A 144,179-nucleotide genomic window follows, 5' to 3' on the forward strand; every position below is an offset into this window, starting at 1 on the left:
GCTAAAGAACAATAAATGTATTCAATGGTCACCTATTTATAAATTAAGTTTGCTGGAAACACTTTTCATTTAAAGTATTGTTCGTAACAGATCAATATTGAAATGATTAATAATGTAATAACTTTTTTGGTCCCATTTCACGTTAAAAGTATGCATTTGTAGCTAGTATGATATAAATAAATAAAGTTGGCTTATCCATCTTTTGTTTGAGTTTGCAGAAAGTTAACATTAAAAGTAAGTAAACAGTTCAGTAAAAGTATAGTTATTTCCTTTAAACCAAATAACTCAGTTAAATTCATATTCAAAATGTAATTACTTTCACGTTTGCTTTAGAAACGAATTACATCAATGAGTAAGGTAGGCAGTGATTTATGATTAAAGCGTCGAACCATCTAAATCAGCTCTTCAATTTGGTGACAAAGTTCGATAGCGTGAAGTGAATTCTTAAATAAGGAAAACACATTTGGAATACCAGTCAGATGTTCACTAAATATTTGTAGTTAAAAAGGCGAGATAGCTTTCATACTACTAAGTGAAGAAATACATTCTGTATATGCTTTCCTGGGCGAATAATGGAGTAAGTTACAGGGCGGTGACACACGCAAGGCTGAGCAAGTGGCTAAGGTTTTTTGTGTCAGTCGCGCGGCCGGCGGTAGCGGCAAAAAAAGACGCACACGCCGCCCCAAGTTACAACGCAAGGCAGCGGAGCCTGTAAACCACTCCTCCAAGAAAACAGTTTCCTCAGGAATACAAACTGGGTAATGAAAGAGGCTGTAAGCGCATAGTCGCGTTATCTAACTTCTCTTCATAGTTAAAATTGATCAACAGTAGTGCTAAAAAGATAAAGTGAGTCGTTCTTATTTGATCTTGCAACTCTAACTTCGCAGATAGGAGTTTATATTAGGAATTATAGGCGTAGTTAGGCCTGGAGAAGAGATGAACGATTCGGTCACATACTGCTCGAAACTTTGCATCACTTGCTACACAATTTGTGAGAATGTCAGCCACTTCAATTCGCAAGCCTTAGAAGAAGATGTGGTGGAAGTAGAGGAGGAACAGAAGACTGAAATAAAAACTTCTACAGATGAAAGTAAGCAGTATTTAATTTTGTTGTTGTTAAAATTTCTCATTGTGAAAGATTACAGCCTTATTAGTGTAAAAAACATTGTACCTTGGTTTCAACTCTAATTTATTATATTTATAATATAATTATTTTCCAATTATCTGGTGTGAACTGAAATTAGTCTTCCATTTTCTCACTTAGGTGTAACATACCGATATATAAAGCATGAAAAGGATGAAATGTCTTTGAAATTTTTTTAAAATTAATACATCAATAACATAACATTTTGATAGCTATTATTATTACCAAATGCCAAATAAATTATAGTGCAATGTCATTTACCTAAGTTACTTCAACACCTTTTATTTTTACAACTGCTGGAAGGTTTCATTCTGTCATTTGTACAAACAACATAGCTTATTGAGGAATGAGGTGTTGGGTTTTCATGGTGGCACTGAAAATTACACTAACTTTAACATGCACTACACACCATATGGCTGGTCTGAGAAAAAAAGGCACTCAGCACCGTTTTGTGAAAAAATTAGACAACTTCGTGTTTCCAAATAATTAGCAGAAAACTAGAAAAATGCCTATTTTGAGTTTTTTCCATTTTTGATAGTGTAAAGTATTTTCTTAAAAAAGGAAAACACATTTGGAACACCACTCAGATGTTCACTAAATATTTGTAGTTAAAAAGGCGAGATAGGTTTCATACTGCTAAGTGAAGAAGTACATATATGCTTTGCTGGCCAAATAATGGAGTACAATGGCAGTGACACATGTGAGCCTGAGCAGGTGGCTGTGTTTAAGACTTTTTCCTTTAGGTTGATTTAACAAACACCATCTCATGGAAGATACCAATTTATGAGATACCTGAAATTTTGCGACAGTAATTCGTGGCATGTAATGCAATTAATATCAATGCCAAGTCAAATGCATTGTCTCTGTGTATATAACTTTGATAAATAATACCAGCTCTTATCATATAACTTGGAATGTAAATCAGAAAATTCAGTGTGTACTTGTATTAAATATCATTTTCCAGGAGTAAACATACTGAAATTAATGAAAGAAATGAAACTGCACTTCAGCACTGAGATACAAAGGTAGAGTGTTCTCTTCTTCTGCAATTTAATTTCAATATTTACAGTGAACTGTGGATACTTCTTTAAGTAATTTCTCCAAATTGCGTTGGTTCCTTTCTGAAGTGGCATATTGCCAAATGAGGAGCTCTTGCTGTATTTGAAAGAGAACTTTAACAACCAACATAATGTTGCATGACTTTTGTTATGACAAGTTTGTATATTTGATTTCAAAAGCTGTAAAATTTGCAAACATCTATTATCAGAACTTGTTCATTACTATCGTAATTTAGAGTTATTGATTGTTTTTACTTTTCGTAAATTAGAAAAAGAGAAGAATATATTTACAGTACCAAAAGTCAGCAGTATCAATACAAAGAAAATTGCAGTATTGGGACTGAAATAGGCTTCAGAAATGGATAATTGGTAAATTTAGCATTCATGTGTCTCATATTAATTACTAAATAATAAAACACATTACTTAAAATTCTTATAATATCAAATTTTAAAGTCAACACAGTTATATAATACCATACAAATAGAATAACAAAAACGAAGTTCCTTCTTATCCATTCATGGATATGTAGACAAAAAGTTGATTAGAAATGTTCCATCAGATAACGTAAGACCAGTTGTTGCTGGTTACAGCTTGTAAGACGAATGGAAAGAGCCAGAACTGCAACTCCTAGTGCTGAAACAGGATGGAGGCAAGCAGAAAAAAATAAAAATATATCTATAATGACCATGAAATCTAAGAATAAATAGTCAAGAAACACATGATAAAAATGAGTAACTATCTTTGAAGATGTTATATTTATTCACAGAAGTGCCAAAAAAGCATAAATATGTATAATAAAACAAGTTTTATGAGAAATGACAAAATTACAACATATATTCAAGTTAGCATATTATTTGAATACATGATATTGACCTTAAAATCCAGTTTATAACGATATAATAACAATAATAATATTTTACAGTACCGTGCACATTGTTTCCACTAAGGGACAACAGTTCAAGAGTGTTTATTAGTGATTTACTGAGAGCAGTCCAGATGGAAAAATAAAAACCTGGTGATAAATATGAAAAAGCTTTAGAAATTGTGCCATAGTACTATTTTTGATATTATTGTTACTATTGGTATACGATAATAAGAAAATGACTTTCCTGTACACTTACTTTATTTGTATTTTGTACACATGTTAGTTAAAGCATCTAAATCCTTTGCTTAGTATAGTAAGTATGACAGTTATCTCAATTTTTGACTATAATAAACATCTTGAACATTACTGAACTCCATTGTATTGCTTCTCATTTATATATTGGTAAATGTCTGGGTGAAGGTACATCTCAGAAATTGTTATGAAATTTGTTAACTGATTATAAAGCATTGATTTATTTAGTTATAAGTAATTTGATATTTGTAAGAGGTGCCTTAATTCATTTCTGTATATCAAATGCAAAATTTCTAAACTTTTTATAGTGGCAAATAGTTTTGTTACAGCAGTCGTCTACAAAATCAGTCAAAAGTTACGAATTTGTTTCCTGACATTAAACTGACTTCAAAAATCTTCCATAAATGAAAATTTGTGTAAATGGTCTGTGTCTCCTACAGTGTATGTGTGTGTGTGTGCGCGCGCACAAATTTCACATGTTCTATACACATTCATTAATATGGGCCTGCTAGCAAATATAGTCTTGTGAATCTGGGAGTAACAGAAAATATAATGAAATACAAGTTTCCATTCTTGAATATTTTTATAAGCCATAAATCTGATAGTGTCTACACTTTACATTTTGTTAACAGTCAAGTCCTGCATTTCAAATTTATAAGTTTTTTGTTGTATTTTCTTTTTATTGCTAAGTGTCTGTTACATTATTATCTTGTAGGACTAGTGTCCCACAGAATTATACTGAATCAGATGACATAGTTTAAGTTAGTATATAAAAGTTGATGTTAAGAACAAAATCACTCTTTGCACCTATCTGAACTGCATTCCCATCGTTGTTTGTTTCAGCTAACACTATCAAAGGAACCAATGAAACTGTAACTTAAGTATGTTTGTGAACTTCTGCATTTGGAGTCATGTCAGTAAAATTCTTTAGAATTTATGACAACATAAAAAAAGGTTTTGTCCATTATTCCAGATGACCTTCACTGAAATGTCTCTTCTTAATTGTCTCAGGTGGACCTGTAATGACAGTTTGAATGGCAAACCCTTCATGCTTGACATCTAATGCAAATTGGAGAAAATAAGCACAGCTTCAGATTTTCACACAAAAAATGGGAAAAATTAAAGTTATTCAATACCAAGATCAAATCCGAATGTACTATGAATATTTTTGATATATTGTGGTGATCTGATAATAAGATTAATAAAACTTTTTTGCCATAGTGAATTGAGCAAAACAGAAAGACACAGAAATCTTTAAGGATAATGGAGTTGCTTACAAATAACTGTTTAATTCTGTGGTGATGAAAAAGGTTTTCATTCAGTTTGCAATTTTAATACTCATACTTTTGTCTTTTTATCTGCAAATTCGTATATTAAATCAGAAAAAAATGTTATGGTTATAAATCATTGCTGAATCCGATTTGACTGCTTTCAATGTTTTACAAGAGATGCACAAATCATGCTACACATTGTTCTAAAGACAGTTATGCCTCATCTTTTACACAAAGTATAATATGTATGTCTACAGCAAGCAATTACCTGCATACTCCCACAATCGCTCTTCTATTTCATTTATCACTGTAGAATACTGTTGACAGATAGATTCTTCGATCCACAGCTCACATGCCCCACTTAAGAAAAAAATATCAAAGGAAGTTAACCTTGATGACTGGGTTGGCTATGCCACTAGTAACATTCTTCCTACTCACAAAAGTTTTGATGAGAAAAAATTGCTTTCAGATACACCTGTCTACTATGCAAAAACGAGACTACCAGCCACCTTGTTGCACTCATATTAACAAGGATATTGCTATTGGGAAGTCATGCAGAAACTCCATAAATCCATGATTCTCTATTGGAGAAATTCCAAGTACTACTCACCATTAAATTAAAAGTGTGAGATGAAAATACATTGTCCGTGCAATGTTAAGAAGGTAATTTAATCACATCCATTATCTAATGAAATTTATTTATCATTCCTTCACTACTGTTCAGTTCATTAGCAGCAAGATCTCTTTTTGATTACATCAACATATTTTGAAACAAAAGAAAGTTCATTATTAAGATTTCTATTCAACAATGACAATTTTGTACAAACTTTCTGTTTGAAATGACAAAGTTGGCTTCATTTCCCCCAATTCGTGGCAATCTCCAAGTAATTTAGAGTTTATTTTGTCCCTAAAGGTTTTTGCTATATATTTTGCTCAAAGAATCTTGGATGAACTTCAAGAAAAAATGTAAAGTGGGTTTCTTAGACCATGAATAGTACTAGAACACTGTCCTTTCCGCTGAAATACGCTAACAATTATTATGTGAGAGTTGAAATGGTACAAACCTTAATAAAAATGACGTGTCAGTTGTCAAAAAAATGTATCCTTATTACAAGATAATACAGTCAGAAATCTATAGAAAGTTTATTGAAAGGCAGCATATTTTTATTAATGCTTCTCCTCTTAAAATATACTGTGTAATAAATCCCTTATCACATTATACAATTCTTGCTAGCTCATTACATATATGATGCTGCCACACCTGTACTTCCTCTAGCACAAATGTCCATTGATGGACAGTATCTGTCAGAAAGCAATTATAACAGCACCCATCATACTGTTTGAGAAATGAACCATAGCATGTGTAAGACTTCAGAAAGGTGCAATCCATGTTATTTTCACATTGTGCCAAGCCTAGTCTTGTCTTCATCTTGTACCCTTATGGCTTTCTTCTGGGTGTGTGTGGGTCGCCACACACTCAATCTTGTGGTAACCTCAGACAGGACGTTGAGCATCTAGTGGAAGAAGACGTGGCCCCAGCAGCATGATGAGAGCAGATCCAATGGGTGCAGTCAGCAAAATGGCGAGGACAGCCATCTCGAGCACGGTTCGTGCCCACAGCAGCTGATCTGAATCTGGCTGCACCATCGAGCGTACTATGTCCAGCGCCACTGGTCCCAGCGCCGCCTGGAACACACATGGGACCACACAGAATACCTTGCTCATTCTCAACATGGTCCATGTTCTTATTACGACCCACACAGCATGACAAAGGCAACGTTACACAGTGGGACTCTGTGACAATTGTGAATGCCTGCCCTGCAACCCTCTAGCCTTTGACACATTATAAATATATTAAAGTTACAAAGATATTTAAAAAACTAACAAGTATACACATTGATGGGAAAAACATCGCACCACCAGTTGCACCACCAAGGAAATCAGGTTCGCTTTAAACATACGCTGTAACAGTCGTGAGCGTTAGTTACCTTTGGGACTGGACGTGGTGAGGTGATGTTACCCAGGAATGACTTTAAGGCGACAAAGACCCCATTATTATCACCTCACTGTGTTTGAAAGAGATAGTGTAAAAGAGCTACAAGAAGCTGGATGTCCTTCTGCGATACTGCAGAAAGACTTGGCAGGAATGTAGCCACTGTAAATGACTGTTGGCAGCGGTGGTCACGACAGTGTACAGTCGCAAGGAGACTAGGCTCTCGACGGCAACATGGCACTACCGAGAGGAATGACCATCACATTCAGCGTATGGCTCTGGCACATCGTACTGCATCTGCAGCAGCAATTAGAGCAGCATTTGGCACCACAGTGACACAACACAATGACTTGTCACAAATTGGTTACTTCAAGGACAGCTCTGAGAGACACACCCTAAAGTCTGCATTCCGAATCATCGTCGTTTGCGACATCTGTGGTGTCAAACAAGAGCCCATTGGAGGGTAGGGTAAAGGTCTGATGAAAGCTGGTTCTGCCTTGGAACCAGTGATGACTGTGCTTTGGTGAGACCAGCTGTGGTCGCTTAAGGGCCTACAGCCAATCTGTCTGCATGGTAGACAACACTTGACCTACTCCTAGTGCGATATCACATGGCAGCAGGAGCACTCTCGCTGTTATCCAATCCATCCTGATTGCAAATCTGTACGTCAATCTGGCTGTGCTGCCATTCATGAATACCATTCCAGGGGTTGCTTTCCAACAGGATAACGGTCGCCCACATGTCGCTGTTGTAACCCAACACGCTCTACAGGGCCTCGAAATGCTGCCTTGGCCTGCTCGATCACCAGATCCACCTCCAGTCGAGCACTTATGGGACACCATCGAACGACAACTCGGTGTCTTCTGCAACTAGCATTAACCGTCCCTGTATTGACCGAGCAAGTGCAACAATCCCATACATTGACACCCAGCAACTGTATAGCACAATGCAAGCTTATTTGCATGCTAGGTTTCAACATTCTGGCAGTTACACTGGTTATTAATATATCAGCATTCACATTTGCAATGACTTACCTCAGACGTGCTTCAACATGTGATCTTGCAATGTTAATCACTTAAATATGTTACCTAAACAAATCTATTACTGAAAGTTCATTACTCTATGTTAATTATTTTTTTGGTATTGCGGTTTTCTTTCCGTCAGTGTAGTCAAACCTCTCGCCACCGTCAATGAAATTGAGGATGGAGCAATTTATCAGTTGTAGAAGGACAGAGAGAGGAACCCGTAACGGCCGTTCAACAGCATATTGTTATTATGGTGGCCTTCAGTCTGGAGATAGGTTTTACTTAGCTCTCCATGCTAGTCAGTCCCATACAAATCTCCACATCTTTGCATAGCTACTACAAACTACTTATTTGAACCTGGTCACTGTAGTCAATTGTTAGTCTCCCTCTATAGTATTTATTCCTGCCTTCTCCACATTTCACGTGTTTATCAAGTAGCCGATTCCTTGGAGCTTCAAGATGTGTCCTATCAACGGATCCCTTCTTTAAGTCAATTTATCCTACATCGTTTTTTCCCAGTTCGATTCAATATCTTCCCATCTGTTATTCAATCTAACAATCTGATCTTCAGCATTCTCCTGTAGCACTATATTTCAAAATCTTCTATTCCGTTCTTCTCTGGGTGGTTTATCATCACGTCGCCTCTCTGTACACAGCTACATTCCAGACAAACACCTTTAGAAAAGTCTTTGTAGCGTTCAAGTTTATATTCAGTATTAACAAATTTGTCTTTTGCAGAAACGTTTTTCATGCTGCTGGTACTCTGTATTTTATATCTTCTCTACTTCAGCCACTGGGAGTTACTTTGCTGCCCAAATAGCAAAACTCATATACCACTTTCAGTGGCTCATATCGTAATATAATTCTCTCAGAACTGTCTGACTTAATTTGCCTTTATTCCATTACCCTTGATACTCATAGCTTATTTTCGAGACATAATCCATTTCGTTGAACTGCTCTTCCAAGTCGTTCAGCTTCTCTTACAGAATTACAATGTCATTGGCAAACTTGAAAGTTTTAATTTCTATGGCCTATTGATCAATTTTCCCCAATTCAGACAGAGAAGTGTTTCCTGAACTTTTGTTTTTCCAATATTCGTTTTGCTTTTCTTCCTTTTTCCTCTTCAATGGGATTATTGCTCTTTTCAGGATCTACACATGATGAGCATCTACTATTCGTGGACCTAGAATCATTATAATTCTTCTGATATAATTCTGTGTTTGGATACCACTCCTGTGACTATATCATCATTGTAACCAAAGGCAGGAAATAAACTGCAACGCCTTCTGTCTTTCAGGTAAAGCATAGACAACTGTTGATAGGCGGTAATACATCTTGGATTCAGAATTGATAGCTGACTTAGTTTTTGATTGCATTTAAAAGATGTAGCAATAAAGGTTATTCCAGGTTGTTCCAATTATACTTCAAAGTGATGTTAAAAATCAGGAAGGCCACTTTACTCCCAGTAATGCTCTAAGTCTATAGTGTATACTGAATTTTTCATTATGGCTGCTGATAACAAACTAGAGAAAAATGCAGAATAGTATGTTTTAGAATTTCAGGCATCTCTGGCGCATTGCTGATAATACTGAATCGTCGACCATCTAATCGAAGCCAAATACACGAAGCTTTAGATCGGTATAATTTCACCGTATTCACTGACAGCAAGTTTCATAATTCACTCCAAATCCATAACCATGCATCTCTCAAGGTTATGATACCCGTATCAATCACCAAGGGCAGAGGTGGGAAATGTACACATAATCAAAGAGGGAAGTGCAAGGTACACAATGCATAGTAAGCAATACACACACTCTAACAATGAAAGTGAAGCACCCAGAAGGGGAGACGAAAATGTAATGAAACCTCATGGGCTGAAAGGCTATGTGGTATTTTCAATGATTACAATATCGGGTCAAATTTATAAAGAAATTCGCAGTATGAGCCCACTTGTCGGTGCAAATTGGTAAGGGTGTCATAATGCCTTTGTATCCTTTCCAGCTTTGCAACTGGCCTTGATATCCTGGACACTGGCACTGGGACAGAGTTGATGTCCGAGCTACTCCCACACATTTTCTATCAGCTCTGGGGATCTTGCTGGCTACGGGAGTATCTCAGCATCACACAGACAGTTCACAGAGACACGTACCATGTGCAGACGAGCGGTGTACTGTTGATAAACCGCACCACGATACTGTCGCTTGAAGGATGACACGTGAAGAAGTATGCTGTCAGCAACATATTGTTGTGTCATCAGAGTTCCCTCATCACTACTGGCTGTGACCTGAAGTTACACCCAATGATACCAGAGTACACTGCCATGCCTCTCCAAAACTTTGGAAGAATAGGACTTTTCCCCAGAGCGTCGCCATACTCCTCGACGACAGTCATCTGGGGAAGTATGGAACCGTGTTACATCACTGAACAGAATACGACACCATTCATCAGCAGTCTATGCTTCCCAGTCATGGAACCACACCAAATGCATCCATTTGTGTTGTTGTGTTAATGGCAACCTGCAAATGGGACATTGTTCACACTTCTTATACAGGGTGGGGCAAATAAAAGTGGACCGGACGAGGGAATACGATTGGACGTGAATGTATGCATGTAACCACACCACATGTATGCACACTCTGACTCAGAGTGTAGAGCGGGCTGTGTGAGTGTGAGTAGAGCTGTGCAAAGGGATGGAGATAGCCACCCAGGCCATCTAATCTGTCAGTGTGTGATTACTTTGTGAGGGGAGCCCTCAAGTCTAAGGTGTATCGCAACAATCCTCGTGGTCTTCAAGAACTGTAGCAGAACATTTGGGATGAGACTGCAGCAATTCCAGCAGTTCAGCTTCTCTCTGCTTCAGCAACTTGTTGACCAGGGCCCAGAAGTGCCATGAGATGAATAGTGGTCACTTTCAACATTATCTATGGTCAGGTTAGTACTGTATCTCCTTTCCTTTGCTGTGTTTTCTTTGTACCCTGGAACCCTGTTCTCTTGGCCACTTTTATTCTCCCCACCCTGCACCGTATAACCTATCAGGCGTGGTACCAAAACTAAATGTGAACACCACTAAATGCATTCTAGTGGTCATTTAACCTATTACACGAAACTGCGAAGCATTTACATCCAACTGAAGGCGTGTACATGTAAAAAGCTACACAATGGAACCATGTGTTCTGAGTGCTTCACTTTTTTGTCTGGCAGTGTGCATGTCGCTTGGAAATGAAATCATAAAACAAAGGAAAATCTGACTGGCTGAGAGAGAAACACGATACTGCATCGGGGAAGACTGTCATCACAGAAAATAATATTATGCAAAATTCTGCACCAGTATAACATAAAGACGGTAACCTACAAAGCACACATGGGAACCGTGTTAAGACGACGGATTGTTCACAAACGGCACCACATTACTGTTGGATGAGAGATAAGACATGAAGATGCAGATAACGCAGATATACTGAAAATCTAAACGATCGGGAAGAGCTGTCTAGAAACTTACCAAAAGGATGTATATAGACTAATGTGGAAGAAATAAAATTACTGTACAAAGGGTTAAAAAACGGTAAACGAGCTCAGACAATTCATCAGTATTTTCAGATTTACTAAAATTACCTGAAGATTTAGAAATTAGGACCTGCTCTGATGTTTTGGTGTTCAAAACTGTGCCGTGAAGTGAAGCACATTTGTCTTTCCCGCCGCTGGTGGTGAGTGTTCAGTTGGATGTGGCTGCTAAACATGTGAGATGTTGCGAGCAGAGCCAAACAAGGCAGCCACCGGTTGGCAACAGGTGGCCACGGTGGAGTGGAGGCAGAAGGGAATCCGCCAGCGAATGGAACACTTCTAGCAGTTTGTAGGGCGAGGCCTGCCTCCTGGACAGACGAAGCGAGAAACATGTGGTGGAGCAGCGAGGTATCCTGTCAGACGGACAGCCAAGCCTGATAGGCGCTTGCTGTCAACAATGCTCATTGTTCCGGCAGGAGTAGCGGACGATGCTTGGCTTAGCAAACCGAGGGAATGCAGTGAAGCCAGGCGTGTAGTGCTGGTTGCTGCGCCACTACAGTTAAGAGGAGTAAGTGCTGGCTGTAGTGCACACGAACGAGGCAGGGCTGGCCTATTTGAGCTGCATATTGATTTCGAGCTGAGAAACAAGGCGGCCGCTGTTAGGTCTAGTGTATTCAACTGAAAGAGTACTACCTGAAGGAAATGTGCCAAGGGATTTTATTGCTTTACCGTTTTGATATTCTGTGTGCTGCGGAATGTGTAGAGCATTGGTTCCACTGAGAATTTATCTATATTCTTTTGTCTGTTTAGAGTTAAGTAGGGTGTTGGCTTTGGTCGGGTATCTTCGAAATTTGGTTTTGGGATGACTTCTGGTACTGAGTATCTTTATGTTTTCACTGTGCATTGTTATTTGTGTATCTCAGTTCATGCCCTTTTGTGTAACATGAATGGACTCAGAGGGATTACTGTGTTGATAGATTTTATATTCATTTGTACCCCCTTATTGTAACATTGCCTGATTCTCTTGCGGCAAGGCCGGGGTGGCCGGGCAGTTCTAGGCGCTACAGTCTGGAACCGCGTGACCGCAATGGTCGCAGGTTCGAATCCTTCCTCGGGCATAGATGTGTGTGATGTCCTTAGGTTAGTTAGGTTTAAGTAGTTCTAAGTTCTAGGGGACTGATGACCTCAGAAGTTAAGTCCCATAGTGCTCAGAGCCATTTGAACCATTTGAATCTTGGGTCAAGTTTAAAAGCGTCCCACAGTGGTAGCAGAGTGTGGTTGTGAATTGTGTTGGTGTGCCATTAGTGGTAGCATTAAGGTAGTTAATGGTTGTGTGTCCTTATGCTCTTTTGGTGTGATGTTGCAGCAATTACTGTTAGGGGCGTCACAGGTGCCATTTGGTTGAAAGGGATGAATTCGGCTATGAAGTACTTTCGAAGACACACCCTCGGAAGTACAATGTCAGGATTGGTCCGAAAGTCTCGACAGGTGCTGGGGAAGCCAGTATGGTTATCAGGGGAGCACCAGAATATGAGTAGTGGATCAGCTACTATCTGGTTTGCGTTTACTGGAAAAGAGCTAGTGATTATTTTTTTTCTTTTTAGGGTGAAAATGTCACTGTCGCCTACTCACATCTCAAAAGGCAAAAGGCTCGGGTAACTCATTATGGGAACTGGTTGAATCGTTTGAAACTCTTAAATAAGGAGCAGTTAAACGATGAGCGCCGGCCGAAGTGGCCGTGCGGTTAAAGGCGCTGCAGTCTGGAACCGCAAGACCGCTACGGTCGCAGGTTCGAATCCTGCCTCGGGCATGGATGTTTGTGATGTCCTTAGGTTAGTTAGGTTTAACTAGTTCTAAGTTCTAGGGGACTAATGACCTCAGCAGTTGAGTCCCATAGTGCTCAGAGCCAGTTTTTGAGTTAAACGATGAAGTATGACACATCAGAAGTACCACTAGAATTGCAGGAAAGTGTTACAGTAACCCTGTAGAACAGAGGGCAAGCAGGTAAGGACTACTGCACAATCACTCGTGCATTTCACGGTTGTAAACTGGTACGTGCCATAACAATCAGAAGAAACGACAGTGGCATTTTACAGAAGCTGTAAAACGAACTCTTATACTATGTGACACAGAACTTATGGTGAGTGTAAAAACTTGATTAATATTCAGTTTGTTTCAAGCAGTTGTTATTACAGCATATGTAGACCTTTAAAAAGAACGAAATGTAGTATTACCTTACTGGGCCGAAAATAAGCCGCACTTTTTATCCAGGTTTCACCTTCGAGAAGTTAGGTTGCGGCTTTGCAACAATACATCAAGTGTCTGTAGCCGAAACTGGCGGCAAGGCATTTTGTTACACAATAGTGAAAACTTTTATGATATTTTATTGGCGTTAACATTGTGTTGGTCTAGTAATATTGTTTCGTTAGATTATAATTCAATTTCAATTGGATACTGGTAAGAATGTTTGATATATGCCGATGTCAGCCACCATTTAGAGCGAAAAACATGATGTAACCAAGGAACTCAGTGCGGTTACGATTCAAGCTTCAGACTTAGAATTGTGTGTTGTACCAAAATGACAACCAACAATGTGGCCGGAAGAAAGTGTGGACTGGCCTATGTTGGCCTATAGGAGAATGCTACCCCATTTCGTCATTCTGACGAGAAAAACTATGCCCAAAGAAAACTTCCCTAAGGGCTCAGTAATTTGCTGCCAAGCAAAGTGCTGGATGCCGACGTAACTAATAGTTGACTGGCTGTTTACTATTTGTAATCGCAAACCTGGGGCACTGGTTTCTAAGACAGCCATGTTAATTTTGGATGTCATAAAGGGAATCCAACTGTTGAAGTGAAAGATAAACTAACTGCACAGAAGACAGACCTTGTCGTAACACCAGAGAAATGACTTCAAACTGCAGGTGCCAGACGAGTTCGAAAGTAAGCCGTTCAAGTACAGCCGCCGAGAAATGTATTCAGATTGGCTCCTGGAAGAAGACCATGCCCTTACACCGTCTGGTAAGATTAAGAAGCCATCGTTATATTTCTGTGCGAACGGATTCTTCTTTCGTAGGCCTCCAGATAATCTGAGTCCATTAGCAAGGGTTTCATGAAATGCTGCATATCGAATGCGCCGAATAGCAGCGAGTATGGCATACTAGGGACGAGAATGAAGAAAATGATAGAAGTAAGAGTGATATCAATAAAGTGAATGCCGGTCCTGATAGCGATAACAGTGAATATGACAAAATATCGTACCGGTACGCTAGGTGCCAACGTGTAATACATGATTATGATAGAGCAAATGTTTACGGTACACACCTAAGTTTTACACGCAAGTACAAGTAAATTTCTGGTACTCTCCTCTGAATCAGTGTGCGACTTATTTTCGCGCGATGTTTTTTTCATTTTTTATTTCTTCCTCTAATTTAGGGATGCCGCATGTGTGCCATGGTAACTTACTATAGGGCCAATATTATACTATACTTCAATATCCTTCGACTGTTTCTGATTAATACCTGAACAGTAGCCTTCGGCAACCATGCAAACGCCAGAAACGTTTTCTCCTTCACATTGAAGCCAGCGCCGAAAGCAATGACGACGGAAATGAGGATTCGGCACTGAAACAAAAAAGCACAGCGATGCTGACGAACCGGAGTTTACAGAACACGAGCTCAGCACATTACTGCTCAATAGACTTCCACTTTACCGTGAGGGCAATAGCCAAACACGCTATGGCGAGTCCGACACGATCCCCTTCCAGCTCAAAGAGGTTGATCTCCGCACCAATGAGGCCAAACAGCGCTGGTTGGAAGAATGCCCAGATCGTTTTGAAGGACTGTGACACAGGGCTCTGCAATGGAATAAAATTCATGTCATTCATCGATTTAAGGAACGCCACAGCGGTATGTCCAAGCGTTTGCAGCAGCTACACCGAGGTGACAAGAACCACACAATAGCGATATGCACATATACAGATTGCAGTACTATCGAATACACAAGGTATAAAAGGGCAGTGTATTGGCGAAGCTGTTATTTGTATTTGTACTCATATGGTGGTACGACGAGAATTAACAGACTTTGAACGCATAATGGTAGTTGGAGCTAGATGCATGGGACAATCCATTTGGGAATTCAACATTCCGAGAGTCACAGTGTGAAGAGTGTGCCGAGAATGCCAAATTTCAGGCATCACCTCTCACCAGGGACAATGCAGTGACCGACGACCTTCACTTAACGACCGAGAGCAGCGGCGTTTTCGTAGAGTTGTCAGTGCTAACAGAAAAGCAACTAAGTGTGACATAACTGAAGAAATCAATGTGGGACATACGACGAACGTATCCGTTAGGACTGTGCGGCGAAGTTTGACGTTCACGGGTTATGACAGCCAATAACTGACGAGAGTGGATTTGCTGACAGCACGACATCGCCTGCAGCGCCTTTGCTGGTCTCGTAACTATATCGGCTGGACTCTAGACTACTAGGAAACTGTGGCCTGGTCAGATAAGTTCCGATTTCTCTTGGAAAAAGCTGATGGTAGGGTTCTAGCTTGGCGCAGACCCCACGAACCCATGGACCCAAGTTGTCAACAAGGCGCTCTGCAAGCTAGTAGTGGCTCCACAATGGTGTGGCCTGTGTTTGCATGGAATGGACCGGGTCCTCTGGTCCAACTGAAGCGACCATTGACTGGAAATGGTTATGTTCGGCTACTTGGAGACCATTTGCAGCCAATGATGGACATCATGTTCCCAAACATGTCACCAGGTCACAACTGTTCGCAATTGGTTTGAATAACATTCCGGGAAATTCGAGAAGCGAATGATTCGGTCAGCGAGATTGCTCAACATCGAACATTTAAGGGACATAATCGAGAGGTTAGTTCGTGCACAAACTCCTGCACAAGCAACAGTTCCGCAGTTATGGAAGGTTATAGACACAGCACGGCACAATATTTCTGAAGGGGCTTCCAACGACTTGTTGAGTCCATTCCACGCTGAGTTGGTGCACTATGTCGGACAAAGGGAGATCCCGCACAATATTAGGAGATATCCCACGACTTTTGTCACCTCAGTGTATTATGCACAAAAGATCTCACTGAGAAGAAAAACTCAGTTACGGTATCTTCACCTGCACTGCGTTTTGTTAGATACAATGGAACAAATAACTGTCGAACGTGCGAAAACATTGTTTGTGTTCACTTTTTGTTTTTTAATCGTAATTTTGTGTCGTTACTCTTCTGGCTAATTTGATGCCGTCCACCACGATTATTTCTTCTCCTCTTCCAAACTCCCTTCAAACTTCCTCATTTATTTCTTGTCTCTGTTCAAATCTCTATCTTCTAGATTTTTCCCCTTCACACCGCCATCTAGTCTCATAGAAGATGTCCTATCAATCTGTATCTCCTTGTAGTTAATGTCTCTCCATGTATCTCCTTTCTCTCTGATTCTGAAAAGAGTTTACATTTCTCATCTTAACTTAATTTCCTGCATGATCCTGTAATAACACATTTCAGACGCATCGATTGCATTACTTTCCGGTTTTCCTGCTTCTCATTTCCGTGTGATGTTGTGCTCCAGACGTAATTCTCAGATATATCATTAATAAAACTTAACTAATAAGTAAACATTAAGAATTACGCATTAACATCTTCTATACACGTTGCTAAGTAAAAAGAATGATGGAAAGAAGCTAGATCATAGGAGACAATATAAACTCGGATACATAAGAAGAGTGTAAGAAATTAGTGGTCTTTTTCAAAGCAATTTTCCGATATTTGCTTTATCGGTTTAGAGAATCACGAAAAATTAATCTGTGCAGAAAATTCTGAAAAGATAGGGATAAACTGTAAGTAAATACGGGTAATACACAATCTCAACAAGGACGAAGAGGGAACAACAAGAGTGGAACAGGTAGAACGATGTGCCCGGATTAAAAAGGGTATAAAGGGTGTAACATGGGGACGTATTCTTTGGATCCTACTGTTCACTTTGTACATCGAAGAAGCGATGATGGGAATAAAGGGAAGTTTCATGAGTGAGACTGAAATTCAGATTGAAAGAATATCAATGATGAGAGTCGCAGATTAAATCGAAGTCCTCAGTGAAAGTGAAGAAACATTGCAGGACATCATGAGTGGAATGAACAGTCTAATATGCACACACTGAGGCTCGAGAGTAAACTGAAGAAGTAATGAGGAATAGAGCAAGTGAGATTAGCGATAAACTTAACATCAAAATTGGTGAGTACGAAATAGACGAAGCGAAGTAACATAAGACGGACGAAGCGTGGACTACACAAAAAGGAGAGTATCACAAGCAAACAGGACAGTCGAGACCAAAAGAAGTCTTCTGATATTAAACATAGCCCGAATATGAGGAAAAAATTTCTGAGAGTGTCGTTTGGAGTACAGCATTGTATGGCAGGGGACTTTCGGTTGGGGGGAAAACTAAAAAAAAAAAAAAAGGTTCAAATGGCTCTGAGCACTATGCGACTTAACTTCTGAGGTCATCAGTCGCCTAGAACTTAGAACTAATTAAACCTAACTAACCTAAGGACATCACACACATCCATGCCCGAGGCAGGATTCGAACCTGCGACCGTAGCGGTCGCTCGGTTCCAGACTGTAGCGCCCAGAACCGCACGGCCACTCCGGCCGGCGAAAACGAAAAAGATCACTGAAGAAAATTTGAGATGTAGTGCTATAGAAAGATGCAAAAATTAGGTGCATTGATAAGATAAGAAATGAGGAGGTTCTCCGCAGAATTGGGGAAGATAGGACATGTGGAGTACACCGACAAAAAAGGACAGGGTTGCACAACGTGTGTTTTAGGTATCAGGTGATAACGTGCATGGTGCTAGGGGGAACTGTACAGGATGAAAACTGTAGGGGGAAGGAAGACATTGCAATACATCCAACGAATAATTGAAAGTGTAGGGTGCAAATGATATCCTGGGATGAAGAGGTTGGTGCAAGAGAGGAGTTCATTGTGGTCCACGTCAAACTAGCTCGAAGGCCGACGGCGCAAAACACATCCCTCCCTATCAAATTAACTGTTCTTTGACGCATCAGAGTACGTCATATTGGCGTTCCCACTCTTTAGTCAAGATGTGCTATAAATTTAGTTTCCGTTCATTATCTCCTCATTATTTATCTAATATACCCATCTGATTTCCTGCGTTCTCCTGTAGCACTACATTTCAAAAGATTCTATTCTTTTTTTGTCGCAACTGTTTGTCATCCATATTTCACACATTCTAGACAAACATCTTCAGATCTCACAGTGATGCGTGTGGGACAAAAACACTTGCGTTTTCTCTGTCGGATGCACAGTGCTCGATATGAAAAGATATGGTTAAGATGGCGTGTCGAAACGAAGTGATTGCTCAAAATGTCAGTCGTGGTCAGAACAATGAGTGCAAGTCACATACACGTGAGTCATGTGTGTGTGTGAGTTGCGTTTGCGTGAGTGTGTATGTGTGTGTTTGTCGTCTAATTTTGATGAAGGCCTTACTGGCCGAAAGCTGTATTTGTGACAGTCTTTTTGTTGTGTCTATCCCGACTCAGCATCTACGCTATATGGTGAGTAGCAACTTTCCTTTTCACAATATTGTTACATTCCATCCTGGATTTTCTAGTATTAACATTCTACATCTTGATTCGAAATGTTTACTCATTTGCAGCCCTCTGCCGCTAGAGGGCTCCTATCTGTAGCGTGTAACATGGCCGTGTGAAACAGTGGGGTGTAATCTACTTTCGTATTGAAAGAGTTCGTCCACACATGGAGCACCGTTTCTTTTAGCATAACAATGCCAGCCCACACATGAGCGTTGCGGCGATTGTAACAGTCCGACGCTCTGGGTACACCGTCATCGATCATCTTCCGTACAGTCCTGACTTGGCCGCGTCCGATTTTCACCTGTTTCCGAAAGTTAAAGAACATCTTCGAGCGATGGAAGGAGAGGTGTGTTTTTTGGCTCAATCAACAAAGTTAAACATTCTACACTGACGATATCAACAAACTGGTCTCTCGTTGGCAGGGATGCGTTCGTCACCTGCATGGCTATGTTTAGAAATAAATATGTAGACATGAAGAATAAAGATGTAGGATGTTAATAACCTTAATTCTGTTTAAAAAGCTTTAAGAGTTTCCACATAAAAGATTCAGGGGCATTAAGTTCCAGCACGCCCTCATACGAGATTGCCTTGAAAACCATACAGGACCTCTATTTACTCATTCCGCGACGACTGGAAGCTGTTTTGAAAGCTAACGGTTTTGCTACAACTTATTAGGCACGTTAGTATGGTGTGTTTTTGGTGTTTCTATATTTTTGTCCTCGCTCTGTACGTTGTATGACAGGTAACGACGCGCGTATTCTCTAGTGAACGCTGGTCGCGGTTGTTATTGTAAGAATGTCAACTCCATTTTTGAGAAGTTTTATAAACAGATATAGAAGATATGAGATCGTTACAGTAATTCATACTAAGAGGTAGCTTTGGCGTTAATGCTGTAGACCTACACAAAAGCACAAAGCACTCCGTCGTCAAGCCACAAGTGGCCCATCGGGACCATCCGACCGCCGTGTCATTCGCAGCTGAGGATGCGAATAGGAGGGGCGTGTGGTCAGCACACCGCTCTCCCGGTCGTTATGATGGTTTTCTTTGACAAGAGCCCCTACTATTCGGCCGAGTAGCTCCTCAATTGGCATCATGACGCTGAGTGCATCTCGAAAAATGGCAATAGCGCCTGCTGCCCCGGATGGTCACCTATCCAAGTGCCGGCAACGCCAGACTGTGCTTAACTTCGGTGACCTGACGGGAACCGCCAACCGCCGCATCCACTGCGGCAAGGCCGTTGCCCGTAAACCTACAGCGTGGCGGAGAAAATACATAAATGTTCGGTACAGATGACGATACCATTTTACTCTCCAGATTCGATAATTTGATTAATTTAGGGTAGCATATGCTGAAGTCAATTTCAGGTGAAGACGTTCGACGCAAAATTGGCGACATGGAATCAGCGAACGGTAAGCAAAAAGATGTTCATGTTATTTGATGACGTACGAAATCTATCAGCCGCGTCTCTGTAATAGTTAAGCAGCCGCTACACTACTGTCCTAAATCCTTTCTCACGCCACTTCCTCTCCAATCCGATATACGTCCAAACCCTTCACCTAGAAACTGTTCGCCGACCGTTGTGGCAGAGCGGTTCTAGGCGCTTCAGTCTGGAACCGCGCGACCGCTACGGTCGCAGGTTCGAATCCTGCCTCGGTCATGGATGTGTGTGATGTCCTTAGGTTAGTTAGGTTTAAGTAGTTCTAAGTTCTAGGGGACTGATGACCTCAGATGTTAAGTCCCATAGTGCTCATAGCCATTTGAACCATTTAGAAACTGTTCACAGGAAGTTTCAAGACGATATACCTCACCAATCACGTCAAAATTAAGATAATAGTTTTTATTTATGTCGATATATTTTTGTGTATTTCGTAATATTTTATTCAGAGCTTGAAGAGCGGCTAGCTCAACCACCCTCGGGGGAAGTACATGTAAATAAGTAAAAATTGCAGCATATACAAAAGATCATCACTTGAGAACTGCTCAATAGATATGGGTGACTTTTTGTTGTTGTTTTCGTAATTTTCAAGGCGAGGTTGGTACGTTGATGGAAAATTCACCGGAAAAGTCGGAAATTTGGTTGATATTTTTGTATGAAAAGCGCCTCTAGTTCCCGATTCACCTTACATTCAGAGTGACGATTGATAAATCGCAAAAAAAATCGTTGGAAGTGTGTGGAATAAATCTTGAATTGCCGTATTTTCGCAAGGGGCAGTTGTGATGTGATCGAGATTCGGTAAACCATCGACGCTATTTGTTTTCACTCCGGACGAAGAGACAAAAAATATTCATCTTGAAGTGCTGCAATGAAAGCATTAAAAACACCAACAAATTATCACGAAATGAATGAATTCCAGCTTGTTTCAGTTGAATAAATTCGGCCGGCCGGTGTGGCCGTGCAGTTCTAGGCGCTTCAGTCTGGAACCGCGTGACCGCTACGGTCGCAGGTTCGAATCCTGCCTTGGGCATGGATGTGTGTGATGTCCTTAGGTTAGTTAGGTTTAACTAGTTCTAAGTTCTATGGGACTGATGACCACAGATGTTAAGTCCCATAGTGCTCAGAGCCATTTGAATAAATTCATGATCTTACTGAAATTTTTGTACGAATTCACTCAAATTCAAGGAAAAATTCTGTTGGATGAACCCTTCTCGATCAACGGGCTGACTGACAGAGACAAAGCACAGCCTAAACCATCAGTTTATTTCTTTTCAATAAATTCATGATATTACTGAAATTGTTTTGTTCTAATTCACACAAATTCAAGGAAGGGTTCGGTTGGGTGAACCTTAACTCGAACAACTGAAACACGCTACACAACAAACACTTCCTGTTAAACGGGCTGCGAGAAAGAACATGCTAAGCTGTGCAGTGAAAATGTGCGGTTTTGTTTTCCTTTTTGCAGTCATTTTTAATAGAATCAGGAAAGCTGTGTTTACAGCTAACTTTATAATCCTTCTTGTTCGTAGAGTAAAACCGTGCGAAATATTAAAGCTGCTGTCCTCACTGATCCTGCAGTTTGAAAGATCTCTCTCTCTCTCATGCCTCGTGTACTTATTATTCCAACCGATTTATCCATTCATTTTGACTTCTGTTCCCACTCAAGGTTCCGTTTGTAATAATAATAATAATAATAATAATAATAATAACCGAGTGATAACTGAATAACAGAGTAGCTTTCTGCAACACGCTGGAAGAATTCAGCATTGACAGAAAGACAAGAGCAATCATTCGGCAAACATTAACTGACACAGTCTCCAAGGTTAAATTTATGGGGGATATCTCTGAATCATCTGAAATCCAAAGTGGAGTGCGACAGGGTGACGGACTTTCACCATTACTCTTTAATATCGTATCAGGACATGGGAAAAAGAAGTCAAAGGAATCCATATTGGCATTAGAAAAGATAATAGATTCAATGTGAAGTGTTTAGCTTTTGCAGATGACCTTGCAATTCTCACAAATAATAGAAAAGAAGCCACTAACGCCATAGAGAAGTTATACGAAATTGCACAAAGAACTGGCCTGTAAATCTCGTATGAGAAAACCCAGTACATAGAAAGAGTGCCACAAGACAAATTGCCCATTGTGACAACCCACGGGAAAATCGTACAAGTACCACATCTTAAGTACCTGGGAGAAATCATCCAGCTATCAGGGATCAACCTAAAGACCGATGGGGAAAGAATAAAAAAATCTACAGAAAGCATATAAACTCACGTGGAACTATTATAACAAAAAGTCTATATCCATTAACGCAAAATTGAGGCACTACAACACTGTCGTACTTCCGGAGGCACTGTATGCATCTGAAACGACACAAATAGGTGGGCAAACTAAAATCAAAGAAATAGAGAAACAAGAAAGGAAAATTCGCAGGAAAATTTTTGGCCCGATACAAGAGCAAGGAATCTGGAAGAAGAGACCAACATCAGAATTATATAAATACACAGACAAGATTACGGATACAATAAGGAAAAGAAGAATGGAGTTCTACGGACATATCCACAGGATGAATGAAAACAGAATTTCAAAGCGAATTCTTAAAGTCATCAACTCAGGCAGAGGAAAAACAAAATGGATAAATGAAGTTGAAGAGGACCTCAGACAAGCACACATAACAGTAAATGATGCAGAAAATAGAACTGAATTCAGGAACATCATCAAAAAACATAAATTTGACACCACAACACAGAAGAGACCAGGATGCAAATGGACAGCGAAGCGAAAGAAACAAAACAGTGAACACACAAAGAAAATTTGGGCTCAGAAAAAAACATAAACAATCATCATAAAGGAATTCAAGTTCAAACGCTCTTTTTAAATGGGAATAATCGAAAATAATAATAATAACTAAATAAACAAGGTTAGAGACGGTGGGGAGAGAAGATGGGCAGACAAGTGGAAGGAAATACATATAATGAGTATATGAATAGGGAGATGTTGGAGGAGGAGGTGGGTTAGAGATGTAAAGGAAGAGAGTGCAAGGTGATGAACAGATATAGGGGAAAGGGGGAAAATGAGGGCAAAGGGAAAGAGAGGGTGGAGGAGGACAGGGATAGAGAGAGGGGGAAGAGGACAGAAGGAGATCAGGACTGTATCCAATTCCCGCATAAATTTAGTAATTGCAAAGCACTGCCAGGTCCGCTAGTAGCAGACAAGTGCAGAGAAGGCAGGCTGGCTGTACTCACGGTCTGGGGCCAGCCCTGCCTGCGCCAGCCGGCGGCGGCGACGAAGCCTGCCACGGTGGCGCCCAGCGGTCCCGCGCCGTTGTAGCCCACCGCCTCCGAGCCCAGCACGCACAACAGGCCGCCCGCCAGCAGCAGCCACGTGCGCAGCGACACGCAGAACCTCTGCAGCACGGCGCGCGCAGCAGTCGCGTTACAAAAACGAGAAACTGAAGCTCCTCAAAACTATGACTAAACTACAGTTCAACAAGCAAAAAGAGACATCTGGGCATCACTCCCAGATACAGCAAGATCAGTATGATACACAACACATCTAAATCAGCCCGAAACAAAAAGCTGAAAAGTGCTCGCTCGAAACTGAAGTGAAACTTGTTCAAAAAGAGTATGATCTGTTTAGTAGGAAACTTACGAACATACACACAGAATTACCTAATTTCTTCGACAACTATGCTTTGATAACAATTCTAGACATGAAACTTCCTGGCAGATTAAAACTGTGTGCCGGACCGAGACTCGAACTCGGGACCTTTGCCATTCGCGGGCAAGTGCTCTACATCTGAGCTACCCAAGCACGACTCACGCCCCGTCCTCACAGCTTTACTTCTGCCAGTACCTCGTCTCCTACCTATTCTAGACATAATCACTAATCCTGTAATTAATGAATAAATGAAGATCACTCATAATCAGTGCCATAAAATCAACAAATAAAAAAATAAGCAGGTATACAGTTAAAACAAAATTAATAACGACACACATACACAAACATAAATTTTATGATTTATCAAATAGACAAACATCATATTCAGAAGCAGAGAAAACAACTTACTAAATAAAAGGCATAAATATAATTTACAATCTGAAATCAGCGCCAAAAGTATAAAAAATAATAAAAGAAGTTAGTGCTGCAACACGAAATGCTTCAAATATAGCAAAGTTAAGCAATACAAGAAAGACACTTATCGCCCAGAAGGCTATGAAAGCCTTAAGCAACGAACTAAACAGAAATGATGTTATAATACCTAACAAGAGGACAGGTTCAATATCGTTCAAATGGCTCTGAGCATTATGCGACTTAACTTCTGAGGCCATCAGTCGCCTAGAACTTGGAACTAATTAAACTTAACTAACCTAAGGACATCACACACATCCATGCCCGAGGCAGGATTCGAACCTGCGACCGTAGCGGTAGCCCGGCTCCAGACTGCAGCGCCTAGAACCGCACGGCCACTCCGGCCGGCTAGAGGACAGGAAAACACTCAAAGATATAAACGAAAAGCCAAGTGACCATGAAGCCATAACTACTATGGTGAACAAATACAAAACACTGTGTATAATTAAAGAAGAAGAATATATCAGAAAACATTGGATTTCTTTATCAAAAATGGCTTTAGTGAAATATAGAAAGACCCCACGAAAGCATTTCAGACAAAACTCACATCACAGCTGACAAGCACACATCTGTTCCTATCTGACCTTGAGAAGAATCATGAATCTTTGGGCATCAAAGCTAAGATCGCGACCAAAAATACACGAAGAATTTCGCCTGTTATGAGCAATTGTGAACTCCAGGTTACAAAATTATAAACGAACCTATCAACATACTAGCCAAGACATATACACACATTGAAAACTACACAGTAAGAAACATTTAGCAGCTAATAGAAGTAATTAGCAACATCATCCTCCATTCAGACCAATCACTACTATTTGACATAACAAAACTATACACAAACATAACCATCCAGAATCACTCGAAGTCATCAAATCAAACCTCATAAAACATAAAAAACTACCACTAACCGAAATTGCTGAATTCAAGGATATTCTTTAACTAGTACTAAACCACAACTATTTCACACCCAAAAATATAATTTACTTGCAATATAAAAGTCTTCCAGTGGCTTCAAGTACAGCAGATACAATGGCCAATATATATGTCAACCTCTTCAAGCAAAAATTCCTTGTAATAAAATCAACCTGCATCGATAAAATTAGTTATTGCAAACGTTACGTTGCTAATACATCGCTCTTGGTACATAATGACACGATGTTAATAACATACTCCATACACTCAATGAACAAGACAAAAGTATAAAATTCGCTGTTGAATACGGAAATAGTGACAGCAGCAACTTCCTAGACCTGAACAACATAAAGAAAATAATTTACATACTTTTGAAGTTCACAGAAAAGTAGTAACGAAAAGATACAACCACACACAGATCATAATGCCACCCCATGACATAAAAACATGCTCCACGCAGATCATTAGTTAACAGAGCCAGTATCATACATGAGGATAACCATGTGAAGCTCCATGGATTTGGCTTGACCAAACAAATAGTTGCAGCAAATAGCTTTGGTCACTCGCTTATAGACAACCTCACACAGAAGAGAAAGAAACAATTACCTTTCACATGCCTACTCTCCTACAGACTAGCAAACATTGTCAGATCGCACAGTTTTAAAGCTGCTTTCACAACACATAACACACTGCAACACATGCTGAGACACAGCTTAAACACCCAGACAGATAAACACACAATTACAAAACTACTGTGTAGTACATGCAAAGCCCTCCATGTAGGTCAAATTGGGAGAGACCTCCAAAGAAGATACAGTGAACACATAAAACACTGGCCACCCATTCAATGATATCATGAATGATATTCATATATTACGTGAAATAGACAAGGAACACTAAACAGATATGCGCTAAGAATTAGAAATTTTCATTTGTTGACAGTACATAGTGACAAGTTTCTACATGATAAGCTAGTAAGTAGCAATATAAATTTCTTCAAAAATTTGTCTATTATTGAATTCTTATTTTATTTAAAAAATCTTAACCAAGTAATGATATTGTTCAATATGTGCCACTGCATAAATACATCTATACAGTAAAGGTTTCGTCTTTACTATCCCAGCAACTGAAAAATCCCTAGAATGATGTAAACATCTGAATATGATAGTGCTAAGCTGTGATGTGTTTGATACTGTGCTCTGTTTGTGAGACACCTAAATTTACAGCAAAAATGTAAGTAAATACGCTAATTAAATTATTTAAAACATACAACCCACGTATGGTGCACACTAAAATAAATTTATCTTTATGTATGAGTTATATTTCGATCCATCTACATCTACATCTACGTGATGACTCTGCTATTCACAATTAAGTGCCTGGCAGAGGGTTCAATGAACCACCTTCAAGCTGTCTCTCTACCGTTCCACTCTCTAACGGCGCGCGGGAAAAACGAGCACTTAAATTTTTCTGTGTCAGCCTTGATTTCTCTTACTTTATGGTGATGGTCATTTCTCCCTATGTAGGTGGGTGCCAACCGAATGTTTTCGCAATCGGAGGAGAAAAATGGTGATTGAAATTTCATGAGGAGATCCCGTCGCAACGAAAAACGCCTTTGTTTTAATGATTGCCACTCCAGTTCACGTATCATGTCCCCTATTTCGTGATAGTACAAAATGAGCCGCCCTTCTTTGAACTTTTTCAATATCATCCGTCAGTCCCACCTGATACGGATCCCACACCGCGCAGCACTACTCCAGAATAGGGCGGACAAGTGTAGTGTAAGCGGTCTCTTTAGTAGATCTGTTGCACCTTCTAAATGTTCTGCCAATGAATCGCAGTCTTTGGTTTGCTCTACCCACAACATTATCTATGTGATCGTTCCAATTTAAGTTATTTGTAATTGTAATCCCTAAGTATTTAGCTGAAATTACAGCCATCAGATTTGTGTGACTTATCGCGTAATCGACATTTAGCGGATTTCTTTTAGTACTAATGTGACTAACTTCACACTTTTCTTTATTCAGGGTCAATTGCCACTTTTCGCACCACACAAATATCTTATCTAAATCATTTTGCAATTCATTTTGGTCATCTGATGACTTTACAAGACGGTAAATGACAGCATCATCTGCAAATAATATAAATGGGCGACTCATACTGTCTCCTATGTCGTTAATATAGATCAGGAACAATAGAGGGCCTATAACACTTCCTTGGGGAACGCCGGATATTACTTCTGTTTTACTCGATGACTTTTCGTCTATTACTACGAACTGTGACCTTTCTAGCAGGAAATCACGAACTCAGTCGCACAACTGAGGCGATATTCCATAGGCACACAGTTTGGTTAGAAGACGCTTGTGAGGAACGGTGTCGAAAGCCTCCTGAAAATCTAAAAACATGGAGTCAATTTGACATCCCCTGTCGATAGCAGTCATTACTTCATGAGTATAAAGAGCTAGTTGTGTTCCGCAAGAACGATATTTTCTGAATCCGTGCTATGTGTCAGTAAATAGTTTTCTTCGAGGTACTTCAATATGTTCGAATACAGTATATGTTCCAAAACCCTAGTGCAAACCGACGTTGGTGATATGGGCCTATAATTCAGCGGATTACTCCTATTTCCCATTTTGGGTATTGGTGTGACTTGAGCAACTTTCCAGTTTTTAGGTACGGAACTTTCTGTGAACGAGTGGTTGAACATAATTGCTAAATGTGGAGCTATTGCAGATGCATACTCTGAAAGGAACCTGACTTATATACTATCTGGACCGGAACTGGTATACCATCTGGACCGGAATAACCTCTGTCGCAAACCCAGAGAATGAACATCATAATTCAGGTTAATGTAATGTACATCTAATTGTAATGCAGCTGATGACGGCAGCATACTGCCGAAACACGTCGTGCTAATTAAATATTAGTAAAAAGCGACTGACGCAGTAGAAATTATTTCATGAAAAACATAGCACCTGCTTCCATAGCGTATGTTGATGGTATGATGAAACTCGATCCTGTGTACCTTATTCGCGTCTACATGTGTACCCCGCAGGCCACTTAGTGGTGTGTAGTAGAGGGCACATTGTGTAACACCGTCACTCCCCCTGTTCAATCCCCATTCATTACGAATGATACGTGGGAAGAACGATTATTGATAAGTCTCAGTGTGAGCTCTAATCTGTCTAATTTTATTTTTATTCTGTTTCTGCTATACATTCATACGAGGCTAACTCTTCAAGGAAAGTGGCTGAAAAATTGTACGTAAATTTGGTGATTCGACCTGTTGTGCTACTATTCATAAACAGCATTCCATGGCGTGTTTTCCAACAGTATAACGTTCGTCCACATACCGCTGTTGTAACCTAACATGCGCTACAGAATGTCAACACGTTGCTTTGGGCTGCTTCATCACCAGATCTGTCTCCAATTGAGCACTTGTGGGGCATCATCGGACGACAACTCCAGCATCATCACAAACAACCGTCCCTGAATCAGGGTGCGATTTGTGCTTTTACCAGTGGGGGGGGGGGGGGGGGGATGTCTTAGGGGTTAGTAGAATTATATATGTTACTAGCTTGGACCGTGGCGTTACGCATGGTTAAACAGCTATTTATAAATAGATGTTAATGCCGAAACTCACTATTCACGCGTATGTACTACCAGAAAAGCCTTCCCTTGTTATATCTTTAAAAGTACATTATAGGTAAAGCTTATTTGCAAAATCATCTACATACAGGTATACGAGGGGAATTCAAAAAGTAGAGGCACATTTGTGAAAAGCTGTACTTATTCTGATGATAGAAAACTGAAACGTATTAATAGTTAAGACTTATTAAAAACTTTCAGTGTTCGGTTCCACAAATTTAAATTATATGTAAAGTTTTACTCCAGTGCGTGGGAAATAAACATCCCAGGTTGGATGCGTAAACTAAAACCAGAGGAGGGGATGGTCTGATGCAGAGGGGGGAAATCCCCCCCCCCCATCCCCCCCTGCAAATCGCACACTGCCCTGAATTGATCGACGATGTGCTACTCCATCCCACAAACTGAGATCCGGCACCCATACAACACACTGTATGTACGTTTGATGGTTACGTTCAACAGTCTGGCGGTTGCTCAGGCTATTAACGCATCAGCACTCACATTTGCAATGGCTTATCTAGCGCTTATTGTGCGGTTTTCACGGAATGGATTGGTGGTCAGGGGCTTGTATTGTTAGCCAATCAAGAGATTGTAATAATACTGAGAAAGAGTATTTTGTGCAAACATACACTTTTTAAGTGGAACAATGCCTTCTTACATTAACAAACTTATAATACTCAGTGGTGTTTGTTGTAAGATTCTAGTACGGGCTATTTACAGGATATTGTATTTTGAAAAGTTTCCACACCAAGACTTGTACAATACCTGTGGTAGCAGACACTAAATAACAAGTTCATATACTAGTTATGTGGATTCTGACCAGTAACGAGACAAATGACCATCACGGGTTGTGATCAAAATGACAACCGGCAGTGGCAGTACACGCTTCCAGCCTGATTTGGAACGACTGCTGCACATCTGCTAGCATTTCAGCGGACATGTCAGAGCCGACTGCAGTAATACATCACTGCATATCATCGGGTGTAGTTGGTATCTACTTGTAGAAATCGTCTTGCCGCTTTCCCATAGAAAATAATTTACAGGAGTCAAATCCGGGGAACGAGCCGGCTGAGGTACAAGTCCTGTTCGTCCAGTCCTACGAATTGGAAACAATTCATGAAACCATGCTGTGGTACTTCGTGCTCTTTGTGCTGGACAGCCATCATGTTGGTACCACAGGTTCCTCCTGGGCGCATGAGCTATGGTTCACTATCCCACACCACACGTTTAAACTTCATGGACGCTGACGCTCCACCTGACGAAGGCAACAGGGATCGTCGACAGACCAATAGTGGATGTTTCGGGCATTTAACCTTGCCATGACTGGTAAATGTGGCGTCATCACTAAACAAGATACATGATAGACCTGGAGTATCCTGTCTCAACGCCCATGTACAGAAGTTAACATTATTCTCGTTATCGTTTCCAGGGGTGCAACCTACATCGATGGAGCCTGACTCATGCCACTACCTCGTGCGGCTGTGCAGCAGCTAAATTGCGGATGAACTGCAACAGCAACAAGATCATTAATTTCTCCCTCCTCTGTCATCAGTTGTTTTCTTCTGTTACGTTGTCTGGGTGTTTCACTACCACTTTCACGTAAATAGTTGAAGAGGTTGATAAGTAATTGTCAAGATGTTTGACGTATCTTACGATTTCTTGCCACATACACCTTACAAGAACGCATTATCCCGGCCAAAAGGAAGTCCGACAAGATATTTGGAGGTATCCCACGACTTTTGTCACGTCAGTGTGTACCACAGTATACATATGTTTTATACAGAGTGGGGCAAACAAAACTTATCCGGACGGGTGGATACGATTGGACGTGAGTTTATGCATATAACCACACCCCATGACGCGTACACCACGCGTACGCCCGCCGTGCGACCTACACGGCTTCAGAGAGTAGTGCGGGCTGTTCCAGTGTTAGTGAAGTAGCGGGTGTTCATTCCGGAAAGTTACGTGACAACAAAGTCGTGGAAAAGATGTGCTCAGTTGTCTGCTGAGACATTGAATGATTTCAAAGTGCCACCAAAGAGTGCCATCCAACGCTTAGTCCGAAAATGGCTTCAGACAGGTTCTGCTATGAACAAGTCAAAAACAGTCCGATACGCGGCCGCACACCAGAAAAAGTGGCTTCAGAGTGCTATCAAGTCAATCCCACGCCTGTCGCAAGAGACCGGCACATCACGTCGATCATGCGGACGGATATTCTACCTGGATCTGTTCTCCGGGTCACTTTTATTTGACGCACCATACATCATTTTTGCGTCATTTTATCGGTATTTTCAGGTCATTCTAGTGATAATTTTCTTGTATTTTAGGCCATAAAAATCTGAGCCTTGCGTTTACAGATCCTTTTTCATATTCGTAACCTAACTGAATTCTCACAAGGGGCTTCTGCCGCCACTGCCATCCCACCTCTCCCCCGTTCCCCTTTCTCAGCGGGCGTCCGTGGTTGAAGTGTCTTTGACTATTTTTTACTCAGGTAACATCCTCGTTCGAAGTCAGTGAGGTCTCCTGTTAGACTCTTCTGCTATTACTGGTTCTCTACGGACAACGTTCTTCTCTTCTTCTACACTGGCGGGTCCACCTGTCGTGAAGAGTAGTGGTCAATTCCGCATTACGTAGGAGCCTCCGCGTACTTTTGATCAGTTTATTAGTGAAAACCGTATCAAAATCCCTACAGTAGTTTCTAAAAGCAGCCTTCACAGATTGACAACAAATCCTGGAGTGGGACTTTTAATCGCCGCGCGGTATAAGCCGAGCGGTCTACGGCGCAGCAGTCATGGACTGCGCGGCTGGTGCCGGCGGAGATTCGAATCCTCCCTCGGGCATGGGTGTGTGTGTGTTTGTCCTTAGGATAATTTAAGTTAAGTAGTGTGTAAGCTTAGGGACTGATGGCCTTAGCAGTTAAGTCGCATAAGATTTCACACACATTTGAACATTTTTTTTACTTTTAATCCAGTAACGTGTGCAGATGACTGCTTGATTACATTTAACTATGAAATCAAGCAACTGTTTACTCAAAGTATGAATAACATTTTTACAAGCCGTAAAAGTTAGGCGACTGCGAAAACCTGCCTGATAGAGAAACACACGTTGACTCCGCGCGGCGTGGGTGACACGTTAACGATTAACGCTTGACATGTGGTTGCCATCTCTTCAAGGTAATGCGGGTCTGCCCAGTGTAGGGTGAGGTGTTAAATGTTCATGCCAAGCAAAGTAAGCACCAAGCTGTCATCGCGACAAGCGGCTATGCTCTTACAATGTGAAATTACAATATGACAGTATTACAAATAGGTCGAAGCTTTTTCCTTTTCATTGGGTGAAGCCGGGCTCCACTGATAAAATTTCAGCTGTTGTTGAGGGACAGTTTGTGAATATTTTGATATAAAGGACTTGTGATCTCCGGTGGCTCGTTACACAGTAATAATGCAACTGTGATGTATTCGGTTTGTTACGCCGGTTATCTTAGTTTTCATGAAAATACTTTCGCAATAATGAAAAAGGCTCTAATACGCTATTTCAAAACGTACAGCACTATCTCCAAATGCAAAAGTATTGCGATGAGTTTGCCGTCGCTACGGTAACAGCTGACCATACACTTTTTGGGCTCTTTCATTACATTTAGTGAACCCATACGCGAGGAGTATATCGAGCATCTCTTCAGCACCGAACCTGTCCTTACTTCTGTGTATCACAGACAACGTACAACTGACACTGTCGGAAAAGCACACCGGAGGCAGACCCCAGCAGTCAAGAGCGCAAGTTTGAGGGCGAAGAGAAAAGTGCGCGTTACTGTTGTCAACTGCAAGTACTGTGAGTGAACGAGAAACGTTTGTGTCCATACAAGACACACAACGCATACAGTCGACATTCTCACTGTTGTGCGGATACTTGCAGCGTAATACGGATACAAATATAATTAGGGGAAAGAAATCAAATAAAATTCAGTTACTATGTAACGAGCCACAGGAGATCACTAATCTCTCATGAAAAAATAGTCATAAAATATCACTGAACATCTTTCGAAATGTTGTCGAAGGAGCTCGGGTTCATCCGCATATAGCTGATCGGGCTGGAAGTAACAAAATCTTGGAACAATTGTTCAATGGACTGCCTGCTTAGCATATGGAAATGAGCTTTTGGCGTCATTGGCCGGGAGGCTCCTTGCGGGGCAGGTACGGCCGCCTTGGTGCAGGTCTTATTACATTCGACGACACATTGGGCGACCTGCGCGCCGGATGGGAATGAAATGATGATGAAGACAGCACAACACCCAGTCCCTGAGCGGAGAGAATCCCCGACCCAGCCGGGAATCGAACCCGGGCCCGTAGGACAGCAATTCGTCATGCTGACCACTTAGCTATCGGGATATGCACTGAGCTGACAGAAGTCATGGGATATCTCCTAACATTGTGTCGGACCTTCTTTTGCCTGGTTGGTTCAAATGGCTCTGAGCACTATGGGACTTAACATCTGTGGTCATCAGTCCCCTAGAACTTAGAACTACTTAAACCTAACTAACCTAAGGACATCACACACATCCATGCCCGAGGCAGGATTCGAACCTGCGACCGTAGCAGTCGCGCAGCTCCGGACTGAGCGCCTAGAACCGCGAGACCACCGCGGCTGGCTCTTTTGCCTGGCATACTGGCATACTGCAGTGGTTGGGAAGGGAGTGAGACAGGGTTGTAGCCTCTCCCCGATGTTATTCAATCTGTATATTGAGCAAGCAAAACGAGGATAATGGAATGTAGTCGGATTGAGTCGGGTGATGCTGAGGGAATTAGATTAGGAAATGAGACACTTAAAGTAGTAAAGGAGTTTTGCTATTTGGGGAGCAAAATAACTGATGATGGTCGAAGTAGAGAGGATATAAAATGTAGACTGGCAATGGCAAGGAAAGCATTTCTGAAGAAGAAGAATTTGTTAACATCGAGTATATATTTAAATGTCAGGAAGTCGTTTCTGAAAGTATTTATATGGAGTATAGCCATGTATGGAAGTGAGAAGTGGACGATAAATGGCTTAGACAAGATGAGAATAGAAGCTTTTGAAATGTGGTGCTACAGAAGAATGCTGAAGATTAGATGGGTAGATCACTTAACTAATGAGGAGGTATTGGTTCAAATGGCTCTGAGCACTATGGGACTCAACTGCTGAGGTTATTAGTCCCCTAGAACTTAGAACTAGTTAAACCTAACTAACCTAAGGACATCACAAACATCCATGCCCGAGGCAGGATTCGAACCTGCGACCGTAGCGGTCTTGCGGTTCCAGACTGCAGCGCCTTTAACCGCACGGCCACTTCGGCCGGCTGAGGAGGTATTGAATAGGATTGGGGAGAAGAGAAATTTGTGGCACAATTTGACTAGAAGAAGGGATCGGTTGGTAGGACATGTTCTGAGACATCGAGGGATCACCAATTTAGTATTGGAGGGCCACGTGGAGGGTAAAAATCGTAGAGGGAGACAAAGAGATGAATACACTAAGCAGATTCAGAAGGATGTAGGCTGCAGCAAGTACTGGGAGATGAAGAAGCTTGCACAGGATTGAGTAGCATGGAGAGCTGCATCAACCAGTCTCAGAACTGAAGACCACAACAACAACAACAACAACAGCAGGAACTCGACGTGTCGTGGACCCAACAAATAGTTGGAATTCCCCGCTGAAATATTGCCCCTATAGCTGTCCACAATTGCGAAAGTGTTGCCGGTGCACGATTTTGTGCACAAACTGACCTCTCCGTTACGTGCCAGAAATGTTCGATAGGATCCATGTCGAGCGATCTGGATGGCCAAATCAGTCGCTCGAACTGTCCAGAATATTCCTCAAACCAATTGCGAACATTTGTGGCCCAGTCACACGGCACATTGTCATCCATAAAAAAATTCATCGTTGTCCGGCTGAAAATGCTATCCTAGGAGCCAAGTATAACCATTACCAGTCAATGACAGGCTCAGTTTCACCAGAGGACCCAGTCCATTCAATGTAAACAGCCCACACCATTATCGAGGCACCACCAGCTTGCACAGTGCCTTGATGACAACTTGAGTCCATGGCTTCGTGGAGTCTGCGGCACTTTCGAACCCTACCATCAGCTCTTATCAACTGAAATCGAGACTAATCTGACCAAGCCAAGGTCCAAACGATGTGGTCACAAGCCCAGGAGAGGAGCTGCAGACGCGTCGGTCGTCTGCTGCCAAAGCCCATTAACGCCAAATTTCGTCGCACTGTCCTAACCGTTGCGTTCGTCGCACATCTCACATTGATTTTTACGGTTATTTCACGCAGTGTTGCTCATCTGTTAGCACTGACAGCTCTACGCAAATGCTCCTGCTCTGGGTCGTTAAGTGAAGGCCATAGGTCACTGCGTTGACCTTGGTGGGAGATAATGCCTGAAATTTTGTATTCTCGGCACACTTTTGACACTGTGGCTAGTGGAATATTGAATACCCTAACGATTTCCGAAGTTGAACCGCCATTCCGCGTTCAAAGTCTTTTAATTCGCGACGTGCGGCCGTAATCACGTTACAAACCTTTTCGCATCAATCAACTGAGTACAAATGACAGCTCCGCCAAAGCACTGCCCTTTTACACCTTGTGTAAGCGATACTACCGCCATCTGTATACATGCAAATTGCTATCCCACGGCTTTCGTCACCTCGGTGTACTTTCGTGCTACGCACGTATTGAGTACAGACGAGAAAGTTGGTACAGATAAAGAAAGCTTTATTCAAGAAAAGGACGAGGTCAGTACTAAATTTTGAGTTCAAATTGAGAACTATAATTGCAAACTGCTCATCTGGAGCATAACAGCACACAAACGTCAGATGCGGACGGTGGACAAACAGGAACAGTATTTGTAAGTATTTGAAACTTTGTGTAGAAGCTAAATGAATGGCGAAACTTTTCCCAAAGATACATAAACAAGAATAGAACAAGACTTTAAGAAAAAATTTTATTCATAGTTTATAAAGAGGCACGAAGACAAAGGTCTGAAGTTCAATCGACAACAAGCTCTGATAGGACAAAAATGAGGAAGTAAATCGAACATGTGTTTTTCAGAGCGACCATACCGGTACCTCTTGTTAATCGGTACAGGAAAACCACAAAAATCTGTACTTGGCTGCCGGAACCGAGATTCAAACCCCGTTACTACCGAATGCGAGATCCCTGCCTTACAATTGCGCCTCTGCACTAGATATTATACCAGACGAAGAGACGGGCTAGGGGGACATCTGCTAAGGTATCTCAGAATGTTTAATTTATCGTTAAAAGGAACAATGCGGCAGAATCAAAAAACAACGCAATCAAGCTAGCCAAAATGTTTCAAGAGGCACCGTATCGAAGATTTATACTGTATGCAGAGAAAATGGAAGAACATCATCCGCTAAGTGACAAAACGGATAAAGTGTGTGTTGAATGATCTGAATAAAGTTGTGGCGAAAAATAAGAGGATGAAAGCTGCAAAAATCACTGCAGAATTGCAAGTCGAACTCGAGAACCCTTTTAGCCCTATAACAGCACGTACGGACCTCCATAAGCAGTGAACTGGAATTCCGAAACCACTCATCAGTGATGCAAATGCCCGTAGGAGAAAAACGCGGTGCCGAAGCCATAAAACCTGGACTATAAATCAAATGGTCTTATTTCACAATGTTTCCTATTTCTGGCCGAATTTAAGTCCTAAGAGTGAAACATGGCGTGGTTCAGTGATGATTTGGGAAGCCATAGCACGGTATTCTATTGGCCCCATGGTTGCTCTGCAGGTTCGCACCACTGTCTAGAATTATGTGACCATTTCGGCTGATCATGTCCAACCCATGGTACAATGTTTGTTCGCCAATGGCGATGCTGTATTCTAAGACGCCGTTCGCCCAGTACTGGTTTTGTGAACACGAGTATAAACTGTCGCGTCTCCGCTGGCCACCATAGTTACCAGACTCAATATTATTTAATCTTTGTGGTCTACTTTGGAGAGAATCTAGAGTGATCGCCGTCCAACTCCATCTTAGTTACCCGATCTTGCCACTATTTTGCAGAATAAATGGTACAAGGCCGGCCGAAGTGGCCGTGCGGTTAAAGGCGCTGCAGTCTGGAACCGCGAGACCGCTGCGGTCGCAGGTTCGAATCCTGCCTCGGGCATGGATGTTTGTGCTGTCCTTAGGTTAGTTAGGTTTAACTAGTTCTAAGTTCTAGGGGACTAATGACCTCAGCAGTTGAGTCCCATAGTGCTCAGAGCCATTTTAAGGGGATACGGAATCGGATTTTGGGTTAAAAAATCGAATTTTTTTTATTGGCGTATTATATTCTGCCATGTTTCCTCTTTAAAATGACGTATCATACATAGCTCTACTACAATTATAACTATTTTATTTTTATATATTTGTGAGATCGGGTATTGCGCTCTTCACAGTGGTATAATGTTCGCTATGTCAAATATCTGGGAGATGGTGACTCTAAAGCATTCAAAGAAGTTTTGGAAAGCAAACCATATGGGAACAGTGTAAATATAAGCAAACTTGAATGTATAGGACATGTGCAGAAGAGAATGGGTGCCAGGCTGAGAAGGTTAAAATCAGTTATGAAAGGGAAAAAACTAGATGATGGGAAAACCTTGGATGGCAGAGGAAGATTGACTGATTCCATAATAGACCACATTCAGAACTGCTATGGCCTTGCAATCAGGCAAAATACAGGCAATCTTGAAGAAATGAGGAGAGCTATATGGGCTTTATATTTCCACACCGCATCCACGGATGAGCATCCACAACATGGTTTGTGCCCCAAAGGTGAAAACAGCTGGTGTAAATACAATAGGGGACTAACAACAGGAGAGAAATACATTCACCACCACAGTCTACCATCAGCCATCATGGCAGAAATAAAGCCCATTTTCAGAGATCTGGCTGACAGAAGTCTTCTGATGAAATGTCTTCACGGAAAAACGCAGAACCCCAACGAGTGCTTGAATAGTGTGATATGGCATCGTCTCCCAAAAACAGTGTTTGTCGGAATTAATACACTACATTTTGGTGTGTATGATGCTGTGGCAACCTTCAATCTTGGAAATATAACTAAATGCCAGGTCCTTCAAAAGTTGGGTATGTGTGTTGGTTCCCGTACGGTACGTGCTATGTTCTTTTTAGATCAGCACAGACTAAGGCATGCTGATAATATAATCAAGACATTAGTGAAAAAAGCAAGACAGGTGCAGAGGGGTGCCAAAAGAAGACTTGAAGATGATTATGAAGACTGTGAAGGGGGTATTAGCTACGGATCAGGAATGTTTTAATCTTCTTTCTCCGTTTCCCGTAAGTTTACTTTTTACTTCATCTAGGAACATTATCTCAGGTACTGGTCAACCTAGAAGTCTGAAATTTTTATGACGTAGTGACATAGGTCCCTATTACATACTGAAACAACGATTTTTTAATTACTTGATTTACAAAAGACTTAGGGGTGATAGTCTAGTAAAAAGCGATGGAAAAAATTTACTTAAAAATAAATGTACAATATCTCTGTAAGAAAATACTTTGACAATAAACTGTTGTTTCAGTATTGTTGTAACATATGAATGCACATACAGTAAAATTTTTACCTCTCTGTCTCCAGTAGTTTGTGAGAAAATGTTCCCTATAGTAGGCATATGTTAACATTGCGGGGATAGGTGATTCCGTATCCCCTTAAATGGTACAAGATTACACTGAAAACCATACAGGACCTGTAATCATGCATTCCGAGACGACTTGAAGCTGTTCCGAATACCAACGGTTTTCCTGTGCTGTATTAGGCACGGTAATGTGCTATGTTTGCATATTTTTATCCACCCGCTTAAACTGAGGCAACCAAGTTTCGCGTTTGCCAAACTAAACGATGAATAAGAAATTCTCTAGGGTGCATCATAATTAATAGCGAACGCTGACACGGTTCACTTTGGAATACTGACATGGTTAAGTACCAATGAATTTGAAACGGAAATACATTCTAAGACCAAGAAAAAGGACACAGGACCAAGGAATTATTCGAATGGGACGGAAATCAGTTGATGTGATGTACGTGTACAGACAAACAAACGGTTACAATTATAGAAAAATATGATGATTTATTCAAGATAAGTAGCTTCACAAACAAAGCAACTCCATAATGCGTTGGTCCACCTCTTGCCCTTATGGAACCAGTGTTCGGCTTGGCGTTGGATGTCTTCCAGAGAGATATCATCCCAAATTTTGAAACTTCCTGGCAGATTAAAACTGTGTGCCGGACCGAGACTCGAACTCGGGACCTTTGCCTTTCGCGTGCAAGTGGTCTACCAAGCACGACTCACGCCCCGTCCTCACAGCTTTATTTCCGCCAGTACCTCGTCTCCTACCTTCCAAACTTCACAGAAGCTCTCCTGCGAACCTTCCGGAATTAAAGCTGTGAGGACAGGGCGTGAGTCGTGCTTGGTAGAGCACTTTCCCACGAAAGGCAAAGGTCCCGAGTTCGAGTCTCGGTCCGGCACACAGTTTTAATCTGCCAGGAAGTTTCATATCAGCGCACACTCCTCTGTAGAGTGAAAATTCATTCTAGAAACATCCCAAATTCTGTCCAACTGGTGCATTCGATTGCCAAAATTCCCTGCTGGCTGGAGGATGCTGCCCATAATGCTCCAAACGTTTCCAGTTGGGAGAGGTGCGGCGACCTTGCTGCCCTGGCCAGGGTTTCGCAGGGACGAAAACTAGCGGTAGAAACTCTCGCCATGTGCAGCCAGGCATTATCTTGCTCAAATGTAAGCCCAGAATGGCTTACCATGAAGGACAGCAAAACGGGCGTGTAATAACGTCAATGTACCGCTGTGCTGTAAGGGTGCCGTGGATGACAACCAAAGAGATCCTGCTATGAAATGAAATGGCACCCCAGACCATCATTGCTGGCTGTCGGGCCATATGGCGAGCGACATGGGGTCCAATACTAAGCGGGACTAATCACTAAAGACAGTGATGTTCCAGTCAATGAGATTGGAGGCCACGAAGACCAGACGTCTCTGCAGATACTCCAGACAGTGGTTGAATACCAACCTGACCGTTACCCGTCATGTGACGTGACAGCCAAAATTGATAGTCTGAGGTGCCATTTCATTTCATAGCAGGACGCCTTTGGTTGCCATCCGCTTCACCCTTACAACACAGCGGTACGCTGATTATATTCAAGACCCCGTTTTGTTGCCCTCCATGCACGCCATCCTACGCTTATATTTCAGCAAGATAATTCCCGCCCGCACACGGCGAGAGTTTCTACTGCTCGTCTTCGTACTTGCCAAACCGTACCTTGGCTAGCAAGTTCGCCGGATCTCTACCAGATTGAGAACCTTTGGGGAATTATGGACGAACCATCCAACCAGCTCAGATTTTTGCCGATTTGACGCGTCAATTGGACAGAATCTGGCACGACAACCCTCATGGGCCTATCCAACGATTCTGTTAAGCAGTGCCAAGCTGAATAACTGCTTGCCTAAGGGCCTTTTGTGGAACAACGCCTTTTTGACATGTTCAGTTTGTGAATTTCTTTCTCTTGAATACATCATCAGATTTTTCTGAAATTCGAATTCGTTTATCTGTACATATACATCACATCAACAGATTATCGTCTCATTTGTGTAATTCCTTCGAGATGTGCCTTTTTTGTATTAGACTGTATTTCGGTTAGGTGCCCATTTAATTGAGCTCATGTTTCAGTCATACCCAGTGGCCAGGGAATGTAGCACATGCGTAATGGAGTACTGGTACCTCTTGCTACTGATTAAGACAACATCTAATGGGTCAGCATACTCTAAGATCGATAGATCGAGCAGGATCTGAACCGTAGACTCCGATTTCTGACCTCAGTTCTCTTGATTTTAATGTAAGTGGTCGTCTCAACATTGAAGTGTACAGCATTTCTGTTGCTATGGTTGAGGAACCGGGACACCGGATTATACGGTCTTGTGAAAATTTACTAGACAATCCGGTGTCGTTTGAAAGAATTCGTAATTCGCTATGAGATGAATGCAGTATTTCATTCAAATGCGAGGACGACAAGGTGAGCACATATTGTAACATACAACAAGCTGAAGCAGTATTCTGTTTTTTGGTTATGTAGCCTGCGTGAAATTGGAGATCAATTAAAGGGGCAGTTAATACAGTGTAAAACGAGAAAGACACAGCTCGAAGGAATTACACAAATAGGACGATAATTGCACATTCATTTGTTTTAAATAGGGCAACAAGTCATATCAAAGTCAACGGTACGTCGGGAGACCCAAGTTTACTGGAACGTTTTTGTTTCTGTTATCATATGTTTTCACTAGTGTCAGTTTTTACCATTAATTACGACACGCCAACTATATATTATACACCGGAATATATAATTCTAACGCTTGCTTGAAAGTGAAGCTTTGCGGTTCTAGTAGTGGCGTCCATGGTGTAGTGGGAATGGAACATCCTGGTAACCAACAACTGGATCGCGGATTTAACCTCTCACTATACACGACTCATCCTTGGGAATGAGTCATGCCGCTACTCGTACGACAGTGCAAAGGTGTCACAAAGTCACCACGATTACCGACTTCAGACAATGAGACATGAAGAACGGTTTCATAAGGCAAGATAATCTCTACGCACGGGAGTTACGTCAACAGGGGTCTATAAATTGCACACTGACTCACTTTGCTCACGTAATTAGTACACTTCATTGACCAGCTAAATCAGTATAGTCTTCGATATCGTCATAGACTCTCGATAATCAGCGTCCATTGAAGGGCACTTTGATACTTCTTTTTTTAAATAATGCTGTTGGTTAAAAAACTAACACATGGTGTTTATAGCAGTATACTTGAACTTACATCTTCCGGCTTTGGAAAGAAGTACAGAATGACGCCCCAGACGATGCCGAAAGCGAGGCCAATAATAATTCCGAGAGGTCCTTCAATAATCTTCATGGTGAGGTTTCCTGCAGGAAAAAGAGACAGGGCTTAAAACATTGTTACATTATATGTAATACTATGTTTGATGTGTAATATTATTTTTTATGTGTTCCGTGAAGACCTGAAAAAATGTCAGTAAGGTTCCTGAAAATAGCGAAGCTAAAATAGACCCATTTTGTACTTAGATTAACAAGTTTTTCACAATAATAGTGCAATAATAAAAATAAAACTTTAACATTATTCTCCCTCTAACTTGCCATAAGCCTAATTTAACTAAAGCCTTATTTGGTAGTTACATCTATAAGCAAAAAAAAAAATGGTTCAAATGGCTCTGAGCACTATGGGACTTAACATCTGTGGTCATCAGTCCCCCAGAACTTAGAACTACTTAAACCTAACTAACCTAAGGACCTCACACACATCCATGCCCGAGGCAGGATTGGAACCTGCGACCGTAGCGGTCACGCGGTTCCAGACTGAAGCGACTATAACCGCACGGCCACACCGGCCGGCAGCTATAAGCCAGCAGAAATTACTTTCAAAATCAGTTTTATGTAGTTGTCGCTAATCCCACGCACTAACCAACAGTCTCATTGTAAGGTACAGAAAGCGGTGGCTATTATTCTTATCAACTGGATATTGTACTCTATGAACGCATCACTTATGGTAAAACGATATTATGTTCCAAACATATCCTTTCTTTTACCGCGTGTCATTGATCTCTGAACAGAATAGTACCTACATGTTACTGAAGCCTAAAAACGCAGTCGTTAAGTATTAATGCACATAGGAGTTTTGTTGCTCAGTCAGTGAAAGTCGTCTAATCGCTTTGAGATTTATACACATCACACAGAAATTCTGCTCTAAGTCTGATGTGCAGAACCATTTGACTTACGGTACCCAAATAAAGTGACTTCCAGATGTACAAGTAAATTTACGTGAAGTAACAATATATATTTTTAATGGTGGTTATATAGTGTAGGAAGGAAATGCAATGTGATCGAAACGAACTACCCGTAGTGCAAGAATTATTGGCATGTGTCTTTCATTACTATTAGTATATCGATTGTATAGCCTACTACACCACGGCAGTTCAGCCCAAGGCGATATCTGCTTTATATTTATGATTTGGTGGTACTGTTTTAAGAGTAATGTCTATTCATTTATTCCATATGGTCTACATAGTTTCAAGCAGTATTACAAGGGAAGTGGAGAAATAAGCCAGTTCGCCACAGCTAATAGCTAGCGGCTTAGTTATTGCGGCAGAGCTAGTAAGTATGTGCAATGGAGGAGACTGTGCTATAGATACAATCTCAGCTAATGTAAATGAAAACCTGAGAGGTACTTCGCAGCAGCGAGAATGTGACACGATGACTACTAGAGACAGCAGTTTCTAGATACACAAGATGAGAAGTTCATCTCCTTTAAAAGCGAGGTACGCACAGTTGTAGGTGCAACTCAGCCCTAAAACAAACCAAGTTTTGAAACGTAGGCCGAATTTTTGTAACAGAGGAGGGATGAAAGTGTTTTTTATGTTGGTGGAGTACCTTAAAATATAGCCAATAGCCACATAAGCGGCACATTGAATCAGCAGAGACGCTGAAAACGAACTAATGTTTCACGACAAAGATTCATTGATCATTAATAAGAGTTTATATATCACACACAATATATATATATATATATATATATATATATATATATATATATATATATATATATATATATAAACAATTAAAAATTTGTTCCAGACCGGGAGTCAGACAGATTTGCGGCCTATTACCAACAGCCACCTTTACTATCAGGCTACCTGAGCACTCCTCCAGGCCTCATTCATTAATTTTTATTGTCGCTGGTGCTTCCACAAAAATTTTCGAAGATCACTAACAGAGATTCGCCCTTCTGGAAAGAATTTTACGTGTCTAAAATGAATTTTTCACCTTGCAGGGGAGCGTGCCCTGTTTTCAAACTTTCTGGCATATTAAAACTGTTTAAAATCGACACTTAATGGCGTACTATAGCTGTGAGACACTAAATCAGAAACTCGTGTGACAGAAAGCGTCAAAACGGCTCGCATTCCGCTGCAGAGTGAAATATTGGTTCTGGAAACAATCCCTTAGGCTGTGCCTAGTCATTTCACGTCATTATTCTTCCTTCCAGGAGCACTGGCTCAGCGAGGTATACAGGAGAACTCCTGTGAAATTTCGAAACCAGAAGAGAGGTAGCTAGGCAGGGATCAAAGGGGAGGGTGGGGGTGCGAGGGTCATGAGAGTCATGACCCCTCACGCCACAAACGTATTTTAGTAGAAGATTTTGTATTATTACATGTATCTATTTTCAAATTTCACAGTTACTGAGGATATGGTAGCACGGAAACTAAGAGGTTAAAATATGGCAAGGATTTCTAGAAGCTACAAGCTTTGTTTAAGGCAGGATGCCTCTCAGTTGCTTGCGTGAGGGTCTGATCATGTAGGTGGGCTTGTGGCCTGACAAGTAACATTACGGCCACGTGAAAATGCGCGTTCCCAGGTACAACCGGCAAGTTCAAAGGAAAGAAACAGCATTCCCCTCATTTACACGATCGCGTTACCGTAGTGTTGAGTGCGATACTGATAATGGTGACTGCAGATTTCGATCTTATAGTGCAAGTTATGACGTTGCTGAAGTTTAGACAGTTTGTTGCTATTGCACAAGGGTCATTTCATAAGTCATGGCAACAATGGTATGTCTTACATAATGCGACGACATGGGAATCCCACGATGAGCGTTGAACAACGTGTATCTGAACGCCAACATAAAATAAGGTTCCAGCACAGGAGATCGCGGCAGAGAGCAAAATGAAACACACGCGTTGGAACCCTGAGTAAATGTATTGTGCACAAATACAAATGGAACAAAAATGAATTAAAATCAATTACTGTTTTTCAAGAGTGACTGCTTGTGAGATCGCTCTCTAAGTTTTTATATATTTTTAGGTTTCACGTACACATTTTAACGGTTTTTGTCATAACATTTACTATTTACGTGACTTATTAGTGGTTTCTTCATTCACCTCTGCCTTCCTTGTGTTGTGACCTGATATTTGTGAGTGTTTCGTATCGAGCAACTTAACCTCTTAACTGTGTTAACATTCCGCGCTGACCAGTTGCAGCTGTAGCGGCGCATCGAAAGCTAAGTACTAATTAATTGTTTGTGTATATTGGTTTATTTAGGTACTTTAGTAGTCTTCAATCGGTGTTCTTGGTGTTTGCTGGTGAAATAACTTCTGAAGAACCTTTTGGGAACAGTTTTCAGTTTCGTTATTGTGTCATTAGACGTTTGATTCTCTTTCTGTATTAGTCTTTTGTTATATTCTCATTTGTTTTTGATTAATACTGTTAATAATAGTAGTTACTTCCCTTGTAGAGTAAGTTTGTGATTATTGTAGTCAGGTTTTTAACATCTTCTTATTGTACTAGCGGAACTTACACTCCTGGAAATGGAAAAAAGAACACATTGACACCGGTGTGTCAGACCCACCATACTTGCTCCGGACACTGCGAGAGGGCTGTACAAGCAATGATCACACGCACGGCACAGCGGACACACCAGGAACCGCGGTGTTGGCCGTCGAATGGCGCTAGCTGCGCAGCATTTGTGCACCGCCGCCGTCAGTGTCAGCCAGTTTGCCGTGGCATACGGAGCTCCATCGCAGTCTTTAACACTGGTAGCATGCCGCGACAGCGTGGACGTGAACCGTATGTGCAGTTGACGGACTTTGAGCGAGGGCGTATAGTGGGCATGCGGGAGGCCGGGTGGACATGCCGCCGAATTGCTCAACACGTGGGGCGTGAGGTCTCCACAGTACATCGATGTTGTCGCCAGTGGTCGGCGGAAGGTGCACGTGCCCGTCGACCTGCGACCGGACCGCAACGACGCACGGATGCACGCCAAGACCGTAGGATCCTACGCAGTGCCGTAGGGGACCGCACCGCCACTTCCCAGCACATTAGGGACACTGTTGCTCCTGGGGTATCGGCGAGGACCATTCGCAACCGTCTCCATGAAGCTGGGCTACGGTCCCGCACACCGTTAGGCCGTCTTCCGCTCACGCCCCAACATCGTGCAGCCCGCCTCCAGTGGTGTCGCGACAGGCGTGAATGGAGGGACGAATGGAGACGTGTCGTCTTCAGCGATGAGAGTCGCTTCTGCCTTGGTGCCAATGATGGTCGTATGCGTGTTTGGCGCCGTGCAGGTGAGCGCCACAATCAGGACTGCATACGACCGAGGCACACAGGGCCAACACCCGGCATCATGGTGTGGGGAGCGATCTCCTACACTGGCCGTACACCACTGGTGATCGTCGAGGGGACACTGAATAGTGCACGGTACATCCAAACCGTCATCGAACCCATCGTTCTACCATTCCTAGACCGGCAAGGGAACTTGCTGTTCCAACAGGACAATGCACGTCCGCATGTATCCCGTGCCACCCAACGTGCTCTAGAAGGTGTAAGTCAACTACCCTGGCCAGCAAGATCTCCGGATCTGTCCCCCATTGAGCATGTTTGGGACTGGATGAAGCGTCGTCTCACGCGGTCTGCACGTCCAGCACGAACGCTGGTCCAACTGAGGCGCCAGGTGGAAATGGCATGGCAAGCCGTTCCACAGGACTACATCCAGCATCTCTACGATCGTCTCCATGGGAGAATAGCAGCCTGCATAGCTGCGAAAGGTGGATATACACTGTACTAGTGCCGACATTGTGCATGCTCTGTTGCCTGTGTCTATGTGCCTGTGGTTCTGTCAGTGTGATCATGTGATGTATCTGACCCCAGGAATGTGTCAATAAAGTTTCCCCTTCCTGGGACAATGAATTCACGGTGTTCTTATTTCAATTTCCAGGAGTGTAGATAAAGTAGTTTTCTTGTTTCAATAACTGTAAAATTTTACCATGAGTGAGAAGTGTGGGCTTTGCCGTAGGTTCTTGAGTAGTGCATTTCGGTGTGAGACTTGTTCGAAGTATTTTCACTGGGGGGAATGCAGTGGGGAAGCCAGTGGGCATTCTGGTGAGATCCTCTCCTGGAACTGCAGGTTATGTAGCAAGATTAAGTTGATAGAGGAGCAGGAGCGTAAGATGTGTACCCTTCAGGTGCAGTGGAAAGACGCACAGGAGGAGCTAGATAGGATGAGGAGGGAGAATGGGGTTGGGGAATGGGAACTGGCTGTTGGCAAGAGATCTGCTAGGAGAAGATTTTCAGATAGTTTTACTATTGGTGTTTGCAATAGATATGACCAACTGTCAGAGTCTAGTGGAGAGGAATCTCTAGAAGTTGTAGATGTAGGAAGTATGCAGCAGACCTCGGCAGTTACGGTGGCTAGGACAGTTGCAAAGTCGAAGAGGAAGAAGAAGGTTCTGCTGTTAGGTAGTTCTCATAGCAGAGGTGTAGGCCAGCAGTTGCAGGAAGTGTTGGGGAGTGAGTACCAGGTCACCAGCAATGTGAAGCCTAATGCAGGATTGGCTCAGGTGACTGTTAACATAGGGGGGTTATATAGGGATTTTACTTAAGAGGATCAGGTAGTGATTGTGGGTGGGGCTGGTAATAGTGTTGATAGGGATGGGGAGTATGACATAGATGGTGACCTGGAAAAGATAGCCACTCAGACTGGCGACACGAATGTGCATTTCGTGGAACTGTTTAAGCGTCACGATCGGCCTCATCTTAATACAGCCGTCAGGCGTAATGACATGAGACTTGGGGGTGCGCTGATGACAGAAAGCATGGGTCACATTTCAGTGGTGTCGGTGGAGTCTATCAGCAGGACGAGTTTCACTAGACATGGCCTGCACCTCAACAGGTATGGGAAGGGGAGGTTGGCAAAGCTTATAGGTGACAGCATAGGTGGGGTGGTGGGATCACTCATGGGAAAATTCCTGCAGTAGCGGGTGTTAGAGCTGTACCTTTTTTAGATTGAAGTCAGCTGATAGGTATTCCTGCTTAAGGGAAGTCTCTCTAACAAAGGAACCACTTTTGACAAAGCTTAGGTATTAGGTATCCGAGTAATGAGGGAATTAGTATATTTCATCAAAATATACAAGGTATTAGAGATAGAGTTAGTGAACTGCTTATAGATGTTGACTCTGAAATTTTTGGTATATCTGAACACTTCTTAAATAAGGAGATAATTCAGAGGCTTCCTTTACCAGGATACAGGTTGGCTGGCAGCTTTTCTAGGAGCTCTTTGCGGTGTGGGGGAGTATCCATGTATGTGAAAAACGGCATCCCATTTGAGTCAATTGATGTTTCAAAGTACTGCACTGAAAAGGTGTTCGAATGTTGTGCAGGTGTGGTTAAATTTAATGGAGCTAAACTTCTAACTGTTGTTATTTATAGATCCCCAGACTCCGATATCACAACATTTTTGCTAAAGCTAGAGGAGGTTCTTGGTTCACTTTATAGGAAATACAAAAAGTTAGTTATACGTGGTGTCCAATATTAATTGTGTAAGTGATTGTGCAAGGAAAAGGATGCTGGTAGACCTCCTTAATTCATATAATCTTATGCAAACCGTGTTCTTTCCAACGAGAGTGCAGGGGAACAGTAGAACAACCATAGACAACATTTTTGTTCATTCGTCATTACTAGAAGGGCATTCTGTCAGCAAAAAGGTGAATGGCCTTTCAGACCATGATGCACAAATTTTAACTCTAAAAGATTTTTAGCTGCAACACGTGTTAAATATAGTCATCAACTGTTTAGGAAAGCTGATCTAAATGCAGCAGCCCATTACAAACAATATTGTAAGGTGCTTAAAAATGTTATTAGGAAGGCAAAAAGTATGTGGTATGCAGATAGAATAGCTAAGTCTCAGGATAAAATTAAAACCATAAGGTCAGTCGTAAAGGAAGTGGCTGGTCTGCAGAGACAGGTCGAGGATATAGAATCAGTGCGTAATGGGAATGTACGTATTACTGATAAGTCGCATATATGTACAGTATTTAATAATCACTTTCTGAATATAGCAGGTGAACTAAATAGAAACCTAGTCCCAACAGGGAATCATATTGCGCTCTTAGAAAAAAGTGTTCCGAGACTGTTACCTGAAATGCTCCTCCATGATACTGACAAGAGGGAGATTGAGTTAATAATTAAATCACTAAAGACCAAGAACTCTCATGGATATGACGGGGCATCTAGCAGAATACTGAACTATTGTTCTATGTATGTTAGCCCAGTACTTAGCCATATCTGTAACTTTTCCTTTAGGAGTGGTCGGTTTCCTGACCGATTAAAGTACTCGGTAGTGAAGCCACTTTATAAAAAGGGAGACAGGGATAATGTTGACAATTTTAGACCTATTTCTATGCCATCGGTGTTTGCTAAAGTTATCGAGAAGGTTGTATATACAAGGTTACTGGAGCATTTAAATTCACATAATTTGCTGTCAAATGTACAGTTTGGTTTTAGAAATGGTTTAACAACTGAAAATGCTATATTCTCTTTTCTCTGTGAGGTTTTGGACGGATTAAATAAAAGGTTGCGAACGCTAGGTGTTTTCTTTGATTTAACGAAGGCTTTTCACTGTGTTGACCACAAAATATTACTGCATAAGTTGGACCATTATGGAGTAAGGGGAGTAGCTTACAATTGGTTCACCTCTTACTTTAAGAACAGAAAGCAGAAGGTAATTCTCCGCAATATTGAGAGTGGTAGTGAAGTTCAGTCCCAACGGGGCACTGTTAAGTGGGACGTTCCCCAAGGGTAGGTGCTGGGGCCACTGTGGATTCTTATTTATATAAATGATATGCCTTCTAGTATTACAGGTGATTCAAAAATATTTCTGTTTGCTGATGACACCAGCTTGGTAGTGAAGGATCTTGTGTGTAATATTGAAACAGTATCAAATAATGTAGTTCATGAAATAAGTTCGTGGCTTGTGTAAAATAATTTGATGCTAAATCACAGTAAGACTCAGTTTTTACAGTTCCTAACTCACAATTCAACAAGAACCGATATTTTGATCAGACAGAATGGGCATATTATAAGCGAGACTGAACAGTTCAAGTTTCTAGGCGTCCGAATAGATAGTAAGCTGTTGTGGAAAGCCCATGTCCTGGATCTTATTCAGACACTAAATGCTCCTTTATTTACCATTAGAACAGTATCGGAAATAAGTGACACTTCAACACGAAAAGTAGTCTACTTCGGATATTTTCATACGCTTATGTCGTATGGTATTATTTTTTGGGGTAATTCTTCTGGTTCAAAAAGGGTATTTTTGGCTCAAAAACGGACTGTTCGAGCTATATGTGGTGTAAGTTCGAGAACCTCTTGTCGACCCCTATTCAATAGTCTGGGAATTCTGACATTGCCCTCACAGTATATATTTTCTTTAATGTCGTTTGTTGTTAGCAATATTAGCCTATTCCCAAGAGTTAGCAGCTTTCACTCTGTTAATACTAGGCGGAAATAAAATCTGCATGTGGAATGCACTTCCTCGACTGTTGTACAGAAAGGAGTGCAGTATTCTGCTGCATCCATTTTCAATAAGCTACCACAAGAACTCAAAAATCTTAGCAGTAGCCCAAACTCTTTTAAGTCTAAACTAAAGAGTTTCCTCATGGCTCACTCCTTCTATTCTGTCGAGAAGCTCCTGGAAGAGATAAAAAATTAAGCAAATTCCAGTGTTACATTGTTGATTTTCTTTATTTAAACTTACGACTTGTCACCTGAATATGTTTTCTGTATTTCATTTTATCTGTTTCTACTATCGTGTCATAATTTCATGTATTGACTCGTTCCATGACCATGGAGACTTCTCCTTAATTTGGTCCCACGGAACAATAAATAAATAAATAAGAAAGACAGTCCGTCAGTGGACCCAGACAGCGTTGCTAACGATAGGGAAGGTGTTGTGTGCCATCGGCATTGCCATCAATGAGTGCCACCTGTCGCCGAAATAACGTGACCATATCCGCCCCGTTTGCAAAGCGAATCCCACGCAATGGTTTCTTCAGTTGCGTAATGAAGTCGAGAGTCGCATAAACTGGGGCCTGATGAGTAGGGTGGGTGGGAGAGAATTTTCCTCTCCCATCGTTGTACGCAGTTCTTGATGACGTTTGCAGAGTGGGCTGTAGCGTTATTATGACTGCAGCATCCACCAGTGCCGGAAGTTTTTGCCGTTACCCACAGCGGATCGTAGTTCCACCTGACACAGCATTTCTGTCAGCGAGAAAGGCAATTTTCACGTATGCTCGCTGTTCCACTCTGCTTACATCCATATTGCAGCACCGCCATGCCCATGCTGAATGTTTCAGGCGCTGGTACCGAACTATCCTCGGATGCGCTCGCAATCTGTCGGTTGATTGCGGTTTTGTGCCGCAGGCTTTCGGATGTATTTGCTGCGATTACAGTAGTGTCACATGTTCGCACAATATATCATAGTTGCCAAAACTTATGTAATGACCTTGTAGTTCTTATATCAATTGCATGACATATGTACAGGGTCGTTATAATTACAGTTTCATTACTTGAGAGGGACCCCATGAAAAACTAGAGGTCGTAAGGCAATGAAACATTGTGGAAACATCTGTAAGGACCTGCGGAAGAGAAGTAAACTATTTAAAAAACTGTTTTTAATTTGCACGTGAGAGCGTAAAATTTGTTAGTTGCGTGCAATGTTTGCGTTCTAGGTTACAAACGTTGCTTGTGTGACAACCCAGCCTGAGACCACACTTGATATACCATTTCACAATTTTTCGCAGCAATTTTCGAACGGTGGACCATGAAATGTTCAGCTCTCGTGATACACCTTGTGCACTGCTTGAAGATCGTACACTGTGTTCAATATTTTGGCAACAGTAACTTCTTCAACAATTGACTGCCAGTCTCTCCGAGGAGCAGTTCGCCAATCGCCATTTAGTTCGAACTTACGGATCATGTTCTTGAACACCTGTTCGAAAAGAGAGCCTCTCCGTATTCCCTTATCGGCTCGATGCTCGTGAAGTGTAGCAGCACTGTTGTTTTAGTAAAACAGCTTTACGAGTAAAGCCCTGCTCACCTTTTCCAGGCCCATGTTGACTGTATGCAACTGTAATGTATACTGATGCTTGTGTTTCAACACTACGACGCCGAACCAGTACCGGCGCCTAATGACAAGTCACGACACTAACAACGCAAATCCTTCAGCGCACAGTCTGAACATCATTCCTGTAACGTGGGGTACCCATACGGTAAATAGTTTTCTGCGTACACTGGCTCAAGTAGCGGAAGTTTAATTATAGCCGCCCTGTATTTCTCAACTTTTCGGACTACACTATGAGATCAAAAGTATCCGGACACCTAGCTAAAAATGGCTTTCAAGTTCTTGGCGCCCTCCATCGGTAATGCTGGAATTCAATATGGTGTTGGCCCACCCTTAGCCTTGGTTACAGCTTCCACTCTCTCAGGCATACGTTCAATCAGGTGATGGAAGATTTCTTGGGGAATGGCAGTCCATTCGTCACGGAGTGCTGCACTGAGGAGAGGTATCGATGTCGGTCGGTTAGGTCTGGCACGAAGTTTGCGTTCCAAAATATCCCGAAGGTGCTCTATAGAATTCAGGTCAGAACACTGTGCAGGCCAGTCCATTACAGGGGTGTTATTGTCGTGCAATCACTCCGCCACAGGCCGTACACTATTAACAGGTGCTTGATCGTGTTGTATGATGCTGTCTCCATCCCCGAAATGCTCCTCAACATTGGGAAGCAAGAAGGTTGGTTCAAATGGCTCTGAGCACTATGGGACTTAACATCTATGGTCATCAGTCCCCTAGAACTTAGAACTACGAGGGCCGTTCAGAAAGTAACCTCCGGTTGATTTAAAAAAATACACCAAGTTAAATAAAAATATTTTAATATATACATCTTACAACTACATCTTTGCACTATTTTTCTACATAGTCTCCATAGCGATTGAGGCACTTATCGTATCTCTTCACAAGCTTTGAAATTCCTTCTGCATAAAAATCACCCGCTTGTGCCTGGAGCCAGCCTGTGACCGCATCTTTGAGTTCTTCGTCGTCATCAAACCGCTGTGACCCGAGCCATTTCTTCAAATGCATGAAGAGGTGATAATCACTTGGCGCCAGGTCTGGGCTGTAAGGTGGATGGTTGATAACGTCCCACTTGAAGGACTCAAGAAGGGCCGTTGTTCTGCGAGCAGAGTGAGGACGGGCGTTATCGTGCAAAAAAACGATACCGGAAGTCAGCATACCACGGCGTTTGTTCTGTATAGCCCGTCGTAACTTTTTTATTGTTTCACAGTACACGTCTTGATTAATGGTCGTACCACGTTCCATGAATTCAACCAACAACACCCCTTTGGCATCCCAAAACACCGTTGCCATCAGTTTTCTGGCAGAAAAATCTTGCGAGGCTTTTCTTGGTTTGGTAGGCGAATTTGAATGTGCCCACATCTTTGATTGTTCTTTTGTCTCAGGGTTCACGTACTTAATCCAGGTTTCGTCACCGGTCACGATTCTGTTTAACAATGGTTCTCCTTCGTCCTCATAACGTGACAGAAAGTCTAATGCAGAGGCCATTCTTTGAGTTTTGTGGTGGTCGGTAAGAATTTTGGGCACCCATCGTGCACAGAACTTACGGTAACCCAATCTTGCTGTCACTATCTCGTACAAGAGAGTCTTAGAAATCTGTGGAAAACCAGCAGACAACTCCGACATTGAGAAACGTCGATTTTCACGAACTTTTGCATCAACTGTCTGAACGAGTTCGTCAGTCACCAATGATGGTCTACCACTCCTCTCTTCATCATGAACGTTTTCTCTTCCACTTTTAAATAAACGTACCCATTCACGGACAACTCCTTCACTCATAACTCTTGGTCCGTACACGGCACAAAGCTCACGATGAATAGCTGCTGCAGAATATCCTTTGGCTGTAAAAAACCTTATGACAGCACGCACTTCACATTTGGCGGGGTTTTCTATTGCAGCACACATTTCAAACTGCCACAAAAACTAAACTAGCGCAGGTACGACGTTCACTCGACCACGGCTTGATGCCGACTGACCTGTTGAGTGCGTGAACGCACAGATGGCGTCGCTACTCCCCCCACAACCCGCACTGTGACCAATCGGAGGTTACTTTCTGAACCGCCCTCGTACTTAAACCTAACTAACCTAAGGACATCACACAACACCCAGCCATCACGAGGCAGAGAAAATCCCTGACCCCGCCGGGAATCGAACCCGGGAACCCGAGCGTGGGAAGCGAGAAAGCTACCGCACGACCACGAGCTGCGGGCAGCAAGAAGGTACTTAAAAAATCAATGTAGGCCTGTGCTATGATAGTGCCGCGCAAAATAACAAGGGTTGCAAGCCCCCTCCATGAAAAACACGACTACACCATAACACCATAGCCTCCGACTTTACTGGTGGCACTACGCACGCTCGCAGATGACGTTCACCGGGAATTCGCCATACCTACACGCTGCCATTGCATAGCCACATTGTGCACTGTGATTCGTCACTCCACACAACGTTTTTCTACTGTTCTATCGTCCAATGTTTAAGATCCTTACACCAAGTGAGGCGTCGTTTGGCATTTGCCGGCGTGATTTGTGGCTTATGAGCAGCCGCTCAACCATGAAATCCAAGTTTTCTCATCTCCCTCCTAACTGCCACAGTACTTACATTAGATCCTGATGTAGTTTGTAATTCCTGTGTGATAATCTGGATAGATGTCTGCCTATTACACATTACAACCCTCTTCAACAGTCGGCGATCTCTGTCAGTCAACAGACGAGGTCGGCCTGCACGCTTTTGTGCTGTACGTGTCCCTTCATGTTTCCACTTCACTATCACATCGACAACAGTGGACCTATGGATGTTTAGGAATGTGGAAATCTCGCGTACAGACGTATGACACAAGTGACACCCAATCATTTGACAACTTTCTAATTCCGTGAGTTCCGCGTAGAGCCCCATTCTGCTCTCTCACGATGTCTACTGAGTGCTGAGGTCGCTGAAATGGAGTACCTGGCATTAGGTGGCAGCACAATGCACCTAATATGAAAAACATATGTTTTTGAGGGTGTCCGGGTACTTTTGATCACATAGTGTATGCTTTTCAAATGCTTCATTTATCTGAGTTAAAATTTATTGGACGTTATGCTAAAGCGATGTATTAAGCACTGATGAGAACGAAATTTTAACATTGTGTTAAAACATCTTGTATATTTTATTGGAATCGGTTTATTATTATTGTCTTGAAAGAGTTCCAGTTTCCACAAGTTAATACGTCTAGTACAAGTGTATTTAGTTAGGATCACAACTGGAATGTCAGAGCATTTGGAAGTCAGAAACGGTCTTAGACAAGGAGACGCCTTATCTCCAATAAATTTTAATTTAATTTCAGAAAAGATAGACAGAGAACACCAGATATTAAAGCAAGCTGGAATAAAACTGGGTAATAACATAATAAATCGGTTTTCTAGTAAGTGGTAGCAAACTTGACTTGCAACTTCTTATAGAAATATTGTAAGGAAAGTAGGGTTACAAATTAATGAGGTCAAAAGTGAGTACACGAACGTGAGGAAAGCATCCAATGAGCACACCCCACTGATAGCTGATGAATTCTCTTTTAAAGGAGTAGACATGTTTAAACATTTGGGAAGCATTTGTAGCGAGCAGAACAGAATGGAAACTGAGAGTAAGGCAAGGATTGCAGCGGCAAACAGATTATCTTTCGGCTTAAGGACGTGCTTTACAGTAGAGCACTTCGATAAGTTTTAAAATCAGACTACACCAGACTATAATTCTCCCAGCAGCTATACATCTTTCTGAAACATTTAAATTAAGGAAAACAGATCAACAAACACTGCTAGTATTCGAGAGGGAGACGTCAAAAAAAAAGTTCTGCCCCAACAGGAACACCCAGTCACAGGCATGGTCGATTTTAAGAAACCAGGAATCGGCAGACCTACACTCACAAGGTGATATTGGGCTAAAGATGAAGAAAAGAACATTGATACGGGCAGGGCGTGTAATGAGGGTGGAAGAGGAAAGACTGCCGCGAGTAGCACTATCAGGATTCGTGGTAAGCAGAAGGAGCCGACGAAGGCCACGGGCAAGATGTGAGGATGATGTCAACAGTGATACGCAGGCAAAGGGCCTGAGAAAATGAGAATGGTCCACAAAAGCCAGGAACTTAAATGACTGGTGGGGGAATACAGAGAACGCATATGGTCTCGCATGCCAGACAGAAAATTAAAGAGAAGAATGTTACAAGATTGTCCTTGAATTGTCGTTGCTACTACTGAAGTTATAGACATCTGAGACCCGTTAAAAAAAAAAAAAAAGTTATGGAAAGTAGACTGGGGGGGAGGAGGAAGAGACGAAAAGAAAATAAGAAACTGTAACCCCCACCCCGCCGAATCGAATCCTGGATATCCGCCTGCGATGGTTGACTGTTAGTTGTGCCTTAATAGCTCAGTCGGTAAGAGCGAGCATTGTCCGTCAATGACAAAGATGGGTTCAAGTCAGAGTTCAGCATTCAGTTTCAGTCTGTCAGGATTTTTCTATTGTGCGTTTGTTTTCTTCCTCTGTTCGTTCCAACATTTGTTGATTTTTCTAACAGTTCACGAAATTTTGAACGTCTTCTGCGGTAAAGTGAGGACAAGCGACGCAGGCGTGCGGAGTTTCCTGTTGCGATGGCAAAATTTAGCAGAGGCGGTCGTACCTTCAGAGAAGATGACGTTGATCATGATTCCAAAGATGGAGACTGCGAAGATGTCGTCGACGCTGGCGGCCGCCACCACCAGTGTGGGGATGCCCTTCTTGGTGCCGTAGCCGCGCTCCTGCAGCGCGAAGAGGCACGGGATCACCACCGCGGGCGACACCGCCGCCATCGCCGCTCTGCCAACAGACGACGCCTGTCAGTGCACATCGCTGTAACTCCCACGTCTGTTTCTGCTAACAACACTAACACGTAGCGCGGTTAGGCCGCTGTACTCGAGCTCGTGGAATATTGATTTCACGAGGACAAGATAAAATGTAATGCCACCAAATTTTTTATGTGAAAACTGTTAAATCCTTTTAATTAAAAAAACTTCATTAACATTCTACATCTTTATTCCTCGTGAATACATATTTACTTCTCAACATAATCATCTTTGTGACGAACACGTGTCTCCCAATGAGAGACCAGTTTGTTGATGCCGCCATTGTAGAAAGTCTGACTTTTTTGACGAAGCCACAACCTCACCTCTGCTTACGCCGCTTCATCACTGTGAAAGAGAAGTCCTTGAATGTCTTCTTTAAATTTTTAAAACACGTGAAAATAGCATGGGGTCAAGTCTGGACGTTATGGAGGAGGGTAGATGACAGTGAACCCCAGGCGTCGGACTGTTGCAGAAGTCGCGACACTCGTGTCTGTTGTGGCATTGTCACACTAAGAACAAGCAGCTCCATGTGTGGGCGAACTCCTCGAATTCATGCTCTCCGGTTTGTGGGAGTCTTTCACGCACCGACGTAGCTACGTCACACACTACAACTCGGAGCTCTCTGGCGGCAGAGGGTTGCAGCTTGTCTCAACGAAGCGGAAAAGACGACCACGTAATATGCATGACATTTAATTGCTCAGAATAAAAAATTCGGAGGTATTACATTTCAGCATACCCTCGAATTTGGTTAGCGTACTGTATTCCAAATTCTATATAATCCTATATTTAAGCTACAAAAGGGAAAGAAGATTAGAGCAAACGTGCCGTCGACATAGAGGTCATTAGAGACGGAGCAGAAACTCGAATAGTTTCGAGGATGAAGATGGAAATCGGCGGTGCTGCTTCAAAGGAATCGTCCCGACAAGATACAAAGAATTGTTCATAAAGCAAGTGTAATATTTAAAACGTAAAACAAAATGACTCTATAACGAATATCACAAACAAACGAATTTTGTATATGGAGTGTAAGAAAACAACCTGAAAACTTGGCCAGGGCATAGTAGAAGACGCCGGATCGACCGAAATTGTCCAGACAAGCTTATATAGCCGTGCCGTCACTCGTCACGGTGATTTAAGCTGCTTCTTTACACCGAGGATATCTACTTCTATGTTTCTCATCTTGGCAGTTGTTCTCCATTGGAATTCAGGAATTATTACTTCGTATTCTTTGGTGAAGGAGTTTCGCTGCTTTAGTGGCACTGTCATCAGTGACTTGACCGTTGTTATCGGGCAGTGAAGGTATTGATTGCGTCTTGCCACTGGTGTGCTTTATGTATGACCAGAATCTCTTTGCGTTTTCTGTCAGATTTCGAGACAGAATTTCGTTGAGCAAATTATTAAAAGCATCTCGGATTGAAGTACGCGCCATATTTCTAACTTCTGTAAAACTTTGCCAATCTTGAGGATTTTGCGTTCTTTTAAATTTGGCATGCTTTTTTCGTTGCTTCTGCAAGAACGATCTGACCCGTTTTGTGTACCATGGGGGATCAGTACCTTCACTTATTAAATTATGTAGTATGTATCTCTCAATTGCTGTTGATATTATCTCTTTGAAAACATTACACAACTTTTGTACACTTACATGATCAGATCGGAAGGAGTGAAGACTGTCTCTTAAAAAGGCGTTAAGAGCATTTTTATCAGCTTTTTTTTAAATAGATATACTTTGCGTTTCTCTTTTGATGGTTGTAGGTGTTACGGTATTCAGCCTAGCAGCAACTGCTTTGTGGTCGCTAATCCCTGTATTCGTCACAGCACTATTTGTCCAGGATTATTTGTTGCTAAAAGGTCAAGTATGCTTTCGCAACCATTTACGCTTCGAGTGGGCTCATGAACTAATTGTTCGAAATAATTTTCTGAGAAAGCATTGAGTACAATTTCGGATGACATTTTATGCCTGCCGCCCGCTTTAAACGTATAATTTTTCCAGCATATTTAGGGTAGATTGAAATCGCCACCGACTATAATTGTATGAGCGGGGTACTTATTTGAAATGAGACTCAAATTTTCTTTCAACTGTTCAGCAACTATGTCTTATGAGTCGGGGGCTCGGTAAAACGAACCAATTAATTGTTTAGCCCGATTATCAGATATAACCTCTACCCATACTATTTCACATGAACTATTTACTTCAATTTCTCTACAAGGCAAACTACCTCTGACAGCAATAAATACTCCACCACCAACTGTATTTAATATATCCTTTCTGAACACTGTTAGATCGTTTGAAAAAAAATCGGCTTTAGCCAGCTCTCTGTACCTACAACTATTTGAGCTTCAGTGCTTTCTATTAGTGCTTGGAGCTCTGGTTCTTTCCCGACACAGCTACGACAATTTACAACTACAATACCAATCGTTTCTACAACTACCTTACTGTGTTTTACCTGTCCACTTTTAGACGGACGCCCCTTCCGTGGTTCCCAGAGACCGTCTAACATAAAAAATCGCCCAGTCCCTTCCACACAGCCCCTGCTACCCGTGTAGCCGCCTCCTGTGTAGTGGACTCCTGACCTATTAAGCGGAACCCGGAAACTCACCACCCGATGGCGCAAGTCAAGGAATCTGCAGCCTACACGGTCACAGAACCGCCTGAGCCTCTGATTCAGACCCTCCACTCGGCTCTGCACCAAAGGACCACAGTCGGTTCTATCGGCGATGCTACAGATGGTGAGCTCCGCCGTAATCTCGGACGCAAGACACAGTCTTTATCATTTCCGCTAGCTGCCCGAAACTAGACAGAATCTGCTCCGATCCAAAGCGAGACACGTCATTGGTACCGACATGAGCCACCACCTGCAGTTGGCTGCACCCTGTACTCTTCATGGCATCCGGAATCATCCTTTCGACATCCGGAATGACTCTCCCCGGAATGCACACGGACTGCACACTGGCTTCCTTCTCCTCCTTGGCAGCCATGTTCCTAAGGGGCCCCATTACGCGCCTAACGTTGGAGCTCCCAACTACCAGCAAACCCACCCTCTGTGAATGCCCAGACCTTGCGGGTCGAGAAGCTTCCTTTGGAACGGGGTGGACGACTGCATCCGGCTCAGAGACATCGTCAGCCACAGATAACACCCGAAACCTGTTCGTCAAACAAACCGGGGAGGCCCTGCGATCGGCCCCTCGGAAAGTTTTTCGCTGCCTGCCAGACTTTGGAATGATCTACCACTCAACCACGTGTGAAGGGTCAACCTCAGTGCAGGCAGTACCCGGGGAGGTCACAGCTGTGGACCGATCGGAGGACACGTGTGACGTGCTCGACGTCCCTCGCATTCCCGCGTTCGATCCCCCACAATAACGCCACTTGGCAGCAGCCTCAAGCTGTGTGACGGAAGCCAACGCAGCCTGAAGCTACGAGCGAAGGGTCGCCAGCTCAGCTCGCATCTGTACACAACAATCACAGTTCCTATCCATTACTGAAGTCGCTCCTGTTTGAAGCTCGTAAAAACATGTAACAAAAATGGTTCAAATGGCTCTGAGCACTATGGGACGCAACATCAGTCCCCTAGAACTTAGAACTACTTAAACCTAACTAACCTAAGGACATCACACACATCCATTCCCGAGGCAGGATTCGAGCCTGCGACCGTAGCGGTCGTGCTGTTCCAGACTGTAGCGCGTAGAACCGCTCGGCCACCCCGGCCGGCAATATGTAACAAGCGAACGGTGTACTCGCCTTATTAGTGGCAGGAACTAGCGGTGCGCTCTCGCTAGCGATCTGACACCATAAAGGGCGTTCTGCTGTAATACGGCAGATGGCTGTCTTTTAATTCACATTGACATTCTGGCGAAGGTGCTTTTCGGCATCGGTACAACGAGCCCACATATCCGCTTTTTGTTATTCTGTTAAGTTTAGTCCAGTGGTCTTCAAACTATGGCCCATGGGCCGCATGTGGCCCGAATAAGGTATTCGTGCGCCACGCGCACCTTAGCCGTATTTTACAATAATATGCATCCAACAACTAACAGCTGAATCAAAAAATGTCAACTAACGTTAAGAGCTTCTTAAAGGTATAGTTTTACGCCCAGTAACAAAAAATAGAGTGTAACTTTTTCAGATGTACTTAATTTTAACTGATGTTGGTGTATTGGGCAGTAAGCCAAGATGGCAGTTTATATCAGGGGCAGATGAGTAGGTGGCGCGGCCATTGCCGGTTTGGAGGATGTAAGAGGGTGGATGTTTTATTACCTTCCAGAACTAATAACTCCGCGTGTGTCTAGTACCTATCAGCTGCTACGGCATAAATTTCAAACGGACATAACACACATCTATGAATGTGCACTACAGAGATGATCATATCTGCCACACTTCGTCAGGCAATTATAGTATCACAACTTTGGGGTCGCTGAGGGTAGTTGCAATCTTACACGTAGAACAGTCGACACGAAGTATTCCGAACGGTGTCGGTTTTTAGCGATCAGTACCTTGGTGTCCGGCAGCCAATATATAGCGCCCTTACTGTACAATTAATCTATTGGAGTCTTATAACATACTAATTTATGTAGATGTCCAAGTACTAATAACGTCGGCACGAGTGTGTCACCCCACAATGTCAATACTGGTTCCTGAGCACCAAAGTTCGACGGCTGCTGGGCTAGTCCATATTTTCTGGTCTAAATCGAACTTGAGATACGAAAAAGCAGAAAACTCTACAGATTGATAACTACATGTCTGAAGCAGTAGGTGAGTTTAAATATCTGAGGGTGGTAGTAAACAACATAAATGATGAGAAACAAGAAATAGAAGCGAGGATCAATGCCGCATCCAGAGTGTCATATACACTCAATAAGTTATTGTCATTCAAAATCTTTTCAAGCAGGACCAAAATATGGATACATAAAACTACGAGTTCTTGCTGAGGAGTAATACGTCCAAATTTGTCGTGTGAAATCTCTTAAAGCTTTTTTTAAATTAAGGAAATGTTACTAAAATTCTACGTCTTTATTCTTCATGTCTAAATACTTGTAGCCCTCTGCCGCTAGAGGGCTCCGAATAGTAAAGTGTAGCATGGCGGTGTGTAACGTAACTATGTCGATGCGTGAGAAACTGAAACCACGAATTCGTCCACATACGGAGTACCCTCTCCTTCAGCATCACAATTCCAGACCGCACACGAGCGCTGCTACATCTGCAACAATCCGACGCCTTTGGTTCACTATCATCGATCATCCTCCATACATTCTCGACTTGGCCTCATCCTATTTTCCGAGCGGTTCTAGGCGCTTCAGTTTGGAACCGTGTGACCGCTATGGTCGCAGGTTCGAATACTGCCTCGGGCATGGCTATGTGTGATGTCCTTAGGTTAGTTAGGTTTAAGTAGTTTCAAGTTCTTGGGGGCTGATGACCTCAGGTGTTGAGTCCCATAGTGCTCAGAGCCATTTTGAACCTCATCCGATTTTCTTCGCGTCCAAAAGTTAAAGAACACTTTCGAGAACTTCGCTTGATAGTGATGAAATGGTGCAAGCAAAGATGTGGTTGCGGCTCCGTCAACAAAGCCAAACATTCTACAGTGACGGTAATATCAACAAACTGGTCTCTCGTTGGGAGAAATGTGTTCGTCGCCAGGGCGACTACGTTGAGAAAGAAATATGTGGATATGAAGAATAAAGATGTAGAATGTTAATAATTTTTTTTGCATTCAAAAAGCTTTGGAAGCATTTCTTTTCAGCAAGTCCTCGTATAATCAGACCAGTATTGCTATGAGAGGCAGAAATATGGAGAATACATACGCACGCAGACAGAAAGATAAATTTATTTCAAAACAAAATCCTGCAAAAAATATTTGGACTAATCTGTGAGGGAGAAGAATGGCGAAGAATAAATAACAGGGAGCTCAGGGTGATATATAATGAACCACATGTTGTTGCAGAAGCCTAGACAGGGAGACTGTGATGGGCCGGCCAAGTCTATAAATGAGAGGAGGGATCAATACTGAAGCGGTGTCAAGAAACCTGAACGAAGAAGATCTTTTATGCACGCCGAAAATAAGATGGAGAGACAAGGTGGTCAAGGATTTTCAGGTACAATGTACTTGGAGCAAGGTAAGGAGAGGCCAACGACAGAACATTGTGGAGAATGCTACTTGACAAGACCAAAAAGCGACTGTGGATTGTGGACCAGGAGAGTAGGAATAACTAAGTCAAAACCTGGGTTCTTCTGTTAGGTAGGGAAGGTCGTGGACCTGTGAGATTTCTTTTCCATTGCTTTTGCCGCATTTCGATGGTATTAAAGTTGGTGCAAATCGTTTCGTGGTTTATATATATGAAGAGGCTCTGTTCACATCTTCGAATAGTTTGTGAACTGGAAGTAGATAATTGCTTCGTATTTTAGTAGATTCTCCGACAAGTGCATGGTTCCGTATTAATGTGGGTGAATGTGGCTGAGTGTAAGGTGCCAATAGGTATGCTTAGACCTTATTGTCCCCAGTTTCATCTACATGTTGTAATTTAGTTCTTCGTCAACCTTCTTGACACGGGCACTATTAAGTCTCACCAGAGCATCATATTCTTATAGCAGAGCTGGAACACGGAGGATAGAGGTCGTGAATCCCAAAGTGACATTGCAGAAATTTTGAGGAACATCGTTCTTCTCTACAATGAAATTCCCAACATACCTCGGTGTGACTCTGCACAGGAGTTGAACAAAGACCGCCACGAAACATGAATCAGGAACAGCATTCAAAATCGAAGTAGGTCAGCGCTAAGGTTTCAAAAGCTAAGCTTCACCAAGAAGTGAAAGTATTTTCACTCAACTAGTTGTAAAGATGTTTAAGAAATAGATAAAGCAGTATCACGATATATTTAGTAGTCAGAAGCATCAAAAAGCACTTAAAAATGTCTGAAACTGACGGTACATGTTATTTTGACTGATAAATCTAGAAAAATCTCATCAACCACAACAAAGCAACTATTTGGGAAGACGGCTGTCCCTAGTCGTCAAACATGCTAGAGATTCAATGAGATGATTCAAGAAATTTGTTTCTAGTGGTGAAGAAGTTTGAGAAGGTAATTGCAGGTAGCTGACGGGTGCCTTTCCGCAGTGCATTCTACATCAGCGTAAAGACAGTGCGTGTTGGTGAGTACTTCTTATCAATATTAGTTATTTTCTGTCGTAACCCATTCGTGTACTCAGAAACTGTCCGCCTATACGACTCTATACACGCTCTATTCTCTCTCGTCACATTTGCATGATGCTTCTGGGAGAAATGCATTGGTAACAACAGAATGGTCGCACAGTCGTCTTCGAAAAGAAGTTCTCTAAACTTACCCAATAGGGTTTCGCGAGAACAAAGTCGCTTTTTTTCTAAAAGTTTCCGTTCAAATTTCGCGAAAATCTGAGTTACATTCTCGCACGCGCTACACCAACCTGTCCAGATAATTCGTTTGATTTCTGCTGTCGCGTCTACACGATAATGACTCCAAACACGAAAAGCGCACTAGAATCGGTTTCACGAGCGCCTTCTATGTGGTTTTTCTTTACAGATGCAGTTCACTATCCAGAAAACGGTTCCGATGAATAAGTGTTCCACTCACATTCCTTAATACTGATTTTACGTGTTCATCTAAATTCATATAGGTTCTTGGTGTTATTCTTGAATATTTAAAAGATGTGACGTTTTCCCGATGTTCACCACCAATATTGTAATCAGATACTACCATGATCTTTCTCTTTTTACGAGCATTATCTAGCACCAGTCCACATTTGAAGAGAGCTGCCGTTCATTTCACCAGGGGGAAATTCTGTCGTTCTGCATTTCCTCGCATGCTGTATAGGATTCAGCTCTAGACACCTATTTGAGCAGGTAATGTGGAGAATATTTTCATCTGCGAGAAATTCACATGGTGGAGCTGCTATGCGAGTGGGCGCTATCGTCTATGAAGAGGAATTTTGGTTCAACTACACATCTGAAAAATCGCCCATGTGGTAGCAGCACCATTCTTCGTTAACAGTAAGCCACTGGTAACCAACAAACATACGACGCTCCAGGCAGCTACCAAAGATCATACCTGCTGCACCCGGTTCCGAGCCCCCTCTTTCAGTAGTGTTTTCTGATATTGTATCGCATATGACTTTCCCTCCAGACGAAAGTTGAGAAATTTATGCTGCAAATTGAAGTAAGATTCATCTGCAAAGAGCACGTTTCTCCAGTTTTGGTGTTATTGACTCCACACTAATAGAGCGCGTCCCTGCACTGCTGTGTGCCGGTAACATACTGTCGGACGTATGGCGTACACACCCACTTCCAGTCGCTGCATTTAATCATGCAGCTAACACCAGGTACTTGTCACTTTATGGAGTGGTTACACTTGAACGACCTCGCAGTCTGTTGGTCTGTTCTCTGTGTGAATACCCCATCCACACACACACACACACACACACACAGAGAGAGAGAGAAAGAGAGAGAGAGAAAGAGAAAGAAAAAGTAAACATGCACTAGCGCGCGCAAGTGTGTGTGTGTGTGTGTGTGTGTTTACTAGAGCAAGAGCAAAGATTCTATGCCTTTTTCTATTCTCTGGAATTAATACATGGGACGGTGCTGAACTTAAATTGGGAAATAAGACAGCGAAAGGGGTAGATGAGTTTTGATCAAAAATGGCTCTAAGCACTATGGGACTTAACATCTGAGGTCATTAGTACCCTAGACTTAGAACTACTTAAACGTAACTAAACTAAGGACATCACACACATCCATGCTCGAGGCAGGATTCAACCTGCGACAGTAGCAGCAGTGCAGTTCCGGACTGAAGCGCCTAGAAAAGCTCAACCACGGCGGCCGGCTGAGTTTTGATGTTTGGGCTTGGCTACAGAGAGCAGGTTGAAATGATTGTGGGTTGCAACTGTTATTCGCAGATGAATAGGCTTAGCCAGGATAGACTAGCATGGAGAGGTGCAGCTAACTAGTCTTTGGACTGAGACGACGACAGCAACAACAACATTCAATTGGAGAAATTTTTATGCGGCCTGGTTTGTCTACACGTTCTTCGCCTTTCGATTGCAGCAAAACAGCAGCCAGGCGACATGAAGGAGTGTGACACTGGGCTCACCCGAGCAGCAGCCCCCAGAGCCAGGGCAGCGAGAGCAGGCAGTAGGTGGCGGCGGCGAGCGTGCCCGCCTCGGTGACGGACGGCAGCAGCGCCAGCCGCGCCACCACGCCGCTGAGGCGCCGCAGCGCGCCCGCCTCCAGACCCAGGCCGGCCCGCGTCATGATCACCGTCAGCGCCGCCTTCCTGCAGGCACCGCGCACTCGTGTCACAGCACGGCAGGAGGGGCACGACATTTACATGAGTGGAATTCCCGAGCACGTGCCAAAGAAAAAAAAAAAAAAAAGTAGCCAATCCTCGCGATATACACCACTGGCCGCTAAAATTGCTACACCAAGAAGAAATGCAGATGATAAACGGATATTCATTGGACAAATATATTATACTAGAACTGACATGTGATTATATTTTCACGCAATTTGGGTGCATAGATCCTGAGAAATCTGTACCCAGAACAACCATCTCTGGCCGTAATAACGGCCTTGATACGCCTGGGAATTGAGTCAAACAGAGCTTGGATGGCGTGTACAGGTACAGCTGTCCATGCAGCTTCATCACGATACCACAGTTCATCAAGAGTAGTGACTGGCGTATTGTGACGAGCCAGTTGCTCGGCCACCATTGACCAGACGTTTTCAATTGGTGAGAGATCTGCAGAATGTGCTGGCCAGGGCAGCAGTCGAACATTTTCTATACCCAGAAAGGCCCGTACAGGACTTGCAACATGCGGTCGTGCATTATCCTGTTGAAATGTAGAGTTTCGGAGGGATCGAATGAAGGGTACAGCCACGGGTCGTAACACATCTGAAATGTAACGTCCATTGTTCAAAGTGCCGTCAATGCGAACAAGAGGTGACCGAGACGTGTAACCAATGGCACCCCATACCATCACGCCGGGTTATACGCCAGTATGGCGATGACGAATACATGCTTCCAATGTGCGTTCGCCGCGATGTCGCCAAACACTGATGCGACCATCATGATGCAGTAAACAGAACCTGGATTCATCTGAAAACATGACGTGTTGTCATTCGTGCACCCAGGTTCGTCGTTGAGTACACCATCACAGGTGCTCCCGTCTGTGATGCAGCGTCAAGGGTAACCGCAGCCATGGTCTCCGAGCTGATAGTCCATGCTGCTACAAACGTCGTCGAACTGTTCGTGCAGATGGTTGTTGTCTTGCAAACGTCCCCATCTGTTGACTCAGCGATCGAGACGTGGCTGCACGATCCGTTACAGCCATGGGATAAGATGCCTGTCATCTCAACTGCTAGTGATACGAGGCCGTTGGCATCAAGCACGGCGTTCCGTATTACCCTCCTGAACCCACCGATTCCATATTCTGCTAACAGTCATTGTATCTCGACCAACGCGAGCAGCAATGTCGCGATACGATAAACCGCAATCGCGATAGGCTACAATCCGACCTTTATCAAAGTCGGAAACGTGATGGTACGCATTTCTCCTCCTTACACGAGGCATCGCAACACGTTTCACCAGGCAACGCCGGTGAACTGCTGTTTGTGTATGAGAAATCGGTTGGAAACTTCCTCATGTCAGCACGTCGTAGGTGTCGCCACCGGCGCCAACCTTGTGTGAATGCACTGAAAAGCTAATCATTTGCATATCACAGCATCTTCTTCCTGTCGGTTAAATTTGGCGTCTGTAGCACGTCATCTTTGTGCTGTAGCAATTTTAGTTATATATATACTAAGATGGTATCTGTTCTTTCGGACATGTCCGAAAGAACAGATACCATCTTAGTATATATATAGTTAAGGCTCACCGGCCACTTGACCATCTTCTTCTTCTGTGCGAATGCAGAAACAGTGCCCGAACTCATACGGGAATCGGCAATGCGCCGCGTGTAATGAGTATAATGGGCGGGGGCACTATTAATGTAGTGCGGGACAATACGTTGAGAATGTGGGTTTCGCGGTAGGCGTGCCAGAGATAAATCCCTGCAGTCGCGCTATCCTCTGTGTCCTCGGTGGCTCAGATGGAGCCGGCACGGTAGCTCAGCGTGTTCGGTCAGAGGGTTACGTGCCCTCTGCAATAAAAAAACTGAGTTAATCGATCATCAACGAACTTAGAAGGATGTCTCACGACGTCCGCCCCGAGCAGACGAAACGAACAAATGCGAACAAAATGAGATGAAAAAAAAAAGATGGATAGAGCGTCTGCCATGTAAGTAGGAGATCCCGGGTTCGAGTCCCGGTCGGGGCATACATTTTCATCTCTCGCCGTTGACGTGTGTCAACGCCTGTAAGGAGCTATGGGTGTTCATTTCATTGCAATTTTAGTTTCCAGTAGTGTAGATGTCAAACATGTGGCCTGGGAATAGTGCACGTTCAGATAATGCTCCAGCTGCCGTCGTACTGACCACCACAGTCACTTGGGCGTCTCTTATATAAACCGATGGACATGATGCAAGACTCTTCTCATGGTTCCCTGAGTGATCTGCCGAGCTTGGAAAAATAATCATTGGCACAGCAAATGGTATGTGGCATACCCACCCATTCTGCAGTGGACTGATCACGTCCTCTTGGATTCAGCACTGTTTATCGTGATGAGTGTAACTGGGGATGTTGCTCGTGCTATTCTGAGACGAAGAGGTTTTCAGATACCAGGAAATCGTGGCAGGCCGCCTAAAACTAGATTACTAGTGACCTCAAAAAGAAGCTAGCAGCAGGGGAGTATATTGGTAAAGCGCTGCTCACCTGACGATGGCGGCGATGAGCGTGTAGAGGCCCTGGGGCTGGACGGCGCCCACGTTGCGCAGCAGGAGCCCGGCGAAGAGCGAGCCCAGCAGCGGGGGGAGGCGCAGGCAAGCGACGGCGAGCGCGGCCAGCTGCGAGGCGGCCAGCAGCAGCACGAGCGCGTACAGCGGGCCGCCGGGGGGCAGCGCCGCCGCGCCCGCCTCGGCCACCAGCAGCAGCCACGCCGCGCCCAGCAGCAGAGACAGCGACAGGCCGCGCACCAGCCGCGCGCACCACCGTTGCTCGCACAGCTTCAGCCTGCCGCACCGACACCACCACCACCGCTCGTCACAGCACACAAGGTGAACCGCAGGAGGAACTAACTACGTTACGTGGTTAGCTACAGCCACGGTCTACTTCAAACAAGTGCACACGAGACACTGTGCACTTCGGATGGGCAAGAAATCACATAACTGTACGAATCACAGGTGATTGAAAAGTCACAGTTTTCCAAATAACAAGTTGTCAGTATGTATCTGTTATTTTAGTCACAAGTGCACTGCACAGATACCGAGGATACACTATTTTACTGCGTTCACATTACCTTCGAAGTTAAGTATGATTTTGGCTGTTCTAAATAACAGTTTAAGTCACCAATAACAACTAAAAGTAGCACTGTAACACTCAATGCCGTGTGTCGCCTGTCGACGAATGTCCATACTTCATTCTGCACTGATGCTGATGTGACAAAAGTCATGGGATACCTCCTAATATCGCGTCGGACCTCCTTTTGCCCGCAGCGGTGCAGAAACTCGACGTGGCGTGGACTCAACAAATCGCAGGATTTTTTGCACGAATTGACCTCTCGATTGTGTTTTTATAAACGTTCAGTCGGATTCATGTCTGACGATCTGGGTGTCCAGTTCGTTCGTTCGAATTGTCCACAATGTTCTTCAAGCAAATCGAGAACAGTTGTGGCCCAATTGTAAGGGGTCAACAATATATCTTTGCCTCACGCTGGTCGCATTAGGTACTATCGATACTCGAGGGTCCTGTGCCCCAGGGAGTATTCACTGTTGTGTGTCACCCAAAGCCGTGGATCTGACCTCCAGCAAGTACGTAAATGGTGTTAATCTAGTGATTTGTTTCATGTGTTTCAGTGTTCTTTTGTGCACCGTTATGACGCGGCAAGCTCGCCGGACACCCACAATATGGACTGCAGTAAGGATTGTGTATTCAATGCCACATGAAGAAGATTGGCGCGTGACGACATTAATAAGTGGAAATGAGCGTTTGGCGTCATTGACCAGGAGGGCCCCTTGCGGGGCAGGTCCGGCCGCCTTGGTGCAGCTCTTATTACATTCGACGCAACATTGGGCGACCTGCGCGCCGGAAGGGGCTGAAATGATGATGAAGACAATACCCAGTCCCTGACCGGAGAAAATCCCCGACCCAGCAGGGAATCGAACGCGGGCCCGTAGGACGGCAATTCGTCACGCTGACCACTCAGCTATCGGGGCGGACACGACACTAAATGGGGACCTGTGATGAGTTAAACGTTATTACTCTGTCAGACAAAGGGAGTTACTGCCTCATTCGTGCTGTTTAGACAAAAGACATAGAACATTAACAATAAAGTATGTACCGATTATTGCTACCTGACATTTGATATGAAACAACTCTCATGCAATTATTAACCAATCTGCCTTATCGGTTGCACACGGTCAAACTATTTGAAACTAGAATGAGATTTACACTCTGCATCGGAGTGTGCGCTGATACGAAACCTTCCTGGCAGATTAAAACTGTGTGCCGGACCGAGACCCGAACTCGAGACCTTTGCCTTTCGCGGGCAAGTGCTTTACCAAGAGTATTAATCTGCCAGGAAGGTTTCATATCAGCGTACACTCCGCTGCAGAGTGAAAATCTCATTCTGGAAACATCCCCCAGGCTGTGGCTAAGCCATGTCTCCACAACATCCTTTCTTTCAGGAGTGCTAGTTCTGCAGTGTTCGCAGGACAGTTTCTGTAAAGTTTGGAAGGTAGGAGATGAGTAACTGGCAGAAGTAAATTTGTCAGGAGGGGGCGTGAGTCGTGCTTGGGTTGCTCAGTTCGTAAAGCACTTGCCCGCGAAAGGCAAAGGTCCCGAGTTCGGGTCTCGGTCCGGCACACAGTTTTATTTGAAACTGTTAAGCTACAATCCACTAGTCGATAATGGTGGGTTTAATAGGGAGTATTTCACAGTGACATGGAGTATTTATCGATAAAGATTCTATCGTTGTTTGGGGACATCAAGTACGTGCGGCAAATTGTCTCCAAGTTGCCGAACTTAGCCAGTTCCAGTCACTGATCGGCTCAGCTGGACCAGTAGGTCCAGTCCATTCCATGTAAACACTGCCCACACGGTTATGGAGCCACCACCAGCTTCCACAGTGCCTAGTTGACAACTTTGGTCCATAGCTTCGTGGGATCTGCTCCACACTAAAACCCTAACCATCAGCTTTACCAAATGAAGTCGGGACTCATCAGACCAATACACGGTTTTCCAGTCGTCTAGCATGCAAGCAATATGCTCAGAGTCCAGAAGAGACGCTGCAGGCGATGTCGTGCTGTTATCAAAGGCACTCGTGTCGGCCGTCTGCTGCCATAGCCCACCATCGCCAAATGTCGCCGCACTGCCCCAACTGATACGTTCGTCGTACGTCCCACATTGATTCCTGCGGTTACTCACGCAGTGTTGCTTGTCTGACAACTTTCCGTAAACTCCGCTGCGTAGCCCGTGGTGAGAGTAATGAAATTTGGTATTCTCAGCATTCTCTCGGCACTGCGGATCTTGGAATACTGAATTCCATAATGATTTCCGAAATGGAATGTTCGAGCGCCTAGCTCCAACTATCATTTCGCGTTCATAGTCTGTTCATACCCGTCGTGCGACCATAATGACGTCGGAAACCTCTATGACTGCATCATTAATTGTTGGTTCACAGGCGCTTTTCTGCCGCTTATTGTAACTGTTTTTTGAATGTCAGAGCTGGAGGAATAGAAATATCAGATTTTCGACATATGGTATATTCGAATTCACTTTAAGTCTTCACGTTTCGAGCAAAGGCAGAACATCCGTCAGAAAAGATGACAACAAGAAGCCAGGCCATGCCTGTCTTCTGACGGATGTGCCAATGACAGTGATCTCAATAACAATATTGCACAGCAAAGATACGTTGCCAACTTAACCACTGGAGAAGCTCCAAAATTGTGAATCGCTTCTGGTGAATACGCTTTCAAGGTTTCGGTCCAATTAAGACAGTAAAACACAAATAATTGTCGAAGTTATCAATTTATTACATTTAGATTGCACTCAGTGCATCGATGCATTACAAGTAATTACACTCTAGCCCCTAAACCTAGTTACAGAAATCCCAGTAAGTCTTATTGACATATAATGAGGATATTGCGGCCCTTGCCACCCGCAACTTTGAGACGAAGCTATAGTCACTTCCGAGGTCACTCACAGAACACATCAGCAGGTATCCTTCCTCGCGGTATCACTGAAACTTGGCAACAGCGCAGATTATGTTTGGCAAATCTGTGACCGAAGAGTTACTTCCTTGATGGCACAGAACTATCCTGCTAAATTCGCTTGATATTATCGTGTCATTTCAATTGAATAATGTGAGTGATTTTCTCTGGAGATGTGAGATAAGGATATCAGTTAATCCTTTTGAGTCAACGAAAGTCGTTCCACACGGGAAATACAACTACTCTCGCCTCTTAAGTTGCGATTGATCTCCCATAGCAGCTACTGGGCCAATAAATAAGTCAAACACACCGCACCTATTCGCGAGCTCCTACGTAACGTGCTTGCCTGTCAGGTGCACACTGCCTCTGTTCGCCTTTCGAGTCTCGCTGAAAGCCAGATTATTAATTATTTTGTAGCAGAGCTACAAGCAGGCATATACAAACTTAATAAGGGAATCGTAAGACAAAGCTCGAGCAAAATTCCTCTGGCTACTTTTAGTACCCCTTGGTGTCAGAGCGAAAACCTTACGGTACTGCAAAATTCATAATACCACTTTTGTTTTCTTCCGACATATTTTTGTTGTTGTGAATACGTAATTTTATCTATGAACTGCCACATTTTCATAATACTTGCGAATGATACAGGACATGAAGTAAACACAGATATTTTCGAAGTCAAAAGTCGGTAATATCCTACTAATTCGTGTTAAAATATGCTCAGTGGTCTTACAGACGCTTAATGCTTTATTAAGATAGACTGCCGTCGTGATGTTTCCGAGTAAGCTAAATTTAATTTGTATTAGTACAGTGAATATTTTAACTGCGTTTTCCATTAGTTTACTGAATGTAATAGTAATCATCAAAGAGAAATTAATCAGCAGCAGGATTTTCATTCACGATATCTAAAACAATCTGACAATCCTAAAGTAGTTTACAAATTCTATGCCCATAGAAACCTTCTGGTTCTAACGATGTCATTAAATCAGTGTAGGCTGAAGAGCATTTTCGTCTAGAAATGAATTGTCTTGACGGTTGATCGATCAAGAGCGGGAAATGTAAAATTTTACGAGTATATGATGAGAGGGAGAAGTGCTTGAGAGAGGACTTCCCTATCAATACAAGTGCCTCAGAGATGACTTTCCTATCAATCTCCTGGATAGTTTTGTTTCTCAAATCAACAGAGTGCCTTATCATGCAGTAGCACACGTGATATAGTTTTTTCGGTCGATTTCCTTACACTGCGACCGCACGGTGTCTCAGTTGTTGGCAACAAATTCCAGCTGTGTTGCACACACCCTGGGGGCAGAATTCGTAGCGAAAACACACTTTTGGAGCTATCAGATGTAAAATATTATGTTCACACTACTCTTTGCTCGAGTTTACGACTTTTGGTGCGGCTCAACCTTTCATTTCTTTTTAGGAATTTAACGATAAAGGCATTATAAATCGTCACCATTAACAGTACTGCATAGGAATGCTGATTGAGCGACCTGATGACGTTAAATAGTAGAACATGCAGTACTCCTACACCAGACTTCTGAACTTTGCCTGTTGAATGCAAATGTCGCATGATGGTTAAATGGTAATCCATCACATATATCAGTAGTCGAGACTTCCTTAATGTGGAAAATCATTCATGCAAGAACGATCTTTGTTGAGACAAGAATATCTTTTTCTGGCGTATTTTTCCCGAAAGCATTCGCTCCACACCCAGTTCAAATCTTTTTAGCTGCCCCCTCTGCATTCACCCCTCTGTTATACCAAAAGTAAATATTGTGTTGCAGATGTTACACCTTTTCCCACTTGCGACACAATTTTACGACGTTTAACCGTAGTTCATGATTTTCAAGTATGCAAAATCCAATGCCTAACTGCAAGATGATAACTAGAACTTCAAATTCGAAAATGACAGTTGATACATACACTGACAGCTTCGCGCCGCGTTCACCTGGGCGGCGCGGGATTTCAGGCGGCGGGTGGCGTCTGGCCGGTGGCCGGTAGCCGCTGCAACGCGAGGAAACGCTCGAGCGTAAGCTGTTCTGATCGCGACGCAGCCACGAGCTGTCCTGCGGAATAATTTCTGGAAGTACTTGTTATTGCTGGTGGGTAGAATGTGAAGCGAATTACCTTCGATGTTCAATCAGACTCATAATTTTAGACGAGGGCCGAAATGTGGTACAAAAAAATGCCGTTGGACGCGAACACGCGACTATAAGTTTAGAATTCGCGAGGATTGCCACCAGACCACGGGCTCCCCAAACACAACTGCATTTCGCAAGTAGATAACACTTCCTCCTGACACTTCCGTATCTAGCAGTGTTGTCAGATCGTCCGACTTAAGCGTTGTCAGGGGCGGTCGGTTTTATTGCCCACCTTAAGTGAACGACTCGGACTTAGTATCTGTGGTGGCCGGCCGGCGGTCAGTTTTTATGACTAAGACTGTACATTAGCATATAGACAGTACCGTTTGGCAGTGCTCCACATGTAAGAGTATTGGTGTGTACGCTGTTACCACCACCGTTCTCTACTTACCAATCGTAACAACGACCGTGTTATTTCTGTGACAATGTCTTCACAGTACGTTTTTGGGTCATAAAGCAGTGGCCGGCCGGAGTGGCCGAGCGGTTCTAGACGCTACAGTCTAGAACCGCGCGACCACTACGGTCGAATCTTGGCTCGGGCATGGATGTGTGTGACGTCCTTATGTTAGTTGGGTTTAAGTAGTTCTAAGTTCTAGGGGACTGATGACCTTAGAAGTTAAGTCCCATAGTACTCAGAGCCATTTGAATCATACAGCAGTGTACGCCATTAGGGCACTGTGCTGGACACGGCAGTAGCACGTAACAGTCTAGATGCTGGAAGACCTTGCAACAACAAAATTTGGCTGGTCCGAAGGAGAGACGTGATGCTTACAGATCCTCGACTCTAGCCTACGTGCAAGTTCCTGGGTTACGTTTCAGACATTTGCCTCCCATGTGTCACGCCTTGAACAATTATTTATTGAATAATTCCATTTTTGCACCTCAACTGCAACCTCCTTCCCTTCAAAGTAAAGGACTTGTTTCAGACTTTACATGCATTTTCAGATTTCACGAACTCTGAAAGAACGTGAATCAACGTTTTTGTTACCTTGCATGCCAATACGTAGGAATAGACTACATTAAATACTCGTATATCTTTTTTACACCCGCCTCCACAGCCAAGATCGCTAACGCACGCCTGTGCGTTGGTGCTTGAATCGAAGGTAGCCGGTTCGAATGCTGGAGGTGAAGACATTTGCATCACCAGTATCTGGTGCTGGCGTGAAGTGTCTTATCATCAGAATTTGTGCCAATGTTCTGGATAAAATTCCAAACCTCTCTGCTGTGTCTCACGGAGTCAGAGGATGTGACACTGTTGCTGCCGATACGTCCATCCGATAGGGACGTTAAGCTTGACGCAGCAGGCTGTGTGTCGGCACCGGCTATCCCTCCTCCGTTTCTCTCTTAATCTTACAACACAAACACACTAGACGCACACCCGTTACAGTCAGCTTCGCTGAACAGATACACTTAAGATACAATTCTTTTACACCGCTCGGAAAGAGACCATTCTGCACGGGGGAAGAAACTCCTTACTGATTAGACAGCTGGAAAAAACCTCGGCGTCTCCCAGCTGATGAGTCCATTCTATTCTTTCTTTCTTTCTTTATGTTCCCCCATATATAAAAAGTGAAACTAACAGCATGTGCGGACTACGATTTTGATATACACTACCTGATTAAAATGCGAAGTAACTTGAAGGGGAAGAGGAAACGAAATGACTCTTCACGGGCTTGAAGGGTATGTGATGTTATTGCAGTCATTAAAAAATCGAGTCAAATATGCTTGGCAGAATGACCCTTCTTGTCAGCATGACGTTGCATCTCCTCCGCAATAATTTCTTTTGGAAGAATGTAATAAAGCCGTGTATTCTCTCCAGAAGCCAGCTGTTCCACAACTGTTGTAACATATACTTGTTATGCTGCATACTGGCAATAGTACAGAGCTGACGTCCGAGACGGTTCCACAAATGCTGTATTGAGGACAAAACTGTGCACCTCAGCATCCTGCAAACACTTCATAAGAAACTGTGTAATGCGTCGACGCATCAGAGATAACACATGAGGACGCTCTACGTCCATGACGTAATGATTTGCCGTCAGACTTCCCTCAGTCACTACCAGCCGTGATCTGATGTTATATCCGGTATCTCCCCATACAATGACGCTAGGAGTAACACTGCTATGCCTCTACAAAATACTGGAAGAACGTATCCACTGCCCAGGTCTCCACTGTTCCTGTCGACGATGGTCATCCAGGATAGTGGAGAACCGTGGTAACCGTGGTGCATCGCTGAAAACAGTATGACGCCTTTCATCAGCAGGCTACCCGTGCCAGTCACGATACCAGTCCAAACATAGCCAGCGCAGGACACTATAATTCTGCAGTGCGGCTGCTGCTAGTCTCTGACCAATAGTGTGGCATGAAACGTAATGTTGCAGGGAGTCAGTTACTTGAAACTTCCCGGCAGATTAAAACTGTGTGCCGGACCGAGACTCGAACTAGGGACCTTTTCCTTTCGCGGGCAAGTGCTCTACCAACTGTGCTACCCAAGCAAGACTCACGACCCGTCATCATAGCTCTAATTCCACCAATACCTTGTCTCCTACCTTCCAAACTTCAGAGAAGCTCTTCCGCGAACCTTGCAGAACTAGTACTCCTGGAAGAAAGGATATGGCGGAGGCATGGTTTAGCCACAGCCTGGGGGATGTTTCCAGAATGAAATTTTCACTCTGCAGCGGAGTGTGCGCTGTTATGAAACTTCCTGGCAGATTAAAACTGTGAGTTCGAGTCTCGGTCCGGCAAACAGTTTTAATCTGGCAGGAAGTTTCATAACAGCGCACACTCCGCTGCAGAGTGAAAATTTCATTCAGTCCATTACTTGTCCTCAGATAGCAGGCGGGGATGTGAATGGTTACGATGGTGCACGATATGCCTGTCTTCCCTTTTGATGGTCAACCAGAACCTTGACGACGAATATGCCTCCCCTCAGGTTACGATGCAGAGCAACCTTAGACCACTGTCACATTTGAACGCACGACAAATCTAGATACTGTTCGATTCGACCAGACGGCCAAATGGAGACCCACAATGATACCTCGCCTAAACTCTGGCAGCTGCTGATAACGCTCTCTCACACATATACACGGCATCTCTGTGTCCTTCACGGTGATTATTCAACATTTGGTGCTGTGAATGCCCCTTATTTCCCTACTAAGTCTGGTAACAACGCTAAACGTAACACTAACACAATCTGGTGGCCTGTGGTGTGCGTACTGTAAGACCTTCGGTACACACACCATCAGATTATTTGACTTGTCGCTCTAATGAAGTAGGCGAGTGTCAGCAATATGTCTCGTGGTCTTATTGTGGCATGTTTATCTTCTGCCGTCAGGTCAGACGATAGAAATGCCACTTGCACGCTTAGAGTAGCAGACTGACGGTGACCAACTTTAAACAGAACTTGATTAATTTTCACACACATTTATTAAAATAAATAAAAGCATAGATATTACGTAACTTGATTCTGGATGCTGTTTACAATTGACAATCCGAAGTTCCTTTGGTCTTGGCACGTTAATCTTATTCTCACATATCTCTGATACTTGACAAAGTGTCTAGTCATTTATCTTCATGGTTATGTACAGAAATATGGTAATCTTATTAGGCACAGACTGAAACTTGGCTGCAGACTAATGCAGACTGGTACAGACAAATGCAGACTAATACAGACTGACTAATCGGAGGTCTGTACACTCGTTATAATACCTCGCGCGTTCATGTATCACTGCGCGATTGTGATCCGCGAGGCGAAAAGGTTCTACGTTAGCAGCAATCTCATTGGCTGCGTTACATATTAATACGCGGATCGGCGGAAGCAGAATTTGGTCCGTCTCTAAGACAGCACCATCTCGTAGTGCGGAGACGGACGAGCGCTGCGCCTGCGCTGTTGTGCTTAGCGGGGCGCGCTCTAGTGGGAAAGTTTTGTACGCGCTGACTACGCGGAACTATGTACACAACATGGGCATTCTATCTTTCTGTCTGCCACAGAGAATTGTAACTCTGATCATTTATACACTCCCCCCCCCCCCCCCAATGTTATGTACGTGTACAAAGTTACGTTGATATCTAGCTAGGTTGTCTGGGGCTTCACTTTTTTTTGTTAGATAGTGTACTTAGGTCTTTGAAGGAAGTGATAGCGAGTAGCAAGTTGTTGTTAGTTACCTGTAGTTGGCGCATTCACGTCAGAAGAGTGCTGAAAGCAATGGTGAACTGCATGTATATCTGTGAATACGTTTCTGTCTGTTTATAAATACGTTCATGTATAAGAAGTCATATGTAGTGTTGTCTACCCAAATGCATTTCCGTTTTCTTGTAGTTGAAGAAGTTTGATCCGCACTATTACTACTACCACTGATATAATGGAATATGGCCACAAAATCTAAACTGTATCTGTACGGTACTTCGAAAAATCAAAAATTTGCATTGGAGATGTGAAGATGATGGTATTCTATCAATCTCCACATTTTATTATGATCACCATTTTAAAAAGTTTCGCACCACTGGCAGGGTATGGCAGGAGTACAAAAAAGCTCTTTGTGTTCTCCCACCACCTCTCTTTTGCTAGTCTGGCCCACTTCATTACAGGAGTGAGAAAATGTGACTTTGCCAATGTTGATACGTTGGTAGCAAGTGTATGTTACTTGGCGGTGCCCTGCCTACAGCCCCAGCCCCTTGACTTTTCCATGCTATCACCACTCAATATCTGATTTTCTCTTTCTCTGGTTTCCAAAATCATCCATTACTACTCTGATCAATCTATGGAGCACGGCACTTGGCGCACAAGCTTGTGAGACAGGAAGGTGAGCGAGGTGCAGCTGGATTCCACGTTGGATTAGTGATACCTCATCAAAAATGTGTGTTTGTGTGTGTGTGTGTGGGTGGGTGGGTGGGTGGGCGGGTGGGTGGGTGTGGGTTGGCGTGAATTCCTAAGGGACCAAACTGCTGAGGTCATCGGTCCCTAGACTTACACACTACTTAAACCAACTTATGGTAAGAACAACACAACACCCATGCCCGAGGGAGGACTCGAATCTCTGGCGGGGGAGGCCGCGCAATCCATGACATGGCGCCCTAAAGAGCGCGGCCTCTCCGCACGGCCATAAAAAATGCAGGAACTTTATTTGACAGTTTTACACATCAGTATAATTGGTTGTTCACAAAATCCTAAATTACGAGGGTCAGATTGCGATTTTCAAACCATTAATTCCAAATACTGAGACGTTGCTTTAGTCCATGCCAAAGAGTTTCCATGGCACTGCAAGAAGTTGTTCTCATGGCCACAGCCTGTATCCACACACTCTTGCTGATGTGTGATATGCAGGACAGATTACATGGCGTATTGCTCCTCAGATTTAATAGTAAATAGTTATTGTGGGATCCAGATGATTTCTCTGCAGGTGCTGCATAGTATAAAATCAGTCTAAATAATGGTCGCCAATGTAGCATCCTCGGCTGGCGCCCTACAATCCAGCCACAAACAACACAGTGGGGTGCTGTGGATTGCCGCCCCAGCAAGGCGCCTGCAACAGAACCGCAGCTCATCCTGCTTGCTGCAGCCGTTGCAGTATCTGGGGCGCCACATGTGCCGTATACAGCGCTAATGTTACCAGCACTGGCTCACCCCACTAGCCACGTGATACTAGCACAACTCCCCGGTCTTCCTCCACCGGACGGCCTTACAGGACGCTGCCCAGAAACTCAACAGTCAGTGCATATTCCCGTGTTAGCTTAAACGTCTCTACCTCAGCATTCGCCGTCGGAAGTTCGCCGAGAGTATTTGTCATAGCGCAGTACACACCATACAGAACTTAAGACACAGTGCCGGATATATGGACTTTGCCTACGGCAGAGTTTTCTTACTGTTACAGACTGTGCGCGAGTTGTATCTTCAAGAACAGTTATCGTGTTAGTCTAGTTTTTCATCAGGTCAGGATAAACTTTCAGTTGCATTCATTCTGAAACTGTTTCAGTTGCTACCGACAGCCAAACGTTATTGTGTACTCCCTATGTCAGTAATAAGTTCTGTTGCTCTTGGCTACCTGGGCACACATCTCTTTTCGAAGTATGCATCACACACAACAGGATACTAAAACCATGGCGCACTTGGAGCCATGAGACGAGATTAAATTTGTCACTACTCCAAAATCCATAATTAATTTCCTGTAGCAATCCAAGTACTATCAGAAAAATTCCGAGATCGAACAAATGAAATGCAAAATGCAAACCGCTGACGGCTCATACGCTGCGTCAAACTGTACACTAACAACTTCCACTGATAATCTCCACAGCAACAGAACATGTGTATTTAAAGTCAATACGGAAAGAGTCACCCAAAAACACTACGCTCAAATTTCAGCAGAGACGAATATCGTTTATTGCCGTAAATGAGAACCTCATCAAATTCGTTTCGTTGACTAAACACCATTTTCCAGCTAGCTACTTGGTTCCACAACGTAGTTTGAGGTTTCTGACTACTGAGCGTGTGCACACTCGCTGAATGGCAACACTCGCCTAGAAAACTGGAATGCCTCAAAAAAAAAAAAAAAAAAAAAAAAGTTCAGATGTGTGTGAAATCTTATGGGACTTAACTGCTAAGGTCATCAGTCCCTAAGCTTACACACTACTTAACCTAAATTCTCCTAAGGACAAACACACACACCCATGCCCGAGGGAGGACTCGAACCTCCGCCGGGACCAGCCGACAGTCCATGACTACAGCGCTTCAGACCGCTCGGCTAATCCCGCGCGGCTGGAATGGCTCAATGCGAAATCCAATCCACGCCCGCTTATGGGACTGTACTTTTGGTACCTCTCAATTTTTATTACTTCAAGAAATTAGCTGGTTCATCACTATAGGATCACCCCCCTCCCTCCTTCTGAGGCGCCCTACGAAAGCACCCCCTCCGTCTCAGCGGGAACGTGATTTCTACTCCCCATGAAGGTTGCCGAGGAACTCCTTGATCCCGCAAACTCCAGACCGCTCCACGAAATTATTTAACATTAAGGCTTTCCAGCCAGTCTGAATCAGGAACAGAATGCACTCATTTTCATTGGCCATATCCTGCTGCCATCAACAGACCTTCTGAGAGGTGCAGCTTTCTGTAATGAAAATCACACCGCTGCATCTTTCGGTTAGTGGTACAGTAACACCTTGAAATGTTCAAGAAAGAACAGTCAGTCTCGGTTGCAAAATGGAAATGCTTTTTCATTTGTATAATTTGTGACGCGTTTCACTCTCATAAGAGCATCATCAGACATCGTGTAAAAACACTCGAGTCTCGCAATCACCAAAAATGGCACGTCATCCAGGAAAATATACAGGGCACATCCATCGGGTAAAAACACTCGAGGACCACTGGCGAGAGTACGCGTAAACACAGGTCGATGTGTCCTGTATATTTTATTGGATGACCTGTCATTATTGGTGAAAGCAGGACTTTCTGTACATTTTCCAGTGGTCCTCGAGTGTTTCTACTCGTCGTCTAATGATGCTCCTGTGAGAGAGACGCGTCACAAATTAAATAAATGAAAAACCATTTCCATTTTGCAACCGAGACTGCATATTCTTTCTTTTCCGTAACGGGTGTCGGCTCCGACCGCAACCTATTTAGGAGGATTAAGGAAAAGAGTCCTTAAAATAAGCCTAGTCGGCTCCGACCGCAACCCATTTGGGAGTATTAGGAAAAGATCGGCCCGTCGCCCTCAGACTGAACAAAAACCTCCTTCTCCCTGTAGCTGGAAACTAACTGAGGCAACTGCAGTTGCGAAGATACTAGCACACGTGGGCGACGGGGAAATGATATGTTACAATACAAATCCAGCGTCTTAATTATCTAATATTTACTACGATGTATAAGGGGCGATCTAAAAGTTGCCGTTCGAAGATCATGCTAACCCCTTGCCTACTTGTAGATGCGTATGTACCCGCATCGGAGTCACGCTGGGCTGTACATACGCTACATAAACGCACTCAAATGGAAACTTTTTGATCGCCCGTAATAGTACATCTCCCTTCGGATGTACTTCATACTGTGTTGCGCCACAGCAAACACAATGCTGAGGCACTCTCAACTAAGCGTGTCTGACATAGTTCGTCTGGCCATACCGAACATCAGACGATAAATGCTGCAAGCTATAACATACTAAATAAACCGAGCGAGGTGGCGCAGTGGTTAGCACGCTGGATTCGCATTCGGGAGGACGACGGTTCAAACCCGCGTCCGGCCATCCTGATTTAGATTTTCGGCGATTTCCCGAAATAGCTTCAGGCTAATGGAGGGATGGGTCCTTTGAAAGGACACGACCGACTTCCTTCCCCATACTTCCCTAATCCGATGGGACCCATGACCTCGCTGCTTTGTCCCCTCCCACATATCAACCATCCAGTACCTACACAGAAGAAGAAAAAAAGTGCTAAAATAGTAACGCTATATGATCAAATATTATGAAATAATGATGCACAGACCTAACAAGCGGACCGCGCCTATTCGTCATCAGCGATTTCGTCCAAAGTTATGGCACACGCAGCGCTTGGAAAGGAATTAAAATCATAGAAGTGAGAGTGCAAGATGGCGAAGCGTTTAGAAAATGGAGCGTATTTTCCAGGCAGCTGTTGACACAGCTGAAAGAACACAGAACGGTAATCTGAGAGCTCAAATGCTCAAAGGGCTCTAACAACTATGGGACTTGACATCTGAGGAAATCAGTCCCTTAGACATAGAACTACTTAAACCTAACTAACATAAGGACCTCACACACTTCCATGCCCGACGCAGGCTTCGAACCTGCGACCATAGCAGCAGCGCGGTTCCGGACTGAAGCGCCTAGAACCGCTCGACCACATCGGCCGGATAATCCGAGAGCTGTTGGGTAGAATCACTGTGCGGAAACTTTAATTTATACGTTATACTGCAAGAAACTGAAATAACGCTCAATACATTGTATTTATTACCCTTTTCATAAAAAGGCGTGAAAAACAAAAACGAAGTAAAATTTGGGATGTAAATAAGTTTCCAGAAAGGGTCGTAAGGTATACATGACAACTTGGTGTATGAAGTTAGATTTTGTTAAAAAAAAAGAGAGAGAGAGAGAGAGAGAGAAAGAAGCACTAAGTGTCTCGTCCTCTTGTGTTCTTTATAAAGGCCGCAATTCTGCAATCAACTGGTCGTTTTAAACTTTATGTAAACAACTTTTTTTTTACTTTCATAAAAGGTCCTCCCTCGTCGCTCAGTTTGTTAGCAGTCCACGCATAACGCATCATTTTGACAAATATTGGCAATGATGGCTGGCGATGTTCAGTGAAACGTATTTTTATGCAGTCTCCTCGTAATGTGATTCTTTTTCCCTCCCTAAGGGATTAGAGTAGTTTTGAAGCTTTTTGATCAAATTCTTTAGCTGAGCATAAAAACGTACATCGTAGGGTTGCACTCGCGGAGTGCGTTTGAGGTGGTCTCATTTTCATACTGCACGATAGCAACCCTTCTTCATCTTGAAAAATATCGTCATATTATTGTGGATTTGTTTGTCCTCGCCACCATTCAGTTAACAGAATAAAATTATTATTCTGCACGTAGAGATTCGTCAGAAAACTCAAAAAAATTCTGTATAACGCTGTTGTAAGGTTTCCCTTTCCTTTTCATACCTATTTATGAAAATATTAATAAACTGTTTGCTTATTACTTCTGTTTATTTCTTGTGTAAGTATTGTAAAAATCGAATATAATAAAAGTTTTCGCATAGGGACTCGACTCTACAACCTGCAGGTTACCGTCCTTGACTCTTTCTGTTGCGCCAACCGCTGTCTGGAAATTAAGTTAATATATGTGGCTCATGCCTCGTCCGACCCGCGTCAAAAATGCTATTTTTTATAAGCCCCTTGCCATCCGGTGCTGCCACTTCCGTCAGTTTCATATCTGACCAAATCCTTCATATAACATAAATCTCGAGGAAATCAGTGTCGACGAGTAGGAGCGGTCCCATTGTAAATAACCTAGTAAACAAACAGTAACTTTTTACTAATGATGAAAGGGTATCAGTCTGCAGGCGCCGTAGCAGTACAAGAGCTGACCATGGTCAGAATACATTACCATATTTATTTCTGTTCCGTTACACGTTTGACTCGTTATCAAGCTTCAAACACTCCACAAGAATCAGAGATAAATATTGTAGTAAAGAAGCCATTTATATGCTATCCACTCTTTTGAAACCAACAAGTTGTAGTTACTAGTTCGACACAAACGTTGTGACCCATTTGTATCGCTGTTTTCGGGACATACTGTAATACTGAAATACGGCTTCTCTTTTTCCTTGAACGTAGAGTGCCGAGCGTGCATCTGGGTAGTGAGGATGGTTTTGGTGAATTCTTGAGCATTGGTATGTTATGTTTGTATTGTTATGAATGGCTCTGGATGTGAAAGATTAGGAGAGACTTAAACGCAGTGTCCTCACGTATATTATTCATCACCATTAGCTGAAAAGGACCACAGAGCTAAACGTCACGAATTGATAGTGTGTGTATGAGACAGGATTTGCAGAGGAGGCTGAAATCGAAGAATTGTCGACAAGTTAGTATCACCTGGTATCTTGTATGAAGTGAGCAAGTTTCTGATAATATTTTTCGTAAAAGATCTTTAGAATTGATTTTGTCTCAACTTACATTTTTACTCTGGAAGTGTCTGAGCTCTCTTCGACGAGATCAATGGTCGACACCGACACAGACGTCGCCACTTCTGATTTAGCTGAAAGAAAAAGAGTGATCATATAATAAAATCACAAAGGCGATGACGCAATATCGTCGTTATTAAACAGTTATTTCATTCACAAACATATGGTCTGTTCACAACGTCCTGAGCGAATTATCAGCGTGGGGCGGGGAGTGGAGGAAACAAACTCGGCCCACCGACTCCCACCACTACGACCGTCGAAGGGGAGAGATGGCGCTTTTGCCTCGTAGCACTTCACGTGTGCTTACTGGTTGGGCACGGCGCAACTCTACAGTTATTTCGTAAAGGCTACGATACCTATGGATGCACTATTGCTGGATCGCCAGTGTTGGGAGTGGCTGGACGCAAGACATTAGCGAGCGAAAGTCGATCCACCTCTGCCAATCCAGAACTAGCGATCCATGTTTCAGGATGTTCTAAACTAATAGTTGTAACTGCACCTTTTTAAATTATTATGTTTATCAGTTAATAATAATCTCTGTCTCATAATTACCTGTCCTGACTATGTCCTGGTTTACGTATACAGAGCGTTCGGAAATTCTCCTTGTAAATTTCTAGGACTTGCAGAGGGGGAATGAGTAGATTTTTGAATAGGAATCCATGTCCGAAAACGTCATTCAGCGACGCTACTGAGCGTCAAAGCTATAGGCACCGGAGCCATAAATATATGTATGTGTAGCCGTCCGCGGTGGCCGATCGGTTCTAGGCGCTTCAGTCCCGAACCGCGCGACTGCTAAGGTCGCAAGTTCGAATCCTGCCTCGGGCATGGATATGTGTGATGTCCTTAGGTTACTTAGGTTTAAGTAGTTCTAAGTTCTAGGGGACCGATGACCCCAGATGTTAAGCCCATAGTGCTCAGAGCCATTTTTGAACCATATGTATGTGTGATTTCGTGATGATGTTACAAACTTTCAAGGATGGTGGAGAAGAAAAATAGTATCAATTTGCGGTAAGGGCCCCTGTACCGGAAACAAACGAGTCGAGAGCTGTAAGCGGAAACTGTGTTAATACCTCTGAAAGTGGAATACATGCAACCGTATTGTAGTTGCTAAGACTTTAGGGTAGGCGACTTCCTCACGTGATAGTATGGACCAAAATAAGAAAAATACTCCAGTAAACATAGGCTCTAAAATGCACACCTTAGGATCGATGAGCACTTGTTCAATAGAGGAAATATGTTTCACACTAGCGAAGATGATTAACTGCTCATAGCTCCACATGTATGCATTTTAGAACCAATGTTTACCAGATATTCTTTATTGTTTTGGTCCATACTATCACCTCTGAAAGTTACATACCCTACAATTCTAGCAGCAACAGAACAGTTATACATATTGCACTGTCAGAGATATCAGAACGGTTTTCGCTCACAACTTTTGATTCCTTTGTTTCCAGGACAACGACCCTTACCTCAAGTTGATACTATTATCCTTCTCCATCATCCTTGAAAGTCTGTAACGTCATTAAGGAATCACTTTGTGTATACACAAATTTACAGGCGCCGGTGCCTGTAACTTTGACGCTCTGTAACATCGTTGGATGACGTTTCCGGACATGGGTTTCTATTCAAAATATTAAGTACTCACTCCCCCCTACAAGTCCTGGGAGCTTGTAATGGGAATTTACGAACACCCTGAATAGCTTGAAGAACATTTTACGACAGAGTAACGTGCGCCCAGTGCTTCGTTCAGAGTCACATGCATCAACACTCGATTTTTTTCATCTTTGATGCTCGATTTGTCAGCACTGACTGTATTCCTAAGGTGTGACATTCAAAGTCACGAGCAACTGAACTGGGTGACTGACTTGTTGGACTCCTGAGGCCAAAGCTAGCGGAATAGCTCGCCATGTCACGTGGGCTGGGAGATCACTGGACTTTGTACAGGCTGTAATAAGATCGGGCGCAGGATTGGCAAAATGCGAGATATCAGCGCAATTAATCGTGGCCAGATGGGAGTCCGACATATGAGATACTCTATGTCCGATGTCACTGTGTTACAGAGCTTTTTTGCGTGTTACTGACTCAAGTGAGAGGCTTTTTTCAGGAAATATATTCCCACTAGTGCACTCAGCGGCTGACTATCAAGCACTGTGAAAGCGGGCAGAGCGACCACAATGCAGCTGTTAACTAGCTAGTTCAGTTCAGAATAACACTGGTGAGCAGTCAAACCATCCAGAAGAACGTTGTGAAAGTTACCTACATATTGTGTTCATCGATTTGTTCAACCCCATTTCGTCATAGATGACCTGCACCTCCCAAGACAATGCTCTGTCTTATTTCGCCAGAATGGCTTGAAGAATTTTACAAGGGGTAGAGGGTAGTTGTGTCCCCCCCATGGACCTGACCTCATTCCTATTTAACACAACTGCGATCCAAGCGAACGAGAAGCTCTGACAGATCCCCGTATGTTATGAGATCTATTTGAGCGGCCATGGATCAAGGTGGTACGTCATCTATTTCACTGTCTCCTGGAGTCGGTGCTGCGGCCGACATCACGACAATAGGAAGCTAGGCAGTACTGTATAAGTGTTACAACTAATCCATTACGCATCGAGAATTGGATGGACGAGAGATGCTGTCTTGAACAGCTTACGATAGAGATGTTGCTTTGCCGTAGATATAGAGCCTTACGAGAATTTCTCTTACATCACAGCGCTGTACGTTGTGATGTAAATATGTGAAAGACAAAAATTATCTATTTGATTGGGACTCGAATGGTTCAAATGGCTCTGAGCGCTATGGGAATTAACATCTGAGATCATCAGTCCCTTAGAACTTAGAACTACTTAAACCTAACTAACCTACGGACATCACACACATCCATGCCCAAGGCAGGTTTCGAACCTGCGACTGTAGCGGTCGCGCGGTTTCAGACTGAAGCGCCTAAAACCGCCCAGCCACAGCGGCCGGCGGACTCGAATGTAAAAATTTGATTTTTCAAACTCTAGTTTTCCATATGGGCTATCCGAAAGAGATATATTATTTCATTGTAGTTCTTCTGGCTTCAGAGGAACTTTGGTACAGCCAGAACTTGTGGCACACGGCAGAACACACGACTTGTGGTCCGAGGCGAGCAGGAGACAAGCACCTACTTGTAGTGTGACCAGAGGTGTACAAATTCTCCTTCAGCGTGCCTTCTCCTAACTCCGCCGCAACTATTAAAGCAATTCAACGTCCCGCAAAAGACACAAGAGTACATGCGTACTGAAGCGCAATGGTTAAAGCAGGCCAACTTGGGTTTCCACAAGCATGGCAAGCTTCGCAGGACCCCTTGATCGTGCTGCAGCTAACAACAAGTCGTGCTGTTAATCCAAAGTGACTAACCAGATATATGATTACGTAGGTAGTTTCACTACAGCTCATTTATCATAACGATGGGAGGAGCAAAATGAACAAAGTAGATTGAGGAGAAATTAAGAACTACAGAAAATGTACCAGACAGAAAACAGAGTCCAAGTCCATCAATGGAAAAGCTGTCGTGAGTTTATGAGGCAGCGTCAGATGAATCGGTAGGTGTCTCCCAAAGTAAATTGTGTGTAAAGTTTCTAAACACTCATTCGGGAATCTCGAGTATCTTACGACATGTTTGTAAATTTGATCACCAGTTTCCTTACACCTAAAATATTTCGAAAGAGGGCAAAGACTCAGTGGATGGCAAGTGTGGGGAAATGTGTGCTAAGAACTAGATGTCATTTAGTTGAATATAGGCTTTCTCAGGTTAGGACTAACATTGATTGAAATACAATAGCCCGCATCCCGTGGTCGTGCGGTAGCGTTCTCGCTTCCCACGCCCGGGTTCGATTCCCGGCGGGGTCAGGGATTTTCTCCGCCTCGTGATGGCTGGGTGTTGTGTGCTGTCCTTAGGTTAGTTAGGTTTCAGTAGTTCTAAGTTCTAGGGGACTTATGACCACAGCAGTTGAGTCCCATAGTGCTCAGAGCCAAATACAATAAACAAATAATAAAATGGATATTAAAAACCACAGTAGTGAGAAGAGGCCTTAGTACGAGAGAAAAGTTCCATCTTTCAGACATGTTTTTCTTACATTAACAGCCGGCAGCTGTGACCGAGCGGTTCTAGGCGCTTCTGTCCGGAACCGCGCGACTGCTACCGCCGCAGGTTCGAATCCTGCCTCGGGCATGGATGTGTGTGATGTCCTTAGGTTAGTTAGGTTTAAGTAGTTCTAAGTCTAGGAGACTGATGACTTCAGATGTTAAGTCCCATAGTGCACAGAGCCATTTGAACCATCTTCCATTAACATAATATGAAAAACGAACTTCGTGTTTGCTTAAATGCAATTTGGTGAATTTAGAATGAACTATTTCAGCTACTTAGAATGAATTCAGCGAACACGTAGCACGTATTCTGAAACAAGTAATTAAAATTGGTATAACTGGGGTCATATTTGGCTGAAACACAGTAAGGTTACGGAAAACAGACTTCCAAGACCTCGCTTTCGCTGGCGTTGCAATATAATATACGTTCTCAGGTTCCTAGGTGCAAAGGATCTCGACTTTCAGAGATGGTTCTGCTTACTGTAAAACCTTTTGTTAGAGGCTTTCTGATAATGTCTCTAATTGAGAACAACCAGTACTAGTCGAAAGAAGGGTAAAGTTGCAGAGAAAACCATTCGTATTGAAATAAACAAATAAGCCCGAAATACGTTGAAAAGATAAAAAGTACAAATAATATCCACCGTTCTCTGCCCTACAATGGCCCAAAATGAATACGTACTTATTAAGCCTCGTCTTGTGATACTCGGGTAAAAAAGAACTTTTCATCAGCGTCCGTATCCTTCTCTTAACACCGCAATGAAAGAGTACAGAATAAACTGCTACGTAGCGTAGCATAGCGAGAAGACGGGCAAACAAACAACATTCTCGTAACCTGCTTGGGTTGGGCATAGCTTGGCTTGGATGGGAGTAAAGCACCCTTCCCGTTCCGCTGACAGCACGCGGCATCTTGGCTTTGGATGCCTCGCTAACAGGCGAGCACGGATAGGGTAAAAGCGCAGTGTGTGCACCTATGAGAGTGACAGTAAACTCCACTACTGTCAAAGTCAGCCAGATTCAGAAATCAGGGGCTGCAGAGGTGATGTGGAAACGACGAAATAACTAATCATTAGCTGACACAAGAGGAAAAGAAATGTTTTTAATATCTTGGTTATTGAAAAAGTAGTCCTATAGAATTGTAGGAAAACAATAAGCTTGCCCAGTTGAACGATATTTCGTGCTAAGTTAGGCTTCGGAATGTTCAGTAGTACGAACGGCAGATTATAAGGTGGCAATACTTTAATCAAGAGCAGCTTATAAAAAGGATGCTTTTGCAGGCACCCTTCGCAGTTTAAAATCACCCCTCCTCATTTTCTCTGTCTTTCTGATGCAGTAAATAACAAAGCGTCAGAGACAATTTTAATTTAGGAAGTAGTGCTGCTTAGTTGGCAATTATATGGGGTCAGAGATCGAACTACTGTTGTAACATCTTTGAGAGTCAAAGATACAACTAACAGAGTGAGATGCATGACAGTAAAAAAAAAAGGGAATTGTTATTATGTCACGAAGCCGCAGTCCGCCACCTTAAGTAGCCCAAAACATTAGGTTCATCGCGTTTTTACCTCCATGGTTCACCACGGTGGTGCTTCCCCGTGATGTCACTCTGACGTGCTGTTCCCAGTTTCGACCGATGGGGATATCTATCGATTTTGTGGTCGTATGCCAAACACCAGCTGGTGCTTTGGTCGTGTGCATCTGGTGCTTTAATTGTGTGGCGACATGGTTGTTTCATTAAAAATATAAGCTTGCATCGTTTATGGGTGTGCTAATCGATCTGATCGTAATCTAAAGTTTAAAGGTATCACATTTCATTCGTAAGTGGACCCATTCAAGCAATATGTTCGTTTGTAAGTTTGGTTGCTCCTGAAAAACTGACAGAGTTACTGATGAGAAATATTCCGCCAAAAGAAGCAAATAGGCTGCTGTCGGAAAGATAGGCTATCATTACAAAAAAAATTACTTACGTACATGTCATGGCAAAACATCCATTTTACGGCGACTAAGCGTTCGACACCATCCCCTTAATTACATTTATAGTATTGCATAACGCTGGAACATGTTTAAAAAATTATATCTTTTCTTACCCTGTAACTTGCTATTATTGGCCACATACTGAATGTCGCATCATAGGTAAGATTTCAAAGTGAGAAGGCGTGTAAACTACAGTGAGACTATTTTTTTTTGCTGAATGTCTAATAAAACAAGAATTCTACTCTGCTTGGAGGTATACTTCTATGCAGTTCTGTTTCTTTGAGATTTCAAGAATCGTTTACTTTGTTGAAAAAATGGTTCAAATGGCTCTGAGCACTATGGGACTCAACTGCTGTGGTTATCAGTCCCCTAGAACTTAGAACTACTTAAACCTAACCAACCTAAGGACATCACACACATCCATGCTCGATGCAGGATTCGAACCTGCGACGGTAGCAGTCTCACGGTTCCAGACTGCGCGCCTAGAACCGCGAGACCACCGCGGCCGGCTTACTTTGTTGACATCCACAAGATACGATAGCATTCCCTCCTTCTTTCCTCATTACACACGTTAATCGGCTAACAAAGAACACGCAGGTAAGATTTTTGCAAAGGTGAACATTAAAACTGCTGTGCATACGAACATTAAAAATGCTGTGCCTACGAGTTGAAAGGTGAAAATGTAACAACAAGCAGTAACAGCGAGGAAACAAGTATTGGTTTCAAAGTTCCTGCTTTACTTGCTATCGGTGCAAAAACAAGTAAAGTAAAATTAAATGGATTACGAAATCTTCCTCTTTACATCACATCCTTCTTTTCTTGGTTATTGAAAACTATCACAAAAAAGTTACATTAACTAGGCCAAAAGTGTCGTATTATTAGAGTAAATAAATATCCAAGAACAGAAAAACGTTCTAAATTGCCTTCCTGACAGTATGTTATTCATGCAAGCACTGCAATTTTTAGAATTTAAAACAGCTGTTGCGTGCGCACGACAGAAATAATGATCAAGAAGCAATCGTAAACAATAGTTTGGCTATTTAAGATGGCGGCAGGCCGCGCCCCCTATCGCTTCAAAACAACGTACAGTGTAAGTCTAAAGTGCCATCTCCCTTCTTTTTTTACCTCCATAGTGAGATGGTAGTATGAGGTACATCGAATGGGTAACATTGGTCCCACCGAGTCAGGCAAATGTGACGTCATTATGTGTGTTAACATTGTATCGAATACCACAGAAGCGATATATCGATTTTGGTGATCATTCAAGACACTAAATGGCAGTAGCTATTCTAGCAGACGAATTAAAGGAGCAGCTCATTGCTTCTTCAATAAGCTCATAGAATATAACTATAAAAGCCTGAAACAAATGAGTGAGAGAGTCAATGAGTAAAACCACGTCAGCCTGCAACTGCATTCCGGCGTCAGTTGTGTCGAGTAAATGCAGTTACCGATGAAGTACAGCTATGTCGATGCAGCCCTTATTATCTTTCTCTCTCTTACATACAATTCCTTTGCTAAAGTCTGGTAGTGGGAGTTGTTGGTGTGCGTTACAAAACCTCAAACAATTTACAGAGTGGGCAAGAGGAGGAATGTTGTTCTTACTTACGTCTATCGTGTTCGCCGACGTCGAGGGGTGGTGCCATCGTCATCTTGAACTCTGGCTCGTTGTTGGCAGCTCCTGTCACGTCAAATTCCTTTCTCTCCCCGAACATGTTGAATTTTCAGTCTTACCACTAGCTCTAGATCTGCACAAATAAAGTCACCTGCGAACAGAATGTCCAGTGTCATATACATGTGAAGTGTTTCTGAAAGATTTCTTGATGCCCTCAGTCCGAGTTCTCTTTGTATCATGTGAAGTTGTACAATTCTGGCCTTAGACCATTTTCAAGTATCTAAAACAGAAGCAATCTACCTGTATTGAATACATTAGTCTCACTTGTGATTTTAACGTAGGAACAGGTCATATCTCTAGAAGTACTAAGTGCATTATAACTTACTTTACCAACGAGTTTTTGTTGGTATATTATGCCATGTACGTCCTTGTCCTATGACTGCACGTAATTGTCACAAAATAAGTAAGAAAAGGTTTTTCCTTATGTTGCTGTAATGCTCTTATATATAAAGTCGACGTTTCTAACGTTATTACACTAAGAAGATTACAATTATTTCAAATAAATTTGTTAATTAAGCTATATATATATTCTCATATTTAATTATCGTTCATCATTTGTGTGAAAAATATGACTTTATGTAAATTTTTAAATAACTTATAAATATTGCCCTGTTGTCTTTTTAATATTTGTTACTCAGATCTTATATACAGGGTGTTCATTTTAACTGAAGACATCGAAATATCGCGAAAAGTACACATCGTATCATTAAAAGTCCGATGTATGAACGGCCACACTCACTTGTCAACTTGTAAACCCCAGGCTCACGAAGCACCAAATCTCATTAACGGAACGCAGGAGTGCTGCTGTCTTTGGTGGAGAGCAGTAGCACACAGATGACACATACAGTCCATGAGATATGCACAGAGCACCTCAGGTACACCCAGCTCTTACAACCTAATAAATAGGCGGTGCAGAACATTGTATTGACAAATGTGTGTGTGAATTCCTCAAGGGCCATATTGCTGAGGTCATCGGCCCCTACTGTAGTGACACTGAGCTTTCTATAGTGTGCGATAACGTCGAAAGTTTTGCCTGCAATTCAACTTTCCGGGACTCAGTAACGAAAGAAGCAATTGCAATTCCGTTGGCGACGAATTTAATTAAGAGAGATAGCGTCTTCAGGTTGGACAAATCATGGAATCCGACACTTTCTGTAATAAACTCACAAAGACGTCACAAAGGTGCAGCTCGTAGTGTTCATCGATATCAACATGTGGATCGACCGTGCTGCCATAGATAATTTCTTGCATATGTTGTACCTCTTTGCCGCCGATCAACGTGTCTGGCGCCTGTGTATCTGTGGTCGCACCCGCACTGGCGCGGTCCGCAGGTATCAAAGGACGGAACAAGTGCTGGAGCCCGGCAACCCGGCTCACTCTGCTGATGGCTAGACGGTATACAGCCGAAATATCGGAAGAAGAAACGGCTGCAAGGAACAGTTACAACACCTCCGCAGTGTTTATTGCCTGCACACCTACCCATCGTTTGGAAAACAGACGTGCAAGTGGACGGTGAATGTTGTAGACACAGAAGAAAAAATTGAAATTATCCTGATTTAAGCAGACTGTAAGAGAAAGGTTGAGGCTGATTTTGCTGAGCGTTTTCCAGAGAAAGTTCACTCTCTTTCGTTCTTTTACAAGGCTGTGAACACCCTTATGTCTGATGGCAGCGTACAGACCGGCAAAAGGAAACGAAGGAGAAGCTAATGAAATAACTATACTGGCGGCAGTGCACAGCAGCCCATGTTATAGGTGGTATTGTCACAGTACTGCATCGTCGTAAGTATCATCCATACCACGTGTCACTGCATCAAAAACTTAATGGCGCAGATTTTCCTTCGGATAGTGTTTTGTGAATAGGCACGTCAACAAGTGCAAACAACCCCAACGTTCTTTGCTGATGTACTATTTTCCGATGAGTCTACATTCGCAAACCATGGTAGCGTTAACCAGCATAACATGAATTACTGGAATGTGGACAATCTCCACTTGCTATGGCAAGTTGACCATCAATGTCCTCCGACGGTTATCGTATGATATGTCGTCATGGCGAACAAACTCATTGGTCCATATTTATCGACGACACTTTGAATGGATACAAATACCTAACGAACGGTACTATTGCAGGATGTTGCCCTGCACGTTCGACGACGTATGTGGTTTCAGCTTGACAGTTGCCCAGCGCAAAAAAATCAAATGGCTCTGAGCACTATGGGACTCAACTGCTGTGGTCATTAGTCCCCTAGAACTTAGAACTACTTAAACCTAACTAACCTAAGGACATCACACACATCCATGCCCGAGGCAGGATTCGAACCTGCGACCGCAGCAGTTGCCCAGCGCATTAGGCAATTGAAGCGAGGGAGGTAAGGATCGTGTTTACACTAGTCGGTGGATCGGCAGAGGTGCCCTTATTAATTGGCCCGCTAGGTCACCGGATTTGCCGTCGTCGGGTTTCTTTCTGTGGATACTTAAAAGATAAGGAGTACCAGCAAGTGCTAACAGGCTGCGAAGATATGGTCGACCGCATCAGAAACGCCGCAGACATGCTTCTATCATTTGTAAATCGGATCAGAAAGTGTCTTGAAGTTTGTGGTGCTACGTTTGAACACGTACTCTAATTGGAAAAGTAGAGTATTGTTCGCCTTGAGCCTCAGCCAGTGGCGCGTCGAGTAATCCCCTCTCCGATATGTCGGAGTAGTACAATGTAGGGTTTCCAATTAGAAGTTTTAAAGTACTGGCCTGTCCTACGCTCGCCGCATGGAAGTGGTGTCCAACGCCCCGTTGAATATTCAAGGGCCACTAAGAGAATGTCGTAAATTACGATTGTGTACCATTTCTATTCCTCCGATTACATCACCATCTGTGGCAAAACGAAGAAAATGCTTCAGACAAAATGTGTGTAGATTTTACCGTAAAATCGTAATCTGCAATGAAAAACTGGGGTTCCCATTGAAGATTTCGAAGCTGGCCTCACGCCACCCATACACGGGTTGGGATTGGGGGGGAGGGGGGTCGAGTGTAGTATCACTGGGCGTCTCTCTCCGAGACAAACAAATTGGAATTATAGTTTTTTTTATCCTACGTGTAGTTTTCGAGATATTTCAATGTGTTTAGTTAAAAGTAACAACATGTATAAAATCGATCACAGTACTTTAAAGAAACAGTGTTGGAAACCACAAGACTCGAACTACTTTATGTTAGCGTCATCTTCCGCATTACAGTAATATTTATCACCGAATGCAGCGACAGTTATACATTCTATGGTTTTGTAACACTTCGTCGTAGAATTGGTAAAAAGTTGTTTAGGAATTTTCCATTCTGCAGGTGTTTTTGTTTATTTAAAACTATGTCTGACTGGTCTTATAGGTCGATGTAAATATCAGTTTTTTTCATTACGTCCATAATTTTTCCTTCCTGAATATGTAAGATTTAAAGTGATTCATCTATATTAGGTATTTTGTAGTTGGTATCTTTGAAGTGGGCAGTAAAGTTGGATGGATTACTGTCAATTATTGTTGTTTGTTCTTTAAATCGTATGCTAACTTTCCTTCCTGTTGGGAGAATACAAAATTTTGCGAATTCTTCACAGTTAATTGCGAAAACGGCGTTCCGTGGTATAAGTCTCAATAATCGTTGTAGATTGCTAAGTACTCCTGCATCTAGTGTATAATTTTGTGCTCTTGAAACATCGAGTAAATTTGTCGGAAACAATACCAACCTATGGCCACACAAAATATTATTTCACAGGTACCCTCACTGCCTTCCATCAGAGTACATTTAGATATAAATCTGGCGGAGGGATTCTGACAATTTGTCTCTGTTTAAAACATTTCTACCATTCTTTTCTATTTGAGATAATCGTAACTAAGATGATATTGCATATATGAATTATTTCGTGATTGTCACTATACATCTGGACATCAAAGTAATCAACAATAAACCGATGCGTCTATCCTAAATTGTGAAAACTCGAATCTCATGAGTAACGTAACCACGCACAGTTAAATATTTCTGTATGCTACACAATGAAAGACTTCTGCAGCTACTGTACCAGGGGGTCCCTTCTACAACTTAATGAATAATTCGTCTGAAGGTAGCGTTCTCATTTAGCGTAAGTGAACATACACAAACATCGATGTCTACTTACTGAGTTGAGAAAAAAGCGACACACCTAGGAAACATTTTTTTCTAGTAAGCTGAATGGATTTAAGGTCTCAGTTTGAATGAAGCGCCATTATTGATAATTTTTTCATCGAATATGCTATTTCTGATCCAAATTTTCGAAAGACACTTATATTGGGTACAAGTCAATAAAGATAAATAAAGCCAGGCATCAGCTGCGCTTTTTAATCTTCGTTGAAATTATTTTGCAGCTGCTGAACTGCAGCTGTGAACAGAATTGTTGGATATAAGTGTTTCTGAAATGAGGGAAATGCAAGTAATGTAACAGATGGAGGTGGTGCAGTAGTTAGAACAGTGGGGAGTGGACTCGCATTCGGGAGGGCGATGGTTCAGATCGGCGGGTAGCCATCCTTATTTACAGGGGTGGACAAAAATATGAAAACACCAAAAACACAATACATTACCATACCTAATATGGCGTAGATAAACCGTTGGCATTCAATATGGCCTCCAGTCGTCTCGGAACGGATAAATACAGATCCTATCTAGTTTTCAAGGGAATCTCGTATCCTTCACCTGCAAAATATTGGGAAATTCAGATAACAATGTTGGTGGTACACAGAGACCAAGTGGACCACACAGGCACAATAATATTCAGACCTGGTGACTGTGGAGGCCAGGAGATATCCTGGTGCTCACAAAACCAGTCCTCGAGGACGCGACCTGTCATCCTGGAACACACCATCATCACTGGGGAGAAAAACATTGCATCATGGAATGAACCTTACGAGCCAAAGCGGTTACATTAGCCATTGTAGTAATGCGACTTTGCAGGGCAACCATGGAGCTAATGGAATACTATGATATGACTGTCCACATTATCAGCGAAACTTTGCCGTGTTTCATTCTCGGGACGCAAGCTCGGCCAGAAGTTGGAAATAGTGTGAAAGTTGGAAGCAGTGTGAAACAATACTCATCCCACCAAATGACATTCTTCCAAGTTTTATGGCTTCAGCACCACGGTTTCCCATTATGGGCATTTGTATCACTAATCTGTGGTTCTGGAATTCCAGATCGTTCTGAAATTCCCTGCTTATGGAGCTCCATTCGTGTTGTCTTGGTGCTGACAGTACTCGCGAGTGTGGCATTCAATTCTGCAGTGACTTTTGGTGCTGTACTTCTCTTGTTTTTCGTCACAATCCTCTTCAATTACTGTCCGTCACGATCAGTCAACAAACGCTTACATCCGCGCTGTTAGTGCCTGACGCTTTTCCGCTTTCCCTGTAAGCATTATAAATCTTCGGTTTGGTGCCTATTGAAACATCAAACACTTCTGCTCACTTGGTTACCATACAATTTTCCCATGTTCGTGCTCACTTAGCTCCGACATAATGCAGTCACAACAACACAGAACACTGTTCTGGCCACGACTGACACTTGCAACGTACTGAGGACACTGACGTTCGTGATGAAATACAACAGCGCAACATGCAGACTTAGCTAGTATCTGCATTTATGTTCAAGCATGCGTTTCTGGCGGTGTTTCCATATTTTTATCCAACCTCTAGGTTTCCCGTGATTTCCTCAAATCTCTCCAGGCTAACGTCGGCACGGTTCCTTTGAAAGAGTACGTCCGATTTCCTTCCCCATTCTTGAAGAAGTCTGAGCTTGTGCTCCGTTTCTAGTGACCGCGATGTCGACACGACTATAAACTCTAATCTTCCTTTTCTTTTGAAATGCAAATAATTATACTTCCATGAATATCTCATCTGATTATAGCCATAACAGTTCGTTGATTGGAGTTCTGTTTATCAGTATCTCGGAAGCTTCAACAAGGGGTAACATGAATGAAGACTTCAATTGCGTACTATCTTTTATTTTGTGGTACAGCAATGAAACTGTACTCTTCGTCTCCATAGAACAATAGAACATACTGCTAATTTTTCTGAAGAAAACTACTTAAAAAACTATATTTTGACACTCGCTTGAAAAATTCCGGATCCCTGTGCAACAGTAATAATGAAAGGAAGGAAGATCAGAGTTTAACGGCCCGTAGACGACAAGGTCATTAGGAACGGAGCACAAGTTCAGGTAGGGGAAGAAGGGGAACGGCAATGGCTGCGTCTTTTCAAGGTATGTGAACTGCCGACCACCAGAACGCCCTTGTCTTACTAGTGTCTCAGTGTGCATAAGTAAGGGCCGCGGAACGCCAGCTAGAATGTTCTACAAAATTACGGGAATGTAGCCGTAGGCAATAGGTCTCGTTTGCTGATATTTAGGCTCAACTATCCAGACATCTCAGCCGTAATATTGACGGTGCAACGCCAGCATCGTTTGCGCTATTGAGCATCTCGACACATACCATAACAGCCGCAGAAATGTCACTCAGGCGTCAAAGATTAAAAGCACTAGCATGTCCTTTGTAACAGATTTAGTATCACATGTTCTGGTTTATAAACATTAGGCATTAACGAGAGACACTTTGCACCATTATCGACAAGAATGACTACTTCAAATGCCAGACTACACATTTCATCCAAGTTAAAACCTCCATTGCGTGTAAGTAAAACTTTCGTCGTACGGATTTCGATAGCTTTCGTAATCCAAGAGTTCCAGAAGGATGGTGGGGAAGTTATTATCTGGACATTTTTATAGTCCACGGAATGGCATTTTGTGGTAATTTTGTGATGTATCCAAGGGGTTTGTCTGTGTAGATCATGATACTCCCTTACAAAATGGCTTTAGGTACAGATGGTTTGAATCACACTTAACAAACACAATGCGAAAGGTTACGCTGAATGCTTCAGACAATGTCGGAAAGGTAGAAAATTTTACTTACTGGAGAATAATCACAAAGGGAATCCCATAGGGTTCAAATTTAGGTCCATTCCTATTCCTTATACAGGGTGAGTCACTAACTATTTCCACCTAGAATAACTCCGAAAGTATGATAGTAGCTGAAAAGTTTGTGGGACAAAAGTTGCATGGGACAACGGGTGCCATAATATGACGTTCGTTTTTTGTTGCTAGGTGGGGTCGCTTCAGAGATATGAAGGTCAACTTTGTTTTTTTAAATGGGATGCTGTAGTTTGGTACTTATTTTCTGATAGTGGATATCGAGACGAATTCAATGAAGTGTAACAGTAAGGTCTTCAAAGGCCAACGAAGGTCACAAAGGTGGCATGAACGTCCATTTACAGAAGGTGTTCGAAGGGATGACCATTGGTATCACTGCAGTGTTGCAATCTTCTTATCATGGATTGAGTGGTATTCCTTATTACTTCGGCACATATCGAAGCGCATGTTCTAACAATTCTTTCTCGTATATAGTGCAAATAGTAAATATTCGCCGAATACGGCGTATCCGTCTAACGTAGCATTGACATGTAAAAACTATTCGACGGTTTCGACTTACAACACTAATAGGAACGGTAAGAATAGTAGCGTGGAATCAAGCGAATGTGAATTATGTATTCCTTCGAAGAACAAGTCGATATGCTTTTCATTTACGGAGAATTCCAACGAAATTCAGTGAGAGCTAGGGACTTATAAGCTGAAAGATATCCTCAACGTACTCACCCTACACGCCGTGCATTTAAATATGTGTATGATAAACTGAGAGCAACTGGATCTTCAAAGCTTCGAAAACATGTCCGGCAAAGGAAAGTTGCTTACAAGGAAACGGAAAGTGGTACTCATGCTACTGTGGTTCGATATCCTTGTGTTAGTTCGCGTCAAATCACACAGGAATCTGGCATGAGCCAGAGTAGTGTTGTTCGTGTTCTGCATCGCCATAAATATCATCCTTACCATATCAGTCTCCACCTAGAATTAACTGGTACGGATTGTATTCGTCACATTGAATTCTGCCAATGGGCTTAACTTCAGGGATGACACATTTATTAATTTGGTTCAAATGGCTCTGAGCACTATGGGACTCAACATCTTAGGTCATAAGTCCCCTAGAACTTAGAACTACTTAAACCTAACTAACCTAAGGACATCACACACACCCATGCCCGAGGCAGGATTCGAACCTGCGACCGTAGCAGTCCCGCGGTTCCGGACTGCAGCGCCAGAACCGCTAGACCACCGCGGCCGGCATTTATTAATTTCATTTCATTTACTGACGAGGCTACATTCGCGAACCATGGAAATGTTAATTTGCACAACAAGAATTATTGGGCGACTGAAAATCCATGTTGGCTGCGGTAAGTTGCACACCAAAAACCATGGTCGGTGAATGTATGATTTGGGATTCTGGAGGACAGAATTTTAGGCCCCTATTTCATCGAAGGAAATCTAAATGGTAGGAAGTACACTACATTCCTGCAAGAAACATTAGGTCTGTTATTGGAAGAAATACCTTTAGGAACAAGGAGCAGAATGTGGTATCAACACGGGGGTGTCCGGCACATTTTTCGCTGATGGCAAGAAATGGGTTGCAGAGACAATTCCCAAATCGCTGGATTGGACGCGGAGGAGATGTTTCGTGGCCGGCTCGTTCGCCAGACTTGACGCCTCTGGATTTTTTCTTGTGGGAATTCGTAAAAGACATTGTTTATAAAGGCGTTCCAACTACACCTGAAGATATGCGAGAGAGAACTGTCAGAGCATGTGTTTCGATAAGTGCCGATGTGGTAAGGAATACCACTCAATCTATGATAAGAAGATTGCAGCACTGCATTGATACCAATGGTCATCACTTCGAACATGGACATGAACGTTCAAGCCACCTTTCTGACGTTCGTTCACCTCCAAAAATCTTACTGTTACACATCATTGGATCAGAAAATAAGTACCAAACTAGATCATCCCATTTAAAAAACCAAGTTGACCTTCATATCTCTGAAGCGATCCCACCTAGCAACAAAAACCCAACGTCATATTATGGGCCCCGTTGTCCATGCAACTTTTGTCCTACAAACTTTTCAGCTCCTATCATACTTTTTGAGTTACTCTTAGTGGCAATAGTTAGTGACTCACGCTGCATATGTGAAAGACCTTCCACTTAACATTCAACAAGCAAAATTGGTACTTTTTGCAGAGGATACTAGCGTTATCATAAACACGATTAGAGAAAAAGCAAATTATATTTTCCAAAGAATTATTAATTGATTCTCTGAAAATGGACTCTCCATGGATTTTGAAAAAACACACCCCATTCAGTTCTGTACAACAAACAGTCATATCAATAATTGATGTATCACATGAATAGCAGTCATTAAATAGGGTCAATGCTCCACATTTTTGGGTGTACGTATTGACGAATACTTGAAATGGAAGAAGCATATTACTGAGCTTCTCAAACAGTTAAGTTTGGCTACTTTTTCTCTTCGTTTAATTGCTAGTCTTGGAAACAAACTTATCAATCTCCTGACATATTATACATATTGCCAATCAGTAATGTCGTACGTAATAATTTTCTGGGATAACTCTTTTCTTAGAAAGAAAGTACTGATTACATAAAAGCGAGCAGTAAGAATAATATGTGGTGCTCAGCCACAGACGTCATGTAGATACCTCTTCAAGAAGCTAAAAATTTTAACTGCGCCATCACAATACATATATTCGCTAGTGAAATTCGCCATAAATAATTCATCACAATTTGAGAAGAACAGTGATATACACACCTACAACACTGGAGGGGAAAAATGACCTTTATTACCCATTTTTAAAGCTGTCAATGGCTCAGAAAGGAATTCAATATGCAGCAGCGATAATTTTTATAATTTTCACAACATAAATGTCTGACAGGTAGCGAAGCATGTTTTAAATCTAATTTAAAATAATTTATCCAGGGCATCTCCTTTTATTCCACTGATGAATTTCTACTTAAAAATTTGAAGCCAGTAAGAAAGCAATACTGTACTAATATGACTAGGACTAAAAATAACAATGTGTTTCTTAATGTTGACACAAACTATGTATAGTGATCCCGTAAAGTGATTCGTTCCACATCATTTCGATAAAAAAATCGTTCAGACGAACTATGGAACATGTAACTGACCAACTACCTAACATGCCTCAGTGCATTTCTCGGCCACCCTGTAGCCAGTCTGTATCAGACGGTTGCAGTGTCGATGTTCACGCTTCAATAGTTCGTGATGTTTTATCCCGTTTATTCTTACGGATACGACGGAAACTTATGTTGACGGTGGCATGTCTGCGTGGATTGTGGCAGACGCCTCTTTGAACAACTGTTGCAAATATGACACCTCGTGGAAAGTTATAAAAATAACTTTACTCAGATTTTTGCGTAGTCAACAGACATCTTCCAGAGGATGTAGTATCCCATCAGACGTGAGGTAGTATCCAGCCAGCTGTGATTCGTTGCCATACAACAACAACGCTCTGTGCAAGTGTATTTCACTTAGCTATAACAATAAAGCCGTTATTCTGTACAACCCGTACTTGTGGGCCTTTTCAGGCATCGTGATACAGGCTCGTCGGTGTCCTTTTTCTGTTAACGGGCTGTTCTTGAATATGATCTCTTTTCATCCAAGTGAATTACATAATGTAATGCATCGCACAAGTCTTAGCTCGTAGACAAGTTTTCCATATTTCACAGAATTCCTCTCAAACGATCAGAGTCTATATAAGAAGCAGTGGTATAAGCAGCATCTCGTATTCTTCAGGCTGTTATCTCACAACGCACAGTTCGAGTTTCAGAGTAACTTCTCTATCAGTATTGCCCGCTATAAGATTCCTTCCTGACAATTTGTCTCTGAATGTCTCTTGAACATGTTGCCACTTAATTCTTTTTTTAGAGTCTGAAGGTACTTCTCCATCTCAGATCTTCCTCTTACGTAGTGAGGTAGCTCGTATGTTGTGTAACATCGTGGGTGACATAAGCGTGCACAAATATTTGTTGGAGACGCGGTCTCTACTGGCAACCACGTCAGGGTCCTCTTCTCTAGTTCAAAGAAACAGGATTGTGTTAATTGTAGGATAAACACGGAAAGTCTCGTTTCTACATTGCTAATTTGAATATGTGCTATACGCGTTCAATCCCTGACGTCCAAATTCTCTTTGAAAAACCAGTGAGCGAACGCTCATAAGTTAACTAGAGTTTTGTCTGCCGTTATCACTTGTATTTTTTGAAACAGGTTGTATACAAACTGTTTAAAACAGTACTTTAAAGCGTGTTGCTCTATAATAGTGAGTGGAAATTCTCGGATTCTCAGATCATTTTTGTGGAGAGCATTACAGTTTACAGTTAAATTATCGTGGGTGACTCAGTTGTTAAATTATCGCGGGTAAATCAATTCACCTTCTTTTGAACTTCATAGTCTCTCTGAGAAAAACTTTCACAGTCGTTCTGCCTTGCACCGGGTCCGGGTACTCCACTTCTCCACACCTTCCTGTCTTCTGCGTTTCAAACTATTTTTGTATAATTTGATAGTAACAAATTACTCTTTCGTCGTAAGATTGCTGGCTGAAAACAAATTTTCTGTATCATATGTTATTCACTACTACAAATTCCTTCCAATGTGCTGACTGCAAGGTAACCTAATGCCTTTAAGATTCATCCAACATAGAGAGAAAAATATTAACATTTGTAAATTTGATAACGGAAGCAAGGCTGAAAAAAGATCAAGACACGTTCATAGGATTTGTCAACATGTAAGAAAGCGTTGGACAATGTAAAATGGTACATAATGTACGAAATTTCGTGAAAAATAGGAGTACGCTATAGGGAAAGACAGGTAAGATACAATAAGCACAAGAACCATAAGGGAAAAATGAGACTGGAAAACCAAGAACGAAGTACTCGGATTAAAAGAGGTGTAACACAGAGATGCAGTCTTTCAACTCTACTGTCCAATCAATAAATCGAAGAAGCAATGGCGCAAATAAAAGAAAGGTTAAACAGCGGGATTACAATTCAGCATGAAAGGATATCAGTGATAAGGATTTACTGATGACATTATTTTCCACACTGAAGTTGAAGAAAAATTACAGGGTCTATTGTATGGAATGAACAGCCTAATGAATACGGAATATGAACTAAGAATAAACCGAAGGAAGTTGAAAGTAATTAGAGGTAGTAGCGAGGAGCTTAACATCAAAACTGGTGATCACAACGTAGACGGGAATCTACTACCTTGGAAGCGAAATAATCTATGGCAGACGAAGCAGAGAGGACGTATAAAGAGACTAGCAAAGGCCACAAGGAAATTCTTGATCAAGAGAAGTCTACTGATATCAAACATAGGCCTTAATATGACGAAGTAGGTTCTGAGAATAAATGGGTTCTATGCAGAACGGGCGAGGAAAGGATTATATGGAAAATACTGACAAGAAGAAGGGAAACGATGACAGGTCACGGGTAAGAACTGTAGAGGAAGATAGAGACTGGAGTACATACAACAAAGAACTGAGGATGTAGGTTTCAAGTGATACTCTGAGATGAAGAAGAGAGGAGAAAATTATGGAAGCACTCAACAATTTGGAAAATTGCACAAAAGAAAAGAAAAGAAAATTACTTTGGAGTTACTTTAATACGGCAGGAAAGGAAAGCCAAAACATTCAGGACATCAGCTACGAACATGGAACGCGAGGGAGGAACACAAATAACGTTCTACGTTGAATTTCAAAACGCTCTCCATTAATTACAACGGACAAGTAATAGTCGATCAGTCCATGGGAATGTATAGCCTGGACTGTGTCAGGATTCAATACAGATTTGCTACTGTGCTGTACTGCAAAACATACGAATGTGTTCATACGAATTTGAATCACAATCTAATCTGCACCTATACTCCTGAAGGTACTGTTGGCACTGGCATAGTTTCCCAACTTTCCTGTTTCATTCGCGAATGAGAAGAAAAATTGTCGAAAAGCGTCAGTATGATTGATTTCTATCATCGTGGCCATGTCGCGAGACATATGGGAGGAGGTACTGTGTTGGCTATCTCTTCTAGGAATGCACGCTATCGGAATTTCAGCAGTGCACGAAGCGTCTTATAGCATCTGACACTGGATTATTCTAATCATTTCCATAACGATTTCGCGCTTATCAAACACTACTGTGACGGTAATTAGCCACTCCTAGTTGGATCTTGTCTATCTGTGCTATTAATAAAACTTGGATATCGTCTCATTGATGAGCAGTACTCAAGGATCGGTCTTACAAATGTTGTATAAACCACTTTTGTCGTGGCTGAATTACATTTCCCTTTAATGTAAGTGGAATAAGAGGCTTATCAATTCGCAGGGATATAAAGTGGAACGATCACATAGACTCAGTCGTAAGCAAAGCTGGTGACAGATTTCGTTTCATTGATAGGATATCAGGATAATGTACTTAATCTACAAAGGAGATTGCTTACAAAACTCTCGTGCGACCCATACTACAATATTTCTCATGTGTGTGAGACCAGTACCGCGTAAGACAAAGAGTGGATATTGAACGGACAGAAAGAAGGACGTCACGAATGATGACAGGTTTGTTTGACCTGTGGGAGAACATCACGGAGACAGTTAAGTAATTGACCTTGCCTTAAGCAGTGATTACATAAAATGCAGACTTGCACCGTTAAGAAAAGCTTATTAAAAAAGGAGAAATGTGTAAGCGTCGAATATAAATGTAAATGTTAAGTACTCTCTTCTGAAGGTATTTGACTGGCGTGTAGCCTTGCATAGAAGTGAAAACTGGACTATAAACAGTTCAGACTAGAAGAGAATAGAAGTCATGAGTACTGCTACAGAAACTGCTTAAGATTGGATATGTAGATCGAATAAATGAAAAGAGGGCACTAAATCGAGTTGAGGAAAAAGGAAATTTATGTCAAAATCTGTAAGAAGGAATCGGTTGATAGGGACACGTTCTGAGACATCAAGGAACCGTCAATTTGGTAATACAGGTAAGTGAGTGAGGGTAAAAATTGTAGACGGCAACCAACACTTTAATACGGTAACGAGGCTAAAATGGATTTTGGCTGCAGTAGTAATGCAGAGACGAAGAGGTTTGTACATGATAAATCAGAGTGGAGAGCTGCATCAAACCAGTCATGGACAATAACAAACACATATTACAATCCTCCCGCAGGGTCGCGAAGACAAGATTAGACTAATTACGGTGGGCATGGAGACGTTTAAACAATCATTCCCCTATACATGAATACAATGGGAAGAAGTCCTAATCACTGGTACAATAGGAAGTACCGTCTGGCATGCGCTTCGCTGCGGTTTACGAGTATGGATGTAGATGCAGCCTGGCGTCTCCTTTTCTCCCAATTTGTTTTATGCGGTCAGTCAACTTTACTCGGTTAATGTTACGTATCTTACGGTTAATACTGTTTGCAGTATTTTGACACCAATAGCACAACAGAGTATTATTGGAGCTCTTGGCTCTTTGCGACGCCAGATGAGTGGTGAAATGCAAGAAGACCTGCGGAGGATCGATGGTTGGGGTGGGGGCTGGTAGTTGATCCTGAACTAAATAAACGTAATGTATTTAGCATAAATAAATCTTCGCCCATTTATGCGCAATATCTTCCATTTATTTACGTTAGGGCCAACACCGCAGGTCATCTTGCATTTCACTACTCATGTGGCGTCGCAGGCTTCCCGTAGACTGCAACCAGTAAACACCTGATTCCTTAAAGAATCGTACTCCCATGTATAAAACAGCCTCAAGCGTCTGATTACTTTACAAGTGATGTAATGTGTTAAATATTTAAGTATGTAAGAGAGAAAAAGTTTTAAAAAAGTCTGAAATTTTGTTTGGCGTTTGTTGAGAGGCGCTAAATGGTCTGTTTATGAAACAGTGAATGAATGTTGTCAGCGTAATTTGCGCTCCATTGTAAGCAAAAGCAAGTTTTTCACATATCTCAATGTTTATGACATCAAATCTCCTGACCCATGCGTCATATAACGACATAATTTTGCAATTACACTCAGTGGTATATGTGGATACTGTCTGCAAAGTGTGCTGCAAATATTTGACAATGTTGACTGGAATACTCTCTTTCAAATTCTGAAGGTGGCAAGGGTAAAATACAGGGAGCGAAAGGCTATTTACAATTTGTACAGAAACCATATGGCAGTTATAAGAGTCGAGGGGCATTAAAGGGAAGCAGTGGTTGGGAAGGGAGTGAGACAGGTTTGTAGCCTCTCCCCAATGTTGTTCGATCTGTACATTGAGCAAGCAGTAAAGGAAACAAAAGAAAAATTCGGAGTAGGTATTAAAATCCATGGAGAAGAAATAAAAACTTTTAGGTTCACCGATGACATTGTAATTGTGTCAGAGACAGCAAAGGACCTGGAAGAGCAGTTGAACGGAATGGACAGTGTCTTGAAAGGAGGATATAAGATGAACATCAACAAAAGCAAAACGAGAATAATGGAATGTAGTCGAATTAATTCGGGTGATGCTGAGGGAATTAGATTAGGAAATGAGACACTTAAAGTAGTAAAGGAGTTTCGCTATTTAGGGAGCAAAATAACTGATGATGGTCGAAGTAGAGAGGATATAAAATGTAGACTGGCAATGGCAATGAAAGCTTTTCTGAAGAAGAGAAATTTGTTAACATCGAGAATAGATTTAAGTGTCAGGAAGTCGTTTCTGAAAGTATTTGTATGGAGTGTAGCCATGTATGGAAGTGAAATGTGGACGATAAATAGTTTAGACAAGAAGAGAATAGAAGCTTTCGAAATGTGGTGCTACAGAAGAATGCTGAAGATTATATGGGTATATCACATAACTAATGAGGAGGTACTGAATATGGTTGGGGAGAAGAGGAGCTTGTGGCACAACTTGACTAGAAGAAGTGATCGGTTGGTAGGGCATGTTCTGAGGCATCAAGGGATCACCAATTTAGTATTGGAGGGCAGCGTGGAGGGTAAAAATCGTAGAGGGAGACCGAGAGATGAATACACTAAGCAGATTCAGAAAGATGTAGGCTGCAGTACATACGGGGAGATGAAGAAGCTTGCACAGGATAGAGTAGCATGGAGAGCTGCATCAAACCAGTCTCAGGACTGAAGACCACAACAACAACAAACCTACCTTTGATGCCTGCTTTCATCCAGATTATTTCACACTCTAGTTTTAACTTCATTAGATGTTATGGAGTCCTTTACGGCAATAATAGTAATGAACAATAAATAGACTGAAACAAATAAAAGTAAAAAAAAAATTCTACGAAAAGCAGACTGTGGTGTCACCGCCAGACACCACACTTGCTAGGTGGTAGCTTAAATCGGCCGCGGTCCATTAGTACATGTCGGACCCGCGTGTCGCCACTGTCAGGATAGCAGACCGAGCGCCACCACAAGGCAGGTCTCGAGAGACTTACTAGCACTCGCCCCAGTTGTACAACGACGTTGCTAGCGACTACACTGACGAAGCCTTTCTCTCATTTGCCGAGAGACAGTTAGAATAGCCTTCAGCTAAGTCCATGTCTACGACCTAGCAAGGCGCCATTAGCCTAAGATAGCTTGTATCAAAAGAGTCTCACTTGTATCGCCACAATCTCCAGATGTCTCATCAAGAACGATGTATACAAAGGATGGATTAAAAGTTAAGTATTCAAGGAGCTACGTACTTTTCTTTATAGCATACATTACGAATCCTGTTTCAGACCTCACTCCATCCTTCGTGAGTTAGCGCGTGCATCTTGGCCGCCTCTTTCAATTAGTGTGCGTAGTGTTGGCAAGTCTGCCGACACTACACAGACAAGGCACTAGGATTTGAGACACTTATGAGATAGACTGAAACACTTCAGTGGCGATATTTACGAAGCTAAATCAGTTGACGAAGAGTAGAAAAAAATTATGAAAGAAGAAATTAATTTCGGAGCAGACGTAAAATGGGTCACTGGTGTTAGGTCCAGAAAAACAAGAATAAAGAAAATTTCATAGATGAATAAGTAAAGCAAAATACCTACTCAAGGTACTGAGCGTGTGGGAGGGAGGAGGGCCATATATGACATTGACTTCTCTCTGAGGTACTGGTGCAACAAGATCAATGTGAAGACATATTTATTTATTTATTGCTCTTTTGTTCTACATTCCAAGAACCAGAGCGGACTGTTCAAGACAGTTGCTGTGTTTTCAGCCGAATGACTCAGCAGGCTGAGGCTGGGATGGAGGGAATCCCAGTTGGGAATGTTTGGGAAGGACTTCCAGTACAGGCATTCGTCGTCTGATAGCCAAGGAAAATCTTGCTCGGAACTAGGGGTTGAGACTACTTTAAATTGTTTCTGGTACAATGATATCAGTTTAGTTAAAAGTTTGTGTGTGTTTGTATAACATTTTTTGCATTTGTATGATTTGACGGTCGAGTTAGGAAAAGTAGACAGAGACCGAAGCTCTAGCTGTGACACATTCACATCGTTCATTCGATGGAGCGCTTGCCCTCAAGGTAAATGCACGGGTTTGATCCCTAATCCGTCATACAATCGTAATCTGTCAGCAAGTTTTAACTTCGGAAAACTTTTTGAGCTGATTAATGCAGCTATTTTTAGCAGCGGAAGTACAGACTTACACTGTTTTATATTACCGTGTGAGGTAAAGTGGGAATAAGCTGTTCTGTATTTCGAACAATTGGCCTGTTACATCGCCCACATGAAACAAGTTTTTGACGATACCCGACTCCAGTTAAGGTGAATGCTGAGCTCTATTCACATCCTCACACAGCTGAATATATGAAAAGCGTTTTCATTATTCGCAGATAAGTGTACTCCTCTTGGCAATCATTGTTCGACAAATTCGATAAGAAAGTTTAATATGACACTGTTAGCTAGGAGATCAGTAGGGGGTGGGGTTGTGTAACCGGCCGGGCGGGGTGGCCGAGCGGTTGTAGGCGCTACAATCTGGAACCGCACGACCGCTACCGTCGCAGGTTCGAATCCTGCCTCGGGCATGGATATGTGTGTGGTGTCCTAACGTAAGTTAGGTTTAATTAGTTGTAAGTTGTAGGGGACTGATGACTCCACAAGTTAAGTACCATAATGCTCAGAGCCATTTGAACCATTTTGTGTAACCGCCTAACAGGCACACAATGAGGCCTTTCGATGCGGAATATGGGAATGTGTGTCTTAAGCGTATTTTTTTAATTACAGATGTCTGTGATGGATGTGTGTATAGTGCGGTGTCCTGTTTATGTTATATGATCATGAGAAAAACATAAAGAGACAAACCCAGTACTAACACTTATCCTACCCGTCTCGAATAGCATCAAAGAGTCTACCGACCATAAGGCTTCTATCCTACGGAAGGATAAACAGTGTTACATGCACTCACTCCTTGAGACACTGCTGACAGTTTGGAATTTAATCCAGGTCATTGGGACAAATATCGGTGATCGTGACCTTTATACCAGCACTTCCCTTCCGCTTCCCGGCCAAATACTAGTGGTGAAAATCATCCTCCACAAAGATTCAAACCGGCTTACCTCTGAGTTAAGAGCCATCCTACAGACATGCACTTCCTCGTTTACGGGGAGACAAAATTTGTTGACTAGTCTGCATTCGTGTTGTAATTCACACGCTGTCATCGAACACCAAAGATCGAGTCGGATTACTGTAGTATTGTGCTCATAGCTGTATCTACACTAACATGAATTCGTGTAATGCGCGACATAAGCCATCATAGCCGTAAAGATTCTCTGTAGTGACAAAACTCATCGGATAGCGATGTGAACATGTACAGATGGCAGTAGTATCGTGTACACAAGGTATAAAAGGGCAGTGGATTGGCGGAGCTGTCATTTGTACTCATGTGAGTCATGTGAAAAGGTTGCCAAAGTTATTATGACCGAGTGGTTGGAATTAAAAGACTGAACGCGGAATGGTAGTTGGAGCTAGACGTATGGGACATTTAATTTCGGCAATCGTTAGGGAATTCAATATTCCGAGATCCACAGTGTCAAGAGTGTGCCGAGAATACCACATTTCAGGCATTACCTCTCACCGCGGACAACACAGTGGCCGGTGGTCTTCACTTAACGACTAAGAGCAGCGGCGTTTGCGTAGAGTTGTCAGCTCTAACGGACAAGCAACATTGCGTGAAATAATCGCAGAAATCAATGTGAGACGTACGATTAATGTATCCGTTAGGATAGAGCGGTGAAATTTGGCGTTGATAGGCTAAGGTAGCAGACGACCGACGTAAGTGCCTTTGCTAATAGCACGACATCGCTTGGAGCGCCTCTCCTGGGCTCCTGACTGTATCGAGTGGATCCTGGACGACTCGAAAACCACGGCCTGGTCACATGAGTCCAGATTTTAGTTGTTAAGAGCTGGTTGTAAGGTTCGAGTGTGGTGTAGATCTCGCAAAGCCATGGATCCAAGTAGTCAATAAGGCACTGTGGAAGCTGATGGTGGCTCTATAATGGTGTGGGCTGTGTTTATATGGAATGGACGGTGTCCTCTGGTCCAACTGAACGGATCATTGACTGGGCTATGTTCGGCCACTTGGAGACTATTTGCAGCCATTCCTGGACTTCATGTTCCCAAACAACGATGGAATTTTTGTGGATGACAATGCATCATGTCACTGGGCCACAATAGTTAACTATTGGTCTGAAGAGCGTTTTGGACAGTTCGAGCGAATGAGTTGGCCACCTATCGTCCGACATGAATCCCATCGGACATTTATAGGAACATAATAGAAAGGTCAGTTCGTGCACAAAATCATACACCGGCACGCAAATATGGACGGCTATAGAGGCAGCATGGCTCAATATTTTTGGAGGGACTTCCAACGACTTGTTGAGTTTTGCCATGTCGAGCTGCTGCATTAAGCCGGGTGAAAGGATATTAGGACGTATCCCATGATCTCTATGTACGTTACAGACGACTGGAAACCACTCGAAATTCCGTGACAAGTGAAAAGACCAACCATGAACTGGTAGTTTTCGCAGCTCATTCAAGTTACCAAATAACGTAGTAACTCAGGAAAAGTGAAAGTTACATTTAAGATGTCGTGATGTTATAATACGTGATTAGAATGGGAATCATTCAGAGAAATAAGTCGTACGCAAGTTTAGTTAAACGAAAACATTTAAATAATTCATTATTAAAGGTTACGAGTACCGTGAAAGCGATGCTCAGTGCTGCCTCGATTATACTATTATTAAAACATTTAGATCGTATGTGATAAAGAGGGGAACATATCAACTTTCATTCATTTGACCATTGTAACAGCCACAAGCAATGTCGTTTTTACTCATACTACAGTAGTATATCACAAAAATGGTGAAACAATATACTACGACGCAAATGATTTGTCTTTTAGATCTGTTATATATGAATACTTCGTTAGAACTCAAATCATATGATATCATACCTGGTTATTTCTAAAATGTCAACTTCTGCTCAATGAAAAAACCGGAATGTTTCGTTATTGTATATTTATATATTTATGTATTACTACCAAAATAGTCATAAATTCGTATTTTGTTACTTTTCGAAACTGCAGTAAGAATGTACTCGGGAATAGGTGACATGGATTTGATAGGTAGTGCAGGAAATTAGTTGATACTCGCTTTTATATTCTTTAGCCTAATTCCGTACGATTTTCATCCACGCCACTTCAGATTAACACGCAGATCTGGGCTTTGTTGTAAAAATCTTTCACATAGCAAACTACTTATCACAGCGCATTGCTTACTTGAAAAACAGACCAGCAGTTCGCTGACAGTCGCGGGAAACCTTGACCTCTACAACTTCACAGATGTATCAGTTGTTAGTAACACCTTGTATTTTAACGATCTTCGAATCTCGGAGATCATGTTGCAGCTATAATGCATCATCTACCCAGTCATCCGCCTAGTACAGCGCCCCAAAACGTACGCGGAAATCTGGCAGTCGCAGCCCAACATACGCAACACTTATCCGAGACCGCTTTGTGTACTAAGCCTCACACCGTTATCTTCATTCACGATCCCCTTGTAACCTGAGGCGTCACGGTTGTGGGTCGTACACCAGCATGTACTGGTACGTTATACTGGACGAACAGCAGACATGATGCTCCTGGACGACGTATACCACAGTTGCTACGAAGAGCGGCCATTTTCATCAATAAATAGTGCCTCACGACGAAAATAAATTCGTAGTCAAACCCAGCAATGAACCAACAGAAAAAAATGTAAATGTCGTGCGGCGTTGTTACCTGACGCGACGTCTAGCTGTTCATCCTCTTGAATCGGGAACGTTTTCTTCATTCGCAATCACTGCGTCCTTTCCCTTGTTTAGCTGTAGGTGTTGGGTCTCACGTGTGACTCTTATCTCGTTGGTAACTGTCTTAAATGCTTGTAGAGCGAAGTGTGAGAGAGGAGACATTGAAATCCGAGGCAGTATACAGCCTAATCTACAAAAATTCCCCCCAACTTCAGCAGCGTCAAAAGCGTTCCCTCAGGAGTTTTGGATTTGTCGTACGACATTGGCATAATATTTGGTTTACATTATCAACTTTCCTCCCTTTACGCGCCAAATGGGTCGAGGTTAACTGCAGTTGCCAGCCGCGGTGGTCTCGCGGTTCTAGGCGCGCAGTCCGGAACCGTGAGGCTGCTACGGTCGCAGGTTCGAATCCTGCCTCGGGCATGGATGTGTGTGATGTCCTTAGGTTAGTTAGGTTTAAGTAGTTCTAAGTTCTAGGGGACTAATGACCTGAGAAGTTGAGTCCCATAGTGCTCAGAGCCATTTTTTTAACTGCAGTAGCGAGTGTTAAACAGCCTCGGCTCTGGAGGTTGTTGCACTATCGCCACCTTAAAAAATCATCAAATGCGAAACATTAGACGTTAGTAAGATACTACATTTTTCTTTTTAATTCGGGATTAATTTATGGTCACAAAAGCAACAGAACTTATTGTCAGATAGTACAGCCTCTTTCCATCGATACTTGAATAGGTTTGCTAGCTGATACAACAGGACACCGCCAGGTGGACTTAAAGGTGGAAACCGTATTGCGCCATTATGCCTCAAGTGAAGGACGACCAATCGCTGAAAAATAGCTTTCTATTTAGTTACTAAAAAGAACCCATACCTCTCTATGCACGGACATGAAAAGCAAGACTTCCCGCTTAGCTATGTTTTTTTTTTTTAATTGTATCTTTTGCATTGCTAGATTTATTCCATCAGTGCAGTACACAACCACCAGAAAGCCAGAGGGAATCTCTGACCTTCCGAGTAACCTTTTGCCAGATGTGTCGCCAACAGCGCAAGATCAGCAACGGATGAATTGTCAGTTGGTGGGTCAGTAACGAAACTGCAGTCTTGTATCGAAGTAGGAAAGATTAGACGAGGTGATTAGAGACCGAGATTATTTCCGAATCGAATAAGGAATGAACAGGCCGTGACTTTTTCTAAGGGACCATACTGGTATCCGTCTGGAGTATTTTAACTATTAAGAGTTCTGTACCTGACGCCAAGAAACCTTCCTTTAACCGATTGTAATTGTATTCCTGATTTTACGCTGGTCGCTGGACCGTGTGCTTTACAAGATGCGTTGTAAGATAACTATTAACTGTTTTATCGTATTACTTTTAATCAGTTTTCTAACTGAAAATAAAATGTTTATCGTAGACCCTATAGCATAGTTCCTAAGTAATATATTTATCACACGTAAGAGAATTACAAACATTATTCTGAATTGTTAATAATCCTTTCGGGCAGCAGTTTCAACAGTTAAAGTTAAAACATTTGCGTAATCCCCATGCAGTAAAAATAACTCAATGAATATGCAACAGAACGGGTTCAAATTGAAGTGGTATAGTAGAAACAAATAATGTTTTCTTGATCAAGTTACAGCTTTTATATTCGTCTTTTAATCATTTGCCGGCCGGTGTGGCCGTACGGTTCTAGGTGCTTCAATCTGGAACCGCTTGACCGCTACGGTCGCAGGTTCGAATCCTGCCTGGGGCATTGATGTGTGTGATGTCCTTAGGTTAGTTAGGTTTAAGTAGTTCTAAGTTCTAGGGGATTGATGACCTCAGATGTTAAGTCCCATAGTGCTCAGAGCCATTTGAACCATTTTTTAAATCATTTATTTGCGTGAGTTGTACGAAGAGACTCCAAACAGTAAGTTACACATTATTATGAAAGACCAAGTAAGCTTTTTTGAATGCTTGCATCTGGTTCATATACCGCCAGAATTTCACGGGGAATCTTTGTGAAATTTAAATGTTTTGCCCACAAGAATCGTATTGTCCCGTGTAATTCAACTTTTGAACATGTTTTCAGTTTTGCTGCGCCATTTGAGTCGCATGCTGTGATGCACCTGTTATCCCAACCGCAGTAGACCCGTGTCTGCAGGGAACCCGCAAGACGTACTCTCTTCTGACAATGACCCAGTCTTGTTACGCGACGGTCTTAGCGTGGAATGATATGTCGTATTTCTGTAGTCTAGTGTTTTTCGCTCTCCCTAGCGTTATTGTATGATAAAGGAATTTTTTAGTTCAGCAAAATATTTGGTCAAGTATAAGTTTTCAGTTACTTACTTCTTTCCTGAACACGCTATTCAGGGCCAACAAGGGACGATATTTCTACTTTTCAGTACTGCTGCGAATGCAGTTTATAGCCATACATCGCTGTATAGTTATAAACGTCGTTAAAATGCTTGCAATTATAAACGAAACTTTTAAGTTTTGTTTCTGTTGTTAGTGACTGAAGAACACACACGAGACGAAACTGTTCGTTTTACACTGTAAATGCACTTCGTGCCCCTCTCCAGTTCCTACGGCAGTGGTTCCGAACCTGGGGGGGGGGGGGGGGGGAGGTCAAATGAAATTTTCTCATGAGTGAAGACAAAACTATTTGACTGTTTGATCACGAAACTAATTTAGTTTTAAGATATCAATACTATTATCAATTTAGTAATACAGTGATTCTTATTACATACGTTACCAATAATTACAATATTTTTTCAAATAGTAACGTTAACGTATGACACAATGTGGTGGACGCCCTGGCTTGTGAAAGAAATGTATGAACGACATCTTCCGCACGTATTCCAATCTCAACTTACATCCTTTTTACTTGTATATTCTTAAGGAATTAATGAAAATGACTTCTCTGATTTGGATGTAGTTCCCGCAATGGACCAGGAATTGCTTCATTATTCACTTCACAACAAATAAAGGAACTAATTGACAGAACAACTCAACAGTAACTATGCAATGAATTCTACACCGCTGTAGCGCTTACACATAATAATAATAACATTAATAATAATATTAGTGGCAATGGTCATACACAAAGCGTTAATAGCCTAAAGTCTTCCATTTTCTAATAGTTTAGAAGTAAGGAATCCAGGAATCAAGTGGCTTACAAACAATAAGTGTTGTGCACGCATTTTAACTTGGTCGATTTTAATTATGGGAGGGGGGGGGGGGGTGGGTGAAGCAAGTGTCGGTAGGGAGAGGATTGGTGCAGAGAAATCATGTTTTGTAACAATAATCTATCCTCAATGTGGGCAGCTAGCTGTGTTTTCTGAGGATGCACTTGCTGTGCACTGATAATTGCTTCAACATTCTATACAAAAAAAAAATGTTATTGCAGGTTAGCAGTACCAATTGTCTCATGGACTCATTAGTACGTGGTTTAAGAAAACACCCACAAAACTAAAAATCATTAATCTTTCGCCAATTTGAAAATAGCAGTGTCGAAAGGAAATTCTTTTTCATTCTAAACTTAAATTAGACGCTGATATTGGTGATGGTAGGGAGAGGGGTGGAATTCTAGATAAAAACTTATAGGTCACAGGAGTAATGATCTTAAGGACATAGGGTACTTCTGAGTGATGGAAAAATTAATTTTTATCACTTCATTAAATTCTATAGTCTTTCCTGATTAAACTGATATATACTTTATTGGGTATAGGATGAAAACCGACCGCTATATATTACATTTTATAGGCAAGGTCGTGTCGTTGCCATTGCCTTTCTCCCGTTATTTAATTAGAGAAAACCATTAGTATTTCGTAAAACAAGTAGAAAATTTGGCTACCAGCGTTCCTGTTTGGGATGTATTGTATATGTTGGTAACGCTATTAGTTTCCACCATCTGTAAATTACCCTCTTTGTTCCTGTTTATTTTCGCTTTGGTGAAGTGTTACTTTTACGTCCTACTGAAAGTCTGTTGCCTAAGTAATGCAGATTTTTGTGAGTACAGATGTTCATTTGTGTGCAATAAGTACTAACAATGCCCCACATCAAGAAATTCGATAAAATAAAATCCATGGGAAACTAGTTTAGAAACAAAGCAGTCCGCACTGTTGGGAGTAAACTGTGTATCTGTTCTTCATATATGATTCAAATTTTTGTGAGGGCAATGACGCTGTTTGTAGTGTACCTGAAACCCTTCCTAACAGTTTGCTGTTCATTTACTTTCAGGCAGTTACTTCCGCCACTTCTTTTATCAAAGAAGATACTTCGATAACCAATAATTGGTTATAAAGCGATATCATAGTACCTCCAGAATTTTGCACATAATGATGAATTAAATGTAGAATTCTATTGCAAGACAGGCATAATTTATTCTAAGCAATTATATATTCATTCATGTAAAATGTATTTATCTCTCTAGTAACCTCATACAAGAAAAATAATTTAATAGTTATGTTTGCTGAAGTCTGTGGACATAAATATAATTAATATACATTCGTCAATGAACTAATAAGTAATGAAACGAATGGCAAAAGAAAGCTAGAAGATGAAGAGGTAGTACTTTTCAGAATGTAGGTACACATATCGCCTCAAGTTGATAAAGCATTCCACTAATCTCTTTCCTGTAACTTGCAGTTGTTTACACCTATCAAACAAACCTTAACCTTATTGCCGGTTGATTATATAGAAATTAAATTTTAACTAGGGAAAATATTCTAAAAATTTATTATAAAATAAAATATGATAATTTTTAATTTGTTTAATATAGTTAACGTGCTAAAATAAATAGGTTTAGTATCTTAGTCAACATGTCATATATATCTGGTAAAAATTTAGCCTCCTTCACATGCGTATTAATATATTAAATGGTACCTGAATCTGTTGAAGTATTTTAGAAAATCTTGTGCGTCGCTATTTTAATTATTGTTTTTCATAAACATAACATGTCCTAAAATGTGCAAAATTCTTGCAAATTGCTTAGGTTACTGTGATTTCTACAAAACTGTAAGATATACGCAAAAGAAATAGCGCGTGAAACAAATAGGTACTGACTTTCGAAACATACGGAGCCAAAAAAGTATCTCGTATCCTTAAAAGGGGTGGGAACCACTGCCCTACGGCCCACCGGGTAGCTTACCTGCGAGACGGCGCCTCTGCTGCTGCCGACTGGTCTCGACTGGGCCTCCGCCACTCAGCGCCTGATATTAATAAGAGTGAGCGGCGCTTCCAGCACCGAGCGCGTTGCGTGATACGCACGTGTGCACTGACCCGCTAAATAAGGTTACTTAGCGCTCCGTGTGACGTCGCTACTAAAACACTTTGTCACGTGACCTCGGCCCTCCGCGAGATAACCTCTGGAGAACGTACCTTACCGGCAATGTGCGCGCCAGGCACTGCAGCTCAGTCCCACCGAGCCCTTCCTACCTACCAGCAGATAAACTGCACAGAATGCGACTCTCGCTTCTTCTCCCAAAAGCGGTCGAGCGTGGAGCTACGTCTACTCTATTTTCGTGTTGTAATCACCAGTGAGACGACCGATTGAGTGAAGTCCTCCACATTATTATTATTATTATTATTATTATTAGTAGTAGTAGTATATTTTGTGCAAGCTTTTTCACATATGCAATACTGCTGCATCTTACATCTGCGTCTGAACCTGATTACTGTATGCAAGCCTTGGTCTCCCTTTACAACTCCTCCTCATACTTTCGTTCCTTTCCAAATTAGCAATTCCTTGAAACTTTCTGGCAGATTACAACTGTGTGTCGGATCGGAAATTGATCCTGGGAGCCGGCCGGTGTGGCCCAGCGGTTCTAGGCGCTTCAGTCTGGAACCGAGCGAACTACGGTCGCAGTTTAGAATCCTGCCTCGGGCATGGATGTGTGTGATGTCCTTAGGTTAGTTAGGTTTAAGTAGTTCTAAGTTCTAGGGGACTGATGACCTCAGAAGCTAAGTCCCATAGTGCCCAGAGCCATTTCAACCATTTTTTTTCGAACCTGGGATTTTAGCCTTCAGCGGGAAAATGCTCTACTGTCTGGGCTATCCAAGGAAAACTCACGACCGACACTCACGACTTTGCTCCCGTCAGAACATCGTTTATTACCTTCCAAACTTCCACATACCTTAAGGGACTAGCACTCCTGGAAGAAAGGGTATTATGGAGACATTATTTAGCCACAGCCTTGGGGGGGGGGGGGGGATTATTTCCAGAATAAATTTTCACTCTTTAGAGGAGTGTGCGCTGAGTTTAAATTTCCCTATGGATTAAAACTGTGTGCCTGACCAGGACGAGAACCTGGACCTCTGCCTTCTGCAAGTAAGTGCTCTAACGACGGAGTTGATGAAATCAGAGCACAAACCGTTGCAGATTGATCATTCTGGAAACAATCCCCCACGCTGTGGCTAAGCCATGTTTCCGCAGTATCCTTTCATCCACGAGTGCTGGTCCCACAAGGTTTGCGGGAGAATTTCTGTGAAGTGTGCAAGACAGTAAAAGCGGCAATGGTGGAATTAAAGCTCTGAGGGCGGGTCGTGGGTGTTGCTTGGATAGCTCAGTCGGCAGAGCACATGCCTACGATAGGCAAAGATCCCAGGTTCATGACTCAGTCCGGCAAACAGTTTTAATCAGCAAGGAAATTTCAAATCAGGGCGCACTCTTCTGCAGACAATTACTATTAAAAATATGTGTAATAACCACGGAGGCTCCATGAGGTTGATGGGGGACTATATATTCTTGTATATAAAGAAGTCACAACGGTCGAAAGTTAAAGAGAAATGCAAGAAGACTTGCAGAGGATCGACGCTTGGTGCAAGGATTAACTGTTGACTCTAAGCATGAAGAAATTTAGTCTGTTACTCATAAATGGATGGAAATCCCACGAGTACTAAAATTTGAGTGGAAACAACATCAGTTAAATGTCTTGGAGTTTTCATTCGGAGCGATTAAAAGCGGAATGACCACATAAAACAAATCGCAGGAAAGTTAGATACCAGATTGAGTTTATAGAGACATAATAGTATTTTTTCTTTACTTCCTTGTTAAAAGAAATTTATTTCTTTTTAGAACAGATTTAATAGTCTACCTATCGAATATGTTATCTGTAATAAGAAAAGAACTTATGGTCTCAACTGTAAAATCATAAAAATGCTGTCAGTTAAACTTCGGAGGAATAGAATGACTGGCAAGACCATATTTGTAAAATTAATGTTCATCTTTTATCTGATATTCTTTACCTGTCACTTCCCTCTTCAACTTTTCTCCTCCTGGCCTGGGTCTGTTAAGATACATGCATCACTGCAAGCTCATGTAAATGAGAATACTTATTTATTTCGTTTAAATGTTGACTCATGTCTTATTGTTTATTACCATTAATCTCTCCGATGTGTTATTGACAAGTGGAAACGCGGTGACTCGTGATGTATGAACGCACATGATCTGTTTGAGAGACGTCTGTTAACCACCATTACGGGCTATCTCACTAAGATCGCTACGAATTGTAATAACATTAGTTAACAAATTCAACTTTTTTCAGCATCTGGTTTGCAAATGGGTGGATTTACCTAATTTTGGGGTGCTGAATACACTGGTAAAATCAGTTTTTTTTCTACGACGTCACATTTCCTACATACAAAGCAGAATAAAAAATGGTAATAGCGAAAATTGACACAATTAGGTCAAACAAAAATACACATTCAGAACGTTTGAAATCAATACTATTTTTTTGTATACGTGGGCATGATGCCAATAAAAGGTCCAAATGTATTCAGAAGATATTTTCCCCTTTAATCGTCTTTGGTTTTTGAAAAATGCGACGACGGAGCTCTTCTTTTGTTTGCCGTTTCATCACTCTCCCTAACAAGACACCAACAGTAGTCACCCATCATCGAAGGGTTCCAATGGCCTTGGTAACGGTGTTCCGTGGTAGGAATGTCTTGGTGAAAGCGTTCACCATGTACATCGCTTACGGCTCCCAAATTTTCCGGGAAGAAATCAAAGTGAGAAAGTAAAAAGTGAATTTAATCGACATTCTACACTCCATGTTCTTATAGTTGTCCAACAGATCATTCACAATAGTAACATAGTTTTTGTCTTTTCTTTTACTCAAAAAGCCATTCACAATTGCTTTATAAGAAGACCAAGCAGCTAATTGGATATCTCTGAGTTTGGTATCAATGGTTGGATCTTTCAGCAGTTTTCTTATTTGTGGTCCAACGAATATACCCTCTTTCAGCTATGCCTCACTTAATTTAGGAATTTTTTCTTTTAAGTGATTGAAGGCCTCATCTTCTTTATCCAGAGCTTTTACAAAGTTCTTGATAAGGCCCGACTTGATATGAAGGGGAGGCAAAATGATTTTATAGGGCTCAACCAATGGGCTATTGTTCACATTTACGTTTCCAGGAATATGTTACTTCCTTATAGGCTATTCCTTGACTGTATAGTGGTTCTTGGTGTCATGGCTTCTCAAACGCACAAAAAGCAGCAGTATTTCGTGAATCCAGCCTGTAAACCTGTAGGGAGTGCAACAACTTTTAAATCACAGAAAAGCTGCCATTCATGATCCTTATATTTAACTGTCTCTAGCAACGAAGCCATGGTTTCATAAGTTTTTTTCATGTCCACTGCATAAGCCAAAGGTACCGATGGAAATGAATTGCCATTATGCAGTAGTACTGCTTTCAAGCTGGTTTTATTAGAGTGGCCACTCCCGTGGATTATGATGTACACCTAGCTGCATCATCAGACCATTGACATCTCTACATACACACATTGAATTCTGCATATCGAAATATTGAGCGAAGGAAGCACCTCTTGATCTGAAACAGGAAATTTTTGTTCCTGGAGCTAGAAGATTCCATTGTTGCAGTCTCGACCCCAACAGTTCAGCTTGCTGTTTCGAAAGTTTTAGGTCACGAACCAAATCGTTCAATTCCTTTTCATTAAAGAGCTGAGGCGAACCGTCATGATATTGAGGGCAGTACTCTTCTATATATTCAATACTTTCTGATTCACTTGACATGGTGTCTGGTACCGTGGGTTTCAAGTTACAGACAGGAACAGGCAACCCCTCATCATGGGGCACAGGCAAATGCACTGAAGATACATTTGGATACTTTATTTTTTGTTTAGTTTTGATTGAATGTCCCGAAATATTTGTAAGACAGAAGTAACAGTCTGAATAATAGTCTTTAGGCCCACACCACACCATCGGAACAGCGAATGGCACGGATCCGCGTTTTCCTTTCAACCACTCGGTTAAGGTTGTAGTAGAGGTTATGCAGGCAATATGAGCTGCAAAATTTTTATCTTGGTCACCAACAGGACAATCAAAATACAATTTATATGCCTTCTTAACTAAATCAGTAATTGGCTTTCTTTGGAATTTTTGAGTGAATTTCCCACACATAACAAAAGTTGTCAGGGTGGTTTAGACACCAACGGGATTTACTAGTTGTCATTTTTCTTAGTGTAAATTTTAAACACAGAAAGTTTGCACTATATTTCACAGGAAACACTCACTGTGGATCTCTTTGACACTACTGGATTACCACACCAACCATTTACTGACTATTTGTAGATCTTCTAGCTCTCCTCTGCATATCAAAAACAAGCAATTAAACGTCAAAACACAAGAACAGCAAAAAGCAAAATACTGAATACGAAAAATAAAAAACCTTTAAAAACTCAAAAATGGTACGTACTAGAACATTTTGAAAGGTGTATTCTGATTCTACACACCAAAATACATACTAGTCGATGTATCACATCCCAGATGCAAAATGGCTGTTGACTAGTGATAATCATTCAGGACCTGCTTGCTACATAATTTTACGAAGTCCTGTTTGTTAGTGCGATTAATATTGACGTGCTTCAGATATTCAGAGTTGACATGGTAGCGGAAAACAAGAAACCAAGTTATTCTCGAAACATATAATATTTCGTCCGTACTGAAGATTTTTAATTCGCTGTCAAGTCTCCAGTGGAGTTGAAAGATTCGTTGGAAGAATCCTCAGAAAGTGCAGTCTACCCACAAAAAAGGTAGATCATAAGAGTCTCGTTCGATCGATGGTTGAATATTGCCCCTCAATCTACGAATGGAACACACAAACAATAGCTCTCCCTGCGCACTGTTCGTTTTTGGGACAGGAAAGGGAGGAAGCTGTAGTAGTACGCCGGGTCACACGCCGTAAGTTGCGTGCAGAATGTATATTAATGCGCAGATGTAAATGTAGCCCTATAAATTTATTTATTTTCTCCCTCCTTCGATGCAGTACCTATTCATTGGTTATTCGGTCTGCCTGTCTTCTGTAGCATCACATATCTGTAGCATCACATATCTGTTAATGTTACCATCGACGTTGAACTTCTATATAAGGCTACACTCCACACAAACACTTTTAGAAAAGATATCTTACGCTCGAATTTAATGTTCTACAGTAATATATTGCTCTGTATCAGAAAGAATCTCCGCAATGACCCTCAGATCAGAAACAAAATATACAATCATCAACGGACATGCATCGACAAACGATTGCAACAGGAAGAAACAACAAGCAAATCAGAGGCACATACGCAGCACACAGACTTACGAACAAGAATGGAGAACATATGATGCATTACTGTCAAAATTTTAACTTAAAAATAATGTCAACGAAATTTCAGAAGCCAAGATGAAAACTCACAACACGGAAAATGTCCAAATACGTATGGGGAGAATTCCAAATAGTCCGCGTAGCATAATAAAGAAAAATACAAGAGAAATTATGAAAATGAGAAGACGCAAAGGATTCTTAGAGCCCGACCATCGCTTGCTACAAGTGAAGATTATGCCAGTTCCAAAAAAACGGAAAGATATCACAGGACTAAATCTAAGACTGGACCCGGAATACTTGAAGACAAATAAACACAAAATTATTGAAGAAATTAATCAAAATACAACAGAAAATTGGGCAGATATCGAAAAGATATTCAGAATGCAATGCTTTGGGGTCAACCTCCAACGACAGGCAAATATAAAAGGAGGAACACAACTTGTGATCAGGCCACTGAACGTAGAATCCAGCCATGGAAGAAGTTTAGCAGTAACATGGCAGGATTTCCACAAGGACCTGAAACAATCGTCGAAATAAATTAGAAGTGTGCAAAGATCATTCAACAAAAGTAGGCTACATGAAATGGCGGGAGCCTTAAAGAGAAATAACAAGACAAATTTCTACAGAATATTCAGGGAAAATATAAAGGGTTACGTGCCTCCAAATTTTTACTTCGAAAGAAGACATGGATCTCTAGAAACCAATAGTAAAGGAAGCAGCAAAATTCTTTAAAAAACATTTTGAATAACTTCTAAACTGGGAGAAGTCTAAAGGAAAATTACACTCCACGAAAACAATATCAAGTCTAGATTGGAAAACGCTTACAGCCACAAAAAGAGAGCGGAATATAAAACAACCAAAAACAATAGAGACTCAGGAGAAAACAGCAAAATTTTCGAGATATGGAAAGCCAACAATCACAAAGAAAATTCATAAGCTGTCACAGAAATATGAAATATAGAGAAAATTCCAGAGGAAGAGAAATTTGCATCGATTCATCCACTTCACAAAAGAGTCGACAAGGTAGACCCCAGTAATTACAGAGGTATCTTATTATTACCCGGTACAAAATCTCTCCAAAACATTAATCAATAAACTAGAGTAACAAGTTGATGCAGAGGTAGGTGAAGATCAACCAGGCTTCAGAACAGAAAGATCCTGTACTGAATAGATTTGGAACGTGCGTGCACTCTTGAGGACCAGACAGACAAACAACATTGTGGACTTTAAGAAGGCCTTGAATCCATAAACAGGCAGACTCCCTTTGACACACTAGAAGAATAAGGAACAGATAGAAAAATGAGGGCATGGGAGAAATCTCAGAACCATTCGAGATACATACAACGGTCAGACAAGGAGATGTTCTTTCACCGCTTTTATTCGACATGGTCTTTGACAAAATTATCAAACAATGAGAAGAAGAAGCAAGAGGGGCTGAGTTAGAAAGAACAAGTGTAAAGGGACAATCAAGAAAGTCTGGCATTTGCAGATGGCCTGGCAATACTCATCGGCAATAGACAAATATTACAAGAAGCACTGGAATACTTACATAAGACTCTGCCAAAACAGGTCTACAGATATCATACGAGAAAACGCAGTACATGGAAATAAGGGTCTACAACACACAAGCCATGAACACAAAATACGGAAAGGATAAAAGAGTGAAAAAATTCAAGTATCTAGGGGGATATATACAAATAGGAAGATCAAACTAGGCATCCAGCATCCAACATAGAACGAATGGAAAGCGTACAAACTGACATGGACACACTACAATAAAAGAAACGTTTCGAGACAGACCAAATTCAGGCACTACAGTACAACTGTACAATCAGAAGCACTCTATGCATCAGAAACGACAGCAATCGGATCATCAGGCGTCGCACAGACAGCAAACACTTGAACGTAAATCCGAATAACCATTGCAACCTAAATCATTCTGAATCTGCTTAGTGTATTCATCTCTTTGTCTCCCCCTTCGATTTTTACCCCCCACACTTCCCTCTAGTATTAAATTGGTGATCCCTTGATGCCTCAGAATGTGTCCTATCAACCAATCCCTTCTTCTAGTTAGGTTGTGCTGCAAATTTCTTATCTCTCCAATTTTGTTCAGTACCTCCTCATTATTTCCATTATCTTCCCACTTTATCTTCGCCATTCTTCTGTGGCACCATATTTCAAAAACCTCTGCTCTCTTTTTGTCTAAACTGTTTATCTTTCATGCTTCACTCCATACATGGCTACATTCCACATAAACACTTTCAGAAAAGACTTTCCAGCACTTAAATCTATGTTCGATGTTAACAAATTTCTCTTCTTCAGAAACACTTCTCTTGCCATTGCCAGTTTATATTTTATATCCCCTCTGCTTTGTCCATCGTCAGTTATTTTACTGCCCAAACGGCAAAACTCATCTTCTGCCTTAAGTGTATCGTTGCTTACTAATTCCCTCAGCATTGCCTGATTTAATTTGACTGCATAATATTATACTTGTATAGCATTTGTTGATGTTAATCTCAAATTCTCCTTTCAAGACACTGTCCATTCCATTCAACTGCTCTTCCAAGCCATTTTCTGTCTCTAACGGAATTACAGTGTCACCGGCAAACCTCAAAATTTTTGTTTCTTCTCCCTGGACTTTAATTTCTACTCCAAATTTTGTCTTTGGTTTCCTTTACTGCTTCCTTAACCTTTCTTCCAAGAGAAGTCGTAGGGTCAATATTGCCTCGCGTCATCCTGCATTTCTCGAAATCCAAACTGATCTTCCACGAAGTCGGTTTCTACCAGAATTTCCATTCTTCTGTAAAGAATTCAGATTGGAATCATTATTTCTTCTTGAAGTCTGAGGGCATTTCTCCTGTGTCATACATCTTGCACACCAGACGAAAAAGTTTTATTATGGCTGGCTCTCCCAAGGCTATCGGTAGTTTTGACGTGACGTCATCTAATCCCAGGGCCTAGTTTCGACTTAGATCTTTCAGTTTCTGTCAAACTCAACTTGCAATATCACATCTCCCATCTCGTCTTCATTTACGCCCTCTTCCTTTTCTGTAATTGTCTTCAAGTACACCTCCCTGCGCTCTGTGCGAAGTTCTATGAGGCGGCTTCCTCCTTCATTTCTTTCCTCCAGTTCATATGTACTTTTCCTTCTCTTCCTTTCCCTACTATGAATCCAGTCCCCCATCACTATTAAATATTCGTCTTGCTTAACCACCTGAATAATTTTTTTTATCTGATCATACAGTTTTCCAATCTCTTCATAATATGCAGAACTACACTCCTGGAAATTGAAATAAGAACACCGTGAATTCATTGTCCCAGGAAGGGGAAACTTTATTGACACATTCCTGGGGTCAGATACATCACACTGACAGAACCACAGGCACATAGACACAGGCAACAGAGCATGCACAATGTCGGCACTAGTACAGTGTATATCCACCTTTCGCAGCAATGCAGGCTGCTATTCTCCCATGGTGACGATCGTAGAGATGCTGGATGTAGTCCTGTGGAACGGCTTGCCATGCCATTTCCACCTGGCGCCTCAGTTGGACCAGCGTTCGTGCTGGACGTGCAGACCGCGTGAGACGACGCTTCATCCAGTCCCAAACATGCTCAATGGGGGACAGATCCGGAGATCTTGCTGGCCAGGGTAGTTGACTTACACCTTCTAGAGCACGTTGGGTGGCACGGGATACATGCGGACGTGCATTGTCCTGTTGGAACAGCAAGTTCCCTTGCCGGTCTAGGAATGGTAGAACGATGGGTTCGATGACGGTTTGGATGTACCGTGCACTATTCAGTGTCCCCTCGACGATCACCAGTGGTGTACGGCCAGTGTAGGAGATCGCTCCCCACACCATGATGCCGGGTGTTGGCCCTGTGTGCCTCGGCCGTATGCAGTCCTGATTGTGGCGCTCACCTGCACGGCGCCAAACACGCATACGACCATCATTGGCACCAAGGCAGAAGCGACTTTCATCGCTGACGACGACACGTCTCCATTCGTCCCTCCATTCACGCCTGTCGCGACACCACTGGAGGCGGGCTGCACGATGTTGGGGCGTGAGCGGAAGACGGCCTAACGGTGTGCGGGACCGTAGCCCAGCTTCATGGAGACGGTTGCGAATGGTCCTCGCCGATACCCCAAGAACAACAGTGTCCCTAATTTGCTGGGAAGTGGCGGTGCGGTCCCCTACGGCACTGCGTAGGATCCTACGGTCTTGGCGTGCATCCGTGCGTCGCTGCGGTCCGGTCCCACGTCGACGGGCGCGTGCACCTTCCGCCGACCACTGGCGACAACATCGATGTACTGTGGAGACCTCACGCCCCACGTGTTGAGCAATTCGGCGGTACGTCCACCCGGCCTCCCGCATGCCCACTATACGCCCTCGCTCAAAGTCCGTCAACTGCACATACGGTTCACGTCCACGCTGTCGCGGCATGCTACCAGTGTTAAAGACTGCGATGGAGCTCCGTATGCCACGGAAAACTGGCTGACACTGACGGCGGCGGTGCACAAATGCTGCGCAGCTAGCGCCATTCGACGGCCAACACCGCGGTTCCTGGTGTGTCCGCTGTGCCGTGCGTGTGATCATTGCTTGTACAGTCCTCTCGCAGTGTCCGGAGCAAGTATGGTGGGTCTGACACACCGGTGACAATGTGTTCTTTTTTCCATTTCCAGGAGTGTAGTTGGCATATGAACCTGCACTACTGTGTTTGGTGCTGATCTCATGTCTATCTTGGCTACAAAAATGCGTTCGCTATACTGTTCATAGTGGCTTATTAGCGTTCTCATTTTCTTATTCGTTATTAAATCCTGCTTTACCCCTATCTGATTTTGTATTTATAACCCTGAACTATGAACACGAAATATGAAAAAGGAAAGGAAGAAAACAGAGGAAATGTGATACAACAAAGGAAACAGGAAAAAAGGTAAAGAACGAATAGATTTTGGGAAGATAAAAAGAAGAAGCATACACGAAAAAACTGAATAATCATGTAACATTCAAGTTAAACACTGCCTTAAGAGCAAAAATCTGTAACAATAATAACGTAACTCCTTTTTCAGAAACAATTTTCTTGATATTGCCCCTTTACATTTAATTTCCTCTATAATTCTGACAATGACACTTCCTGCCCAAGAAGGACAATTCTTCTACTATTTTCAGTATCTCATTTATTAATTTAATTTTCTCAACATTATCTAATTTTATTAGATACGCTGCATTACCCTTGTTTTACTCTATCGATATTCAACTTATACCCTCTTTGAAGACACTATCCATTACGTACAGATCTTCCAGTTCCTTTATCGTTGGCAAATATTAAATTTTACTTTCTAGTCTTGTTACTAGAAATAGGATAGCAGGAACATTATGTATCGTTAAGGCACGCCAACTGCAAGGTTAAGGATGACGGTGCAGTAGTGGTTAGTTGTGACATATACAGGGCGATGGTGGAGAAAGGATACTACACTATGTGATCAAAAGTATCCGGACACCTGACTGAAAATGACTTACAAGCTCGTGGCGTATTTCATCGGTAATGCTGGAGTTCAATATGGTGTTGCCTAACCCTTAGTCTTGATGGCAGCTTACAGCCTCGTAGTCATGCGTTCAATCAGGTGCTGGACGGTTTTTTGGGGAATGGCAGCCCATTCTTCACGGAGTGCTGCACTGGGAATAGGTATCGATGTCGGTCGGTGAGGCCTGGCACGAAGTCGGCATTCCAAAACATCCCAAAGGTGTTCTGTAGGATTTAGGCCAGGACTCTGTGCAGTCCAGTCCATTCCAGGGATATTATTGCCGTGTAATCACTCCGCCATAGGCCATGCATTATGAACAGGTGCTCGATCGTGTTGAAAGATGCAATCGCCATCCCCGAATTGCTCTTCAACAGAGGGAAGCAAGAAGATGCTTAAAACATCGGTGTAGGCCTGTGCTGTGACAGTGCCACGCAAAACAACATGGGGTGCAAGCCCCCTCCATGAAAAGCACGACCACACCATAACACCACCGCCTCTGAACTTTACTCTTGGCACTACGCACGCTGGCAGATGACGCTCACCGGGCATGCGCCATACCCACACCCTGCCATCGGATGGTCACATTGTGTACCGTGATTCGTTATTCCACACAGCGTTTTACCACTGTTCAATAGTCCGATGTTTACGCTCCTTAAACCAAACGAGGCCTCGTTTGGCATTTACCGGCGTGATGTGTGGCTTATGAGCAGCCGCTTGACCATGAAATCCAACTTTCCTCACCTCTCGCCTGTCATAGTACTTGCAGTTGATCCTGATGCAGTCTGGAATTCCTGAGTAACGGTCTGTATAGATGTCTGCCTATTACAAATTACGACCCTCTTCAACTGTCGGCAGTCTCTGTCAGCCAAGACACGCGGTCGGCCTGTACGCTTTTGTGCTGTACGTGTCCCCACACGTTTCCACTTAACTATCATCGGAAACAGTGGACCTAGGAATGTTTAGGAATGTGGAAATCTCGCGTACAGACGTATGACACAAGTGACACCCAATCAACCTCACCACGTTCGAAGTCCGTGAGTTCCGCGGAGCGCCCCATTCTGCTCTCTCACGATGTCTAATGAATACTGATGTCGCTGATATGGAATACCTGGCATTAGGGGGCAGTACAATGCACATAATACGAAGAACGTATGTTTTTGTGGGTGTCCGGATACTTTTGATCTCATAGGTTATTCAATTGGAAACGCATAGCTCTTTAGCTTGAAGAGCAGACCAAACTACCATACCCGCTTAAAGTTTTCCCTGGATGCCAAAGGAAACAAGAATGACGAATTTTCGTTTATTTAGATTATGAGAAACAACGTGTTAGTGTTAGCCATCAACGAAGTAGTTAGGACAAAAGCCGCATTGGGCGTTGGGAACAGTTGTGTTGTTAGGTGTTAAGAAATTCTTTCGATGAAGATGAGAAGGAAGGGAGAGATTTGAGAAGGCAGTATATTAGGTCATAGGTAAAGTAGTACTTTGATGATTGTCACAACTTTGGTTAATGGAGCCATTTAAAGAGTGGTAATGTAAGTGCAAACAAAGGTTTCGTGGTTCAGGGACAGCCATTGAAGTATCATACTGTAATGCCATTGTGAGCAGGCGCAGTCTTGCGCTTTTTGATAAGGACTATATCTTCCGGTGTTATTAGTGTCATTATTTCTATTTGTAAAGTGCTATGGAAGTGCCAGAAGTTTGGTGTGACGGTGGAATATATGTCTGTATGTGCGTTCATTGGTGTGGGGATCCATGGAATGACGAAAGTTGGGGTCAGTTGCGCTGGCGAAAGTGATTTCCAAGTACGACACATATTAATTAGCTTTAGGCAGGTTTTCGAGAGGATATTCAAATGGCTCTGAGCACTATGGGACTTAACATCTGAGTTCCTCAGTCCCCTAACGTAAGGACATCACATACATCCAAGCCCGAGGCAGGATTCGAACCTGCGACTGTAGCAGCAGCGCGGTTCTGGACTGAAGCGCCTAGAACCGCTCAGCCACAACAGTCGGCAGAGGATGTATCACTTTGTAAGACTGGGTATGTGGGGTATTTTGGTGAAAGCCTATCGAATGTTTTCCTGTATTTTATGGTGTTTATATGCATTCCTTTAGTTTAGGTAGATGCCGTTTAGCTTGTACAGAACTGCCAACATGTCGATGGAACTCTCCTTCGAGTGTAAGAGCCTCCCGACCACGAGTGCAGGGGAGTTCTCTGTATGGACGATAGGACTGTTGGAGCACAGTAAATACAGGATGACACCAACAGTTCAAGTTTTATTGTTTAATTCTAACAGAACTGAGTTTGTGAGGTCATATATTCTTTTCTCAGTAGTGTAGCGCTGAGAAAACCACACTGAGAGATTGTTGAAACGTTATTCCCGAAAAAGTGTTAAGAGTATTCTGTTATAATCTATGTTCTGAAATACACTGAAGGAAAAATCGCAACACCAGAATATAATTAATGCAGAGTAATGAAGTTTCGGGAACACATTTGTCTAAGTAACAAGTTTAAGCGATTCACATTGCAAGATCACAGATTAATGTGAGGGCGAGAAAAGCTATTGAAAATGTGAAGTGCTGGTACATTAATAATCACTGTAACCGCCAGTATGTTGAAAACAAGCATGAAAACGTGAATGCATTGTGCTGTACAGGTGCCGGATGTCAGTTTGTCGGATGGAGTTCCATGCCTGTTGTACTCGGGCAGTCAATACAGGGACGGTTAATGTTGTTATTGGATGACACTGAAGTTGTCGTCAGATTATGTCTCACATGTGCTGATCCGCAGCTCGTGGTCGTGCGGTAGCGTTCTCGCTTCCCACGCCCGGGTTCCCGGGTTCGATTCCCGGCGGGGTCAGGGATTTTCTCTGCCTCGTGATGGCTGGGTGTTGTGTGATGTCCTTAGGTTAGTTAGGTTTAAGTAGTTCTAAGTTCTAGGGGACTGATGACCATAGATGTTAAGTCCCATAGTGCTCAGAGCCATTTGAGCCATATTCTATTCACATGTGCTCCAATAGAGACAGATCTGGTGATCCAGCAGGCCAAGGCAACATGTCGACATTCTGTAGAGCACGTTGGATTTCAACAGCAGTATATGGGGGGGGAGGTCATCCCGTAGGAAAACAACCGCTAGAACGCTGATCACGAATGGCAAGACAACAGGTCGAATCACCAGATTGGCGTACAATTTTACCGTCAGGATACGTGGGATAACCTCGAGAATGCTCCTGCTGTCATGAGAAATCGCACTGCAGATGACAACTCTAGGTGTAGGTCCAGTGTGTCTTGGCCATAGACAGGTTGGGTGCAGGTCCTCAACTGTCCTCCTTCTAACCAACACACGGCCATAACTAGCGCTGAGGCAGAATCCACTTTCATCAGAAAACACAACAGACATTCATTTTGTTCCCCAAAATGCTACAGGGCGACTGGCTCGGAGCTGTCCTTGAAGTTCGTTGTGTCACTTTGGTGCCAAGTGCCGCTCAAATTACTGCTACAGGTGTAGTACGATGTGCCAGAGCCATACGCCGAAAGCTATGGTCTTCCCTCTCGGTAGAGCCACGTAGCCGTCCGGAACCCGGCCTTATTGCGACCGTACTTTCTTATGACCACCGCCGCCAGCAATCATATACAGTGGCTACATCCCTGCCAAGTTTCTCTGCAGTAACGCAGAAATGGAAATGGCGTGTGGGTAGGGCTTCCCGTCGGATAGATCATCTGCCTGGTGCAAGTCTTTCTAATTGACGCCACTTCAGCGACTTGAATGTCGATGGGGATGAAATGATGATGATAAGGACAACACAACATCCAGTCCCTGAGCGGAGATCATCTCCGACCCAGCCGGGAATCGAACCCGGGCCGTTAGGTATGACATTCCGTCGCGCTGACCAGTCAGCTACCAGGGGCGGACAATATCGCAGAAGGAACATCAGCTTCTCGTAACCCTATTACTGGACCTCATTTAAACTCAGTGAGGTGTTGACAATGCCATCTAGGTCGCCTTAAAGGCATTCCTGACCTGCATCAGTTCACCACGTCCAATATCAAAGGTAACGCTTACGGCCTTTGCAGCTCGTATTTAAAGCAAACCGTATTTGCATCCTTATAGTGGCGCTCCTACCGCCACTCCCAGCTGACTGGAACTAAATCCTAACAGACATCATCTTTTACGTGCAGAAACGCGCCTGCCAATTTTCCTTTATGTCGTACAATTCCTTCTCGGTGCCACGATTTTTCTCCGTCAGCGTATTTTTGAGAATACAAGAAGAAGAGAAGGGAAATGGGTTTATAATTAGAGGATCCTTGCTTACGTCTGTTTCGACTCCTGGGTAACTATCGCTCGCTGAATTCTTTCAGGAAATACAGTATATCCACTCTATCAACTTATTACAAAGCAAATGAAAGGGGGAGCTCGTAATTCAACACAAGAGTTCAGCACTTTGGTTGAGATCTTAGAATAATCATAATAGTAACAACTTTTCGGTGATCCAGTGACTTTAATTATCTCTTCATTAATTGAGTTGGTAAAACGTATGTCTACTACTAAGTATCAATGCCTGTCTCAGCCAATTTGATGGATGAGCTTCCAGTGGTCAGTTTTTCGTTTTTGTGTTTTCAATTACTGTTAGGAAGAAATCATTGAATTTTTTCACCAATTATTTCATTCCAGCATCATCCGTCATGCAGTTTCCTTCTCTAACTTTTCAGAAAGACTTGGTAGGGATGTAGCTACTGTACATGACTGCTGGCAGCATTGATCACGAGAATGAACGGTTGCAAAAAGACCAGTCTCTGGACGAACATGCGGCACTACCAAAAGGAAACACCATCTTGTTCGGCGTATGGCTCTGTCGCATCGTACTGCATCTGCAGCAGCAATCTGAGCAGCACTTGGCATCACAGTGACACAACAACTGTTACAGAGCGGTTACTTCAAAGCTACCTACGAGCCTGTCGCCCTGTTGCTGCTTTAGTGGTGCCAAGCAAAAGCTCATTGGAGGGCAGGGTGGGTGTCTCTTGTGTGCGCAAGTGCTCTACTGGCTGAGCTACCCAAACACGACTAGTGATCCGCCCTCACAGTTTTAATTCTGCCAGTACCTTGTCTCCTACCTCCCAAACCCCACAGAAGCTCTTCTGCGAATCTTAGTTAACTCACAGAACGCAAAAGCTATGTAGGAAGGAGAGAAAGTTTTTGTGACTGGAGATAAGTCACTTAATATTCAAGAAGCAGAGCTGGTACTTTTTACAAACAGTACTAGTGTCATAACAATTCCCATTAGAGAGAAAGCGACAGAAGAGATTGTTAATAAAGTTTTTAAAAAAATTATTAAGTGGTTCTCTGCAAATGTGTCTTACCAATCATTCATATAGCTCATCAACAGGGGTTGATTAAAAGGATAGAACGCTCCAAAGTTTTGAGTGTATATATTGATAAAAACTTAATTTGGAAGAGGCATATTACTGACTAAACCAAAGTAAGAATAATATGTGGTTTTTACCTGCAGTCGCCATGTAGGTACCTCTTCAAAGAGATAGGCAATTTAACTGCACCATGACAGTACATACTTCTGCTAATTAAACAAAAGCAATTTGAGAACAATAATATAACAACACACTAAAAATTGCCGTTATTATCCATTATTAAAGCTGACAGTGACTGGGTAAAGAATTGGATATAGAGCAACAAAGTTTTCGATCATTTGTCTAATAACATAAAATGTCTGACAGATACAAAAGCCAGTTTTAAATCTAACCTAAAATCATTTCTCCTGGACCTCTCTTTCTATTCCATGGACGAATCTTTATTTAAAATCTGCTATCTCTAAAAAACACTCGTTTTTAAGGGCAGTTGCGTGAGTAGAACTAAATAATAATATGTTCATTAATGTTAACATTAATCACGAATGCATATCCAGTAAACTAACTCGCTCCACATCATTTCGATAAAAGATATTGCTCAGACGCTTTGTGGAACATGTAATTCTAACAACTAATTAACGAAACGACAACACATACCCGCTCAGCCCGAGAACTTCCATTTAGTTTACTCCTTCCCTGCCAAGTAATTCCCTTATTTTGTCGGGCAGTGTATTTGATTTTGCTCTAGCGATTTAATTAATGAATCTGAAGGGTGAGGTGTGCGAAAATGGCGTTACAAGACCTTTCACATCGTGGTGAAATAGTGACGCTGTCTGTTAACGCGTCGTGAAGGAAACCGTGAGCGACCAATTAACTGCACGTATTCTGCGACTAAATATACGCGTGCTAATTTAGACGATGCCGCAGGAAGTTTTTGGAAGCAAAAAACTTCTATTTATCGAGTGAAGTAAGAGTGTGGTGTTTAGGTGGGTCATTCGTTGAGAACAAGCCCGGTACTTTTCTTGTCATTCCGTAGCCCACATGTTCCAAAATTCACACTGGGGTACTAATAGGAACCTACAAAAGAATTCAGAAACGGATAAAACAAAAAAATGCAATTATGGTTCTTTTCGTTCTGGAATGCCCCGACTCATATTTCGTCGATCGGCAGGAGCAATTCTTGCCACATATACGCTGGTCGAAAAAATTAGAGAGGTCATTCGAGACATCCTTGGAATAAATATTATTTGTGGACCGTTTGGAGTGTAACCCTCTAACACGTTAGGAAACAGGTTACGTTTGTCCCACACATTGCCTCCACGAGTCGTTGTTGTTTGATGTTAGTCCTCGTTCCAACGCCAAATCCTCAAGCAATCCGTTACTGGGCTTTATAGCAAGGAGCTGGAAAGACGCTGGTCAAACACAATATGAAATAGTAAATACCACTGAAATGAACAAGATGTAAATTCACGACTGTGTGCTTGTTTTCAGGCAACAGGAGTTACTCAAACAAGATGATGAAGAGGTCGACCACGAGTGGCTACATTCACAGACCATCTTTAGTTCTTACTCATATCCGATTAGAATGGACAGCAGAATGAAAGTCAGTTGCAGCACGGGAGCAGTGGGGGGTGTGGCTTGGGTTAAGTACAAGGTAACTGCCGTCAGAAAAGCAGACGTCAAAAGTAAAGAAAATGAGGGACGTCAGTGCGGGATATTTTATTTAAATAGCGTTAGGTCGTGTCTCATATGTATGTTTCACCTGTGACAATGTAGGTGTCGTAGACCACTGTTGCCTGTGATATCCAACGAGGTAAGTTCCGCAGCCTAGCGGAGAGGGTGTCTTTGATCCGCGCACATTGGTCCCGTTCCCTGCGGATTTGTAAGAATTGTTCCTTACATGTATTTGTTGAGTGTAGGTGAGTGTAATGGATGCGGTTGTACAGCGTATTGTAAGCTGATAATGAGAAAAGGTAGAGTGTGAAACCCATTGCCACCACATAGTCTCATCCTCACGAATAGCATATGGGCGCTGCATCCTCATCCGATGGACGGATCACCGTCAACGTGTCACACATCCTTACTTCATACGATACGATGGAGAGGTTGCCACAAAGTATGGTGATCAGGTCTGGTCCCTTTAATCCCACAAACCAACCAACCTATGGTGATCAGGTGCTTTACGCCACCGCTTCTCCTGCCCTTGCCGGCCAAATTTTGTCAGTGAAAATTTAATCCATCACCAGGATTCGAAGCGGCTCACATCAAAGTCGAATGCCACCACACAGGCGTGGGTGAGCACCTTCGGCTACAGAGACGTGAAGCTTCTGACAGTCATGTTTGGAATAGACTCTTTGAACTTCTGAAATCATCAGGGGTGAAATACAGAACGTGAAAGATTATCTACAACAAGGGTGTGGAACGCAGGAAGTAATAGAGAACGGAGTGCGGCAGCGTGGTAGCCTATGCTATGTGTTAATCAGTCAGTACAAAGAAAAAGCAGTAAAGGAAAAAAAGATATTTTCGGAAAAATAATTAAAGTTCTGGGAAAAAATAAAAACTTTAATCATAATTACGTCGGAGATGTCAAAAGACTTGGGAGATCAGTTGAACAGAATGGACAAGTATCTTAACAAGAGGTTCTAAAAAAAACATCAACACAAGTAAAACAGGGGTAAGGAAATTTAGTCGAATTAAATCAGGTGATGCTAAGAGAATTACACTGAAGCGCCAAAGATACTGGTATGGGCATGCGTATTCAAACACAGAGATATGTAACCAGGCGGAATACGGCGCTGAGGTCGGCAACGCCTATGTAAGACAACAAGTGTCTATAGCAGTTGTTAGATCGGTTACTGCTGCTACAATGACAGTTTATCAAGATTTAAGTGAGTTTGAACGTGGTGTTACAATCGGCTCATGAGCGACGGGACACAGCATCTTCGAGGTAGCGGTGATGTTGGGATTTTCCCCTAAGAACATTTCACGAGTGTACCACTAATATCAGGAAACCGGTATAAAATGAAATCTCCGACATCGCTGCGGCCGGAAAAAGATCGTGCAAGAACGGAACCAACGACGATTGAATCGTTTAAAGTGACAGAAGTCCAACCCTTCCGTAAATTGTTACAGATTTCAATGCTGGGGCGTCAACAAGTGCCAGCGTGCAAACCATTCAACGAAAAGTCATCGATATGGGCTTTCGGAGGCGAAGGCCCACTCGTGTATCCTTGATGAGTGCACGACACAAAGCTTTACGCCTCGCCTGGGCCCGTCAACATCGACATTGGACTGTTGATGACTGGAAACACGTTGCCTGGTCGGACGAGTCTCTTTTCAAATTGTATCGAGCGGATGGACGTGTACGAGTATGGAGACAACCTCATGATCCAATGGACCCTGCATGTCAACAGGGGACTGTTCAAGTTGATGAAGGCTCTGTAATGTTGTGGGGCGTGCGAAGTTGGAGTGATATGGGACCCATGCTAAAACTAGATGCGACTCTGACAGGTGACACGTACGTAAACATACTGTGTGATCAACTGCGTCCATTCATGTCCATTGCGCATTCCGGCGGACTTGGACAATTCCAGCAGGACAATGCGACACCCAACACGTCCAAAATTGCTACAGAGTGGCTCCAGGAACACTTTCCTGTGTTTAAACACTTCCACTAGCCATCAGACTCTCATACATGAAAATTATTGAGCATATGTGGGATGCCTTGTAACGTGCTGTTCAGAAGAGATCTCCACCTCCTCGTACTCTTACGGATTTATGGACAGCCCTGCAGGATTCATGGTGTCAATTCCCTCCAGCACTACTTCAGACATTAATCGAGTCCATGTCACGTCGTGTTGCGGCACTTCTATGTGCTCATGGGGCCTACGCGATATTAGGCAGGTATAACAGTTTCTTTGGTTCTTCAGTGTGGATTAGGTAATGAGACACTACAGGCAGTGGATGGAGTACAGACTGGCTGAAGTACAGAGAATATAAAATTCAGACTGGCAATAGCAAGTAAAGGATTTTTAAGAAGAGAGTTATATTAACATGAGTATCAATGTATTTTTTAGGACATCTTTTATGAAAGTAATTGTCTGGAATGAAGCATTAAATTGGAAGTGAAACGTGTACAAGAAGAGAGTGAAAGCTTTTAAATATTGAACGATTCAATATTCTTAACGATACATCTAACAGAATACAGTTTGTCTTAAAATCATTTGAGGTATTACAGAAATCAGTATCCCAATCAAGGAACAAAATCACAAAAGATTAATTCAATTCTGCACCATATACTGGAAGCAGTAGCTGTGGACGTGTTTGGTACCTTTCCTAAGAGAACGAAAGGTTAAGTGCTCACATCAGTGTTTATGGACAAGGCCTTAAAGTGTACCACACTGAATTCGCTGAAACAGAGCGTAGGGCGAGTAAGTGGCCGTAGAAAACATATTATTTCCAGAAGGAGTATCGAGTGATGTTACTGGGCAACGGGAATTTTGTTTGTATTTTTGGTACAGGAAGTTCCTAGGAATAATGTTTGTTGATATTCCAGTCTCATAGAGTGGGTTCGGGTAAATATTTCCACAAAAATGCTGGGTACATTAGAGTACGTCTTGTACTTTTGGCTGAAAAGGTTAAAACTTCGAAATTCTCACTTTTGTACTCTGATATCACAGATGCTTGCTGTAACCACGTCATTGGGGATGAGCTCTTGTAACTTCGCTGTGGGTTGCCAATAATAAAATGAAATTAATACAAACTCATTGTCAATAATTTGCTTCCTAACCAGCAGAGGACGAACGCACGACCCTATATTTTTAATATGGCTCATCTAGTCAAAAGGGTTCGGTCTTCACTGTTGCTTTAAGCCCAAATATAAACACGGAACATTCATAAAGTACTCTGATTAACAAAGGCGATAGTGAAATAACTAAATAAATAAATGGAACGTGATCATTAACGGAAAACATTAAGAAACGCTCCCCTAGGATAATAATGTTGGCTACAACAGGTAGGTTTTGTTGACTACATGTTTATTCAGATAATCATACGCAAGCTTAAATATGAATGGTGGCCTCACATAGATTGTTAACTTAACATAATATTGAATCAAAATACCACTGAATGATTAATTTGTAGTGCAAGAAGAGCATTTCGCAAACAGTAGCAAGTGAGGACTAAACGCTTGGAGCCAATCAGCAACATTACTAAAATCTGCAGCGATAATTTTAAGGTTCAACTGCTGTATACAAGCCTTTAAAGATTAACAAATTTTACAGCAGTCGGAATAATTCAATCACCACTAACTGGCCAGTGACTCTAAGCTCACCAGCATTTTAGAGTTTCAAAACCAGCATTTAGAGTTTCAAAAATATTCCAAGTCCTGAACTGGCGGACATCAAAATATTTTTAAGTCTGAATTAACACACTTAGGTCCAGGCGGCTCTGTTGCCAGAAAATACCTTACCTTACCAGTCCAACTGCGCACTGACAAAAGACGCCGTGCTCTGTCTGGCATGCCTATTTATAACCTTGGTCACATCATCTTTATTTTAGTCTGACCACCATTCATGAAATCAGGTGTATTTCAATACTTTCACAATTTTAAATATACATGGTAAACACTCTCGACTAAATTTTACGATTTTGACTTTCAGTATTTTCCCTATGCTTAGCATTAACAACCAGCTTTATTTATTTTATTTGCCGTTTTCGGAGCTGCAACAAATGCTAGTCAATACAGCGTCTTTACACACATTACCGCAGCAGTCCTACATTTGCCAAATGACAATCTTATATATATAAATTTATCGGGATATCACTCAATAAACATATGAATTGATAGCGTAGTAGGATCAGATTCTCACTCTGGCGATAATCAGTTGCGTACATGTGGAGAAATCATGGATTAGGCACCCCCTTTTGAGATTATTTACTAAATAATTTATAACTATTTCCGTATTTGTTCAAAAATAATACAGTCTTTATCATCCCTAAGCTGGCATCAACAGGTAGATAACAGTGGATGTCATGCACATATTGTGTGCTTGTATCATCGTATTATAAACAATTTTAGTGTCAGACCTTAATAATAATTTTATAAATATGGTAATAATTTTAGTGAGCTCGTCTCACTGTCACAAATCAGATGACGTCTTTAGATTTCCTGTAGCAAGTCTATAGGCAGTTTTGGTATTTTCAGTGAATATATTAGGTTTCAGTTTTAACACAATCAATTAATATGCCATCTAGTTTCGCCTTGTCGAGCCTACTGCGACACACCCTCTCTCCCTTCCACTCTTCCACTCCGAATTTCAAAGTCGCCGAGTCGTCGTTACCTGGTGCCCAACTCCTGCCATGTCCGTATTGGGTCCGGCTGTGCTGTCTAGCGCGTAGACTGACTCACCTTGCTCGGCCACATTACGCCAGGTTTACACACACACACACACACACACACACACACACACACACACACAACCAAATGTTCTGCATACACGTACAGTACTTAGCGGACTCTCCCCTCGTAATGTCACTTGTAATCATTGAATTCATTTCAGTTCCTGATTGCGACAGATGTCAGAGTTTCTGCAAGTGGATATAGTGAAGAAAGCCAGTGGCAGAACTGGGCTCACTGCGTGTAATATGTTTTACAATAATTCGCAACTGATTTATTTAACATTGCACTCTATATTTTAATTACATTGGCCCGCCCTATTTGCTCGAAATTGAGAATTCAACAGTTAAACAAATCAAATATATAATTCTGAGAGAGACAAGTTCGTTTGAATTAACTATGACATTAAAACCATTTAAAAAATCAAAATTCATTTAGCAAGGTTTAAAATATAAACTATAGAATAATAACACTATCTTAATGACAAGGACTCGGCTTTCATGATAACAAAGAACCTTATTATAAAATCAGATAGGGCAACAGATTAATTAGAGATGTAAGGAGATGAACAAGATTGCATCAATAGAATGTTAAAATAACGAACCGCTACTTAAGGCGGCACTGTAAGCGGCGAATGTGGTGTCAACGGGAATGACTTAGTAAACCAGATGACTTCGAACAGCAACCGGCCCAAAATCCAGAGGAGGATCCCAACGACATTCTATGACCGCGTCGCTGAAACAATGAAGTGCAAACGCCATGTCGGTCAGTGCGCCTCGCCCCAACACAGATGGGCAATGCCTGCCATCTGGTTCTATCCAGTGGAACTTCAATGGAACACTCGTTACGGGCGGCGGGCACCGGTCCACCTCGGTCAATGCGATGACAACAGCGCCCTCTACATCGCCCAGTGACTTCACTTTGCAGCGCAGCAGAAAAATTCAAGTGGAATCCTTATTATTCATTAAAAACATTCATTAACTGAAGTGCAATCTCTTTATATACTCTTGAGCATTCAGTGGCCAAGAAAATCAACTTAGAGAAGCTGTATTGACATTTGCTCGACGATCGGTTGACAAACTACCGGAAATAGATGTCTTTGCCCAAAGAGTAAGCAAACTAACGTCAACTGTACATACGTTGAACCTTATATAATGGTCTGTTAATTTCAGTTTCGAATTACTCTCCTGGCACTCTGTATTACTCTTACTGATTATGAATGACGTCACAATTAATATCTCAAAATATGGAAACCAGCCGGAGAAACTTGCTAAGATCATTTAATTCCTCGAGCACCCATCTGAAGAAAGTTAATGTCTATGAGTGCTATCATTACGAAATAACGAAATTCGGATACTTAAAGCCAATTTTTAAGTCAGAAACTCATGAAAATTTACGTGCCGCTCTCGTCAACGTGCTACTAAGATCCCACACACACTGAAATAATGCAGAGTCCGCAACAATATGCATCCACAGAGCTTGCGTTCAGTTATGGAGGCAGCCTCCCGCGTCTGCATTCAGGCATAAACTTGATATGTGACCAAATGCTAGCTCCTATACGTCATCACTGAACTGTCTGGATTTCGAATGTGTGGTTTGTATTACGGCACCTTTGCAGCTCAAGAGCGATAATTCTGCATTAGTAAACAGCAGATAAGGTGGTGATGACTTCCATGCACCTTAACTCCGAAAGGTATTGCGCAGAAATATGTATGAAGGTATTACCATTACATTAATTTTATTCTATGTGATCACCTAACATCACACATGTTCTCTGGCTGACGACACGTTGTATATCTGGGAGTATATGAGTTCAAGCTGACTGCGTCAATATCGTAAAAATATTTTCTGTTAGTTCAGCTCAACAGGGAGCTTTTGACGAATTCCAGCAGGCCCCTATTTCGGGCATTCCGCCAGAGGGAGTTCATAACCCTGGTTTTATTGTTAAGTGGTAACATCATGGAAACGTCAGAGGCTAACATCAGTCGAGCATTCCTAAGACGTGATATAAGAACTCTAAAGCGTATTTCACGAACCAGTCGTCAAAAGTTTCGTGTTAACTATTTCTGAGAACATCCGTGGCAATTTAGGAACAATGGTGAGTGACAGAACGATCGGTCGAAAGATAAAAGAACTAGGATTTTATGGCAGTGCAGCTATTCAGAAGCCATCGATCATAAAAACAAATGTCCAACGTCGCTTGAAGTTGTGCACCAATGTGTGGTGGAGCAATGGAAGTCTTCGAGGAGTGTTCACCCTACGTGAGATGACAGTCAGGCGAGAGTGTAGGAGCTTGGCTGGTGCCAGGCTATACACATGTTGATGAGAGCAGTTGAATCGATAAAAATCGAATAAGACCGACTGTTATCGACTCGTGTGTAGTCACTGCCTACGGTAACTAGCAGACAGTGCTGTGTTAAATGCCCTTCATCTGGCGACACGGGGAGTTAATG

At 42.4% G+C, this 144,179-nt stretch overlaps 1 protein-coding gene across 1 annotated transcript; it reads right to left on the bottom strand.

The window, feature by feature from the left end:
• Positions 1-3,072: 3,072 nt before the first annotated feature.
• LOC126235282 (putative SLC9B1-like protein SLC9B1P1) lies at positions 3,073-119,030 on the bottom strand. Its single transcript, XM_049944007.1, has 11 exons — positions 118,987-119,030; positions 92,543-92,699; positions 84,848-84,929; positions 68,556-68,852; positions 65,839-66,021; positions 56,532-56,707; positions 41,732-41,838; positions 23,412-23,573; positions 14,820-14,963; positions 14,629-14,730; positions 3,073-6,277 (listed from the first exon to the last, which is right to left on the bottom strand). Exons 2-11 carry the CDS (start codon positions 92,646-92,648, stop codon positions 6,086-6,088), a joined length of 1,551 nt encoding a protein of 516 aa, XP_049799964.1. The 5' UTR covers positions 92,649-92,699; positions 118,987-119,030; the 3' UTR covers positions 3,073-6,085.
• Between the last annotated feature and the right edge of the window lie 25,149 nt (positions 119,031-144,179).

The sequence above is a fragment of the Schistocerca nitens genome, chromosome 2, assembly GCF_023898315.1.
Source record: "Schistocerca nitens isolate TAMUIC-IGC-003100 chromosome 2, iqSchNite1.1, whole genome shotgun sequence".
NCBI lineage: Eukaryota > Metazoa > Arthropoda > Insecta > Orthoptera > Acrididae > Schistocerca > Schistocerca nitens.

Coding starts and splice junctions, on each gene's coding strand:
- LOC126235282 (XM_049944007.1), bottom strand. CDS start 92,648: ATGTTCGGGGAGAGAAAGGAATTTGACGTGACAGGAGCTGCCAACAAC. Junction 23,574..41,731: donor TCTTTCCAAAGCCGGAAGAT/GTAAGTTCAAGT, acceptor GCCGTGCTGCAG/AGGTTCTGCGTGTCGCTGCG. Junction 14,731..14,819: donor GTTTGGCTATTGCCCTCACG/GTAAAGTGGAAG, acceptor TTTTTGTTTCAG/TGCCGAATCCTCATTTCCGT.